Source organism: Polypterus senegalus, chromosome 10 (assembly GCF_016835505.1).
Source record: "Polypterus senegalus isolate Bchr_013 chromosome 10, ASM1683550v1, whole genome shotgun sequence".
Lineage (NCBI taxonomy): Eukaryota > Metazoa > Chordata > Cladistia > Polypteriformes > Polypteridae > Polypterus > Polypterus senegalus.
Genome location: NC_053163.1, coordinates 1,264,396 through 1,382,076, shown reverse-complemented (window position 1 = coordinate 1,382,076; position 117,681 = coordinate 1,264,396). Strand labels below are relative to the sequence as shown.

The 117,681-nt window shown below is 38.7% G+C and overlaps 1 protein-coding gene across 1 annotated transcript; it reads left to right on the top strand.

Moving 5' to 3' along the window:
• Window positions 1–21,940: 21,940 nt before the first annotated feature.
• On the top strand, window positions 21,941–97,457 carry dstyk (dual serine/threonine and tyrosine protein kinase). Its single transcript, XM_039764791.1, has 13 exons — window positions 21,941–22,998; window positions 79,155–79,567; window positions 81,839–82,511; window positions 82,697–82,935; window positions 85,772–85,855; window positions 86,569–86,745; window positions 86,835–86,964; window positions 90,530–90,686; window positions 90,908–91,040; window positions 91,140–91,253; window positions 93,156–93,270; window positions 95,535–95,669; window positions 96,947–97,457. The coding sequence occupies exons 1-13, from the start codon at window positions 22,815–22,817 to the stop codon at window positions 97,129–97,131; spliced, it is 2,739 nt and encodes a 912-aa protein (XP_039620725.1). The 5' UTR covers window positions 21,941–22,814; the 3' UTR covers window positions 97,132–97,457.
• Window positions 97,458–117,681: the final 20,224 nt, after the last annotated feature.

Here is a 117,681-nt window from a genome sequence, read left to right as displayed (position 1 = left end):
ATGGCTTACCCAGATCAGCTTGTTGCCCTTCTGTTCTCTTTCCTCATCTCTCCATGGTTCTCAACATCTGTTGAGGTAACACCCAATCTTTTCACATCATTCAACACCACCTCCAATCACTTCTTCTTTGGCCTCCTTCTGGAACTCATCCCCCCTACCTCCAACATGGTTTACCTCTTCACACAGTCATTCTCTGTCTTTAGCTCTACATGTCGAAACCTCATTAAGGTCTGTTTATACTTGGGCACTGACATCTGTAGACATGGTTGACCACAGGGTATATGCACCTTAGTCTGTTCAACATTCAGTTTGCAGATTTTTTTCTTTGCCTTTACATTTCTATCCCTCATATATTTCCATTTCTGTCTGCACAAATTTTAATTCTTGCCTAGGGCCTGGGCAATTTCTTACCATGAATTTGAACACATTTTTCTGTCTCTGTGGGCTTTGAACGTTGGATTGTATAGTTGCAAGTAGCAAAGAATCACTCAGACAATCGTTCCTCAAATGAGCTCATATTTTCTTGTCTAGTACATGCGCAGTCAGTGCACACATGACATTGCAGTCACAAAATTCTAGAAACGTGGTCACCGATGCAAGGGTCTGTGCACCTTGACTGCTGCCAAAATGTACATCATGAACACCCTAGCAGACCATTGCGACAACACTGATATGCTAAGCATAAATGGTCTTTCAGCACTGTTCGCCTCGGAGCAAAACCTTTGCCCATCACACCAAGTCTTTCTTAGCATTCATCTTCCTCTTACTCCATGACACTCTACTCATTTAACTGATCAAGTTAATTTCTTTCAAGTTGTACCTCATGTTACGAGGAGATGTGTCATGTTCTTCACCTGTCAGGTCTCACTCATTTGCAACAAATTAAAGCTCATCACAGCATAAAATATCTAAATAATAAATGTGTTTCATTAAGAGAAAACATTGTTTTCTAATTAAATTGGTGGAAACAGAAATAGTGGAGGAGTTTGATTCCCCCAGAGTTAGCAAATTATCCTATTTAAAGTTTTGGAATCTTAAAAAGCAAGCCAATTAAAATTAAGGCAAGTCAAGTCAATTTTATTAGAAGCAGTAATTGTATATGAATTTAAAGAAAGAGTCCGGAATGAAAACCTGTGGTCTTTCAGGGTCTTAATTTAATACCCCTGACCTACAGCATCACTTATAAAACAAAATGTCAAGAAGAGAGGATATCAACAACCAAATCACTCATTCAGACTGCTAGATGTGCAATGACACACAGACACAGAACTGCATCTGTCATAAATAACCTCAAAGAAGAATGACTGCCTTTCAATTTTTTATTAATTATCAATACTAAAATCCACAAATTTTCAATTTTACATATGTTCACGGACAAATGTCTCGTGTGATTGTGACATTGATTTACATTGCAGAATTAATGGTTTTTTGAAAAAAATAATTGAAATTAAAATTTTTACTCTCAATTTTTATACTAAAAGGGCTATATTTTTTCTTTTGTTCAGCACATGCTGACTTCCTGGTACAAGAGAATGCTCACATACTGCTTGTTACGCAAGACATTGATGTCTATGAAGATGTCACTTCCGGCTCCAGCCCCAATTACATCACCTCCTTCACTGGCGTTTAAAGCCGCCACCATGCCTCCACATAATCAGTGCTATTTTGGACTCAGTATTGCGAACAACTCTGTTCAATTTTCAACCTTTTTGCAGCCAGGGAATATTATTATACAGGTGGCTGTCCCAAACCTTGATGATGTCTTTTGGTCGTTTTTCTGACAACCCCTATGATAAAGAGTAAATCAATACATACATTTCTTATGAATACCCCAAATTTTTCCTTAAAATGTGTCAGCTTGAGAACTTAATTGTATCTTTAAAAGCCAAGCAGTAGCGCTGCTTACTGTCTCCTTGACTGCTTCTTTCACTGAGTTCTAGACTGTGGAGCGTTCTTTGCTGTTGCTGTAACAAGAGGGAGCAGGAAGGGGTGGTCTATTAGTCATCCTTCAACTTATTCCAAGAAGGTCACAAATCAAACAGTGAAAAACATTGTGATGAGATATATGATGGCAAGGGATTATCAGGAGCAAAATTAGTGCAAGTTGTGTGTTTTTACAAACAGCTGTCTTTCAAAAGAAGAACATACACTGGTGAGTACCAAAGACACCAGAGCTGATATGGTTATATAGTTTTGTGGATGTAATGAAACTGAAAGGCAGGCGGGAGAGTGATTATTAAGGAGAGGCAGTACACCGGCAGATTTTCTCCAGCTCAGTAGATGGCAGTCAAGAATTCCTTCTTGGGATTAGTTGAATGCTGTGGCCCATTTACTTGTGCTGTCTGAACATGCCTTCAGGGTGAGACAACATCACGTTGCTGTACTCAAAAGCTGGATCCTAATTTTTATATGATAAACAATGAGAAGATATATTCATTTGGGTTAGTTGATAAAACCCTATAGATTCGTTCAGTCATTGCATACAGACTTAAAGTTAACATTTGTATCAGAAGTTTTAAATATGGTATTTCTAAAAAGATTTCTTGTTGTAAATCATACTTGGTTAATGTGTATTCATTTATTGTGTATAATTTTTAATTAAATGTAAATATGTTTGAAATGTTTCAGGTAAGAAAGACAGAAGTTTCAAGGTAAGGTAGTTATACTCATTAATCAGGTTGATTAGCTCATTTAAGTATGATTTTCACGGTATCTTTTGACAATACTAACCCTATAGATTCAGGTAATACAATATCCATTAATCTATTTTGTTAGTAATCGATCAAGTCAAGTTGGGGAGCATGCACTGGAACAGTGTGTTGCCGCACCCACTACACAACGAAACAACTCAGGATCCCGGTTTGCAGCCCCTCAGGCAGACACACGGTTCAGTCCCTCCCTCCGGAAATGACCCTCTATCTGCTGCTGCCAGGTGTTATGTGGGCGACCCTTTGGCCTGGCCCAGCCACTCGGTCCCCCAACAATGAGGAACTTACGAGCCTGATCACCCTCGGGGAAACGCGCCACATGCCCGTAGTGCTGTAACTGACGCTCCCTCACAATGCAGGTAATGTGCCTCTTTCAGGACTCCATGAGCAACTGCTCATTCGACACAAAGTCAAACCAATGGTACCCAAGGAGTTTCCGGAGAGACACAGTACCAAAAGAGTCCAGTCTTCGTCTCAGGTCACTGGATAGCGTCCATGGCTCGCAACCATATAGTAAGACAGGAAGCACCAGGACTCTAAAGACCTGGACCTTCGTCCTTTTGCATAGATATTGGGAACGCCACATACCCCTTTCCAGTGACCTCATGACCGCCATGCTCTCCCAATCCATCTACTGACTTCACAGGAGGAGTCACCAGAGACATGAATGTCACTGCCAAGGTAAGTAAACCTCTCAACAAGGTCAACACTCTCTGCAAACAGACACACTGCTGATGGCTGTCCCCAAGAGGTCATTAAAGGCTTTGTTCTTGGTTTTTATCTAGGACACCTCCAAGCCCAGACACTCAGACACCTCACTATGTCTCTCGAGCGCCCCAATCAGAGCCTCCATTGACTCCATGAAGATCACAGCATCGTCAGCAAAGTCAAGATCCATGAACCTTTCTTCACCAACAGATGCCCCACAGCCACTGGACTCCACGACCTGCCGAACACCCAGTCCATACAAGCATTGAACAGAGTACGAGCAAAAACACACCCCTGACAAACCCCAGAATCAACTGGGAAAAAACGCAGAGGTCCTGCCACCACACTGCACAGCACTCACGGTACTCACGGCATGATATCCAGCAACCTTGAGGGGTGGCTTTCACAAAAACAAATAAGCAAATGATATAATGAAAGGGGACAGTCTTAGTGGTGTGTTTCTTTTTTTCTTTTTTGTTAAGCTGATGTCATCTCACACAATGTCTAAACGCAACATCTAGTCATGGGAATATCAGACTTGCTATTGACTTACCTGACCAAGTCAATTTATGTGACTGAAAATCACTGCCAATGTCACATTTAGCCAACCTTACAACAAAATCAAGTTTGTTACTTTTTGTAACAGCCCAAAACATGCTGATTAACAGGTACGGCAAGTTCAGCCACAATCTCTGCCTTTTGTGTTCATTAAAATTAATTATAAAGGCTCTGAAATCACTTCATTTTTTTTTTCGTTCAGTGCATGCTAACTCCCTGGTATGAGAAAATGCCCACATGCTGTTCAACTCATCTTTCTGTCTAGTTATGCAAAGACAAGGAATTGGGTTTACCCAATATTTTTGTCCCTCTAGATCTGAAGCGCCCTAATTTTTAGGCCATTTTTAGATGATATTTTGTGCAGGAAATTATACTCTTATGATAAAGAGTAAATCAATGCATTTCTTATGAACACTCCAAATTAGGGGCTTATATTAATTCAGACTTTTTCTTTTTTCCATTCAATCATGGTATCTTAAGCATGAGACATCAGACAGACAAGTTTCTCTTCTGTTTGTGACGTCCAAAAACATCCTCCTTCTTCCTCGTCTCTTCATTCTTCACATGGTATTTCATGTACACAGGGTCTGCCACTGTGACTAAAGACAATATTAAACCTGTTTTATTTTATCGGAGCTAGTCAATGGATAGTTGGAGTGAGTCACTGGGTATGTTGACTTCATGGGAGCATGACAGTGAAAACTTCTGACTGCCACCAACTATCTATCCATCCATCCATTTTCCAACCCGCTGAATCCGAACACAGGGTCATGGGGGTCTGTTGGAGCCAATCCCAGCCAACACAGGGCACAAGGCAGGAATCCAATCCCGGACACAATGCAGGACACACACAAACACACACGCACTCCAAGCACACACTAGGGCCAATTTAGAATCGCCAATCCACCTAACATGCATGTCTTTGGACTGTGGGAGGAAACCGGAGCGCCCGGAGGAAACCCACGCAGACACGGGGAGAACATGCAAGCTCCACGCAGGGAGGGCCTGGGAGGCAAACCCGGGTCTCCTAACTGCGAGGCAGCAGCGCTACCACTGCGCCACCGTGCACCCCCACCAACTATCTAAGATTACGTAAATGAATGCTGTGACTGAAATCTCTGGAAAAGTCATCTAATGTGACATAGCTTTTAATATTGTTGTGACAAAATTGAGGAGGCAGGCAAGTTATACTGTATATATGTAAAAACCAGGGGATAAATGTAAATCAAAGCAAAGGGTCAGTACCTGAGAGTTAGTCCTCCTTTTACTGAAGAAATGCTAGCCAGGAGTTGAAAACCAAAATAATCTTAAGTGTCCACATGCCAGCAAAGTGACTTTTTCTTTGATCTATCTTTGATCTCTGGGGCTTTTGGCACTAGTTATTTAGGCCTTGCACCTCTGAATTCAACCATCTCGCATTTCTGGCTTCACAAACATAGAAGTGCTGCAATGGTAACAAAAAGTTGACTTCTAAAGCCAACACAATATATATCCTTTAAGACATGACTATAATTCAGAACTGAAATATTGCAAGTAGAGCATTTTAATTAATGCCAAACAATTCTCCACATCAAGGAAACACTGTACCTGAATATAAAAGTGAATCACTTAGTCCGAATGGAACTTGGTACAGTTGTTATTTTTTATTCATTTCATCCATCCATCCATTATCCAACCCGCTATATCCTAACTACAGGGTCACGGGGTCTGCTGGAGCCAATCCCAGCCAACACAGGGAGCAAGGCAGGAAACAAACCCCAGGCAGGGTGCCAGCCCACCGCAGGGCACACACACACACACACACACGCACACACACACACACACGCACACACACACGCACACATACACACCAAGCACACACTAGGGACAATTTAGAATCGCCAATGCACTTAACCTATCACTTAACTCAACATATTAGAAGCAGCTCTGAAAAGGGAAAGCCCACTACAGAGACAAACTTGAGCACAATTTTCAACAAAACAACATAATGGAAGTGTGGAATAGGTTGCAGACTATCATTGTCTACAACCAGGCTGTTAAATGTGGCGAGGAAGGGAACAAGAGCAGTGCTAATGAACTGAACCAGTTCTTCAACTGTTTTTACTCATTGTTGTCAGAACAGCCCTCCTCCAACACTGCTAGTCTCTGTGTGCAAGCTGAGGAAGTTCTAGAATCCCAACTTCCATCTGCACACTGCACAACCTCCCCCCCCAATGACATCACGTCTGTGGTCTCCAGCTCCACTCAAGTGTCTGGACTTTGTGTCTCTGCTGATGAAGTGAGATGAGAGCTGGGAAAACTCTGCATAAACAAAGCTTCAGGACCAGATGGAATCAGCCCCAGGGTGCTAAAAACATGTGCTAGCCAGCTCCTTGGGGTCCTATAATAACTGTTCTCTCTTTCCCTGAATTTGCAGAAGGTTCCTCAGCTGTGGAAAACATCCTGTGTGGTCTCAGTGCCAAAGAAAGGTCATTCCAGTGATCCCAAGTGATTCCAATGATCCAAAAGACTTGAGATCAGTTGCTCTTCCTACATCATGAAGACCTTTGAGAGGCTGGTTCTAAAACTGCTATGGCTCCTGATTCCAGAACAACTAGATCCTCTGCAGTTTGCCTGTCAGACAGATATAGAGTATGTGTGGACGATGCTCTCACTTATATTATCCACAGAGTGTATTCCTGCTTGGACAAAGCTGACACCACAGTCAAGATAATGTTCTTTGACTTTTCCAGTGGTTTTAACATCATTCTACCTCATTGACTAGGCGAAAAGCTCAAGGCTTTGCATCTTGATGACTCCACATTCTTCTGGATCATGGACTACCTGCCCAAGAGACAGAGGTTTATGAGGCTCAGGGACTGTGTGTCTGAAATGGTGGTGTGTAATACAAGAGCACCTCAGGGAACTGTTCTGACTCCCTTCTTGTTCACCCTCCATACAACAGACTTCCAATACAATACCAGCATTTGCCACCTACAGAATGACTCATCTATCATAGGCTGAATTGATGGTCAGAGTGCAGGAAGATACAAGCACACAGTGCACAAGTCAGAGTACAGGAAGGTCATGAAGAATCTTGTGGTGCAGGAACAACAACTTGCAACTCAACATCAGCAGGACAAAAGAATTGGTGGTGGGCTTTAAGCATGCCTCTGAGACCTGTCACCATCTAAGGGGAGGACATGGAAGTGCAGAGTACCTAAGGGTACATATAAACAACAAACTCAACTGGTCTGACAACACAGCTGCGCTGTACAAGAAGGGTCAGCAGAAGACTGTATTTGCTAAGGAGACTCAGGTCTTTTGAAGTGTGCAGCAAGCTGTTTGAAATATTCTATCAGTCCATAGTGGCTGTCAGGCATTTCAATGCTTCCTCCTGGGGCATTCGTTAAATTTATTTTGCATACCATTTTAAAATATCTGAACAATATTTATTTATCTATTTTATTTATTTATCAATTGATTGGCTGTATTATTTGTCATGTGAGTCTATATCCTTGTTTTTATTTTTTTGTTGCTGAATACATGTGAATCTCCCCTTGGTATTAATAAAGTTTATCTAATCTAATCTTACCTAATCTGATAGTAAAGTGATAACCTACAATATTATACTGCTGATAAAGCCCAGATTTATGGAGAGAAAGTTTCTCAGTATTGACCAATTTTAGGAGAATTTCTCAGAGTTAAACAGGAATTTACAGGTGTAGATTATCAACCTTCTGGAGTGAAGTACAGATCCCAATTGTCTAGGCTCCATGAATATATTCCCTCCGATTATCTCTGCTTTCCCTTTTTAAATCTCAGTTTTTTTTTTACCTAATTCAATGCATTAGAAGCATCTCCCGTTACTGATGAGACTAATTCTCTGTATTAGAAAGACATTAGTGTTGCCATCCACTGTTTGTCAGAAAAAATAACCAGCAATCAATGACATCACTCAAATTGAAGAAATTGTTCACTGCTGTTGGTTTGATTGGTTTTGTTGTATCTAACATTTGTTTTTCTTTTTGTTTTAGAATATCCTTACTATTCTGGTGACTTTGTGAGCTATTTATAATACATCATTGAGGTTCATAGATCTGTTCTGTCATGTAGAATGATAAACACAGCTGGATAAATGTGTTTCTGGATGACTGTGACTGTGCTACCTTCCAACAACAAAAAGATATTTACCTAGGGCAAAAATGATAAAGTCGCCAAGTAGTTTTAAAGATTTTGAGATCTATCAATCAGTTTTCTGTTTAGTGCTTTCACTACTATCTGCATCCAAAGCCATTTTCATGAAGGTTTAAATGGAGTCAGCTGGGATTTGCAGTGTAGATCTTGCTGCATGTAAAATTGGGACTGTTTTTGTTGGATGAGATGACTACTTATGTTTATATTCTGCTCACAGAATATTTTTCTCTTTATCAAGATGGTTAAAATTTATAACCGGAAAATCAAAACTATCAAAACTGGCCTGGAGGATGTGTATGTGAATGTGCACTGCAATGGACTGATACTACATCCAGGATCCACGTTCAGATTTAAATCTGTTGTTGCATCTACAGAGTACACATATGTTCACAACTGACTAACTGCTTGGTTTCTGCCTTGCACTTGCTCTTTGTGGAATAGGTTCAGGACCTCACAATTCTGAATTACATTAAGCAGGTTTGAAAATTGATGGGGGTGGCACGGTGGCGAGGTGGGTAGCGCTGCTGCCTCACTTAGGAGACCCGGGTTCGCTTCCCGGGTCCTCCCTACGTGGAGTTTGCATGTTCTCCCCATGTCTGCATGGGTTTCCTCCGGGTGTTCCGGTTTCCTCCCACAGTCCAAAGACATGCAGGTTAGGTGCATTGGCGATTCTAAATTGTCCCAAGTGTGTGCTTGGTGTGTGTGTGTGTGTGCCCTGTGGTGGGCTGGCGCCCTGCCCGGGGTTTGTTTCCTGCCTTGTGCCCTGTGTTAGCTGGGATTGGCTCCTGTGACCCTGTAGTTAGGATATAGCGTGTTGGATAATGGATGGATGGATGGATGGATGGATGAAAACTGATGGATGGTTAACATTTTTTCCTGGTGTTAAAACTGCGTAATTTGAAAATATTTAGAACTGGAAAAAGCCATTAGGTTGTCTATCTCTCGCAAAACTCAAGTACAAACCAATCAGTTCACTGTTGCTACAAACTTTCTTTAGTATCCCTAGAGGCTGTATGAATTATTCAAGACATCTGTTATTCCCACTGTAAACAATAACTGAACAAATGCATTCTTTTTTGTATGTGTTGTACACAAAGTACATTCACCCATAGGATCTGGAAAGAAATGATACTTGTTTTGGTAAGAACGTCTGAACCTGGATGTTTAACATCAGATGAGTTAGAATAATGCTTATTATTGTTTCTGAACACGACCTCTGCTTATGGACTAGAAAGTAGGTGATCTTCATGGTGATTTTCACTTAATTTTGTGTGTTTTGCTTTAAATATTACATAAAATAATAATAAAACTACATTACAGATAGACTTGTAGTACAATTAATTCTGAAAATCTATATTGTCATAATTTTCTCTCAGATTTAGGAGAGATGTCAACTAGCTTAAGCCTGAACCCCAAACCCAAGCCCTAAGTCTTACAGATAAGGAAGAGAGAGGGGGAGGCAGAAGAATAATTTTGTAGATCAGGAAAGTGCAGTTCTCCGAAACCACTAAATTTACCCTGATGAACTCTTTGTACTGATGATTTACTAAATGACAAATAAGCACATTATGAACTGTATCCTTATACATAAAGAGTCAGCGTCTCGGGTTAGGCTATGAGGTTAATGCCACAGGCATTTCTATGATAAGGGCGGCAATTTCATACAACAATATTTTTTGTAACAGTACTAAGTAATAATATGAAAAACAGGATTTAAATATAAACAGTAAGAATTACACATATATCCAGTGTCTTAGTTATATACCACCTATCCAAAATGTAAGAAATATCTAATTTTAAAAGTTTTAGATTTTTCACAACTACAATTTGTATTGCTTTTGGCTTTTAAAGCAAAGTTTCTTTTTTGCAACCGGTGTTATATAAATTATAACGGTGTCCCCAACTCTGGTCCTGGGGTCTCATTTATAAAGCTTGCATATACACATTCCGAGCCTCTTTTTCTGCGTATGTCGAGGGTGCTTCAATATGAAAAATATAGCCACTGAGACACAATATTTGCCAGTCACATCTTGGCTGACTTTTCTATTAATGAAATGTCGTTGCTTACGGTTAACAAAAGCAGCTTCATTCTCACTTGGTGTGCTTATTGCAATATGAATGCAATAAAGTGCTCCGATTACATTAATAGAATTGGACACTGCTGCAAATTGCCTTTTATGTTGGCAAAAGCATTTTTTCTTTTGGATGTAAACACACACCATATGATAACTGGATGTAGTACCTCATTGGTTGGTTAATGGCTTCCAGCACAGCAGGAATGATTGAGTTAGGCTTGGCTGAGATACTGTTGACTTGTTGACCAGTTCCTTGAACAGTGTCATTAGGTAACAGATATAAACTGATAAAAAAACTGAAAAGTTCTTTACTGTAAATGCGTAGCATTGGCCCACTTAAATGGGTACTAAAATAGAGTCTGTGAATCATATTAATCATTTTTGAGGTATGTTTATCACATCAACACACATTGTAAAAACAGCTCAGTGATATGAATTATTAGACACATAAGTCATCATTTTGCTGGTTCACCTAAATTTCCCAGCTTGATAAAGAATGTCATCGTTTTCCACTTTCTCCAAAATGTCGAGTACACATGGGTCAGAGCTACCATACATATACACATTCCCTCATAAAATTTTCTTTTATAAATCCAGATGTTTGCAAGGGAAATTGTATATACTCATTTTTGTGCATACACAAGTTTTATAAATGAGGCCACAGGACTAGAGTTGGAGACCCCTGTATCCATCCATCCATCCATCCATCCTCTTCCGCTTATCCGGGGTTGGGTCGCAGGGGTAGTAGCTTAAGCAGAGAGGCCCAGACTTCCCTCTCCCCGGGCACTTCTTCCAGCTCTTCCGGGAGAATCCCATGCTTCCCAGGCCAGCCGGGAGACATAGTCCCTCCAGCGTGTCCTGGGTCTTCCCCGGGGCCTCCTCCCGGTTGGACGTGCCCGGAACACCTCACCAGGGAGGTGTCCAGGAGGCATCCTGATCAGATGCCCGAGCCACCTCATCTGACTCCTCTCGATGCGGAGGAGCAGCGGCTCTACTCCGAGCCCCTCCCGGATGACTGAGCTTCTCACCCTATCTTTAAGGGAAAGCCCAGACACCCTGCGGAGGAAACTAATTTCAGCCACTTGTATTCGCGATCTCGTTCTTTCGGTCACTACCCATAGCTCATGACCATAGGTGAGGGTAGGAACATAGATCGTTGAGAGTAAATTGAGAGCTTTGCCTTACAGCTCAGCTCCTTTTTCACCACGACAGATCGATGCAGAGCCTGCATCACTGCAGATGCCACACCGATCCTCCTGTCAATCTCACGGTCCATTCTTCCCTCACTCGTGAACAAGACCCCAAGATACTTGAACTCCTCCACTTGGGGCAGGATCTCACCCCCAACACTTTTCCGGCTGAGGACCATGGTCTCGGATTTGGAGGTGCTGATTCTCATCCCATCCGCTTTACACTCAGCTGCGAACCGCTCCAGAGAGAGCTGAAGATCACGGCCTGATGAAGCAAACAGGACAACATCATCTGCAAAAAGCAGTGACCCAATCCTGAGTCCACCAAACCGGACCCCTTCAACACCCTGGCTGCACCTAGAAATTCTGTCCATAAAAGTTATGAACTGAATCGGTGACAAAGGGCAGCCCTGGCGGAGTCCAACTCTCAATGGAAACGGGCTCGACTTACTGCCGGCAATGTGAACCAAGCTCTGACACTGGTTGTACAGGGACCGAACAGCTCTTATCAGGGGGTCCGGTACCCCATACTCCCGGAGCACCCCCCACAGGATTACCTGAGGGACACGGTTGAACGCCTTTTCCAAGTCCACAAAACACATGTAGACTGGTTGGGCAAACTCCCATGCACCCTCCTGGATTCTGCTAAGGGTGTAGAGCTGGTCCACTGTTCCGCGACCAGGACGAAAACCACACTGTTCCTCCTGAAACCGAGGTTTGACTATCCGATGGACCCTCCTCTCCAGAACCCCTGAATAGACTTTTCCAGGGAGGCTGAGGAGTGTGATCCCTCTGTAGTTGGAACACACCCTCCGGTCCCACTTTTTAAAGAGGGGGACCACCACCCTGGTCTGCCAGTCCAGAGGCACTGTCCCCGATGTCCATGCGATGTTGCAGAGACGTGTCAACCAAGACAGTCCTACAACATTCAGAGCCTTAAGGAACTCCGGGCGTATCTCATCCACCCCCGGGGCCCTGCCGCCAAGGAGTTTTTTGACCGCCTCGGTGACTTCAGTCCCAGAGATGGGAGAGCCCACCTCAGAGTCCCCATGCTCTGCTTCCTCATTGGAAGGCATGTTAGTGGGATTGAGGAGGTCTTCGAAGTACTGCCCCCACAGACCCACAACGTCCCGAGTTGAGGTCAGCAGCGCACCATCCACACCATATACGGTGTTGACACTGCACTGCTTCCACCTCCTGAGATGCTGGACGGTGGACCAGAATCTCCTCGAAGCCATCCAAAAGTCGTTCTCCATGGCCTCTCCAAACTCCTCCCATGCCCGAGTTTTTGCCTCAGCAACAACCGAAGCCGCATTCCACTTGGCCTGCCGGTACCTATCAGCTGCCTCCAGATACCCACAGGACAAAAAGATCCTATAGGACTCCTTCTTCAGCTTGACGGCTTTCCTCACCGCAGGTGTCCACCAATGGGTTCGGGGATTGCCGCCACGACAGACACTGACCATCTTGCGGCCACAGCTCCGGTGAGCCGCCTCAACAACAGAGGCACAGAACATGGCCCATTCGGACTCAACCCGCGTCCAGGCAAGGGAAAACGTCATCCAAGGTTTTTGTTCTTCATCGGAGGTTTGTTGAACCGCTCTTTGTCTCATCCCTCACCTAGGACCAGTTTGCCTTGGGTGGCCCTACCAGGGGCATAAAGCCCCGGACACACAAACCCCTCCACCACGATAAGGTGACGGTTCAAGGAGGGGGACCCCTGTATTATAATCATTATTTTAATTGTCATATTATTATTACTTTGCTGATGCCTTTATCCATGGCGACTGACAACATTTGAAAGATGCTATTGGTTACATTTTGTTTTGTTTACCAACTGGAACACAGACAGGTGAAGTGACTTGCACATGGTCACACCATGCCAATAGTGGGATTTGAACCCACAACCTCAGATACTTAAGTCTAATGCCTTATACACTATTCCACACTGTCTGTAATATTGTACTCTGTCAACAGAATCTGAAAATCTGACAGCCATTTGTGCTCACAAAGGTTTCTGAGATTAGAAAAATTTCATTTACCTTTTGCTGAAGACCAAACCTGGCCTGCTGTACCTTAAAACTGAGCTGAGATTAAAAGTTACTGTTAAGTTGGAAAGTCAGAGCTGAAACTGAAGTCTCTCTTTTCCTGTTAGTGGGAGCAGCCACTCATGCAGGCATGGAGATGTGCTCTGACAGTCACTTGTACTGTTATAATGATTTACTTAATTATAATGCATTTAAGTTGATAGGCAGAAAACGCTGTGCTCCATGAAATTATTTATTTTATTACTCTCTTAATCATTTTTGAAAATGAGAGTTGGTGACAGGGATAGGGTATGAGATTCCTTAACTGAAAGTACCAATAATTATCATAGACTATAGTTTATTTCTATTTTGGATAGTAAGCAGTAGTATATCTACAAAGCTTTCACAAGACATGTTGACTATAGCTGTTTTTTCTCTGTTTCTCACGGCGAAGAGGAGGCACACAGAAATGATCACTTAGGTCCTAACTAGAGAAGATGGCCAATGATATGAAAAGGGCAAGGACTTGAGTCACTGTGGTCACCCACTGTATAGGTCTGTCGTTTTTGGTAATATGAGCATCCAATCATATATACTATAAACTAAAGTGAACTTAATATGGATGTTTCACTGTTTGCACTTTGCCTACAACCTACACATTACTCCATAACAATTGAGGTCTTTATGTGTAGGAGAAGTAGACTGTTCTACAGGGAAAAACATGGTTCGACTTCTAATATTAAACAGCATTTGGAGGTTGTAGGAACATGAAGGCAACAACTGCAAGGAAATAGTCTGGCTATTGTCAATAGTGTGATTATTTATGTGTTTGACGTGATCCTGCCAGGGAACCACAAGATGTTAGGGGACTCACATATTTGTTGGCTTTCCCTACAGCTCTGAAATCATCAACCTGAAAGAAGATCTATGACCCCCACTTTACTCTCAATACCTCTTTGTTCTTTTCCATTCCCACTCTGGTAATTACAAGGACATGAATTACACAATGAAGAGGTCTTAATGATGACCACAGCTGTTTCCAGACTTGCGCTTGACTGACATTACATCATAAACACTCATCTCTACAAACTGTCATTACATGGGATGTGTCCCAATCTGTTTTCTTTTAATTCTGTTTTTTTACAACAAATAAGGAACAGACACAAACACACACATGCACCACAATATATCTCTAAAGGTCAATGTGCCCAGATGCCTTAAGCCACTCTTGTACCAATCTATACATATTATTTAAGTTGTTCGTTTCTTTCAATTTTCTGTTAATTTTACTCTACATTCATTTGCATACATAGGTAATGTATTTGATTTTATATTATTGTAGAGTACAATCCTGCAGCATCACTAAAGGGAAATTTAAATGGAAATACTATATGGACTGGACCATTCCATGCCATTTTTTCTTTTTATTGTTGTATCTGTTATCAGTAAGTAATGTTTTATGAAAATAGAAGGCATAATAGAAATAGCAGACTGACTTTTGTTTCAGATTAAGACATTATAAGTTTCCCATAGCGGTATTAAAACTATAACAACTGATTAAACTAATTCTAATTGTTGATTGACTGATAGCTGAATTTCCTGCCTTGATTTTGTCCTACTTTATAGTAGGCTGTATAATCCTGGGATGTCAAGATCTGGTCCGTGTTTGACTAATTATTTCTTGATCAATTTCCTTTATAGTGACACGTTTTACATATTTCTCAGGCATGCAAGTAAGAATTTCACTGTGACACAATATTTTAACTTGAACATAAATAATGAACAAGCATACAAGTAAATGCGATGAAGAACATGCAATAGACGTTTTGACATCTACAGACCACCAGGGGGCAAAAGAATCTATTATAGAATATCTAGCGTGGGTATGATAGGCTGCTATGGCTGCTATGCTGGAAGTGGTCCACGTAGTCTACATATGAGAGATTAATCTGGATACCCAAGTTATTCAAATGAAACTAACCAAACTATGGGAGTTAATGTGAATAGCGCATGTTGTATATGAAATTAGAAATTTTTTCTACATTGTTTGACCATTCTACACTTTATGTCTCAACAACCAAACTATGCTGAAAACAAGCATTAAAAAGTAAAATAAAAATAAAATAGTGATTTTAAGCAGTATAATGTATGTATAAAGTAACATTATGGACGAATATTTCACTTGCTGTTTTTGCAGGGTAGCCCAAGCCAATGTTATTCTGTTTGAATTCATCCTCATACTTTCCCAATGTGTACTATTAAGAACAAAATGCATTGTCTTCCCAGTATAACCAGGTAATAACCAGCAGATAACTAGGAAGAAATAATAATGCAGCAAAGCATTAAGGAGTATATGTGTATTAAGACTAAAGGTTAAGATATTTGAACTGTTCTAAAATATATATATCCTACTGTTGTAAATTTGTTAATACACATTTAATCTGCAACATTTTACAGATTATCTATCTCTCAGTAATTTCAAAAGAAAAAGATCAGGCACAATATTAGGGCTTTTGGTATCCTGTGCTGCTGGCTTAGTCTCCAACTTCCTGTGACCCAACCAGTTAATTAAGTGAACATACAAAACATCTCTGTCAGGCCTGAATTAAGACGATTTGGTAAATTGAAAAATGAGTGAATAAGGGAAAATTTCTTTCATACTTTATGAAAAAGAATAGGTTAACCAAACAACCATAAATCAGATTTAATCTTACAAATTAAAAAAAAAATCATCATATCTGATACTATCTTCCCATGTTTATGGGGAAGATGGAAGTTTGAGTTTTATTTTTTTTTTCATTTCTTAAAAAAATGTATTGTTATTTATTCTTCATACAATTTATTGCAGCATTTGTTGTGAAGGCTGAGTAGTTGCAAACTTTTTGTTCAAGTCATCTCATTTATTTGTGTTAACAAACATCCTGCATTTTCAGACCCTGTCCTTTCCATTTTTGGATCACAGGGAATGAGAGAACAATTCTAGATAAGATACCAGTTCATCACAGAATGCATGTGGGCACATATCCACAGTGATTAAACTTTGTAGTCTGTAATATGCACATCTTTCATGTTGGCAGAGACAATACTGTAGTACCCTAAGAAAAGGAATATTAGCGAAATTGTGACTGGGTTGGGAATTCATCTTGGTGGACACTGCAGCTCTAAACAGTACCCCATCACGGATAAACTCACTAATAAAAAATATAGGAATTTATTTTACATCAAACAAACTGAAATATGAGTAAACCAATTAACTAAGTTAACAGATAGAAAATATTAGTCTAGCCTGGTAGAAGGTTAAATTTCACATCAGTTTATTTCTATATTTATTGAGCATACAGTAAAAATACAATAATATTTTTGGAAGTGTATTACTAATGTGAATAAACAATGATAAAACAATATATAAATTTCATCCATTCACTGTTGAACCTACTTAATCCAATTGAGTATACAATTTTATAAATAATCTACCAACCTTCAAATAGCCTTTCAACAGACTAAATCAGTAACCTCCTCCATCAGTATACTCCCATATGCCCACTAAGGTCAACTGATTCTAGCAATCTTGTTGTGTCCAAAACTAACCTGCACTGTATGAGTGACAGAGCCTTCAGTTGTATAAAGCCCAGACTTTAGAATGACCTCCCAAAATTAATTTCATCAGCTGACTCAATTCACTCTCTTTAATAAAACAACTTAAAACACATTTGTTCAGGTGGACATTTAACTTACCCTGACATTGTGACCGTTTTTCAGTTTGCCCTCTCTGTTCAGCTGCTCAGGATGATTTGTATTTGTATCATAAGTTCTATTATATGTTTAGGGTTTTCTAGTATCATTTTCTATTTTATTCTGGTATATTGTCTTTTATGCTATTTTAATGTTTTGATATCCTGTATTTATCTGTATTTAGTGTTTTATGAGGATATCATTTGTTTCCAACATATCTATGTCCAGTAAAGGTAGTGCCATGGTTGTGCTGCTGCCTCTCAGTAAGAACACCAGAGTTCACATCCTGGGTCCTCCCTCCATGGAGTTTAGATGTTATCTGTGTGGTTTCCTCACACAGTCCAAGGACATGCATGTTAGATGAATTGGCAGTACCAAATTGGCTTTAGTTTGTGGTTGTTACGTGAGTGTGTGTGTGTTTGCCCTGTGATGGACTGGCATTCTGTCCAGAGTTTGTTCCTGCCTTGCACCCTGTGCATGCTGGGATAAGGTCCAGTGACACTGTTCAGGACTAAGCTGGTTAGTCAAGGACAATTATTTATGCCCTGTTATTCTTTCTGAATTTCTGTGAAGCACTTTGAGCATGAAAAAGATGCTATATAAATAAAATGTATTATTATTAACATGGAACCCAGCCACATGTGATGCAAAAACCAGTCTTCCTTCATGCCGGTCCCAATATGGAGGGTTACGTCAGGAAGGGCATCTGGCGTAAAATTTTACCAGATCAACTTGCAGACAATACAGATTTCCATACCCGATTGTTCGGGTCCCAGGTTAACAATGGCCACCTCCAGTACTGTTAGCCAACAGGGTGCTGGCAGAAATTGAGTTACTGTTGCCTGAAAAAGGAGAAGAAGAGGGGGGAGACATGTCCAGAGGAAAGAGGAGAGAATGAAGGTAAGGAGAGTGGAACTGAGGATAGGAACTTTGAATGTTGGCAGTATGGTAAGGGGAGAGAGTTAGCCGATATGATGGAGGGAAGGAAGGTTGATATAATGTGCGTGCTAGAGACTAAATGGAAGGGGAGTAAAGCCAGGTGAATCGGGGGTGGATTCAAATTGTTCTATCATGGTATAGATGGGGGGCAAATGTGGTAGGGGTTATTCTGAAGGAACACTATGTCAAGAGTGTTTTGGAGGTGAGAAACATGTCAGACAGAGTAATGATTATGAAGCTGGAAATTGGAGGTGTGATGATGAATGTTGTTAGTGCATATGCCCTGCGTTGGGTGTGCAAAGAATGCGAAAGAAGATTTCTGGAGTGAGATGGATGAAGTGATGGACAGTGTACGCAAGGGACAGAAAGTGGTGATTGGAGTGGATTTCAATGGACATGTTGGTGAAGGGAATAGAGGAGAAGAGGATTTGATGGGTAGGTATGGTGTCAAAGAGAGGAATAAAGAAGGTCAGGTGATAGTGGATTTTCCAAAAAGGATGGGCATGGTTGTGGTGAATACGCATTTTAAGAAGAGGAAGGAACACAGGGTGGCATACAAGAGTGGAGGAAAATGCACACAGGTAGATTATATCCTATGCAGAAGAGTCAATCTGAAGGAGATTAAAGACTGAAAAGTGGTGGCAGCATAGGATGGTGTTCTGTAGGATGACATTGGAGATCAAGAAAAGGAGGAGAGTGTGGACAGAGCCAAGGATCAAATGGTGGAAGCTGAAAAAGGAAGACTGCAAGGTTGAGTTTATGTAGGAGGTAAGACAGGCATTGGGTGGCAGTGAAGAGTTACGGGTGACAGTAAGAAGGGTGCTTGTTGTGACATCTGGACAAAGAAAGGAGGAAAAGGAAACCTGATGGTGGAATGGGGAAGGAGAGCATACAGGGGAAAAGGATGGCGAAGAAGAAGTGGGATAATCAAAGAGATGCAGAAAGCAGACAAGAGTACAAGGAGATAAGGTGCAAGGTGAAGAAAGAGGTGGTGAAGGCTAGAGAAAAGGCATGTGATGAGTTGTACAAGAAGTTGGACACTAAGGAGGGAGAAAAGGTCCTTTACTGATTGGCTAGACAGAGGGACCGAGCTGGGAATGATCTGAAGCAGGTTAGGATGATAAAGGATAAAAATGGAAGCATACTCACAAGCGAGGAGGGTGTGTTGAGAAGATGGAAAGAGTACTTTGAGAGGCTAATGAATGAAGTAAATAAGAGAGAAAAAAAGTTGGATGATGTGCAGATAGGACATCAGGAAGTGCAATGGATTAGCAAGGAGGAAGTAAGGACAGCTATGAAGAGGATGAAGAATGGAAAGGCTGTTGGTCCAGATGACATACCTTTGGAAGCATGGTGGTGTTTAGGAGAGATGGCAGTGGAGATTTTAACCAAATTGTTTAATGGAATCTTGGAAAGTGAGAGGATGCTTGAGGAGTGGAGAAGAATTGTACTGGTACCAATTTTTAAAAATAAGGGGGATGTACAGAGCTGTAGTAACTACAGGGGGATAATATTGATGAGCCACAGCATGAAGTTATGGGAAAGAGTAGCGGAAGCTAGGTTAAGAAGTGAGGTGATGATAAGTGAGCAGCAATATGGTTTCATGCCAAGAAAAAGCACAACAGATGCAATGTTTGCTCTGAGGATGTTGATGGAGAAGTTTAGAGAAGGCCAGAAGGAGTTGCATTGTGCCTTTGTTGACCTGGAGAAAGCATATGACAGGGTGCCCCTAGAGGAGTTGTGGTATCGCATGAGGAAATCGGAAGTGGAAGAGAAGTACGTAAGAGTTGTGCAGGATATGTACGAGGGAAGTGTGATATTGGTGAGGTCTGCGGTAGGAGTGATGGATGCATTCAACGTGGAGATGGGATTACATCAGGAATCAGCTCTGAGCCCTTTCTTATTTGCAATGGTGATGGACAGGTTGACAGATGAGATTAGATGGAATATGATATTTGCTGATGACATTATGCTCTGTATCGAGAGTAGGGAGCAGGTTGAGAAGACCCTGGAGAGGTGGAGAGATGCTCAAGAGAGGAGAGGAATGAAGGTCAGTAGGAACAAGAAAGAATACATGTGTGTAAATGAGATGAAGGTCAGTGGAATGGTGAGGATGCAGGGAGTAGAGTTGGTGAAGGTGGATGAGTTTAAATACTTGGGATCAACAAGTACAAAAGTGTCAGGAGTGATTTGTGACAGATGGATATCAGCAAGAGTAAAAGGGAAGGTCTACAGGACAGTAGTGAGACCAACTTTGTTATATGGATTGGAGACGGTGGCACTGACTAGAAGGCAGGAGACAGAGCTGGAGGAGGCAGAGTTAAAGATGCTAAGATTTGTATTGGATGTGACTAGGATGGACAGGATTAGAAATGAGTACATTAGAGGGTCAGCTCAGGTTGGATGGTTGGGAGACAAAGTCAGAGAGGCGAGATTGCGTTGGTTTAGACATGTGCAGAGGAGAGATGCTGGGTATATTGGGAGAAGGATGTTAAAGATAGAGCTGCCAGGCAAGAGGAAAAGAGGAAGGCATAAGAGAAGATTTATGGATGTGGTGAGAGAGGATATACAGGTGATGGGTGTAACAGGGCAAGTTGCAGAAGACAGGAACATATGGAAAAAGATGATTCGCTGTGGTAACCCCTAATGGGACCAGGCGAAAGAAGAAGAAGATTATTATTATTATTATTATTAAGCAAAGAAATCAGCTAACAAAGTGACATGAAAAGAAGAAAAAGAAGACCAGCAACATCTTCTAAGTCTCAAATCACAAAGGCTGCTGATATGATGCAGCAACATGAAGAAGAAGAAGAAGAGCACCACCATCTGTTGCATGTCAAGTGTGGGATACAGAATGCAAGAATGACAAAGACAGAGAAATGCCTGCGACCGATGATCCACATGGTTCACTAGCAACCATATAAATTGCTAAAGTTGTATGATGTTGCAGTTGCAAATATTCTAACTTATTGCAAGTGCATATTGAACTGTACAGCTTTTTTTTTAACGGATTCTTCGGCGTATAACGTCACAGCAACTTGGAGCTATATTTGACTTGACTTGGCTGATCTCAAACAAATCGTAAAAAAACATGTACAATATATGTGAAGATAAGTCGTGCAGACTCAGTTAGAACATGAATGTAAACTTGACTTAAGGCAATAACCGAGCAAGCTAACCCTTGTACCACCATGTGAACCTAGTTTTCTTATTCTAAAAACCATATTCTTCTCCGTCTCTTAATAACTCTGAAAACTCAAAGTCCCAGCAGGCTGCGCGGTAAGGGCGCGGCACTGCATTGTAGTTTTGCAGAGCGTCACTTTGACAATCTCAGATTCCCTTTGACAGTTCAGAGTATACTGGCTAGATCAGTTAGCCACATTATTTAATTTTCTTATATGGAATCTCATTAAAGGCGCCCGATCCCAACCACAGGTGATGATAGTTGAAAATGAACAGATTGATTTCGCCTTACGCAAGCTTACTTATCTTTAAAAACTCGGAATCCCATCAGGCGTTGCGTTAAAGGTGTGTTGCATACGCAAGATCCCACTGTTATTGTCATTACCACGCCTTTAGTATTTATGCGTTAAGAGTGTGCAATGCGGGTAATCGTGCATAATTATGCTGTGACTGATTTCTCCTAGAATACAACTATGCTGCTATGATGGTCTTATGGCAAAGTTAGTTCTCAAATTCATGTAGAGCACTACAAATCCCGCTATATGTGGAGGGGAATAGGGTGTGTGTGCCAGATCTACTTCCCGAATTCCAGTCGAAGACTTCAATTCCCAGAAGGCTGCGGAAAGGAGCGTCTCTGTCTACCCTATGAAAGGTCCCGCCCCCGCGTATTGTTTGTTGATGTCTGTCTGCTCTAATTTTGCCAGTACTTCAACGCCACTGCGGCGAGGGTGACGTTTATTTGGACTTTCTGGAATGCATGCGGCGTAGTGGGACGACTTAATCCTTTGGACTTTATTGCACCCAAGCTGTTATTTGCATTTGGTCCGTGGTAGGATCTGTCGAGCTTCTAGCGCCGGTTTCTTCCCGGTAGATAACGAGGAGCTCCATGGGCTGATTCCAGGCTGTCTGCGCCGGCCTCGCAACCTTTACACCTCCTGGCCGAGCGAGTCTTAAGCATCTGGGCGCTTTTTACCTAAGAAAAAAGAAAAACAAAATTAACGCCAGGACCCGAGTTGAGTGTCCACTGGAAAGGATATGGCATCAGTGGTTGAAGTCTTGGAGAACTAAAGGAGGAGATTTTTCATCCCTTTCATTGCCGCGCACTTGTATTAGTGCTGTCGACCTCAAGAAAGCTTTTTTTTTATTTTTTGTGTTTAATTTTTCGACGCGGGTTTGCACTTTATAACCCCAATCTTTCTTCTTCAAAGAGATGGGACACAGGGGAGCGAGGGAAGGAGGCCCACTTTGACGTAGACATTGGGCTTTAGCCCTCTGCTCCCCTCGTAACACTCAATACTGTATATTTATCCCCCACCTCACCCAACCCCTTTGCACCCCTTTCGTGGGACTGCTTTTACTTGTCGCTTTGCTTCACTTCTTAAGATCACTGGCACAAGATGTATAATCCATTTGTCTGATACAGAATCTATTTTCCTGTCTTAACTTGCATCATTAAAGAAAACTTTGCCTTCAGGAGTTTCGTTCTCATCCCCTGAACGTTTAGAAAGAAAAAAAAAAATGGAGGGTGCAGGGGTCACCGGACAGAAGATCAGTCCATTGGCCCGAGAGCTCAACCGTATTTTCAGCAACTACAATAAGCATTCCAACCTATTGAAAAAGAACCTGAAGGAGACTAACAAGTTCTTCCGAGAAATCAAGCAGCACTACAGCAACTCGTGCGGCGCCTCGGCGTTGGATGCTGGTAAGTTTAGCTGTCAATACAATCACATTGTCCACAGTGCTATCCGTCAATAGTGTAATAATAACTAATTAATCCTATATTTGCAATCTAAGAAGGCAAAAATACAACTTCAACTCTGTTAATTTTTCTTATTAATGCTTTTCTAGGTTTAGCACAGAGCCGATTAATTTGCAGAAGAGTGTATTTTAATATTAGCCACATGTATTCCTCCTGTGAAGGACTGGTACATTGCAATAAAGGGCTTCTTAATATCTGTCCTCATTTATCTCCTTTTCATTCATCCAGCGGTATGATTGTATATTCCTAAGTCATCCAAATATGTCACTTTTGTAAGGAGCTTTGCTTTAGTTCTTCATTGCTTTGAGAAGTTTAACTGTAATGACACAAGTGTGTCCTATCAAAATAATATAATCAATTGAGCCTGGTTGTTTATTTCCTCTTCTAATTTATTAATGCACAATCCTCTTAAGCTGTGACAGTTTGTGTATGTCTAGGGCATCAGTGACATGCAAATCTTTTTTTTTTTTATAAAACAGGAACATTTAGAACTTGGTCTACTGTAAGTTAAATAAACCTTAATTTAGGAGTTAGAGCATGACACCAGATTAGAGGTCTGCACAATGGTCCTCTTTTAAGAATGTCATATATTCATCAAACAATAGACGTGACATGCTACTACTAGTACCTATAACATTAAGACTCTTCCTATAAGTGTTTTATGTGTTCATTACTTTTATTCATCATTTTTTTGTACTAACATCCTCCTCCTTGTACTATCCAGTTTTTTATTGCTGGATACTCAAGCCCATCCCAATGGAAATGGGAACAAGAGGAAAGGTAGATGTGTTTTGAATTTAGGTCCTTTACATAGTGCTTTCATACACATCCCACATTTTCTCATAAACTTAGCAAAGCATCATAGTGATTGTGTTTTAAGTACTGTAAGTCCACAAATTTCATGCATTTGACAGTTTCACAACTAGCTTTTGAAGTTCTGCTGGCTAATATTGTTTTGTAAATTTTCTGCGTCTCCTAAAATCTGTTGACCTAAAATCAATGATGGAATATCCCCTTTAATCTCCCTTAAACTCATTGTTTGTTGTGTCTAAGAGAAGAAACTATATAATAAGTTATAAAAAAAACACATTTTAAAATAATATATATATATATTTTTTTTTGATAATGAAAAATACCATCAAACCTGACGATGACAGTATAACAATTTGCTGATTAAAGTTAATTTATGGATTTTAGTACATTCTTGTTTTTCCAGGCACCAGAGACTGGTAGTGTGTTGTATATTGGCTGCACATGTTAATAAGAATTTTTATTGTACTCTTCACACATGACAAAACTAGAAATACTGCTGCTGTTACTATTTGGTTGAACTTGACCTTACTTATACCATGAGAAAACTAAATAAACTTTGGAGAAGACTGCAGACTCTACAGATACAGTGTTATCACTGTTGTTGAAACCACATTCAATGTGAGACACCTGCAGTGCTGGCCAAAGCACCACCAACACGGTGCCCAATTACCCAAATGAAAAATCATGATACCTACAAAATGTTGGATAGATTATCAAGACAGTGAAAAAATACTCTTGACTGAAATTAAAAGTCCACAGTAGAATATGACAAGTTTACTACTGCAGCTACTGTAAGAGATTGATGGCAGTGAAGCAATGTGTAAATGAGAAGAGTAAAGCATAGTGATTACCAAGCTTAAGCTGTTTCATGGTGTCAAGTAAAGATTCTGGTCTTCAGGAGGTGCTGGAAGGTCAGTTGAACTAAGTGTGGTTCTGATGGTGAGTAACATCACCATTTCAAAGCATGGGAGCAAGAAGAGTGATTTTTATTTTATTTTTTATTTCTATCTGATAAAATGGTAATGTGTGTGTCTGATCGCTTGGAAGAAGCTGATCGGTCAGATTGGCTGTGGTTGCTCAGTCAAACGAGACTGAGGCAGAAAGCCGAGATCAAGGAGAGACATATTGGGAATTGCTAAGAGTTGTCTTTAAACATGGGTAGTATTTGTTGGAATGCTAATGATCTTTTCACTGAAGGTAATTGGGGCCTGTCTACCACTGGTGGTAGTCAGAGAGTGGAGAGGAGGCGAGCAACACACCTTGAAATGACAGTCTGAGCAGTAGGCTTTATGGGAATTAGATTGAGAAAAGTGGCAGCTAACACAGGTCAAGAATCGTGACAACACTCATGGTACACGTAGGATGACATATCAAATATTTTTATATTTATTCTATAACCTGTATTTAACGGGTAATGTAACTTAAGTATATCTCTATATATTTAATTAAGTATGCTGTGTTTATCGTGTGTTTGTGGAGAGATGAGAGTATATAGACAGGCTGTGGCAGAATTGTGGAGTTATGAAGGAACATATAAAATGATAAATATAAATGTTAAGATCCATGCTAGGCATAGTGGCTGCATGTTAGAACTTGCATCTCATAAGCTCCTTTTAAATTTGTACTTTTTAATACAACAGCTGTTTGAAGTTTATTCTACAGAAATATCCTACTAACTAGAGTGAATTTTCTCTCTACCATGCCCCTTCATTACTCTGTTATGCTCCATTATCCATTTTCACCATCTGCCTGTATTACTTTTGCTCTTGGATTATTCGCTCCCAATTACCGTATACAGTGCATCCGGAAAGTATTCACAGTGCATCACTTTTTCCACATTTTGTTATGTTACAATCTTATTCCAAAATGGATTAAATTCATTTTTTACCTCAGAATTGGAGTCCACCTGTGGTAATTTCAGTTGATTGGACAAGATTTGGAAAGGCACACACCTGTCTATATAAGGTCCCAAAGTTGACAGTTCATGTCAGAGCACAAACCAAGTGTGAAGTCAAAGGAATTGTCTGTAGACCTCCGAGACAGGATTGTCTCGAGGCACAAATCTGGGGAAGGTTATAGAAAAAATTCTGCTGCTTTGTAGGTCCCAAAGAGCACAGTGGCCTCCATCATCCGTAAGTGGAAGAAGTTTGAAACCCCCAGGACTCTTCCTAGAGCTGGCCGGCCATCTAAACTGAGCGATCGGGGGAGAAGGGCCTTAGTCGGGGAGGTGACCAAGAACCCGATGGCCAGTCTGTTAGAGCTTCAGAGGTCCTCTGTGGAGAGAAGAGAACTTTCCAGAAGGACAATCATCTCTGTAGCAATCCACCAATCAGGCCTGTATGGTAGAGTGGCCAGACGGAAGCCACTCCTTAGTAAAAGGCACATGGCAGCCCGCCTGGAGTTTGCCAAAAGGTACCTGAAGGACTCTCAGATCATGAGAAACAAAATTCTCTGGTCTGATGAGACAAAGATTGAACTCTTTGGTGTGAATGCCAGGCGTCATGTTTGGAGGAAACCAGGTACCGCTTATCACCAGGCCAATACCATCCTTGCAGTGAAGTATGGTGGTGGCAGCATCATGGTGTGGGAATGTTTTTCAGCAGCAGGAACTGGGAGACTAGTCAGGATAAAGGGAAAGATGACTGCAGCAATGTACAGAGACATCCTGGATGAAAACCGCTCCAAAGCGCTCTTGACCTCAGACTGGGGCGACGGTTCATCTTTCAGCAGGACAACAACCCTAAGCACACAGCCAAGATATCAAAGGAGTGGTTTCAGGACTCATGTCCTTGAGTGGCCCAAACAGAGCCCAGACTTGAATCCGATTGAACATCTCTGGAGAGATCTTAAAATGGCTGTGCACCGACGCTTCCCATCCAACCTGATGGTGCTTGAGAGGTGCCCCAAAGAGGAATGGGCGAAACTGGCCAAGGATAAGGTGTGCCAAGCTTGTGGCATCATATTCAAAAAGACTTGAGGCTGTAATTGCTGCCAAAGGTGCATCGACAAAGTATTGAGCAAAGGCTGTGAATACTTATGTACATATGATTTCTCAGTTTTTTTATTTTTTAATAAATTTGCAAAAACCTCAAGTAAACTTTTTTTACGTTGTCATTATGGGGTGTATACAGTAATCCCTCCTCGATCGCGGGGGTTGCGTTCCGGAACCCCCCCGTGATAGGTGAAAATCCGCGAAGTAGAAACCATGTTTGTATGGTTATTTTTATATATTTTAAGCCCTTAGAAACTCTCCCACACTGTTTATAATATTCTCCGCACAGTTATACAGTAAACCCTTGTTTATCACGGTTAATCCGCCCAAGACAGATAAATGATTTTCCATGAAGTAGGATTCTTTATTTATAAATCTAATACTGTATTTTCGCAGTTAGAGAACTGAAAACATGTTTACAACCTTCTAAATACGTTTTTTAATATTATTAGAGCCCTCTAGACATGAAATAACACCCTTTAGTCAAAAGTTTAAACTGTGCTCCATGACAAGACAGAGATGACAGTTCTTTCTCACAATTAAAAGAATGCCAACATATGTTCTTCTTCAAGGTGCGCGTCAGGAGCAGAGAATGTCAGAGAGAGAGAATAAAGAAACAATCAAAAATCAATAGGGCTGTTGCGCTTTCAAGTATGCAAGCACCACGATAAAGTGGCGCAATGAAGGGATCAATGTGAAGGTAGCCTTTCAGCATTTTTTAGAGGAGCATCCCTATCGTTTAAGCAAACAGCCACTGTGCAAACAGCCCCTCTGCTCACACCCCCTCCGTCAGGAGCAGAGAATGTCAGAGAGAGACAGAGAAAAGCAAACAATGAAAAATCAATACGGGCTGTTAGAGCTTTAAAGTGTGCGAAGCACCGCGCGGAAAGCATGTCGTATATCATTGAGGAGTTTTATTTAATATGTAAGACATGCTCTGATTGGGTAGCTTCTCAGCCATCCGCCAATAGCGTCCCTTTTATGAAATGAACTGGGCAAACAAACTGAGGAAGCATGTACCATAAATTGAAAGACCCATTGTCCGCAGAAATCCGTGAACCAGCGAAAAATCCGTGATATATATTTAGATATGCTTACATTTAAAATCCGCGAAAGTCGAAGCGCGATATAGTGAGGGATCACTGTAGAATTCTGAGGGAAAAAAAAGAATTTTAATCCATTTTGGAATAAGGCTAACATAACAAAATGTTGAAAAAGTGATGCGCTGTGAATACTTTCCGGATGCACTGTATATATTCATGTATAAGTCGGGTCTTGAAACCCTAAAAATCAATCATAAAATCAGACCCCGACTTATACACCCATTTAAGAATATGACAGTTGAATTTATTTATTTTTTTTTTTTTTACATCTTCTTGCCTCTTCCAATCTCGCACCAGTTTCTCAGACGCATCGAATTTTGTTGCAGCAGCGCAGTTACCAATTTCTTTTGCCGCTTCAACGACTTTTAATTTAAAACCAGCTTTATATTTTCTACTGATCAAATGCTCCTTCAAAGATAAGGGATGCTCTTACGATAAAGGTGTATGAGGGTGTGAGATACACAAAACAGTGCAAACGTCGCTTTGGAATAGTTCAGGTATTACTGTGTGGTCACGTAGCACAATATATAGAAATAAAAGGCAGTGTACTCCATGTTTACTCTCTCAGGTGGGCATTAGCATATCATAATCTCTTGGACTAATAGCATGAGTTTTCTGCATTCGACTTCTACGACTGACATTATAAAATACTGGAAATTATACAGTAAAACCAAGCCCCGACTTATCCGCGGGAGAACTTAAACGCCAGTATATACAGTATGTGATGTTACATCAGATTCAGAGCTGTAATACTGATTAATTCTTTTTATTCATTCATTTTTTGTTTTTCCCAGTTGTGCATTAGAGCCTTATAGGTTTTCTTGGGCTACTTTCATGCAGAGATTACATTATGTTTGAGAAGTGCAGACTTGGAGTGTTGAAGTGAATTGGGAAATGCTGTTCATGGAATATTATTGTTTATTTAACTCTGTGATGTTTCTGCTTTCTATTTCTTATTTTTTTTCAAGGGTAAATTGAGTACATGTTTTGACAAATTGGACTGTTGTAGGAATTTCCTGAGCCTGTTTTGATAACCCAGTCAGTTTATATATAAAAGTGGTACTTCATTAATCTTAAAGTGCTATCCTTGGCTTCACACAGACACTCATTCAATGTCAAAGTCCATCTTGATGAATTTTAAACCACTGCAATTGCACTAGACATATTTATGTATTAGGCACTTTTCTGTATGTCACTAGCAACTTTATTGCCACTTGGGGATTTATGCTACGCTACACCTAAGATGTCTTGTCTCCAAATAAAATTGAAACTGTTCAGTTTTGTGTGATGTTTGTCCTAAGACTGAATATATTTATTATTGAGTTTTAAAATACTTGTCTAACTGCACTTTGTGCAGTGTTCTGTCCAACCTTTTTTTTTTTTTATTTTTTATTTATTTTATAATCCTGTAGTACTTATTTCCAATAGCAGTGATGCTTTCTATAGCTGTATGACAGGAAGTTTACTTGACTGGACACAAACCCCTCTTTTTTCTAATGGGGCCATAAACTTTCAGTTTGTATTATATTATTCAAAGCCACTAAATTCATTTGAAGGTGTCTTTGGTCATATCATGGCAGTATGGAGCATACAGCAGTAACCAGCTTGGTACAGTGTGCTGATCCATCACACTCCACACATTCCAACTTTCACACAGAATAATTAAACCAGGATTGCTGCATTCGTGGAGCAGCAGCGCTTCCTAATAGACTATTCATTTTTTAAAGTTAATTAACACTAGAATTACCAGAGCCTACGAAAAAACTCGTAATTCCGTCCCACCTTAAACTGCTTCTTAAATCCCTTCACACCTCTCCGCCAGCGCCCTTTGTCTTCTAAATGTGCTGATAAAGAGAAGCCGGCTATTCCATCCCCCCACCAATTTAGAACGTGCACGAACTTCTCTCAGCTCATGCCTTGATTGAGTATCTGGGAGTGAAGTGGAGTTTTAGAGTGGAAATAATAGATCGTTGTTTGGAACACACGCATTTCATGTCTGTTCCGTTTCTACAGTAATCTGTGTCAACACATTGTTAAAACAGAAACTTTTTTATATTCTAGTAGTAGATGACAAAATGTAGGCATAAACTATATAATGTATGAAGCCTGAAGTCCAAATAGCAAAGAAACATTTTCACAAGAATAACACAATTGCACTTTTATTCAAACATATAACTGCAGAAACAAAAAGCCGCCTTAACATGCGACATTGACACCAGTTTACTGTAACTGACTCCGTGGCTCAATAGACTCAGCCCCCGCTTGGGAATCAAGGGGTCGCGGGTTCGATCCTGCGCCCCTCCGTTTTGAGAAGTAAACTGCTCTTGTCTTACTGTTTTAGAATAAAAGCATACATTTGATTTCAGTCTGTAACAGCCGGTGCAGTTTATGATCCTTGTAAAGGTTAGCTTTTTTTTTATTCACTTTTCACTCTCTCAGTCGCGTTCAGAATCAATCCATACAACCCCATCTGACACGGCTGTTTTCACTAAAGACGCGCTATAGCTCTGCAGTGTACCACGATGCATACTAACGCACAATCAAACCCCCCCGGTTCTGACACACAAACGCTGGCGAAGCTGCCTTCTTCGTATCTCACCGCCACTTGCTTTTCGTTTTATTGAGTGTTCCTGCCAGTCCCCGCATGTTGCTGTATGCTTTTTCTTTGTACTACAGGACATGCAGAGGAAAGAATGGTAAAGACCAGTAACTTCGGCGCTATATGCAATCATCAGACACTCCCCATCTGCCCGTGTCGCTCAAACACAGGAACATATATTGGTGTAAAAGTATAACAAAAGTGCACTTTTATTCAAGTGCACTTTTTCCATCGCTTTTCCTGTAAGAAGCAGTGTACACACTTCTCTATGCTGTGGTTTCTATTACACACCTGAAAGAAAGAGACAATATATGTGAAAATATAATCGCACTAATGCAATATTATTTGAAAACGAACAGCGTCAGATCGGGTGTGAATTTATGCAGGAACTGGAAATTCTCTGATGCGGACCTTCCCCAGGGAAGAAAGTACAGTGTCAGGTGCTCATTCAGTGTAATAGAAACCATAGCACAGAGAGGTGTGTACACGCAACAAGTACACGGTCGTAAATGTAGGAAGGACGGTCCTTGGGTGTGTGGGAACTGTTAATATTTGAATGTGATGATTTTATATAGCACGGAATGAAAATCTGCACTTCTTAGCATTGCACCATGCAAGTGTCGTATCAATCGCCTACTGTAACTTGCTTTCTTTTTCTTGGTTATACAGGTAGTTTTGAATAAAAGTGCACTTGTTTTGTTTGAGAAATGAAGTGTCTGCGTGCACTTTTCGTGGCATTACACGTGTATTTTTTGAGCATGCCCGTTTGAGCAGTATAAAAGTATTGAAAAGTATAACAAAACAACGGGCAGATGGGGAGTGTCTGATGATTGCATATAGCGCCGAACTTACTGCTCTTTACTATTCTCTCCTCTGCGCCCTCGAGTACAAAAGAAACAGAATACAGACGCTATACTAGCTCTGCGTTGTACCACGATGCATACTAACGCCCCACCTGGTTCTGACACACAGACGCTGGCGAAGCTGCCTTCTTCGTATCTCACCGTCACTTGATTTTCTTTTTATTCAGTTTTATTGAGTGTTCCTGCCAGTCCCGCATGTTGCTGTATGCTGGATAGAGAGAAGTGTGTACACTGCTTCTTACAGGAAAAGGCGATGGAAAAAGTGCACTTTTGTTATACTTTTACACTAATATATGTTCCTGTGCTTGAACGACACGGGCAGATGGGGAGTGTCTGATGATTGCATATAGCGCCGAAGTTACTGGTCTTTACCATTCTTTCCTCTGCATGTCCTGTAGTACAAAGAAAAAGCATACAGCAACATGCGGGACTGGCAGGAACACTCAATAAAACGAAAAGCAAGTGACGGTGAGATACTTAAGAAGGCAGCTTCGCCAGCGCTTGTGTGTCAGAACCGGGGGGGTGATTGTGCGTTAGTATGCATCGTGGTACACTGCAGAGCTATAGCACGCCTTTAGTGAAAACAGCCGTGTCAGATGGGGTTGTATGGATTGATTCTGAACGCGACTGAGAGAGTGAAAAGTGAATAAAAAAAAAAAAGCTAACCTTTACAAGGATCATAAACTGCACCGGCTGTTACAGACTGAAATCAAAAGTATGCTTTTATTCTAAAACAGTAAGACAAGAGCAGTTTACTTCTCAAAACGGAGGGGCGCAGGATCGAACCCGCGACCCTTGATTCCCAAGCGGGGCTGAGTCTATTGAGCCACGGAGTCAGTTACAGTAAACTGGTGTCAATGTCGCATGTTAAGGCGGCTTTTGTTTCTGCAGTTATATGTTTGAATAAAAGTGCAATTGTGTTATTCTTGTGAAAATGTTTCTTTGCTATTTGGACTTCAGGCTTCATACATTATATAGTTTATGCCTACATTTTGTCATCTACTACTAGAATATAAAAAAGTTTCTGTTTTAACAATGTGTTGACACAGATTACTGTAGAAACGGAACAGACATGAAATGCGTGTGTTCCAAACAACGATCTATTATTTCCACTCTAAAACTCCACTTCACTCCCAGATACTCAATCAAGGCCTGAGCTGAGAGAAGTTCGTGCACGTTCTAAATTGGTGGGGGGTTGGAATAGCCGACTTCTCTTTATCAGCACATTTAGAAGACAAAGGACGCTGGCGGAGAGGTGTGAAGGGATTTAAGAAGCAGTTTAAGGTGGGATAGAATTACGAGTTTTTTCGTAGGCTCTGGTAATTCTAGTGTTAATGATGCAGGTATTTCCTGCTGTTTTACATTTTCAAATACAGTTAGCAAAAAAACAAACAGTAACTTCTAATTTGCAGATGTTGCTCCTAATAACTAGTTTTGGTGGGTTGCTTTGTAGTGTCCTGCCACTTATGTCTCTTCTTAGTATCTTTTAGTATAGTTATTAGACAGCACAAAGTGGAGAACTGAGGGACAGTTAAAAAGGCATGCTGATGTGTATTAGCTTTAATTGTTTCCTTAATTTCCTAACTCTGCTAGGCCATTATGGTGTCTCTGGGATTTGCTGCCAATCATAATAGACAGGTGCAAATTAAGTGTCATGAATGAGTTCAGCATGCATCATTGGGATATCGGAAGGAAGCCAGAGTGCCCAGACAAAAATCCTGTCTTCTGGAACTATAAGGCAGCAGCTTTAATAATATAATTCCATTCCAATGTTCATATTCATCCATTAATTTTCTGTGACTGGTTTGTCCAATTGGGGTATCCTGAGCCAATCCTGTACAGGATTACAGTCCCAAGGCACACTGATGCAGTCTCACAGAATCAGTTGGCTGGTTTTGAGTTGCCTTTTAAGTTTGCATCTTTGGAACGTGGTAAGAAAAAATGGTACTCAAGAAAAGCTCTTGCACATACTTAGCTGAAGTTTCAAACTTAATCCACTCCACAATAAGGCCCAGCAGTCACCCTTGTCTTCTGTACCTGTGAGGGAGCACTAATTAAGTTGATATATTTTTCACAGCATGGTAAATCACTGGGATGTTTGATTAATTTTTGAATTTGAAAACAGGAGGAAAAAGACCTAATAATTAAGGATGCACCAACCATGTTGTGTTTTTTCATTCACATCATGTTACTAGAATGGCTGATACATATTATGATTTAAAAAAAAAAAAGTTCTCTTTAAAACACCAAGCACCCATATAATATAATATAATATATAATATAATAATAATCTTAATAATAATGTGAATTTCCCCTTGGGATTAATAAAGTATCTATCTATCTATCTAATCAAATATTACGTTTGATACTAAAGTATTAAGTTTGGTATTTTTATAATTAAGCTATAGGTTACATGTGCTACTTATTAATTTTTGTTAGTGGAACTCTGTAAGCTTATTGTGCAGTGACCTTAAAATACAAATAAATATATAAAATACTCCAACATTGATTCACTTGGTTAAGATTGGCATTGAAACGCTTTTATTGTTGTAAGTATAAATGCACTTATAGATTTTAATATTGTTTAAATCATTAATTGCTGTACAGCTCTTTTGCTGTTAGAATTATATTTTATAGGTTTTTGTAGTTCTTGAGGTGTAATTATGAATATGGATTACCATTTTAATTATGCCATACTTATTTCTTACCAAAACTTGTACTGTATGACACACAAGCAAATAATAAATATTACAAATCTTTCAAAAAAGCTGCAGATCTATCTAATGTTCATAATGTTTTTCATAAAGATATGTGTAACAGTTTTATACATAATATAGACAAATTTTGATGTTAAGCTAACATTGTTTAATAAGCAGCATTTTCAAATTCTTCATCTCCTTTTTCAAATTGAAAATGTTGCTGCCTATACTTAATGCAAGCTCATTAACTGTACAAACAAGACAAGCAGAGTAAGTTTTAATTAAATTAAAAGACAAAATGGAAAGGTCAGAATTAAAGTAGCCTTAATTGCAATTTGTCTGATTACAAACGAAATATCGAGTTTCTTTTTTTTTTGGTTTATAACTCCATTTTCCTTAATGTAAAGGCTAACATTCCAGTTTTCTCCCTCAATGGTAGTTTTCCTTACTACTCTCTTTTTACAGGAAGTAAAAATGTGTGCTTGCTCAGCTGTCATAATACTTCGCGTAATGGAGTTAAACTAACTAAATGACCATAAAGCGTAGAAAAGCAGATGCTGAAGAAATGATTTTCATGATCAGACAATTTAACATTCAGTGATAGTCTTTTATAGTGCAAATCAACTGATGTAGATTGGTGGTCGATCGATAAGAGTATCACTATTAACAATCCATAGCAGCAAATAACAAAAATATTTAGTGTTTTAACCCTGGCCCTGGCCTATACATCAAAAATTCAAACTCCTTCTTTAAGCATGTTGAATCTTAAATGTATCTATTTAGGTGAATTCAGTTCGTTCTTAGTATTAAAAATATACTGCTCATTTCCTTTTAAATACTTCCATGTGTCTCCAAAGGGGCAGAGAAAAATAGGCCATCCTGACTTTAGCTATGGCGTTAAAGAATGTAGGTATGTCAAAATAATAAAGTCAAAATAAAGAATTGTGTATGTTTGGTATCTGGAAGTGGCAATGGGAATGTATTTTTGAATATAACTATATCTCGTGAATTTGGTTGATCACATTGTTTCCTGTCCTCTTATAAGGTTACTTGCAGATGTAAACACAAATTTTACTGAATGAGATGAAACTGAAATTGTGACAGTCATTGTTCACCACTGCTTTCATAATGGGCAGCCTTTACCAACTCTGTCTATTTCAGTTAGTCTTTGAATGGCGTAAGATGTGTTAATTATGTTCATTCAAGTAGTTTTGCTGTTCCAAGTATATACACTGCTCAAAAAAATTAAGGGAACACTTAATCATCACAGTCCAACACTAAGTCAATTGAGTTTCAGGAATATCAGTCTGTCCAGTTAGAAGCATAAGCGATTGTGAATTAATTTAACCTGCTTTAGTGCAAATGAATGTGGCAGCAAGTGCATGGAGAGACAACAGCAAGACACCTCCCAAGAGGGAATGGTTTTGCAGGTGGTGGCCTCAGAAAACTGTTCTCTCCTTATCCTTCCTGACTAATTCTTTACTAGTTTTGCATTGCCGATTCGTGTTGCACAGGTAGTCTAGTTCCTCCAGGATGGCACAATCATACATGCCGTTGAAAGATTTGCCATGTCTCCTAGAAGTCTCGGGAGCATGGGGGAGATACCTGGTGATGGGCCTTTACACACGCAGAGCTGGACAGGGCCGAAGAAGGGCATCGATCCAGCAGCAGGACCGATATCTGCTCTTTTGTGTGAGGAGGAACCCTAAATAATATATTGTTATTTGGAACACATGCATATACAATATACAAGTGGGTAAAACTGGAGAAGCTGCTTCCTTCAGCGTTCAGTGTTGTTTGCACCTGTGTCCATTCCACTCATCATTAGTGTTCACTTTACAGATGTAGTTAAAGTTGGAAAACTCCCTATAAAAGAATTGAATAAAAAAAAAAATAAAGTTAAGCATTTAGTGCTATTGCAGAAAATTGCTAATTTTTTTAAAAATGAAATTCTCAAACTAGTATATTTTTCAGAACGCAAAATGAGAAGTAGATAAAGGGTCAGCTAGTTTAACAAGGAGATCATTTAGAGGTAAACTGACTGATGTGAAACTGGTTGGGACAGAAACTTGTAACTTAATTGGAACCTTATGACTGAACTTTAAAACCACTGCTCTAAAATAACCACCCCTTCCATGGTGCTTTTAGAAAGTGCCAAAATGTGGTTAGCCTAGTCTAAAGATGCATCATAAATAACAATGTACTGTAAGTGTAGTAATGGAGACCTATTTTGTATATTGCCCATAGGATACAACAGAAACTTTCCAATTTAAATTGCTCAAATATGCTCTTCCTTCAGACTGTTATGCAGTGTTGCAAAGCTGTGTTGTGAATTGTATGAAGTTAACTGGAGGGATCTAAAACTGTAATATTCATTTAGAAATATCTGAATTTTAATACATCACTCCTTGGTCTAATTGAACTGGGTTAGAATCACAAGTGTTCAGAAATGAGAAGAAAGTCTTATTTTGCAAAGTAGGCATGCTAAAAATGAAACCTCTTTAATTTCAGCTAACAGCATTATGAATGTGGCATCTATGATCAGTGATCTTGGGAGCTGATATCAGTTGTGAATGAAAAGTGGAGTCAAGTACAAGTGACAAAACAAATCCACACCTTTTATTCAATTACATTAGTTATACCTGTAGTTTTCTCATTGCTCAAAATATATAGGAATTAGAAGAGTATGGTTTACAGATGGGCCATGTCAATGTATTTCTGGGAATTTATATGCTTGTAAATACATCCAAGTACAAATACTCTGGTGGTGTTGCACTTTTTCTTAGTGAGCAAGTAACTCTTTGTTTTGCTTCCAAAAGAAATCTGCTCTGAAATCTAATTTTTTTTTTTTTTTTTGAATCTGTAATATCAATAAAATGTATTCGTAATGTATAGTTAACTAAAACTGTGCTATGATTTAAAAACAAATTGATACAAGTTAAAAATATGGGAGTTATGAAAGAATGTTGGTTTTTGAATTTTTTTTTTTAATCTTGAGAAATTATAGTAGTAATGATTTCTAGAAGTATTAACAGGTTTCATTTGAAACTGTAATGAACCTTCATGTGAGATATGATGTTATTGATTTACTATTTGTTGATGACATAAGGCATGTGGACTATATTAACATTAGAATCCTTGAAGCCTACAAAAAACTCGTAATCCTGGGCCACCTTGAATTCCTTCACACGTCTCCATCAGTATCTTTTATTTTGCAAATGTGTCGATCAACACAAGTAGCAAGCAGCCGGCTATCCCATTCCACCCCTTAGCAGAGCTGGGTCCATTGCAAAATTCTCAGAGCTCAGGTCTCTTTATCTGGCAGTAAGGTGCTTGAAGTTGTAGAGGGTAAATAATATGCTATTTGGAATGCATACATTTCATGCTGCAATGATCTGTGTAAGTGTAGGATGACAGAAACTGCTGAACTCATGGCAAAGACAGAAACTTTTACCATGTTATACTGATGATGACATGAAGTGTATACTGTGTGAAGGCTTTAGTCCAAATATTAAATAAAAATGTGTGCCTTTATTCAAGAATGTAACCAAAGAAAAAAACTTTCTTTTCATCTGTCTGCATATGGATTTGGCAAAGTTTTAGACCATATGCCCTTCCTGACTTTCAATGAGTTAAAAACTCAAGCTCGATTGTAAATTGGCAGGAACTTGATATGTATTCTTGAATGGTTTAGAGGTAAGGACTGCTGCCTTATATCCCAAAGGTTCCATGTTCTCAGTAGGCTGGGCTGTTAAAATGGCATAGCGTCTTCAAATAGTGACATTATTGGAGCAATTCACTGCTCTCATATTACAATAAGGACATCTAGTGAGAGTAAAGCTGTCTTTTATTAACAATTGGCTGTGACATTCCATTAATGCATAAGTCATCTGTGATACCAAAATGAGACTGACAAATTCACGGTTTGGTGGCCTGGGTCAGCCCAGGATTTGTTTATTTTGAGCCAAAATGATAGACAACTTGCTGATGGTGCAGTACGTGGTGTATGATCTTGATAGTAAGATCTCTGGCTGAATCCTCAGTTTTTCGTATGAGCTGTACTATTGTTTGCAACATTAATTATGCTATTACATGAGGCAGGTACGCCTTCCCTGACCCCCAGAATGCAGAGGAATGGTGCTATGCCACGCATGATGTTGCACAGTCAGTTGCTGAGGGTGTTCTTGAACGCAGTAAAAATCAAAATATTCCAAACAATGCAAGTTAAAGTAACCTTTCTACAGGTAAATTTAAAACAATAAAATAATCTGTAATTGTTTTAAGATAGATGAGTTTGCAAATTAGCAAATGTTTTTCAGTGGAAAACTTTGAAGTCTCAAAACTCTGTACAGCATACTGTATTCAAGATATCCCAATGAAATCTTTCCTAACAAATTTACTTGAAGAATATGGCAAGTTACAGCAAAAGAGGTACAAAGGGTGGCAAGTTATTTTACTTTGACAAAGTGATAGACGGACAGACAGACATGCATGGTGATCATAGTAGGTGCTTTTCACATTTTATACAATTGCATCTAAAAATGTGCTGATAGGAACAAAAGCTGTCTATTTGTAATACACCACTCTTCTCATTCAAATTAGGTCCTTTATAGAAAGGGGAAACTAACTTGTATTAACCAGAATATCTATATCTCAAAATTGCTTTTTATTCAGTTAATCTGCCTGTATCTATACCTCCCTATTATGTTATTTATTATTGCATACCTTCAAACACTGTCCCTGAAAGGAACTTTATTACATTCAGTAGGGTGTAAATTTATATTTGATGTTCCTGTAAAGTCACATGGACAAGAGGCAGGATGCGGAAAGGGATAAAACAAAACCAAACAGAGAAGTCTTGCACTGTTTCTGTAAAGATAATGTTCAAGTAAAGTAAAATTTCTTTCACTTAGGAGATGCTGATTGTTCAGCTATATTATTTTACTAAAAGTTATCTATATTTTAAGAAGATTTAATTGGTTGAACAATTTGGAAAGTTAATGTATGGTTTAGGTTTGTGCAGTATAACTTTACTGGAAACGTATCAAACGGTATGGCACCAGTATTTCTGGATCTTTGGTACCCAAAGTAAGCTTCAGCTTTCCTTTCAATCCACCACCCAACACTCGCTATTGCAGTTGTAGAAAATTGTCCATTTCATACACTCCACAAAGTGAAACTACACTCTTTGATACAATCAGAACTTCACTGTGGACAAGACCCTTATCTTAAGCTTATCTGTCACTCATTTTGCAAATCACATTCAAAAAAACAGTTTAAGAGTCCATGCATTCATGGCATGGTCTTGGAGCTCCAAATGTCATTCTCAAAATTGAATACACTTATGGAGACAACCTGTTAAAATGTTTGTAGTAAAGGCAACACGCACTGGGTTTCTTACTAAACAGCCTACCCCAATTCTTTCTGCCCGTGAAGTTTAAACTGCTGGGGAAAGACCAAATGAAATGGAACAAAAGACTTAATTTTGAGAGAAAACAAAACCCTAAAATTTCTGTTATCTGTTCAGGGGCTCAATAGCACAAGGTAACTGAAACTTAATGATTAATTTGTAAGTTTTAATGAGTGCTGTGATAGAAGATTGGATTGGTTTAGAAATATGACACTCTGTGAGCTGTCTAATATATGTTGGGCACAGCAAGACTACATGTAGTCTAGTAGAATAGTCTACTGCACATGTGAATTAAATGCTATGATTGTACTTTTTTTTCCCCTTGTGTAATATTTAATAGAACTTGAAGTTTCGGTTTGGTGAATTTTATAGTACAGTACAATGTTAGATTTTTGTTCTTGCTTATAAACATGTGTTGCATAATTCACCTTAAAGCAGAGCAGTTGGATGTTTAGCCATGCCCTGGAGTTCAGTTATGATTAGTAGTTTATTTCTCTTGGATTCATGTGATGTTTACATTAAGGGGAAGTGTCTGCCGCTCTCATTATAATAGTTTTTGTTGGTTTCTGCAAATTGTACAATATAGATCCTGTTGGCCACTTTGAAATGGTTTACTCTTACTTGCACTGTTGATTTTGATGTTTTTGTATTGCTTTTTACTTGAATGCTTCATTTTTAAGTAAATAAATAGCACCAGTTTCCTTAAATATGTTGTTTCCATTAATCTATACTAATAAAAGGCAAAGCCCTCACTGACTGACTGACTGACTGACTCACTGACTCATCACTAATTCTCCAACTTCCCGTGTAGGTAGAAGGCTGAAATTTGGCAGGCTCATTCCTTAAAGCTTACTTACAAAAGTTGGGCAGGTTTCATTTCGAAATTCTACGCGTAATGGTCATAACTGGAACCTATTTTTCTCCATATAATGTAATGGAGTTGAACTCGCTGGCCGTGGGGGGGCGGAGTTTCGCGTGACATCATCACGCCTCCCACGTAATCACGTGAACTAACTGACTGTCAATGCAGTATGTAGAAAACCAGGAAGAGCTCCAAAAAGCGCTGAAGAAAACATGCATTATATAATTGAGAAGGCAGCGAAACAATAAGAAGCGAGCGAATGACATATACAACCATATTCATGAGTGCTGCTACTTCGGAAACAAAGCACGGTGTAAACCTAAAGTTTAAATTAAGTTCATAGACACGCTGCGCTGGCGTTTGTCATGCCCACGGGTAATGCGGGATACAAGTTTAATGAGAGGACGCAGGATATAAATGAGAGTTTTGATCACTTTGTAATGAAGTTAAAATTGCAAGTGAAAGGCTGTGCTTATGCAAATTCCGAGAGACTGTGTTTGTGGGGGGATTGACAGTTAAGGCGGGTGGGTGAGTCACGTCATCATCTCCCGTCCCATTCGCCTCATTTCGCTCTGAGCTGAGCTCCGCAGCTAACGCAGTCTTACAGAAGTGACTTTGTGACGCTGCTACCAAATACTCACAGAAAAATCCACAAGTTAATACACACGCTGTCTCTAGAGTTTCTCCACACTGAATCCTCCAGGCACTACTTACAAAAGGTTAAATTGACAATCGTGTTACGTTATTTTTAAAATGTTTCCTTTTCTTAGCACAAGCACAGCTGAGAAGCTTCGATGCATGTGCTCCATAATGCGTTAAAAAATCACGTATTTAATCGCACTTTCAATTCCAAGCAAAGGGGAACTTCTGTCAATTCATGATTTCCTGGTACACCGATTACATTGATCAGCGCTTCCCGATTCATTTTACCCTCGCACCCCCTTGGTTTGAGAAGAAGTATGAAAAAATACGAGGTTAACACAGAAAAACAGATCACCAATTGAATCTTTATGAATAATCGATTCGCCATCAATAATTGTTTAGGTAAAGTCATACTCGGTGTAATCCTCCTTCCATTTTATAAATATTCTGCCACTAGCCATGATTAAATAAACGGTAAAAAAGTAAGAGCAAAGCGAGGGTGAATTTTTCAGGCAGGCAGGCGACAGCTCAATAGCTCGAATTTGGATATAAGTAGGTTCTGTTTAGTCCCCAGAAATATCTTTGGTAGGAATGGAAGTTGAATTCAGTCTTTAAATTTCTATGATAAAGAAAAAGCTATGCAATGATGACTAAATTTAACTATATAAAGTCAAAACTTGTATATATAAAGTCATTCCCGAATATATGTAAAGTCAATACTTGATTATATAAAATCACTGTCCGAATAAATAAAGTCAAAACTTGAATAATATAAAGTCAGCGTCGGTGTATATATAAAGTCAAAACTTGTTTCTGAATATATAAAGTCAAAACTTGAATACATAAAGTCAGCGTCAGAATATATTAACTTAGCGCTGGAATATATAAAGTCAAATCTTGAATATATAAAGTCAGCGTCGGAATATACAAAGTCAGCTTGGAATATCCATCCATTTCCCAACCCGTTGAATCCAACCACAGGGTCACGGGGGTCTGCTGGAGCCAATCCCAGCCAACACTGGGCGCAAGGCAGTAACCAATCCTGGGCAGGGTACATGCATCATTTTCAAAACATTAACCGAACAGTGTTTTTTTAATTTATTTTTCTGAATACATTTTTGTTAACTTAGTTCAGTTCAGAGTCGTTTCAATCAATATATTTTGACTTTGACTTTATATATTCAGGATTGAGTTTATATACTCCGATGTTGACTTTATATAATCAGGAATGTCTTTATATATACCGACGCTGACTTTATATATTCAAGTTTTGACTTTATATATTCGGGAATGAGTTTATATAGTTTTGACTTCATAGATTCTGACACCCACTTTATATATTCAGAAAATCAATGTACAGTATTTGCCTGTTTGGCACCCCATAGTATATGTGTGTGTTTATATATGTACACATGTATGTGTGTGTATATATACTGCTCAAAAGAATTAAAGGAACACTTTTTAATCAGAGTATAGCATAAAGTCAATGAAACTTATGGGATATTAATCTGGTCAGTTAAGTAGCAGAGGGGGTTGTTAATCAGTTTCAGCTGCTGTGGTGTTAATGAAATTAACAACAGATGCACTAGAGGGGCAACAATGAGATGACCCCCAAAACAGGAATGGTTTAACAGGTGGAGGCCACTGACATTTTTCCCTCCTCATCTTTTCTGACTGTTTCTTCACTAGTTTTGCATTTGGCTACAGTCAGTGTCACTACTGGTAGCACGAGGTGATACCTGGACCCTACAGAGGTTGCACAGGTAGTCCAACTTCTCCAGGATGGCACATCAATACGTGTCATTGCCAGAAGGTTTGCTGTGTCTCCCTGCACAGTCTCAAGGGCATGGAGGAGATTCTAGGAGACAAGCAGTTACTCTAGGAGAGCTGGAGAGGGCCATAGAAGGTCCATAACCCATCAGCAGGACCAGTATCTGCTCCTTTGGGCAAGGAGGAACAGGATGAGCACTGCCAGAGCCCTACAAAATGACCTCCAGCAGGCCACTGGTGTGAATGTCTCTGACCAAACAATCAGAAACAGACTTCATGAGGGTTGCCTGAGGGCCCAAATGTCTACTGTGCCCTGTGCTCACTGCACAGCACCGGGGAGCTCAATTGGCATTTGCCATAGAATACCAGAATTGGCAGGTCCACCACTGGCGCCCTGTGCTTTTCACAGATGAGAGCAGGTTCACCCTGAGTATATGTGAAAGACGGGAAAGGGTCAGGAGAAGCCGTGGAGAATATTATGCTGCCTGTAACATCGTTTAGCATGACTGGTTTGGTGGTGGGTCAGTGATGATCTTGGAGGCATATCCATGGAGCGACTCACAGACCTCTACAGGCTAGACAACGTCATCTTGACTGCCATTAGGTATCAGGATGAAATCCTTGGACCCATTGTCAGACCCTACGCTGGTGCAGTAGGTCCTGGTTTCCTCCTAATGCACGACAATGCCTGGCCTCATGTGGCAAGAGTATGCAGGCAGTACCTGGAGGATGAAGGAATTGAAACAATTGAATGGCCTTCACGATCCCCTGACTTAAACCCAATAGAACATCTGTGGGACATTATGTTTCGGTCCATTAGGCGCCGCCAGGTTGCTCCTCAGACTGTACAACAGCTCAGGGATGCCCTCATACAGATCTGGGAGGAAATGCCACAAGACACCATCCGTCGTCTCATTAGGAGCATGCCCCGACGTTGTCAAGCATGCATACAAGCTCGTGGGGGCCATACAAGATACTGAAAAGCATTTTGAGTAGCAGAAATTAATGTTTTGAAAAATGGACTAGCCTGCCACATCTTCATTTCACTCTGATTTTAGGGTGTCTACACAATTGAGCCCTCTGTAGGCAGAAAACTTTTATTTCCATTAAAAGACTTGGCATCCTTTTGTTCCTAAGACATTGCCCTGTCGTTATTTGTATAGATATCCAACTTCATATTGAGATCTGATGTATCTAATGTGTTTCTTTAAAGTGTTCCTTTAATTTTTGTGAGCAGTGTATAGAGATAGAGAGATAGAGATAAATATAGATAGATAAATAGATATATATAGATAGATATATAGATAGATAAATAGATATATATAGATAGATATAGATATATAGATATGACAACAACACTCATATCAATGACAAAACAATTACATTAACAATCATGTTACGTTATTTTTAAAATTTTTCCTTTTCTTTTTCATAACTTCTTTTACACACTACTTCTTCGCTGCGAAGCGCGGGTATTCTGCTAGTATCATTAATAAGCTGCAGTTAATGTCCTATTAACAAGACCAAGCCACACCAAGTACAATATAAGACTTTTAAAAACACATTTTTGAAGGATGCGAAATGTTGTCTACTTATCAACAAAATCCCAGAATATATTTAGATTTTTTTTTTCTTTGCTCAATATCACACACCCCTACTTGTACCCCTTTAATAATACATCTTTTCTCACCACTAAAATATTTATTAAAGCCATACAAACCTCATGAGGTTTTACCTTATTACAGTTGATGATTCATTGGACCCAGGACTGATTGCACTCTCTTGTTCTCTTGCAACCTTTTACTTCTGGTAAACCATTTATACATTAGCTTTTTACATTATTCATTAATCTTGTCTAGGTGTTTGGCTTCACAGTTTAGGTAGTGCAGATGAGTGTGTAGACTACGGTAATACAAGCAGTCATCTTTCGTTGTATTAAGTTGAGTGACCCTTCTGGGATAATATAGGAATGAATGATAAGGGACAAAAACAGTGAGACTGCTGAAGTAAAAAAATTGAATAGAGTAATGTATTGCCCAGTGTTTACCTTACTCTTATTTCAGGAGAGATTTTTTTTTTAAATTTAATAAGACACCCTTTTTTCCATTTGATGACTACAGTACATTATATTACTTTTGAAAATTAGGATTGCATAGAGTAAACTGTGTTATTGGCATGTTTCATCTGTTAACATGCTACATTTGTGGAAGATAATACTAACTTTAACATAGAAAATCCAGTGTAGTATTGCTGTGCCAGCATATCTTCATGTATTTTGTATGTATAAATATATTGCTTAAACATATTTTGCCTGTTAATGTATTTCTCGCACTTGGAAGATTTCTGCATTTTCCTGGTAAATCAATGGTCAGGCAGACATTTCATATAGTAGATTATTATTTTAGATTTGGCCTGTTTTGACATTTGTACATAGTAGTTACCAAATGAATATTTTAGATTTGTACTCTCCTTAAAATTGCTGCAAGACTCCATAGACTCTTATTAAGGCATTAATCCAAATTTATGCATTATACACGACATATCTTAAATCTGTTATTGTAGCTGCATTAATAACCAAAATACAATCACTATGAAAATAAAATCTTAACTATGTTCAGGCAAGCAAATCTGTTTCTGCAAGTGAAGCACACATCTTTGCTAAATTCCTTAGAAAAATGCTATAAGTATTGGTTAAATATTTCTGGATTGACACATTAAATTTAGAAGCAATAACAGTAGCATTCTGTTAAGCAAAGTATTCAGTTGCAGACAGAGGTTGCCCCCAATAACAAATTGACTGGACTAAAAATGGCTGTATTTTGAATAGATCAGGGCAGAGTTTGGGAGTGTACTGACTACTGACAAATATTAGATTATTAGAGGGATACATGTTATATTGAAGGCGTGTACTTAAACACAGATGTGATGGTTGGGATAATTAAGCAATTAACAGCACATGATTCTTAAGGTAAAATTAAAATGTATGAAGACTCAATAGGTTACATGAAGAATACTGGCTATGGTGATGTTGATGTCTTTTATTCTGGCATCCATGCCAACATTTCAGGAGAGCTGTGGGCAAAAATGCTTGAGTGGGAGGTGCAACCATTGATTTTCAGGCATAAGGGAAAACCGACGAACAACTTAACCATTTAACAGCAGATGTCAATTCAAGGAGGGAGTATGAAGAACTTGAAATTGGTACACAAACCTCTTATAAACACTAAATATGTAATTATGTTAATAAAAATAACAAATAACACAAGTAATGGTCTTCTGAGCAAATAAAAATGATTTGGTCATCTGAGTCATCCCTCACCTTGTCCACAAAAAGGCTGTAGTATATATCCTGTCATAACCCAAAAAACTTCTGCTGCCCTGAAAACTTGTTTTCTACAGAGAAGGGTTCTGATAGCTCTTTTATTGCATTGGTACGTTGGGTCCAGGGATTGTATTAGAATATAAAGGAAATGCCATTAAATATAATGCAATTGTTAATGATTGTGTTTATCTTATAACCAAGCTAGTCTTATCTGATGGTTGTTGGATCTTCCAGGATGACAGTGCACACATTTCTGGACATGAGTGGCCCATTAATAGTTTGTTAAGCATGGATGTCTCGGTTAGCCAGATCTCAATCTTGTTGAATGTTTACAGGACATTCTAGAAGTGCTGTTAATAAAACATTAGCTGATAGGATTTTCAAAAGAAGAAATGCCTCCCTCCTGTACCGTTAAAGGTATATGGAGCCCCTGTACCAGGATGGCTTGTAACTTTTCTGGTCCCTTATGGTGGCCCGATTTTATTTAGTCTGTTGCTGGATTTAGGCTAATTGCCATTCATACCTAAAGTGTGTTCTAAGCAATAATGAGTTTTATAGCTAAATTTGAACACCAGTATAACAAGTATACTGCAATAATGAGGTCCATATCTTCTAAAACATGAAATGATAGATAAATTGATTGTGGCTATAATACAGCATTGTATTTCTTGGAAAACATAATTAATGTCTAAAGATGTTGAGCACAAACCGTGCAATATAGCAAGTTAATTGCTCCACTTTGTGAAAGGTTTTCAAAGGCAGTCTGTGAAAACCTGAGTAATTCTACCAAAGCTATTTACTGGGATGACAAAAACGGGTAGGGTTTATTTTATGAGTGTATTCAAGTATTCCAGAAATTACTTACAAGCATCTGTTCAAGCAGTGTATTGAATGAAAAAACGCTTCTGTTAAGGGTCAATGCAGTAGTATTGATGCCAAGTTTTTGAGTTAACAAAATGGCCTACTTAATAGCAAAAAGTCAGTCTAAATAGGCAGCATATGTGCCTTGCAGAAATCCATGTTTTCACACAGACTTCAAGCAGCTAACCATACAGTAGAAGGGTTCATGGTAGATTATCAAGTTTAGGAAGATGAGCAACAAATAAAGAATAAAGTTATTCCAATGAAGGGGAGATTGCACATCAAAATAAAATACATCAGTCCTTGTACAGCCTATTCTGTTGAATCAATAATTAAAGTGTGAACAAGATCCCTTCTTAGTTACATCCAATTTTTTTCCAAAAACTGAAGCAATATTTGCTTTTAAATGAAGTTAAGCTTCAACACCACATTACAATAACCGAATATTAAAATATTCAGCATGCCCACCCTTATTCTGAAACTAAGCCTTTATCAAGGCATTTGGATATATTCCTCAGCCCAGAAGGTCTTTATAGATAGGCACAAAGATAAACAGCATAATTTCAGTTTGTGTTCTCTTTATACCACAGCTTTGTTTTTCAAGCCTCAGACTTTATCTTAATCTAGTCTTTTGGATCATTGATCATATTCAGTCTAAGTCCAGTCTTTTTGTCTGCTTTAAATAAGTTTGGAAGTAATACCTGGATAAACCAGGAAAAAGTGCTACAGTTACAAAATAGTGAGTTTTATGAAATATTTGAATGTGATCTGTCGACATAAAAACAGTGCCATACAGGTCATGATGGTTATTACACTTTCCTTTTATCCATAAAATCTGTGTTTAATTCCTGCCAATTACATTAAATATTTTATAAGTTTTCCTTTTAATCAAGCATTTCTCCCAGTGTTTTTGTTATGCCCTCCAAGACATTTCCTTTGAGTTATTTATTGCTATTTTCATCAGTCTTTGCACCAGAAGGAATAACCAAGAATATTGTGTAGGTAGGAGCTTTCCAGTGCTAACAATATGCACTGAATGCAGCAAGGTAATATATTATTTGTAATTACTTTTTTCTTTCTGCCTTTCCACTTTCTCACCTGGGCAAGTTGGGTAAAATTGGGCAAATCAGTAAAATGTACTCCAAACCTCTTCATCAGTTTCCTAAACCCAGTATAGGTAAGTGTGGTTCTGTACCATGCAGTTGAAATATGCTCATCAATTAATTGACTGATACATTGCTTGTTTCTTTCTGGACAGGCCTGTACTCCATAAGACTATGTAATTAAATTAATAGTTTCATTAAGGGGGATTCTATTCACACTTGTTGGTGGGGCTAAACAGAGTCTTGAATTTGTGCTTTGGGTTTATTCATCATCATCATCATAGTGCTGGCATATTTAACCAATTAATTGAACAACTGTATGATTACTTTACCTATAAATACCGTAAGCGAGGGTATTACTTTCCCATCATATCCAGTTAAATCACAACAACATTTTAATTTAGAGAAACTGCAGGACAGTTATTCTGACAGAGAGTCTTATTGTTGTTCCTGTCAGGCCAGTGATGGAAATTCTGACGAATGATTGTGCTGTTACCACTTTCCAGCATCAAGTGTGTTATCAGATAGTATATTGCTGACTTTTTAAGCTAACAATAATAAACATTTTTTCTTTTTGTATGAATTGGTCATTTTGAAAACAATCTTTTAAATGCATTAAAAGCGGTTTTATTCTAATAAATATCATGCCTAGTGAACTGCTAGAACTGCTCAATAGACACAGATTTTGATCACTAAAGCCAAGCTGTTTTTGACAATCTGGTGCTTGAGTTATCATTTTTCCTTCTGTAAAGTTGTATTACATTTACTGTATATGCTTTCATATCCTGTGGCATGTGTAAACATTCATTTAAGCCATATGTATGTAATAATTCTTCTTGTATGGTAATTTTTCTGCTAATTTCATAATATTTTATGAGTGTATCATCAGTGTTTTACTAAAGCTTTCAATGCTATACATCTCTAATTTTTCGTTTTGAAATAACACCAGCCCTCACTTGACTTTCCTTATCCAGGTGGACTCTGTTTGCAGAGCCATTAAGTTTTTTCGGTCTGAATGCAGGTTGGCATGTATGGAATGGACCTTTTTTATTATACCTGTTTTAAGCAGTTCACATTTTTCTTTTTCTTCATATATTTTTCTTCAGTAAATATGTTCACAGGATTTACGAAAAAACATTTTCTTAAACATTGCTTTTCATGTCTCTCTCTTTGGCTCTTGTCATTGCTTAGCAACATGTTTTTTCTATGCAAAATCTGTTAATTGATGCTGCAGATCAATTTTAGGATGATACATTAGCAGTCTTTAGTTCAACTTTATGAATCTGTTTCTTACACTACTGTATGCAGAGTTCGTAACCATAAAGATGAAATACAAATTTTAGCCCTTGGAAAGAATCGTCTGCTTACTATTTTGTTTACTGAATTTAGCATAGCTTCACTAACCATTACCTTGCCTTTTTTTTTTCTTTCAGTCTCTAAATACAAATTGTAGACCAGCAAAAAATTCTATTATAGTGCATAGAAAGTGACACCTAGCATTGAGATCTGAAAGACCATGGCATTTTGTTTTGACAGGCATTGTAGTATCTTGTCTTTGCTTTTCACCCTCTTTTTGTAGTTTTTTTTTTGTGTGTTCCTTATTGATGGGAAATATTCCTCACTGCTTGAATTTGTTCTAAGCTGCACATGGGGATGACATTTTGTTTATTTAGAAGCAGCACTGAACTATGGGCTGCTCCCAGTCTTCAATGCAACTCTTCTTAACTGCTGCTGAGTAGGCCTCTTTGTAAACTGGACTTGTCTTTTTGTGCATGTTTTCTTGATGAGACAACTTCTTTTGGTATATCTTTCGTACATTTATGCTTCACTTCATTTATATCTTTTCCCTTCTTCCTAATTAACACCTGGGTTAACCTTTTCCCTACTCTGTCAGTCCATCTGCTAGCACAAATGGAAACTGGCAACGCAAGGCTGAAAAGTGATTGTTCCTTGAATTCATCAGGGATGTTATCCAGATGGCAGTTCTTTTTGTGATAATCGTATAAATTGAACATTGTCCTGGAATTTTTCTAGTTTCTTAGTTGTCCGATTCTTCTGAATGTGTACTAGTTGTAGCTTGTCAGTCTTTCAGAAAATTACAGTAAAATTTTGACCATCTGTGTATGATCTGTCATTGATGGGGGTATGTGACTATTGAGACCTAAAGGAAATTACAGTCACTAGTTAAAATACACTGATGTAGGTGTGGTTTTTCTTCTTGCTTTTATAAAGAATGTAGATTAATGAAGCAAACAACAATACACTTAAAAGAGGTACATGAACCAATACACAGAGTGAACATAAACTACAAAACAAAAAGTAATCATTAGTAAAGTGAGTAAATTTCTAAAGTACAAGCAGCCTGAGAACGACTTCAAAGGCGCCTGAATTGTCACCATAGCTATACCAACACCTCTGCCTTTTGGCTTACAGAATGCTTTTTGCTTGAGAATGTGATCAAAATTGACCACAGCCATTTCTGGTTCATATTAAAAAAAAAAAGTGTTAACACTAGAAACCCTAAAGCCTACAAAATAAGTCATAATCCTGGGCCACCTTAAATTCTTTTGCACTTCTCCATTAGTGTCTTTTGTTTTTCAAATGTGTCAATCAGCACAAGCAGCTTGCTATCCCATTCCCCATCGCCTTAGCTCAAGACGGACAAAAGGTTCTGTTGATTTGGCAGTGAGGTGCCTGGACTTGGATAGGGTAAATAATATATCGTTATTTGGAACACATGCATTTCATGTGTGTTCCGTGTCTGCAGTGATCTGGGTAGATGTAGGTTGACAGGAAATGCAAGGCAAGAAACGCTGAACACATAGCTAAAACAGAAGCCTTTTACATGTTACAGTACTAATGACAAAATTTTGACATGAAGTATATAATGTGTGAAGACTGAAGTCCAAATATCAAATAAACACTTTCACAAAAGATACAAGTATAACAAAACAAGTGCACTTTTATTCAAGAATATAACCAAAGAAAAATCAATCAGGTTAGGGTATGAGGCTGATTCGACCGCTTGGCTGATGTAGAGGTAAGAACTGCTGCCTCATAATCAAGAGATTGCGAGTTTTATACAGATTCCTTCCTAGATTTACCACTTTGAGTAGTGAGCTGCTCTTATTGTTACTGTTATAGAATAAAAAAAATACATTTGATTTGAGTCAGTAACAACCAGTGTAAATTTATGGTACTTGTAAAGGTTAGCATTTTTTTATTTTTTTTTATTCAGTTTTACTGCGGTGGGCTGGCGCCCTGCCCGGAGTTTGTTTCCTGCCTTCCCCCCTGTGTTGGCTGGGATTGGCTCCAGTGGACTCCCGTGACCCTGTAGTTGGGATATAGCGGGTTGGATAATGGATGGATGGGTGATTAGTGAGCATAAATAAATGTGTCACCCAATTGTATTTTGATAATTATTACTTATTTTACTGACACCACAAGTAACGTGAAAGACACCTTGAAATGAAACTGTCAGTTTCACCCATCAAAGTTGAGAGGGTGGGCTGTAGAGAGTACTCAGTACAACGGATGTTTATTATATTATTAATAGTATATTATTTAGCCATCAATTGCCACATTTACAACAGACACTTCAGATGCAGACTTCTGAGAGGGTGATGAATTTGGAGCTTCTTGAGTTAAAGTAGCTGCTTCATGCAGTATTTCTGAACAGCTTTTTCTTGTACTTGTATCCAATATGGATGCACACAGTCAACTTTGGTATGTTCTTTGCTTGCCTTGGGAACCCTGATCTAAAGTGCAGCCACTAGAGGCAGAGTCTTTTAAAAATACTTAGCCATTCACTAGGCTCTTGTATATTGATTGATAAGTTAAAATGACAGATCTCATTTCAAGGCACATTTCATGTTGTGTGCAGTGCTATAGAAAAATTGATTAAGATATAATTAAACAAATAAGCAATAAGGAACAAAGTACATATTACCTGCATTTAATTATTTATGCTCACATGTCATTTTGTTTTTAATTATTTACTGTCTTATTTCACAATACATTTATTTGCATATGCATTTATATTTATATATTTGTTTCCAACATTCATCGGTAATTCACGTGAACCTTTACTTGTAACCTATAGTTCATTTTCAGAATGATACTGTCTATGCTAATGTTGTATTTGTGTTTTTTTTCATGATCTGATTTTATTGATTTGAGCAAGGTATGTAACTTCAGTATCAATTGCAGAGAAGAAAAAAGGCATGGGAGCCATGTGCTAACTCTTTTTATGAATTTCAAATGTCTTAATGTAGGTTGTTTTTAACAACAGGAGGCTTACTAAATAAGTGTAATGCATCTGGCTGTACTCATTTGACTATGGAAAAACTGCAATGACTTCTTTGTGCTCCATTTTGCTAAACTGCTGCTGTGCCAATTGGTACCAGATGTGATGGTGGGACTGCCAGATTTCTTGTTATTACAGGCTGCTACATAAGTTGTATGTCTCATTTTAAATCATTGGGATTGGTATATGCTTGGATTATAATGTATTTTTAAAATATAATGCTCCTGAATCATAAGTACAGTACTTCTTATTAGTTGCAGACCCTTGAGGATTCCTGTCCATTTTTTCTCATAGTCAACTACTGTAGTGAAATTTTTTGCCATGATACAAATAGTAGATAAGATCCATGACCAAAAGCAAGGAAACACTGGAGTTTTATTGCTGTACTATCTCTGATTCAAGCATAAAAGCTGTAAAGGAATATATACAGTTAGGACAAGGAAAACATTATACTGTTTAGATTACAAAGACTAGAGTTGTTTAAAGATGATTTTCTAAACTAATTATGTTACAGGCATGTTGCATAAAAAGCCATTAGCAGAGTTGATTCGGAAAACCAGATGGGTGCCACTCGTCGTCCTTTATAATAGAGGAGCATGATGCAAGATTACTTTTCGGCATGTAGAACTGAAGAAAAGCTCCAACAGGAATATTGCAGTCCTATACTACCCAAGTGGCTGCCATTTTGCAAATAAGCCTAATCTTTCTTGAAGAAGAGCTATACCTCTTTACTATATTCCAAAGATCATGCCTTGACATTTGTTGTAATACAGGTATTTGGGTGTCTCATAGCCAACTTGCATATAGACAATGCAGTGCGTCTGGGGCTTTAACAGACTTGTTAACAACCTGACTTAAACCAGTCCCAGGTTGAGCATATCCAAAAGCTATAGACTACGCCTATTGTATCTAAAAGAAGTATGCATTATAATCCTGATTGACCAGCCTTATTTCTACATTTGTTGTTTATGCACACACCCAAACTAGTTCTAGAATTTGTATGGTGTATATTGTAAATTATTATCAGTGTCCTACAAAACTTGGCAACAGTATTGCATAATTTACAATACTCACAAAAAAGCAATCCGTAATTCTAAGACAATAGCATAGTTCACTATTGCAGTTAATATCCTCTATGGGCCATTTCAGATGGTAACACTATCCATTTTGAAAGGAAGCTCAGGATGGTAATTATTCCGCAGGCACTTTCTAATACAAAATGGAAGTACTGTATACATACAGGAGTTGTCTTATTTCTCCAACAGTTTGATTTGGCCCAAAATATTGGAGGTGTGTCTCCTCTATGTGACTGACATATGTAGGGCCCTATGATTTCCATGATGCGAAGAACACAAATGGAATCACGTAATTAACGCATAAAAATGAATTTTAGATTTCAAAACAGAAATGTCCGGAATTTAGAGACAGAAAGGATGACTGTTACAAAACTTTCCAGTATTTTAAATATTTGAGTAATCTGTAGTTCTGTCATCCAGATACTATTTTCTAGTTTGTTGTTTTTCAAGCAAACACAATTCTTCTTTGGCAGCATACCATAGATTACACACCAAAAATACGTGCAAGGACCCTGTCGTATCTAAAACCCTTCTGAAGAACAAGGAGAATTTAAGATTACTGACTGTTCCCCTTCAAGTAACAGAGGAAACAACAAAATCATCAGATGCAAGATGCCAGTTTGTGGAGGACTTTATGGCCAAGTGTGCGTAGTCAGACATAACACTTGAAAACAATGATGAGGATGCGTCCTTTCTTCTTATTGTAAACAATGAGGCACGCTTCCAGAAAATGAGAGCAGTCTTCATCAAACTCATTCACCCTGTGTCTTTGAGCAACATAATAGGCCCTGTTCTTTGAAAGACTCATTGCAAGAAAATTTATGTTGTAGTTGATGAAGCCACAGATAGCCAAAGACTATAGCATTTTTCAACATAGTTGGGAGCATCCGCTGATTACAGCACATTTCTGTACCCACCATACGGGTGGAGGCTGTTAGGCTGGGGATTTGCACTGGCAATCTGAAGGTTGCCAGTTCGAATCCTGTAAGATAACAGAAATGACTCTACTCCGTTGGGCCCTTGAGCAAGGCCCTTAACCTGCATTTGCTCCATACTAGGTATGACGTTAATCTGCATCCAGCCCTGTAAGCAGGTCCTCCAACTATCAGTGAGAATCTGGGGGTTGGTGGCAGGATTGGCACTACAGCCAGTGTGGTGCTGTGGTATCATCAGTTACACGGCTGCACTTGGATCTCAGCCCGGGTGGTTTGTTGTGTGGTGGGTGCAGCAATGCGCTGTAACATGGTGATAGGTGAGTAAACATTTGGCTGTATGGTAATTCTTTTATGTAGGCAGATCTAATTGTAATGGATGTATATATTGTAAGTCATTGAACTGATTAAATTATATTTAGCAGGTAGATAAATGTTGTTAGTGAATGGCACTGGTTGTTAAAGGGTTCCCTTTTGAAAATGAACAATATTTCTGGATTTAATAAACATTTTGCCTCACGGTGACGAGGCACGCAAGATCCACATTTGACTCTTACACTATAAACTTTGCACCTACAAACTTGGTTGGAAGAGCAGTCTTTTCCTCAGATGCAGTGAGCCCTTAAAGCGGGTGTCTTTTTCTTTTTTTTTCTGTTTAATTCCCGGATTTAGTGTCTTCCAGATTGGTTAGCTTTTGATTTTTAATTAATTATTTTAAGATATGCAGTAGATGAAGCAACAGATGCATAGCTTTTTAAACTACAAATGTAATGATGTAAGTTTTCAGCCCGTAAATATTTAAAGTTTAAGAATAATTGGAAATAGTTTACATACTTACAATTACAGGTACTGAAGACCAGTGCTTTTTGGCAGATGTTCTCTTTATGGAGCACTGCAGCTTTTCCACCTTTTCACAGGCAGTACTTCAGTACCTTCCCAACAACCAGCTGATTCTTAACATTTTAGCAGTGGTTGCAGACAATGCATCATACTGTCTGAATGCATACTAGGAGGTTTTAAAAGACCTAACAGTGTGCATTCAACCTTCTTGTATCATGTCATCAGTTTGATGGGAGAGGCTTGGCAGCACTATAAATAAAACTTAAGTGAGGTTGCCTCACTAGTGATGCGGGTGATGTCTGCCTTCTTCAATAAGCCTGCCAGGAAAAGGAGATGGGCAACCTTCTTGTCACTGAAAGAGATTGTGCTGACCAAGGCAGTCAGCTCATTTGACTGTGAGAGGAACTTTTAGTAAATATAAGACTCTGCTCACAGATAAGAGAGACTCGCTTAATGAGCTAAACACCAAGTGCCTCACAATCATGTACTTCAATGGGTTTTGATTTTCAGAGATGGAAGTAAACCAAATTGACACAGCTGCAAGCCAAAGTCAGGATTAATGTGAAGTGGTAGTTGACTGTATAAAGCTAAAGTTGAATTTTTGCAGCCTAAAACAACATACTTACTATACCAACTTTAGAACTTTGGGCCCTTATTGTAATAGTGCATGGCTTCAAGCTGGGTATATACTTACAGCCTGAGATCTGTGACAGTGTATTTTAAAACCGTGCTAAAGAAGAGGGAGAACTATCATTTGAGAAATAGGTTCTCTTGCAGATTTTTTAGAATGCTACAAAAACAGATAAATATCTCACACTTCATTTCTTCTATTTATGATATTAAATAGGTGGTTCTGTCATTGTTGATATCTAACATCATCTTTTGACCTTTTATGTGAACTGAAAGCATAAAGATGGGGGAGAAAGGAAAAACTGGCTAGACCACTTCTTACTTAATATTTAGCACGCCTACACTTGTTCAGTCTCCCATTATTTCTAACTTAATTATTTTATTCTTTGGAAAGGAATTGCAATCTAGGGTGTGGCATCTACAGTTACATACTTGTGATGAGACAGAGAGAATGAATTTTAATTAATTAAAAAAAAAAAATCAGAATTAAAGTATGTATTGTCATTTTTGTAAACATGCTGTGGATCAGTATGATACCATTATGCTTTTTATGTTAAACAAGCAAGATGTCTGGCACATTATCCACATTAATGTTGAGAGAAGATGAAAATTTGAAAAATCTGTCCTGCTGTGTCTGAAGTCCTGAAAGTGCAATTCAAATTCTCTGCTAGAAGCACAGGTTAGGTCGCCATTTTGACGAAGTCTAAATTTCTTTTCTTAACACCATTCTTTAAAATTGAGGAAATGATCAGGCTTTCATTGTCTGTTGGAGCCAACCTAGTTTTTTGTAAAGTTTGTAGAATGGAGAAAAAGTACATGTTAACAGCTCTATTCCAGAACTGATGTAAGCTCATCTTAAAAGTAATAACCATCTTTCTATTCTGACTCATTAATGAAGGAGTAAAAAAAAAAAAAAAACACAGATTACTCAAAGGCATGGTCAGGATGCCACTTTGCCAGTATGTGCATTTTATTTGTCTTATCAAACACAAATTTTGGAATACAGAATGAATCCATTTTGGTTGCTCCACTACTGGAAATCCTTTTTCTTTCTAAGTTCTGTATTTCACATTTGTAAATGCTGCTCTTGATTTGGGCACATACCTGTAGTTACATTTGAAGATCTGCTTATTAAAGTGACACTGCAAGCCAAATCATTGTTAATAAAGACGACCACTGTGCTAACTTGAAGCTTTGAAAAAGCACACACAAGACAAAGGCAAGCAAGTTATATAAAAGCATAACCTGACCTATTCATTTACTAAAAACTTGGTTTATTTAATTCATTTTTAGATGACACTGCATAGCAACTTTAGTATGCTTATACCAGATATATAAATAGAGATCAATTGAGTAATCATTAGTCTTCAGGCCACATGTCATGGGACAGGAGATTACATTTGGGAATAGGTTCTATAATTATGGGTTCTCCATACTCTACTTTTGTCACTGTCTTTTGTTTGTTTAGTCAAAGAAACAGTTTGTTTCAGAATTAACACCAGCTTAATGAATCTTGCAGGATCACAGGTTCTTTATAGCTAGGGTGTTGATCTGGCCTTTTGAGAAATAGTCCTTGTCCTTGCATTTAGACTGGATTCTCTTGGAAGATGGGAGTAGGCCAGTATGATGTAGCTGCCCTTCTAGTGAAGTTGGTTTAGCAATTGTAAGAATGCTGCAGTTGGTACAGTGATCCTTGCATTTGACAATGAAATCTTACCGGAGGTAATGCTGATGAAATCTTCCAGAACTGTTCAGATGCCAGTGGAAGTTAACCCAGGTCATGCTACAATACAGGAGGGTACTAAGACAAATGGCCTTAAGGTTCCAAAAAAAAGCATTGTCCAGAGCTCTGGCTCTTGCAACACGGAATTAAATATATAAGGGGATAATGGATGGATTTGGCTATTACCGGCATTCAGTTTTAATGATATTTTTGAGGTATCCTTGTAATAATGAAAGGAAACTAGAAAACAGCACATACTAGTATCATTGCACTTTATACACATAACAATAAATTTGAAGTGAACTGATTACACTATGTTGTATTTTCAATAAAAGCTTTAGATTTTTGAAATAGCCAAGCCACCTGTACATCGCAGTTTCCGTCATGTGTAACTTGTTCACATACACTATAAAGAAGGTGCTCAAAGAAAGTGAAAAGACAAGAGTGTGCAGTAAAGCAGATTAAAGTACCACAAACCAATTATTGATTTTTTTTAATGCCTAAGTTGCTCTTGCTGAATGTATGATGATAAAAGAACAGAGGATAACATGTTTGTGTGAGTAAAGTCACTGACTCTCACTCATACTTATCAGTCCATAAATACATGATGAGAGCATGTAAAACTAATGCAGATATTGGTGCTGAGAGGCAGGAATAACAGCTCTGTGCTACCTGGAGAAACCGGCATAAAAGTAGCTCTGTAAACAGCAACGGTGTGGCTGTGGCAGGGGTTCAGGGCTTGTGCGCATAGACAACATTGCTGGTGAGTCCTTGATGTAAACCCAGGCTTTGGTTTAGCTCACAGACCTGTGGGAGAAAGCATACTTTGCCTCTGACCCAGAGTGAGTTTAGAGAGGTGGAGCTGGGTGGTCTGAACGAACAGGCAAGGTATTGAAGCAATTGGGAGCAGATTGAGCTGCAGTACACCTGAGCCGTGTGGCAGAAGCAGCGACCAAAGAAGCTAAAAAAAAAAACTCCTTTTTAGGACCACCTGACTTAGATGTTTGAATAATGTGGGAAATTCCGTACCTCTGTCTCTCACATATCGTTACAATATTCTCTCCCATTAAAGCACACTTGTGCATTATCAGTCCAACAGGAAACATCTTTGCGAAATATTTAAATATGTTTCCATATAGTGAAAGAATATAATCAATTGTGTGACTTTTTTTCAGTTATTATTGTCTAGTTGTCTGCAGAACTAAGGCAGCAATCCACATCTTCACATCGTCCTTCAGTAATATTAATACCAGCACTAATCAATGATGCTCCAATAAGTAAGCAAGACGAGCAGCTGAATAAAATGTGTATCTGGTCTTCTTTTACAATGGTTGAATGTTACAACATTATGCTTTATTGCTTTTTTTCCTTCTTAAAATACGTGAAGAACTTTTTTTAATGAGTTTGAATGTTTTTCTTAACAGTTGGACCCTGGTACCCTTCTCCTCCTTTATGAAAGGTGCTCATTTTAGAACACAGTTTCATGTGGCAAATTAATATATATGATTATTGTGAAGAAATAAATTTGACTTACTTACTGGTATAAATTTTTTTTTTTTTTTTTTTTAATTTTCACAACATTAAGAACCACACACATACAGCTTTGCCTATGTCATCATTGGTGAAAATATGAAGCCTCTTTCAGGTCTGTGTTTTGGTCAGAATATTTTTTGTTATTTTTTGTGTAAGTCCATTATTTGATGATCTACTTTATTGAGACAGCGATTAAATCAATCAATCAATCAACATTTATTTATATAGCACATATTCATACAAAAAAAATGTAGCTCAAAGTGCTTTACAAAATGAATAGAGAAATAGAAGAGACCATAAAAGATAAACATAAGTCAACATTAATTAACATAGAATAAGTAAGGTCCGATGGCCAGGGTGGACAGAAAAAACAAAAAACTCCAAAAGCTGGAGAAAAAAATAAAATCTGTAGGGGTTCCAGACCAAGAGACCGCCCAGTCCTCTCTGGGCATTCTACCTAACATAAATCAAACAGTCCTCTTTGTATTTAGCGTTTTCATGGAAGGACCTAATGATGATGGTCACGTAGACTTCTGGCTTTCAGTCCATCAATGTTGGTGCATCATGATGCTTTGAGAAGGTGGTGGTGGCGCAGGCCGCCACCACAAAGAAACCGGAAAAAGAAACAGAAGAGAGAGTTGGGGTCAGTACGGATTTTAGAGCCACCATGAATAGTTATTATGAAGAATTGAACATACAGAGTATCAGTATTAAGTTAAAGTGAAGTTATAAAAAGGCCATGTTAAAGTAATGTGTTTTCAGCAGTGTTTTAAAGTGCTCTACTGTATTTTATTTTTATTTTGTATTACTGTATTAAAGGCAATGTTGTATTATGTGGGTTTTAGTCGTAGAACATTTCAGACTTTACAACTACAGTTGCTGATCTCGTTGCCAGACTACATCAGTTAAAATGAATGAAAATGGCTTTGAATGTCTAATTTATTGACTTTGTGCAAACCTTCCAGCACAGCTGAAATGCCCCGTTTTGTGATAGCCAATAGCATGCTGCCTGGTGAAGGGTTAACTGATGTGGCAAGTTCAGCCTCGGCCCTTTTTCTCCTTTTTTTTTCTTTTTTTCCATTGCGTTATCTTACATAAAACACAAGACATCAGATTGAGAAGAGTCTTCTGTTTTTGAGGTTTAAAACACATGCGTTCCTTGTTCCTAACTGCTACATAATATGTATTGTACTTGCAGATCACCATTCATTGCCTGTCAGCTGCCCTGAACACATAGCTCACCCTGACAACCACAAAGAAAATCAGTCCTAATTCATATTGTCAAAGTCGGTCAAGATTAGTTGGAGTGACTTACTGGGCATATCGCAGTATGCAACTAGCTTGATGGGAGTGTGCCGTTGACTGCCTCATACTCGCTAAGATTATGTAAATGATGGCTATGACTGTAAATCACTGGAAAAGTCGTGTAATGTAGCTGCAATTCACTCAATGATCTTGAGTCATTATTTCACAATGGATGGATTAATGTATATTTAGATTCTGTTCAAGAAATGCACTGTATGAAAATAATTGTATTTAGTTGTGATATAGGTAAGATTTGGTGATTAAGCTTGCTTCTTATTTGACCTGTTAGTATTAGAAATTAAAAGGAAGTCTGATTCTGACTTATGTTCTGCTTTTTAAATTATGTATTGAAAGTCACTCTGGAATGATCAGTAGGTTTTGACTTCAACTATATGGGTTGGATGGATGGATTTTTTTTTTAACTTTGTATTCCTTTATTTATACCTTCTGATAGTGTTTCCTTCTTCCCTTCCTTGTTATTAATTGATCTCTCGTGAAGAAATCTTTTCAGTTGCTTAGTCAGTGCTGACTTGCAGTGAAACCGGCTTCTCTAGTCCAAGATACTAAAACCTGTTTGACATATGATAAGGGCTAGAAATGTGTTGCTGTCTTCAGCAGAGTCACAATGCTACTTATGATGGTACATTATGTGTTGTTGTTGCCTATAGTAGAATTATAATAAAAAGATGTATTCTCTTCATCCTACAGGGACCACACATACTTTTGCCAAATGTGATTATGGTTGTAATCAATACCTAACAGAGTGAGATGGCTTTTCTGCCCTGGATGTTCTGCTGTGCTTACCATGGCAGTGCATCTATCAACTTATGTGAATGTTCTGCTATACAGAATTACCTTCCTGGTCCCATTGATTAAAAGACCAAAGAGAAAAAAAAAAAAAAGAGGAACTTAAGCCGTTCCACTTCCTCAGTTGGTGAGTTGAGGCTGTGTTGTGCAATTTGTTGACTGGAGTAGTTGCTTTCCTACTTAGACAAGTTTCAAATCGACATCTGCAGTCTTCATAGCAGTGCAAGTTATAAGGCTGAGCAGATCTTTTAAAAATCTCTGTTGTGGTAGGACACAACTTCAATGTAATTTAACTTAGAGACATATGATGAGCTATAAATGTTTACTCCTAGAAAGATTTGTGAGAGCTAGAAATGCAAACCTTAGGGAACTAGGGAATTCCAGAGGAGCTTTCCAAATAATCCTATTTCTTTTTGGTCAGCTTCTTACCAGAATGTCAGAGAAGTATGTTTTACATTCAGTGCAGTGTGTAGTGAGGCCTTGACTGAGAAGCAGCCTGCATCCATAGAAAGCCTTTTAACAAATGTGCCCACCATATTCAAGCACTAAAACGGTGGTTCTCAAACTGTGGGGCGGGGGCGCAAAGATGTGAAAAAAGGAAACAAGAATCAAAAATATGAAAAAATACATCTATTGAAACCAAAACAAATTAACTTAAACTACATTCTGATACTAGAAAAATAAGTATAGACTTAGATAAATGTCGATAAGTTAAGTAGGTATAATAAAATATGCATTTATGATATATCATTAATTAAAAATGAACAAATTGGTATTAGTGGGCTTCTTTCAAACAAACATTAGGGGGGGGCGCGATTAAAACTGTTATGAAAACTCGGGTCGCAAATACTTAAAGGTTGAGAAACGCTGCTCTAAAACATGGGTCTATAAATTTTCTGTATAGTTAAATGGTAGCACTAGTCCGTAACAGAATTTTTGATTAGCCTGCCTAACAAAATAGGGTTGTGGACAGGAACCATTTGGTGGGGGGGTTGGTGTGGTGTTATGGGTCCACAGCTCGCTGAGCAAAGGGCGTTTTTTTTTTTTGTTAAATAAGTAATCGCCGCTCTCGCGGCAGCTTAGTGAGGGGGCGTAGTGGCCATAGCAAGCCACAGGGCGATCTGCGGTGTGGGAGTTTCTCACCGAGTGCACAGGTGAGGGACTGCCCACATCCGTGGTTGTTCCTGTGGCTAATGTGGTGCAGCTGCTATGGCCCCTCGCTGTTTAAAAGAAGCGCGAGTCGGTTAGGAAACAGATCAGGGAAAAAAATGAAACGAAAAGGACAGAGGTTACAGGGAGCGAGAGAGGAAGCAGGTCGGTGCAAGAGAGAGACGCACGGAGTGTGTGGTGAGCGAGCGAACAAACGCTCGTGGGCAGCTGCGAGGAAGCTGGGTGTTAGGCCGACATCCAGGCGTTGGAGTTAGAAGTCGCTCCCGCTGAGCGAGCAGGTAGTGGGAGTGACCAGGGGAAGGCGAATGGCCGCAGAAGGCCGGAAAGGCAGCGGGAGTCGGGAGGCTTGGTCAGGGAGTATCCAACGTGAGCGTCCTGGCCGTTGGATTGAACCAAGTCTTGAGGCTGGGATGAGTGCCAGACCGAAGCAAGGGATCGGGAGGTCTCCAGTCTCGTGTGTATGAAAGAAAAAGGTCAGCTGCAGGGAGAGTGGCTCTCCTGTTGCGAAGCCTGGACAGGGAGAAGCAGGGGAGTCACCAGTTAAAAGAAGCACCAAGCTTGTTGTTGATTTTTAAAGACTGCTTCCTGTAGAACGTTTTAACCTCGTTTTTTAAAGGATTGTTTTTGTTTGTATATTTTTAACCTCCACGTGCTTTATTGGATTACTAGCAAAATACCCGCGCTTCACAGCGGCCAAGTACTGCATTAAAATTTTTATTAAGAAGAAAATTAAACCTTTTTAAACTGAGGGAAAATATGCCAATAATTTATTTGTTAAGGATCTCTTTGTATACCATGTTGTCAGTTCGGCCTTCCGGTTGTAACATGACCAAGCTGTACGCTGAGCTTACTCTTGAGCATGTAACTTACAGTTGGCCATGTGAACAGTAATCTTGTCTCAAATCTCACAGCTTGGATTGCTGCTGTCATAATCGGTTTGAGTTTCATGGTTTGTTTCAATTACGACAGTATTTGTAAGACTTGTGTTGAAGAGACATTCGGCATCTGTCAAGCGTTGTAAGCACACAACCGGTTTCATCGATAAAATCACATCCTGCTTTTGAGAGTTTAAACATTCATAAACATCAAAGTATCCACTACTGAAACCGTCACCTGTCAATCTAAGATGTTTAAGAGGCATTGGCGGTTTCGAAAGGTGTAAAATATTTGGCCATTTTGGTACACTTGAAAGCGACAACCGAACAATTCAGTGGCAGCCATCAACTTACATGCAGAACCATAGGTGAAGGGCTTAAACATTTCACTCTTATAGTGCTCCTTTGTAGTATAATTATCTCCTGTACTGTCATCAGTCCACACCTTGAACCTGTCCCAGTCATTCAATACATAAGACAGAATGTTCGTCCGGATATCAAGAGTGAGCCTGATATGGCCTTGCAATATGTAACAAAGAGAATGGAAAAGGTTGGTGCCATCTCTGGGCATGTAAACCACTCTGTAAGTGACAGTTCTTTGATCGATAGTGATCATCTCGATAGACATGGTAATGGTGGTTGGAACGATAAAGGAAATGGGTACCTGAGCAATGTAAAGTAAGTCTAAAATACCTACACAATAACTATAATTGTAATAAACAAACAAGAAAACGGCGGAGAAGCCGTGGATTAAACAAAAAGGCTGTAGTTATCAGTAGGGAGACGTGAATCCCGTGACGAAGCAAGGAAGGGAATGTAGAGACCGGAGCGACGGATGGCCTTATATAGGCAGGCAGCCAACAACGTGGGAGGCGTTGGGATGGGGGACCCAATACCACCTCACACGGTGACCGAGGTGCAGACTATGGACGTATATATGTACGTAAGTAGGATTCAGTTAGCGTTGGGAACCTGTGTACCAAATTTCTTGAAGATGGGCCCATAAGTAACAAAGACTGTTGAAAAGTCAATATGGCGGCCGACAGTGGCATCATACCACCGAAACAAGTACGTACATTGGTTTCGGTTAGTTCAGGGAAGCCGCCTACCAAATTTCGAGAAGATGGGGCCATAAATAAGAAAGTTCAACATGGCGGACGTTGTTGACCGTTCTGACCATTACGCGTAGAATTTCGACATACCATACCATATTTATTTGTTGAGCGCTTAAAAACACAGCATTACAACTGACCGCTGTACAGTTACAACAAGCAGGACTAAAAACAAAATATTAAAAACAATCATTAAGAGAGAATTAAAACAGAGATACTAAAAACGGGTCAGGGGAACAAATAAAATAGAGAAAATAGCAAAAGTCAAGTGGAAAATGAAACAGGTTAAGAATTAAAAGCCAATGTGAAGAAGTGCGTTTTTAGGCGAGATTTTAATGTGGCGACTGAAGCGGCTTGCCTAACCACTAAGGGCAGGGAGTTCCAGGGCCTGGGTGCACAGACGGAGAAAGCCCTTTCATCACAAGCTTTAAAACGTGCCTTGGGAACGGTTAGGAGCAGCTGATCTGCGGATCTAAGAACAGGAGGGGGATTGTGACAATGGAGCAAGACACTCAAATAGGCGGGGCCTAGACCGTTTAATACCTTATAGGTTAGGAGGAGAATCTTAAAATTGATTCTGAATCTAACCGGCAGCCAGTGTAGGGTTTTTAAAATCGGTGAAATGTGTTGGATTCTGCTACTTCCAGTTAGAAGCCTTGCAGCCGCATTTTGAGCCAGTTGGAGTCTAGAAAGAGTGGCTTTACTAATACTAAAAAGGCAGGAATTAGAGTAGTCAAGCCGGAACGTAATGAATGCATGGATTACTGATTCCAGGAGGTGGTTAGACGGAATAGGCTTGAGTTTGGCGATTCGCCTTAGATGGAAAAAGCAGGATTTTACTGTGCTGTTGACTTGAGCATCCATTTTCAGGAACGTATCCATTTTGATTCCAAGATTGGAGACAGACGAAGTTACTGGAATGGGAAGAGAAACGAGGCCAAGGGGTGGAGCCTGTTTGCAGTCGGGACTAAAAACAATGACCTCGGTTTTTGAATCGTTCAGGTGAAGGAAGTTTACAGCCAGCCAGTCCTTAATGAAATGAAACCTGCTTAACTTTTGTAAGTAAGCTGTAAGGAATGAGCCTGCCAAATTTCAGCCTTCTACCTACATGGGAAGTTGGAGAATTAATGATGTTGGAAAGTTCAATATGGCGGCTGACAGTGACGTCATACCACCGAAATAAGTACATACATTGGTTTCGGTTAGCTCAGGGAATCCACCTACCAAATTTCGTGAAGATGGGGCCGTAAATAAGAAAGTTCAACATGGCGGACGATGTCGACCGTTATGACCGTTACGCATAGAATTTCGAAATGAAACCTGCTTAACTTTTGTAAGTAAGCTGTAAGGAATACGCCTGCCAAATTTCAGCCTTCTACCTACACAGGAAGTTGGAGAATTAGTGATGAGTCAGTGAGTGAGTCAGTCAGTCAGTCAGTCAGTCAGTGAGGGCTTTGCCTTTTATTACAAACCGGATAGCAAAATACCCGCAGAGCGGAAGTAGTGTGTTAAAGAAGCAATGAAAAAGAAAAGGAAACATTTTGAAAATAACGTAACATGATTGTCAATGTAATTGTTTTGTCACTGTTGTGAGTGATGAGTGTTGTTGTCATATATATATATTTACACACACACACATAAACATATATATATATACATATCTATACATATACACATATATACATACATATATATCTACATATATACACATACATATACACACACACATAAATACATACATACATACACACAAATACATATATATATATACATACACACACACATATATAAACATATATATACATATACATACATATCTACATATATACACACACAGCTATTTCGTATCAGTGCACTACGCTGCTTGTTAAAATGGATAACTCCGCTCTTACGCAAGTCTCGTGGATATTATGAACTATCGTATTTGTTCAAGTTCTATTTAAATTTTAAATAGAAGGAATTTTTATTTAGTCGACAGAAATATCTTTGGTAGGAATGGTAAAACAGACAGGAATATTATTCCTGAATAAATCAACTCAAACCTTAAACAACTTATAATATTTTGCTCTCCATAAAAATATATCCTGTCTAAATTATACAAGTTAGAAATAAAGTAAACATTAAAAGAACAAACATTCAAATTTCTTTACTCTTATGTAATTTTATATAAAAATAAACTTAGATTTTAAATATCCCAAAAGATTTTGCTCTCCATAAAAATATATCCTGTCAAAATTATACAAATTCAAATATGAACATGCTGCATAACAAAACCTGGAAATATAAATAAAATGTGTTCCTTTCAGCAATAACAAATCAAATCATTCAGTTGTCTTTGCTCATATGTCATTTTAGAGCTGGACGCCTGGCATCTTTTTTTGGCCACAGGTTCGTTTCTGTTTGGTGTGAGGTTCTGTGTTGTGGAGATTCTCAGGATGGATTGCAGGTGCTCATCAGTGAGGCGACTCCTGTGTGCTGTTTTGTTAGTCTTTATCACTGAGAAGAGCTTCTCACACAGATATGTGCTACCAAACATGGACAAGGTTCGAGCCGCATGTAGACGGACTTTTTGTTCTTCAAAGTCACCAAAGCGCCGTGCAAACTCAGTGCGCTCAGTTTATCAGCAAAGTGCGATTTGGGAACACCGTAGTGACGACTTGGTTTAACATTACTTGGCAACAGGGAAAGTGGGGCAAGTGGTTGTGTCTCCCATAAAAGCAGCTTCACTTGAAATCACTTTGTGATTGTGCACGGGTAAAACGTCCGCTGAAGTGTCAGATTCTTATTTAATTATTCTGCTTTCTGTATCTTCTGCATTGCATTCAGGTTACCCTGATGTTTTGTCTCATAGTGCCGTCTTAGATTAAATTCTGTAATTACAGCCACATTAGCTCCACAAATGAGACACACGGGTTCAGTAAACATATACTCAGCCTCCCATCGCTTTTAAAGGCTCTATTTTCAGAATGAACTTTTCTCCAGCATCGCGTGAGCTAGCTTCGCAATAAGTGTTCGCAAGGCAGCTGAAGCGCTGCATTATGGGATCTGTAGTTTATTGTGTTACCAGCGCTTCATATACCTGGGCCATTAATAACAATAATACAGTATATAAAATGATCTCGGGCGGATATAATTACACGCCGGCGGATGTGGCGTGGCCCTTGAGTTTGACAAATATGGACTAAATAGAACTTGAAAAGATATATTTTTGAAATGTGATCGCAATTCAGATAGAGTTGACGCACTACAGCCTGCATCCTCCCTCGCTCTTACTTTTTACCGCTCATCTAATGAATACACTGAGTATGGCTTTACCAAAACAATCATTGATGGCTAATAAAGTATCCATTATTCGAGTATGTAGATCGGAATATATATATACATATATATATACCCGCGTATCGCAGCGAGAAGTAGTGTGTTAAAAAGCTAGAAAAGAAAAGGGAACATTTTAAAAATAACGTAACATGACTGTCAATATACAGTATTTGTTTTGTGAGTGTTACTGAGTGTTGCTGTCATCAAGGATTTGATTATCATTATTTCTTTCAATCAGGTTCGTATTTGTAGGATGTGTTGTGTTCAAGTTACATTCCGTGTTTGTCAATCGCTGTAAAGATGACAGGTTTCTTTCATCGATTCGTTTCTTACTGCATTAATAAACAGCTCGTCTTCTTCTTTATCTGAGACCTGACACACTGCATGCACGGTTTTTTACACTGTCTTCCTTTAGCGGACATTGACTTTTTCCACCGTGTGCTTTGTTTCCGCAGTAGCTGGATTTATGAATATGCTTATCAGACGCTTCATATTTTTTGCTGCCTTTTCAATTGTGTAATTCGGTTTTTGTTCAGCGCTCTTTGGAACTGTTGCCTTTTATCTCTGCACTGCGTCAGTTCACGTGAGCCGCTCGGTGTACATGCATCGAAGGTTCCCAGCTGTGCTGGTGCCATCTGGTGCTATGTCCATGGCTGTATTTAATGTTACCTTAGTCCTGGCACTTAAAACTTTCTCTCGCAGTTTCGCTGAGTTTGTGTCAAACACCACCCTGACCATCTCATCTTCCTCTCCATAAACACAGTCCTTAACCCGTGAATATTTAGTGGGAGTTTGCTATTGGATTGCCGCTGACGGACGGTCTTATATGGGCAGGCACTAAATTACAAACGCCAGCGGCAGCCTGTCTATGAACTTAATTTAAAGTGTAGGTTTACATCGTGCTTTGTTTCAGTAGCAGAACTCATGAATATGGTTGTATATGTCACTCGCTCGCTTCTTATTGTTTCGCTGCCTTCTCAATTATATAATGCATGTTTTCTTCAGCGCTTTTTTGAGGTCTTCCTGGTTTTCTATGTACTGCGTGATTACGTGGGAGGCGTGATGATGTCACACGAAACTCCCCCCCGGCGTTGAAGCTCATCTCCATTACAGTAAATGGAGAAAAACTGCTTCCAGTTATGACCATTACGCGTAGAATTTCGATATAAAACCTGCCCAACTTTTGTAAGGAAGCTGTAAGGAATGAACCTGCCAAATTTCAGCCTTCCACCCACACGGGAAGTTGGAGAATTAGTGAGTGAGTGAGTGAGTGAGTGAGTGAGTGAGTGAGTGAGGGCTTTGCCTTTTATTAGTATAGATTCCAAAAAAGTTGGGACACTATACAAATTGTGAATAAAAACTGAATGCAATGATGTGGAGGTGCCAACTTCTAATATTTTATTCAGAATAGAACATAAATCACAGAACAAAAGTTTAAACTGAGAAAATGTATCATTTTAAGGGAAAAATATGTTGATTCAGAATTTCATGGTGTCAACAAATCCCAAAAAAGTTGGGACAAGGCCATTTTCACCACTGTGTGGCATCTCCCCTTCTTCTTACAACACTCAACAGACGTCTGGGGACCGAGGAGACCAGTTTCTCAAGTTTAGAAATAGGAATGCTCTCCCATTCTTGTCTAATACAGGCCTCTTAACTGTTCAATCAATCGTCTTGGGCCTTCTTTGTCGCACCTTCCTCTTTATGATGCGCCAAATGTTCTCTATAGGTGAAAGATCTGGACTGCAGACTGGCCATTTCAGTACCCGGATCCTTCTCCTACGCAGCCATGATGTTGTGATTGATGCAGAATGTGGTCTGGCATTATCTTGTTGAAAAATGCAGGGTCTTCCCTGAAAGAGATGACGTCTGGATGGGAGCATATGTTGTTCTAGAACCTGAATATCTTTTTCTGCATTGATGGTGCCTTTCCAGACATGCAAGCTGCCCATGCCACACGCACTCATGCAACCCCATACCATCAGAGATGCAGGCTTCTGAACTGAGCGTTGATAACAACTTGGGTTGTCCTTGTCCTCTTTGGTCCGGATGACATGGCGTCCCAGATTTCCAAAAGAACTTTGAATCGTGACTCGTCTGACCACAGAACAGTCTTCCATTTTGCCACACTCCATTTTAAATGATCCCTGGCCCAGTGACAACACCTGAGCTTGTGGATCTTGCTTAGAAATGGCTTCTTCTTTGCACTGTAGAGTTTCAGCTGGCAACGGCGGATGGCACGGTGGATTGTGTTCACTGACAATGGTTTCTGGAAGTATTCCTGAGCCCATTCTGTAATTTCCTTTACAGTAGCATTCCTGTTTGTGGTGCAGTGTCGTTTAAGGGCCCGGAGATCACGGGCATCCAGTATGGTTTTACGGCCTTGACCCTTACGCACAGAGATTGTTCCAGATTCTCTGAATCTTCGGATGATGTTATGCACAGTTGATGATGATAGATGCAAAGTCTTTGCAATTTTTCGCTGGGTAACACCTTTCTGATATTGCTCCACTATCTTTCTGCGCAACATTTAGGGAATTGGTGATCCTCTACCCATCTTGGCTTCTGAGAGACACTGCCACTCTGAGAAGCTCTTTTTATACCCAATCATGTTGCCAATTGACCTAATTAGTGTTTATTGGTCTTCCAGCTCTTCGTTATGCTCAAATTTACTTTTTCCAGCTTATTGCTACTTGTCCCAACTTTTTTGGGATTTGTTGACACCGTGAAATTTTGAATCAACATATTTTTCCTTTGAAATGATACATTTACTCGGATTAAACGTTTGATCTGACATCTACGTTCTACTACAAATAAAATATTGACATTTGCCATCTCCACATCATTGCATTCAGTTTTTTTTTAACAAAAAATATAACACTTTAATTTCTTTCAATTTAATTAATTTTAACTTTGTGTAAACTTCAGTGCTTCTGGCCTTCCTTTAGGTAGAAAGGATATTCTAAGACAGGGCTTTAGACAAGTACACAATAAGTATCTTTTGACACATTTCTAAAGTACATTTGTAGTCCATTCAGCTACTTTGCCATCCTTCATTCAAAGCCCCCAAGCTGAAGCATCAAACTTGGTATTGATTTTAGGTTTCCCGATTTCAATATTGGCATCTTTGGAGAACTTATAAGAGACTACCAAATTCTTATAAGGTGTTCATAGTGGTGTTGACATTTTTCAATGCATTGCCTTTTTAGCCACCATCTCTGTTTATCTCTCTGTCCTTCACAACCTCTGTCTCCAATTCTTATCCTTATGTACCTTTCCTTTATGTCATAATTATTGTTTCTTCTCTTTTCCTCTGCACACAGTAGTTTTTAACTTGGGAATTGGAGGCCACAACACCGTCTTGACAGAGGAAATAATATCTTCAAAAATCCTGCAAAATTGTTTTTAAAATCCCAAGTGCCAATTAACGTTTTCAGTGTTTTAAAGACTTATAATGAACATTGGTGTGTCACTTTTAGGATACTTGGATATCCTGACCCCCCGAACCCATTGATTTTTCTGAATATAGATGTGTTGAGTCCCAGTACTATAATAATACATATATGAATCATATAGAGTCATATTAACTCTTTGAGGGCTGAATATTTTTTCCGAAAAACATAGTTTCTGAAAAGCAATGGTTTCACACAGAAATCAACCTAAAACGTCTGTTGCTGCATGCTGCGGATGCCAGTTTGCCAAGAATGTGCGGCAGACTTGCTGCCAGGCTGTCTTTGCATCACGGTCGCAGTACATTGCAATCTGGTTTCTACCTCTTACTATTGTTAAGTAGCAGTCCTCCTGGCGAACATTGCTGTAGGCGTGTCAGTTACTCAATTAGCTGGGGACCAGTCAGCTGAAGCTGGAACCTCACATTCGTTTTCGATCACTTGTATCAAAATCGGAGTCCAGCATGTCATAGTCCAGTTCAGAGATAATAGGCAAAACTTTGTCAACGGAGTATTTTGCTTTATGCATTCGCTTTGATCTCTCGCCATTATGTTGGTGCAATTTTTGCTCTCATTTGCACTTTACTACTCACACTAGTGCAGAAAATCTCGGTCAAACCAATGATGCTAACTTTCCTTCTAGCAACGAGAGTCCAACTAAAACATAACGGTTTGTTTTGGCACAGCTTACAGTTGATTACCATAGTCACCTCCTTCTTTTGACAAAAGTCGACATCAGCTCTAAAAGAGTTAAGAACTGCTGATTAAAAATATATCTGCAACCTGGCTTCTCCATACCTCAATGACCTAAAACAAGCAAAACCAATAACACGGTGGTTAAAAGTGCTCTGTTAAAAGTTTTCAGCTATGAATGATATGGTATTGTAAACCCCTTTGTATCCCAATCATTTTAAGCACCTTTAATTTTGTATGAATTCATTGCTTGAGCGACTCAAATTTATTATAGAATAAGTTCCTTTCTTGTGCAAATTTCACCCAGGATAGGCTTGGGTATCTGAAAATGTTGATCAAAACCAATAATTGTATTGAAAATAAATTGATGGTGTCACACATTTTAACTTTAGCCATATATGTTAAAATGTAGCCTAATTTATTTCTTAAGCACTGTTAGGCTGGGTTTATAGTTCATGAGATGCAATGTATTCTCCTGCAGACGCTACTGCTGTGCAAGTGGTGTACTGTTTATACCTGCATATGTACTTTATGTAAATCTGGAAGATTCCACCAGGTGGCAGTGCTAGATATCATCACAGTGAGCAAACGACATTCGGCTTTGCTGTGTTGTGAATTGCCTGAAGCATCCATTAAATTCTCAGGACACCTTGCCACAATATTTCTGAAAAGGATGGATTACATCCATCAATCCAGGGGCACACTCATTCCAGCAAGCATCAGGCATGAGGCAGAAAAAATCCCTGGATAGGGCATCAGGTCATCGTAAGGTGAATATAAGCACACACGTACATTAGCGTTATTTCAGCATCACCAAATCCCTAAACCCGCATGTCCTTGGAAGGAAACTGGAGCACACTGTGCAAACCCATTAGGAAAACATGCAAACTCCAGGCAGAGAACACCAGGGACGTGATTTCCTATTTTGAGGCATCAGTGCTACCATGCCACATGTGTAACTATTAACAGTATTCATCATTTAAATGAAAGTGATATCATGTATAAATCTAAGGATTCTAAATGTGCAGAGAGCTGAAATATCATAAATTTGATGTGTTCTGTGCGGCAATTGCTGCCTGCCGCTGCTGTCAGCGCAGGAGGAAGCCCCAAAAGCATGTAGAAATTAACAACTAGGTTGGTTTTAAGATGACATTTATGACGATCTACTTTAATGACAAAATAAACTACATGATTAAAATGGAAATTTCAATATTAAAGCTGAAATTTCCAGTTTAATCTAGAAAAAGACGTTGTCACTGTGTGTCTAATTTCTTTTTCTCTGTTGCTCAAATACACTTACATACATTATGTGAGACCTTTAAAATGTATTGCATTATTACGATGGGGAATATGTGATGCTTGAAAAGAAAAGCACCACAAACATATTTGTATGTCAGCATTTTGCTTTACCACATCAAACCATTCATCAACATCGAAGCTTGTACATTGATCCTGTAGGATCTGCAAAGCAACTTACTGTCACATGTTGATATTAAACAGATACTCTGTTACATTCCAACTTGAACGTACTGTGCCCCCCGGTACTGAAACTCTTTCACACGTTGCATCAATTTCTGAGGACGTGCTTGGAGGACACAACAAACGTTTGGAACACTTGGCAGCCGTGATGCGTGCACTTACGTGTTCTGAGCGTGAAGTATAAACCTTTCTTAATTTGGTTGTACAGACATTACAGAAGGAGATAATCGCATGATAATTTGAAACAGAAAAGAAGCTGGCATGTTTAGTTTTTTCTGTAGTGCGCCTATTTTGGTTCCCCCCCATTTATTTTCCATTATCTACTGACCAATTTTTGCATCCTTAATTTATCACACACTTTGATTCTGTTTTTGTTTCTGTTTCCTTTCATTTCTTGGAAGTTCTTAAGTCTTCTCTGCTTCTATGTTTCCTTTTGTTTCTTTCATTTTGTCTTTCCATAACTCTTCGGCTACGCCACATCCTGCAGTCAAGAGTATTGTTTTCCATGTTGCTTTTCAGTATGCCCCAAGTCTAGATGTTCCCCACAACTGGTGTAACACCGGAGTTAAATCCCTCCACTTAATCTTATCTCTCTCAAGTTTTCACTAAAGTGTCTCTGAATCTCAGGATTTCAGAGCTTTAGATATCTGTCCTGTTTAGCCTGCTTAATTCAAGCTAGTGCTGAGCGGTATGACCAAAATTCTATGTCATGGTATTTTTCGAAATGATACTGGTTTCACGGTATTTGACAGTATTTTTTTCCCCCATGCATGAGTGGATGTTAACCACATTTTCCACTGCAATTACTGCAGCAAACTGGCTAAGAATAACTGATCCAACTGTAATGAGAATTGTACATTGTACAAAAAAAATTTTAATGTGCCCACAAGTATTAATACTTTAAGGTTTGCATGGCCCAATAAAGTGATCGTTTTCAAGGGGGTGGCACTAATGAAGAGAAGGAATCACATTGCATGACAGTTGCAGTCAAAATATAGAACCTTTTTTTATTGAGCAAATTTTGCAAACAACTTAAACTATAATTTTGACAACATATTTTCAACCATCCAAAGAGGCATTTAGACTTAATTAAATATCCAGAGGTGCACGTCAAAAGTTGTATTGCACTGAACATGTCTTAGAAAAGGAATAAATAATAAAGATTTTTTTGTAAACCAACTACACTTTCTGTTAATGTTAACAATCTCTGTCCACTGAGACGTTAGCTATATGGATTTTAATGGCGTTGGTTATCTCAATCCACCACTTGCTTTTTTTTGTCATAGGCAGTACCTCCAGCAAACCCATCTACAAGTGACGTCTGACTCGAGTGACCTCTAGCTTGTTTGCGGCTAAGGTGGTGCAGCAAATTGCTCGTGTTGCTGCCTCTGGCGACAACATTAGCTCAGCAGAAATTTCAGTAAATAGTTGTTTGGTCTACATCTGCCCTTTTAAAACCAAATTATCTCCAGACAATAGACATGGCTCCTTTTTTCAGCAAAAGTTCTTCTGTGTCATCATGTTCAACTTTATCGTCTGGTACAGCTTCAGTTTCGGAACGTTCTCTGTCCATTTTCACCGCTCACTACCTCCACTAACGCATGTACTCCATTGAATGCATGTTTAGCGGTGCAGCAGTGAAAAAGGTCCCCCCTTAAACAGTTTCCCGCTGCGCCACATTCCGAATGTTGTTTAGGCTATTTAAACCGTCCAGAGGGGACTGGGCGGTCTCATGGTCTGGAATCCCTACAGATTTTATTTTTTTCTCCAGCCGTCTGGAGTTTTTGTTTTTTCTGTCCACCCTGGCCATTGGACCTTATTCTTATTCAATGTTAATTAATGTTGACTTATTTTATCTTTTTACTGTGTCTTATTTTTCTATTCTTCATTATGTAAAGCACTTTGAGCTACTTTTTGTATGAAAATGTACTATATAAATAAATGTTGTTGTAAACTGGTGGTGTTATATAAGAAAAATCGATATCATAACAAAAATTTTAAATGGTTTTCGGTGTGAACCGGTATACCTCCCAGCTCTAATTCAAAGATATTATCAACAACTTTATTATCCACTTTTATGTTTAGAAAATGCAGACCCCCAAGTATAGCTCTGTGTACAGTTGGTTCCTTTCTTCAAGTGGTGTAAATATACGAGGGCTGATTGAAAAGTAGAAATGCAGGTGTTTGTGTGAGTGGAAGCACCTCATACATGTCGTTATGGGGGATGAGGAAGACATTCCTGTGAGAGTATGGCAGAGGTGTTTGATCGAAAACTGTGTTAAGCTTGCGTTAGTGATACAACAACTGGAAAAAAACAAAAAGAGAAAAAAACAACTATGTGGAAATTCTCCTGAGGTGGTGAAGTGAAAAATGCCATGGCTGCATTACTAAAAGTGAAATTTACAAAACTGTCTGTTACTTGTCTTTGAATCATGTTTTGTAACTTTGTAAAAAATGCATTCAACATGAAGGACATTACTTTGAAAAAGAAAGTTTATTCCAAGTTTGTGCAATCCTCTGATTCTGAATAAAAAATATCAGTCTCATTACTTTTCAGCCAGCAACTCGTATATTAGTTGGTATTAATCAAAGATTTCTTGTCTAGTGGTTTGTGTGTGTTGGGAAGCATTGAGAGTTTTTCTGGTGCAGGGGAAGCTCTTGCTTTTCTAATCAACTTTTTTTTTTTTTTTTGTCATGTGTACTCAGTGCAATGAAATTCCTACTTTCATGTCTGCTTAGAACAGTTGATGATATAGCAATGACAACAAAAGACAGATGCAAACACATACTAATGTTAAAATGAACTTTGTTGTAATGAGTTTTTTTATCTGCAAAATACTTAGCAAAAAAGTGGTTTACTCGACACTTGTCACACTGTTGCATTGGAGGGGCGCTCAAGAAGGGTTTCTATAGACCAGAGGTATTATGGACATATCTAGGGACAGGATAACTGTCAGTCAGATTTGACTTCAGCTGTACTTGCAGAGCTCTGGAGTTTCACCATACCTAGACTCAGTCAGTTTTATATCTGGGTGTTTTCAAGGTATGGTTTGACTTCGTTGAGCACATAGATCAGATTGAGGATTACTTTTTTGGCTCACCCTCCAGCAAAAGGCTGAGTGCTGAGCTTCCCTCGTGTTTATGCTACTCGATCATTTTCCAGCATGTTCCATAAATTTGCCAAGATTTTACTTTGTGAACACTTGTACACTATAAGCTTTTTTAAATTTATTAATTGTGTTGCATTTTCATTCATCTTTGAAATATTTGCCTACAAATTTGTGCATTCAACAATTCTCATCTATGAATATGACCTTTATTTACTCAAACATTTTATCGTGGTCTTTTTATGTAAAACTTATGTAAAAAAAGGGTGACTCACATAAGCAGTAAGAGCCAATTCATTTGGCAACATTGCTCAAGGGGTTTGTTTTTGAAAATTAATGGGTGTGCTCCGGACACTGAGGGCTGGTGTTTATTTAACTCTAGTGGCGCTCTCTCTGGAAAGTCTGAACTATGGACACAGAGGGTCACCAATTTGGTAATTGAAGGTGCACATGCACTGGCCATCGAGGAGATCCCTTGACCCACCTGGACTTTGAAATGTTACAATTCTGACTGCAATATGGACATCCAAGGGGTGCCATTTATGAAACTAAAGCATTTTACAGAAAAACATGGAACTTCTCACTGCCATTGATACTACATTGATACATTGAATGGACGTTGTCAAGTTTGGCATTCTGCAGTTAGCTTTGTCAACTGTACATGCCGAAAGTCCGCACTATGTTCCCATTTCATCATAATGAAATCCGCATTATAACACTTTTTTTTTTTTTCCAGTTCTGAGCTCTTCGTTCTAATGGAATATCACTTGTGTGTGTCTGTGTTTAAGTGGTGTGTGTGTGTGAGTGTGTGTCTATGTCTATGTAAATACATATACATAATAATATATAATATAATACACACTGATTATATATAAATATAGTATACAGCATATACACACCATTTGCTATGTTACAGTATTTTTATTATGATTGACTGATCAGCCTGCTTACAACATTTGGGAAGAGTCTGTTTCTAAACCTACTGGTATGAGTGCCAATGGCCCTAAACTGTTTGCTGGAAAGTAGGGTAAAACAATAGCTGAGCAGGGTGCCTGGAGTCCTTTATTTTCATGTTTTCATAAGGTAGTGAGTGTTTTTTATATTTCTTGAACTGAAGGAAGCTGTGGGTCAGTAATATTCGGTGCCATTCCAAAAGTTGGAATGTGACGTCAGAGTCTTTGTTTACTATCTACATGTGACAGAAAGCCGCTTTGAGGATCCTTCGGGATTGATGTTCAATGTTTGATGAATGGTTCAATGTGATGAGTACTCCGCATGCTGATATGCATTCGTGGAGCTTTTATATTTAAGCGTCGCATAATGGCCATCGTAAGGACACGATAAATTTTAAAAGTCTCACGTACCATCTTTTGTGCCGTCTTTTTTTGTTTATTTATTTATTTATTTATTTATTTATTTATTTGCAACATAATGTGCAGCGCTGTATTTGAGCCACAGAGGAAAAAATTAAGGACAGAGTGAAAAGGTTATTTTGTGATTAAAGTGGAAATTTTGGCTTTAATCTCAATGTCCACTTTAACCTCGTAGTTTACTTTATCATTAAAGCAGACCTTCGTAAACGTTATCCCAGTTTTTAATCGCTGCGAACTTCTGGGACTTCCTCCTGACCTGACAGAAAGCAGCAATAGATCACTACACAGAACACATTAAATGTATGATATTCCAACTCTCTGCAAATTTAGAATCTTTAGATTTATACTTGATATCACTTTCATGATGAAATTCACTAAAGTATGTACGTTACATTTTACAGATAAATCATTAATTTCATTTAAATAATGAATACTGTTAATAATTACACACATGGGGGTGACACGGTGGCGGAGCGGTAGGACTGCTGTATTACAGGGAATCGCATCACTGGTATTCCCTGCTTGGAGTTTACATGTTTTCCTGCTGGCTTTCCACACTGTGCTCCAGTTTCCTTCCAAAGATATGCAGATTTGGTGACACTAAAGTGACGCAAGTGTGTGTGAGTGCTTGTATTCACTTTGTGATGGGCTGATGCCATGTCTAGGGATTGTTTCTGCTTCGTGCCCAATGCTAGCTGGAATGGGCACATCCCTGGATTGATGGATTTAATCATTAAACATCCTTTTCAGAGATATTGCGGTAAGGTGTAATCGGAATTTAATGGCTGTTCCAGGCAATTCACAACACAGCGAAGCCGAACCTGTTCTCACTGTGATAACATCTTGCACTGCTACCTGGTGGATTCCTCCAGATTTACGTAAAATACGCGCGCAAGTATAAACTGTACAACGCTTGCGTAGCAGGAGCGTCCGCTGCAGCATGTGTCGCGTCGCGTGAAGTATAAACCCGGCCTTAGTCTGCAGGTAATCCTCTTCTCTGTAAGCCATCTCATCATTATTGGTGATCAGCCCTATTGCGTCATCAGCAAATTTAGTGATGGAGTTGAGGGAGTGAAACCCATGTAATTCCATTGTGTCTTGAAAATAACTTCACATGGCGTGGGTGCCTTGCTGGCTAAGCTTCCATTTCATTTTACCACCTGGTCTTGTGCATACGAAAAACTAGCTTTTGACCAGATGCAGTTTCTGGTGGAGAGCCAGTTGCCAGTTGTCCTGTAATTAAAGACTCTACATTTCAGTGGATGATGAAGTGTTCTACTTTCTTCTTTTTGCATGTTTATGATTTTGTTCTATTTTTTTTTTTTTTTTTAGGGCACCTGGGTTGCATATCATTCCCGAATCATGAAGAAGAATATCTGCAAGCAACTATTGGCTGCACACCTTACATTATTATCCTTGGTCAGAACTGTACTGCAAAGTACCATGTGGTGAATGGGCTGCTGGGGGAGCGCTTGCTACCTGTTTCACTGTCCAGTTCAGGCCACTCTGGGGCATGCCAGGGGATGGGTAGCTGCAAGAGGCGTCGCTTGCGCTTCACTTATGGTCGCCAAACCCGACTGAGCTTGGCTTTACCTGGTCAATATGAACTGGTACACCAACTGGTGGCCCATCGTGGCCGCTGGGAAACGATCCCGGATGAGGACTTGGAGATCCAGGAAGAGAGTGAAGACCCAGCCCAGAGGCTGGCTGAGCTGGAGGTCACACTTCCACATCATTTGCTTCAGGTCAGAATTGTTTCATGGCTTCAGTCTAAATGAAGAGCACATGCTCTGAGCAGTGTCAGAAAGTGCATTTATTTATTATTGTTTATGTACTGCATTTTGTGCTGTGCCACCTTAATCTTTAGAGTTCTGGTACTACTGGTTGAGAGGCCAAGAACAGAATTAGGAAAGAGAATAGAAACTCATGTTTGCTCCTTTTTCTTACATTAAGAACCTGTATCCTGATGTTAGTTTTGGTCCCTTTACTTAGACTGTTCTGTGAAACAAGAATAGCATTTCACTGTGTCTTATTTTGTGCAGTCCCTGCTGTTTGGCTTAGGTCTCTCCCTTAGCATCTCTCTGTACTGAACATATTTTTCACTTGCTGACTTTTTTTTTAATGCAGCCACATACAGGAGTGTGAGGATGCTGGATGAAGCATCTACCATTAGTTAAGTTGTAAGCGGACTCCTCAGGATTTTCATGTAATGTGAAACATAGAGTTACTGTCTGTCTTTCTCTGTAATCCTTTCTTGTGCCCCTAGCAAGCTTCTGAGCATTTCACAAGCACACGTGAAAAGAGAATCAGGCCTGCAGTGTGCCTGACAGTGAGCTCAATGAAGGAATGTGGGGAACAAGCAACACATCCCACCAATCGCTTAACTTGAGCAATGTGATTTCTGTGCGAGTGTCCTATTCAAGTGTGAAGTGACTGTCACTTAGGTTGTGTACATGTCTATATGCTGCCCTATTATTCACCCCAGCACCTTTCACAAAAAGTATGTTGTCCCTATCTATTTTATTTAAAATTTTTGTTAAATTGGCATCTTTCCTTGAAAATGCCATTGATGCCCTGCAGCTCTCATCTCTTGGCGACAGCACTGACTGTCTCCTTTGTTTATAAGCTTCTCCAGTGACTCATCATTCTTCTTCTTTTCCTCCTCCCACTAGAGGAAAGCAGGCTAACCATTATAGCTCCATTTGCTGTAACTTTATGTCCCTTTTTACACTGGCTAACCACTTTTACGTAACCTTTTCCTAAGCAGATTAGTAGATATTTGAGTAGTTTTATATTGTTTTGTCTTAAATCTTTATAGTAATTTGCAGTGCTACTTCTGGTAGCTGTAGAATCAGGACTTTTTTTACCGTTTCCATTTACTTCTTGGCTTCATTTATTTTTAAATCAAAACATACATATGTTGTAATGAGAAAGTGCTTTTGGAGAAAAACTTATAATGTAAACCCTGTGTTCTCCAAACTACACTTAAACTATAATATTCATTACAATATGAAACACCAAAGGAAATCCCTGAGATATTTTTTGAACTCCTAATCAGGTGACACTGTTATCTATGTGAGCCTGAGCAATTCATGGCACATCCCCCCATGTAGTTGTGCGCTATATATATATATATATATATATATATATATATATATATATATATATATATATATATATATATATATATATATATATATATATATATATATATATATATATATATATATATATATATATATATATATATATATATATATATATATATATATATATATATATATATATATATATATATATATATATATATATATATATATATATATATATATATATATATATATATATATATATATATATATATATAATATATAATATATATATATATATATATATATTTTTTTTTTATTCCATTTGTTTAGGATTTACTGATACATTTGGTCAAGGTGGCATAAAATCAAAAGCATTTTTAAATTAGCAGAATCAGATGTTAGACACACACAATCCTACTTGCACTAACTGACATTGCAGTGTCTAGAATATTTTTATCCTATCTTTTTAAATATCAGGTAGTTAATAAATAAAAATAAAAATTTTCTCCAGTTCCTTAAGTGTTTTTTAACATTTACTATATGATAGAACGAGTTGAACAAACAGCCATATCCTAAGGCAGAGGTCAGAAAGGTGCTGGCATTGTGGAAGTATAAAACCCCAGCACAGTTCTGGTATCCATTATAAAATGGGCAACTGTTTGTGCACCCGGCCTGCATTGTGTATGTGTCTGTAATTCCTATTCTTTACCTGATGTTCAGTACTAATTGGCTATTGATGAGCTGTGTAGCTTCTGGCAAAGGGTGTCATTAGTGTAGTGAGATGTTCTGTATGCTGCTTTTCATGATAAACCCAGCCTCTCAGCAAGAGAAGGTGCCTTTACCGACTTTTGCCTGCTCCCTTTGCTCTGTGGTAGTGTGCAGGTTTTTTGGAATTAAACTCCTTTTTCGCTCTGTTTATTTTAGGAAGCTCGAATCCTGGTCGCATCTTGCACTCTTGTTCAGCCATTGGAGACAGTTGTTGAAGACTGCCTCAAAAACATTGCACCCATCATTGTCTATGCCACTTGTGAAGAGACACTTACACAGCATCAGCTGGATGACCTACACCATGTCCAGGATATTGTTCCTTTCCCCATCTGTTTCACACGTGTGCCAGGCAGTGTTCGGCCTGCTTCTGCTGAACGAGAAAAAAGTGCTCTTTATATGCAGCTGATCTCTCAGGGCTTCCTCAGTAGCATGGCAGGTAGTTGCTCCTGTGGCATCTCCTCCCAGCAACAGTCAGTGACAGCCAAACCCCAAAATGTACTCTGTGAGACATTTGAGAGGTTACCTCGAGTATTGGCAGCATTTGCGCGCCAGGTTTTGCAGAACCAACAGGTTGAGGCAGCCACAATGCTGAATCTGGTGCACTGCCGCTGCTTGGACATTTTCATCAACCAGGCCTTTGATATGCAACGGGATTTACAGATCACGCCTCGTCGACTTGAGTATGCACGTGAAAAAGAAAATGAGCTGTACCTATCACTGATGGGCATTGCCAATCGTAAACAGGAAGAAATGAAGGATATGATTGTGGAGACACTGAGTAGCATGAAGGATGAGCTCTTGGAAGATGCTGCCAACCTACAGTTTACAGGTGTGTTACAGAAGAAGCTGGCAACTTTTGTTGTGCCACTGCACAAGGATGCCGCATGGCTTACAGTCCTCTCATAGTATAGTGGTCTTTTAATTTTTCTAAGTAAATACGTGAACTTTTTCAGTTGTGCACATCTGAGCTGTGTGTAACTATAGGCTAAATAATAACTCATTTGTCAATTCCAGATATCATCATTCCTCCGAATGGCGAACCAGTCAGCACCAAGGACATCAAGTCATGTATCAGGCAGATCCAGGAATTAATTGTGCTGAGACTAAACCAGGCTGTGGCCAACAAACTTATCAGCTCTGTAGATTACTTGCGGGAAAGCTTTGTGGGGACCCTGGAGAGATGTTTATCTAGTTTGGAGAAGTCAAATCCAGACATCTCATCCCATAACATTACTAGTAATCACCTTAAACAGGTTAGTACGCAATTACTTTTCTAATGTTGTTTTTTATATTTATTATTTGTGCTTGATGTATACAATTAAAAGTAAATAAAGTGGGTGCAGTAAAATACAACTACGACAATTATTTATATAGCACATTTTCATATAATGAATGTTGTTCAACATGCTTTACAAGATGTCGGAGACAAAGTTACGAGAAAATAAAAAAACAAATAAGAATAGGAGAGAATAATAATAAATAAATTAATGAATAAAAATAAATCCGTGTGATGTTATAAAACAAATATATAATTAGTATAAAAGTATCCTTATATATAATTTCATATTGTAAGTTTTTAAAAATGAGTCCAGTGATAAGGTCAGATGGTCAGGTTGACAGAAAAAATAAACTCCATTTGAACTGGAAAATAAAACAAAATCTGCAGGGGTTCCAAGGCCAAAAAACTACTAAAATATTCTACCCAACATAAATGTGCTTAAATCATTCTTCATTGTTTCCAGGCAGGCCTCGACTGAAATGAAATAAAACAGTACTGGTCTTAGTACACTATCATGTTCTTAAAAACCTTAGTAAAAGTTTTCACTGAAATTTGCTGGGGTCAGAGCGCAGGGTCAGCCATTGTACAGCGCCCTTGAAGCAATTTCAGGTTAAGGGCCTTCCTCAAAGGCCCAGCAGAGTAGGATCTCTTTTGGCAGTGATGGGGATTCGAACTGGCAACCTTCGGGATACCAGTGCAGATCCTTAACCTCAGAGCCACCACTCCGCCTGTTTATGAAGGTTTATTCCATTTTTTCACTTTTTATACAGGAGATGTAGCAGGATTCAGTCAATAAAGAATTAAAAAGAATAGAAATTTAAAATAGAAAAATTAAATGTTTCTTTGCAAAAATTTTTAACCACTTTACTATGATATTTCCAACTGTCCTGTGTTGATATTTGTTTACTTGTGAAGTCAAGCTAAAACTAGAATTAAGGAGTCCTGTGATCACTTTAATTTGATTACATGCGTCTGGATGTTTCGATTACTACAGTAGGCATTTAATGCCCTTGTATAATTTCTAACATTCTGAAGTTTGAAAGTTTTAAATAACTGTGTAGTTAAACCCATTAATCCATCCACATTCTCATCCAACTTTATTCATTTCAACAAAAAATAGAAGAATTAAAAATTAACACAGACTGTTCCTTGAGCAGGAGAATCTTTGTCAGGGAAATAAAAAGGCTATTTTACCATGGATTGTAGAGACAGAAGTAAAGTGTTCATGTAGTCTAAAAGAAAACCTAGAATATTTTAAGAAATTGGCTGGCTGCAGCATTATATTCCTAAAGTGTGTTTAATCAATTCCAACAAGATTCTTCTTTGTCATTTTAATTTTGTTGTTTTTTTTTTTCATTGCATGCATCTGATTTTCATCTGACACATTTATTATTTCAGTGTAATGGATTGGATACCCATGGGTGAAAAAATTTATATACTTTTGATGGGTAGCAAATTAATACTGTTTGCTGTGATTGTCTGTGAAAGTAACTTTTGCTTATTTAAACAAATGCAATCTATGTAAGTTTTAGAATTTTCATATGTAAATAAATCATGCTAAAACTCAGTTTATTTCTTTAAAGAAATAAATGCCCATGAGTAACCTATGGTATTTTAAGTGATTTTTGTCTTTTTGATCTTTCATTGAACAACTGAAAACCATGGAACAATTGACAATTCAAGCTGTAAAAAACTGGGAATAAAATAAGCTTTAAAAAATACTAGTTATATTGTGATACAAGTAACTCAATAATGCATACACAAACCTTTACAACTCTAGTAATTGGTCCCTTAAGCCTGTGACTCATGGATATCACCAGACTCTTAGTTTGTTTCCGGAGAAGCTTTAACAAACTGTTGCTTTTGCCATTTTTAGTTCTTATCTTTCGCCAGGTTTCAGACTCCATTGTGTTTTTTAGCAAGTCAAAATAATGTTCATTTGAATTTAAATATGAATATTGTTTAGTCTATGACTTCCTGCATTTCCTTTGATCGATGTCTTGGTTTCTTTGGCTGTGTCATTTGGATAGTTGTCTTTTGGCCTAATGACGTGCTCAGTCACCAAATCTAGACAAATTTTTTTATACATAGGCAAACAGAAGAATATAACAGTTAATGTAATCAGTAAACATGGGTGAGTCAACTACAATATTGGCTATGCATGCCAAAATTTGATACTACAACGAAGGGGTAACATTTTGGATAGGCAGTAGTTTATACCTTGCCTTTCTACATCTTGGAAGAATTTTTTTTTTTTTTTTAACACTTTTATTTGAGTCATTTGTCTTGGTTGCATTTTAGTAGAGTACTGGAGTTCTCTGGCTTTGTTTAAGTTCTACTGTATCTTAATTATTGCCATTGAGTTGGTATAACTTTTGTGCTTTAAGGCTTAGTAATTAAATAGGTCAAGTCTGAACAGTTGATTGTTAGACTTTCACCACTTGTGACTGTCATTTGTTTCTGATTTTATTTATTTTTTTTTTTGCTCAGTTTTGAATATTGATATATTTACTGAAGTTCTCCCACAAGGAGCAACAATATTACAAATGGAAGATATAAAGTAAAAGAAAGTATATTTTGCATGCCGTACCATGGTGATATATTGTAGTGAAAGTGAACTCAGATTAACTCTTTTGTTTGGTACTTTTAAAACGCTTGGTGGTAGAAATCAGATATACCATGTGTCAGTAAGAGCCTGGTTGGAGTGCCAGTGAGAAAAGGTATTGTATAATAGTCGGGATTTTAAAAACATTCATCCTCTTAATACCCTTTTTAACTTTTTAATTTGCTTGTTATTTGATTTGTTGCAGATCCTGAATGCAGCCTATCATGTTGAGGTCACATTTCACTCTGGGTCGTCTGTCACTAGGCTGGTGTGGGAACAGATTAAACAGGTGTGGTTTATATGAAACTGGCAGTGCATCAGATTATTTTTATGGATGGCATGACAAAAGGCTGGACAAAACAGCACCATCAAATTCACACAGCGACAAATGAGAGTAGCTTGAGACCCATTTTGGGGTTAGTTTTATTAACTGAAAAGTTATGTCATTTTTTTCTATATTTCTTAATACATCAAATCACATAGCACCTTGAACAATAATATTAAAATGGTAAGCTCACTAAGTACACACAGTTCATGTACAGATCCAAACCCAAAGATGTTATTTTTAGAACATACTAACCTAAAACACATTTCCCATGTCCTTTTACATTTGCAGTATTTTTTAAAGAGGTAGGCTCATATACTATACACATCATATGCAAGAAAATATGCCAAGATATTACCCTGAAGACATTAATATACAGATATAAATTCACATTCCCAGTTTTTTTTTCTGTGATTTAACATGCTTTACATTTAAATGTCTGTGCATGTTCATCAAAGGCAGTAGGAATGTCATCACAAGGTCCAACACAAACTATTAACATTTTAATGTTCCAGAGATTTGTAATTTTTCAGTCTGTTAGATGTGTTCATTTATCACTGCACACATTTGTCAGCATTTTTCTATCCAGCACGCTTTTTAAGTGTGCTTATAACTGTTCATCTTGCAATTATGTTTCTTTTTTTATGTTGTGTTTGTCTATCTCTTCCATTGTGTAGATTATTCAAAGGATCACTTGGGTCAATCCACCAGCCATCACCTTAGAATGGAAACGTAAAGTGGCCCAGGATGCTATCGAAAGCCTTAGTGCTGCCAAGCTTGCCAAAAGTATTTGCAGTCAGTTTCGCACAAGACTCAACAGTTCTCATGAGGCCTTTGGTGCCTCACTGCGACAGGTATTCACTTGCCTTTGGCTAGGCACCAAGTCAACTTCCAACTCTATTATGTTCATCTATCATAACTATTAATTTATCACTTTTCATAGCTTGAAGAAGGTCATACTGGGAGGCTGGAGAAGACTGAGGATCTGTGGCTGAAGGTTCGAAAGGACCATGCCCCACGGCTGGCCCGTTTGTCCTTAGAGAGCCGCTCTCTCAGAGACGTTTTATTGCATGGTATGATCTGGGAAAATGGAAATAACTTAATTGCAGAATAGATAGATAGGTAGATAATTTATTAATCTCAAAGGGAAATTCACATACTCTAGCAGCAGCATACTGACAAAAAAACAATATTAAAGAGTGATAAAAATGCATTCAGTTGTGCTTGAAAGATTGTGAACCCTAACTGCATAATAATAACTGCAATAATTATGCAGTTAGGGTTCTGCAACTAAACGTTCCCGGTAAGTTTTGATCATTCCTGCACACCAGCTTGGAGGTGACCAGCTTCAACTCTGGGATGTTGGTGGGTTTCCTCACATTAACTGCTTGCTTCAGGTCCTTACACAACATTTCTATTGGATTAAGGTCAGGACTTTGACTTGGCCATTCCAAAACATTAACTTTATTCTTCTTTAACCATTCTTTGGTAGAAGGACTTGTGTGCTTAGGGTCATTGTCTTGCAGCATGACCCACCTTCTCTTGAGATTCAGTTCATGGACAGATGTCCTGACATTTTCCTTTAGAATTCTCTGATATAATTCAGAATTCATTGTTCCGTCAATGAAGGCAAGCCGCCCTGGCCCAGATGCAGCAAAACAGGCCCAAACCTTGATGCTACCACCAACATGTTTCAGAGATGGGATAAGGTTCTTATGCTGGAATCCAGTGTTCATTTCTCCAAACATAACGCTTTTCAATTAAACCAAAGAGTTCTATTTTGGTCTCGTCCGTCCACAAAACATTCTTCCAATAGCCTTCTGGTTTGTCCACGTGATCTTTAGCAAACTGCTGACGAGCAGCAATTTTTTTTTTGGAGAGCAGTGGCTTTCTCCTTGCAACCCTGCCATGCACACCATTGTTGTTCAGTGTTATCCTGATTTGTTAGCCACATTAGCCAATGTGAGAGAGGCCTTCAGTTGCTTAGAAGTTACCCCAGGGTCCTTTGTGACCTCGCCGACTATTACACGCCTTGCTCTTGGAGTGATCTTTGTTGGTCGATTTGTTGGTCCATTTGTACACAATCTGTCTGACTGTGGATTGGTGGAGTCCAAACTCTTTAGAGATGGTTTTGTAACCTTTTCCAGCCTGATGAGCATCAACAACTCTTTTTCTGAGGTCCTCAGAAATCTCCGCTGTTCGTGCCATGATACACTTCCACAAACATGTGTTGTGAAGAGCTGACTTTGATAGATCCCTGTTCTTTAAATAACACAGGGTGCCTGCTCACACCTGATTGTCATCCCATTGATTGAAAACACCTGATTTGAATTTCATTTCACCTTCAAACTAACTGCTAATCCTAGAGGTTCACATACTTTTGCCACTCAAAAATGTGTAATATTTGATCATTTTCCTCAATACATAAATGACCAAGTATAATATTTTTGTCTCATTTGTTTAACTGGTTTCTCTTTATATACTTTTAGGACTTAAGTGAAAATCTGATGATGTTTTAGGTCATATGTATGCAAAAATATAGAAAATTCTAAAGGGTTCACAAACTTTCAAGCACAACTGTAGTCAGTAGCATGTGGTTCTTTGGGCTGCAAATCAGTGAGAATATGTTGAAGTTTATCACTCTGAAAGTATAATGTATGTTGTTTCTTAACCATTCCAGATTACTGATGAAAGGTATATAAGAATTAAGACACAGAAATAATAAACAGACTATTTACATGTGGGGATACTTTTTAAAGACAGCGTGACCACTTCCGATCAGTAGCTTCCTCACACCATGTAGTATTTTTAACAATGTTTATTTAACAATGACTTCTGGATTTGTTTCTGGCCCAGGTTGGGTGTTTAGATTTATAACAGGATTAACTGACTAAAACCTTTTGAGTGCGTAACGTTTAGAAAATCACACAAAGAGTGAATGTCAAAATCTAGGAAAAGTGTAAACAACCTCCCCAAGATTACTAGACCATTCACTGACACACAGGAGGGTTAGACAGACAGAAGACCAGCTTCTGTCATGAAATGGTTGCATGTTTCAGTCTCAATGGCCTAATGCAGTGCTTCATATTATTTTCCATTAGTAGCCTTACATTTTCAACAAATAGCCTTAATGATTTTTGTCACTTTTATAACACTGATTAAATTTAGCAACATTTTTCAATTTCTGGTTTAGATAGAGTTTTTGAAATGGTAACTGACATTTTTTCCCTGTTAAACATGCCCATACACTAGTATGATATAAAAGTTCTAATCTTTTTACTTATTTGAAGGAAGAATACTTCACTGGAATTAATAATATGCTACATATTTTGATCAAGGTCAGAATGGTGGTTAAAATATCTGTTATCCATTTGTCATGATACTGTAGATTTGAGACATGTATGAATTTAAATTATCAAAAATTAATAAATGGCAATTCATATTCCAAATTATAAAATTAAGGCAAGCAATATTTTTTTCACTTTGGTTTCAGAGAAAGATTGGTGGGACTTTAAATAAATACATAAAACCTATTATTATTTTATTTGAATTTAGCATCACTATGTGCTGCACCCCAAGTGACTTTTTACCCCATTGTGCCTAGCCACAAACCCACCACTTACAACTAGGAAGCTATAACTAAGAAAACAAGCAGCTCATTTAAAAACAGTTTCATTGAATGAGGGAATTATTGTTTTTTCACAAACGTATTAAATGCTCCAAAAGGAGAGGTCTTTAAAGAGAGATTTTTTTTTTGTTCGGGACAGGACAATTCACTGTTTTGGGCTGCACACACTGTTAAATCCCAATGTCGGATCCTGCTAAAATATATAAATATATGCCTTTGTTATGTACTCATTTCTTTAATAGGCTTTTATCATTGAACCATACTTTAATAATAATAATAATAATAATAAAAAAAGCTATTGGATAAATATTTCCCTTTAAACATCATAGGTTAAATTCTGAAATTCCGTGACCAATTTCATATTTATACTAAGGAACCAAATTCTCTTTTGTATGTGACCTTTACCTTTTCTGCAATTAATGTATTGTTTCTAGATCTACAAAAATATTTATATTTTCATATACATTGAATTTCAGTTGAATCAATACATTTGAATAGTAAAATAGCATGCAGTATATTGGGTTTAATCAGTCCCCATTAGCTTGGTTATACCCCTTAGGGGTGCACATGGCAATGGGTGTGTATCCCAGGAGTTACAGTATATTTTAACAGAAAATCCCCAATTAAAATTTTAAACTGCACTCAGAAGTGTAGCATAAGTACTTAACACCAGTTTAAAAAACATGACCTACAATTGCAATGTAAATGTAACAATAATAGCCAGGCCCCAATCTGTATTTCGATTGCTCAATTCGTGGGGTAATCCTGCCTACAAGGTTTCTTAGTCTATTGACACAATTATAATAAGATTCCATATAGAATGCTGCTCCCTTTTCTGCTTATCAGCTGTACAGAGATTATTTTCTGATAAGAGCTTTTTGTGTTTCTTGTGTAATAATTCCTGACAGATTGAGTGAATAACATTTTAGTTAACTTAAACACCTTGTGTAAACACTGAGGTAACTTAGTGAGCAATTAAATTGACCCTCATTTGCCTTTATTGGTTTTAGGAAAGCCAAAGCTGGGCCGGGAGTTGGGCCGTGGACAATATGGAGTGGTGTACCTGTGTGACAGTTGGGGTGGCCATTACCCTTGTGCTCTTAAATCTGTTGTCCCCCCGGATGATAAACACTGGAATGACTTGGCCTTAGAATTCCACTATACAAGGTGTGTGTTTGTGTAATGTAAAATTTCTGTCTGGTCTGTTTGTTAAACTTTGTTGTACTGCAACAACCCATCTTTAAAAATGATCACAACTGAGGTTACTTTTATTAAAATTTTTCCTAAGAAGTAAGTGTGCTCTCTCTCCCTAAAATATTTAGACTTTGTAATTGGCTAGCTACCTGTTTTTCAAATGTTTAATGAGGAACTGCCTTTGTTTTCTTTAGGTCTTTACCAAAACATGAGCGTCTGGTAGACTTGCATGGCTCAGTTATTGACCATAGCTATGGAGGTGGTTCGAGTATTGCAGTACTGTTAATAATGGAGAGGCTACACCGTGATCTCTACACTGGAATCAAGGTGAGAAGTTGTGTTGATGATTTGTAATTGTTTTTTTCATCCAGTTGCATTCCACTCACAAACATAGGTTATGCTTACCCAATATTGTTTTTATTTTAGGCAGGGTTATCGCTGAAGGAGCGCCTGCAGATTGCCTTGGATGTGGTAGAGGGAATCAGATTTCTTCATAGCCAAGGTCTTGTCCATCGGGACATAAAGCTGAAGAATGTATTGGTGGGTTGTTTGTAGACTTTTATCCTTCTAGTATAAAATAGTTAATGTTAAGGAATGTTATATGTGATAAATATAGGAATGTTCATGGGGCTTCCACCCGGAGTAGCAGTACTTCCACTCTATGGGTTTCCATTGGAAGAACAAGTTACTGTGCGATTTAAAAGCCTACTTTGCGCAAAAACAGTTACCATAACAATGAGAACCTAAATCTGAGACACTTGCTCTAAGGAATTAAAACTTACTAAAATTTACCAGACCAGAAGTTGTACAGGGTGATGTTCACAGCTACCAATATAATTACTAAATGTAAAAAAAAAAAAAACTCCTGTCATAACTTTTTGCATCGAAATCTTGAAACAATGTCTAGGCATCTGGCAGTTTCCTCTTGCTGTTACCCGCAAGTACATATTTTTCTAGGTGCAACCTACAAGGTCTTTGTGAGGTGTGCAGTTTGTGATAGTTAGTGATTAAAAAGGTAACACAGTTGAACAGTAACAAAGCATGAACTCAAATATACAAACCACTATGTCAAAATAAGCAGTGACACAACATAGTGCAAATAAGCCATTGATCATCTAGTGGTAAGCCATTATAAGTTGTGCTTAACATTTTGTTTGTTAGAAATATCTTGTATCACTACACCCAAATCATTGCCCAGTTAAGACTGACCTGGCGTACATGTATCTTGTTATATGAGAAGAAGAAACGGCACAATTGCTAAGACTTTTTATACTTTGAGTTGAAATTTTAAGATTCCCATTTTGTAAACTTAAAGTAGATTGTAAAGAAATTCCATGTTTACTCTTTATCCCTGTAATATAATACTTCTCACCTTTCATGTCTTTGTTGAGGAACACCATCTGACATTTGTTTTTAACTATTCTTTCATAATATTGATTGTGATAGTAAGTTTCATATTACTTTAAAGATTCCATTCTTTCAGTCATTTCTCATACTTGAAACTGATTGCAAATCAGGTTGCTATTGTTCGTTCTTTATACAGTATTGTTTTGTAATGCTTGTATTATGGTGACCACTACTCTACATAGTATTTCAATTGATACATACATACATGTCTACTGTAAGGTAGTGGCATTATTAGGCTCCATCAGATCACTTTTTCGCTTACTGTAGCATATTTTTATGCATTCAACCCCCCCCCCCCCCCAAAGTAACATTCAGAGTTCTGTTTTTTTTTTTTTTTTTTTTTTATACCACCCCTGCAAATAAAACCCCTCCCTGATAAAGTATATTGGGGTGCAGTGTTAGTGCTTCATTGTTGGCTCAGATTAGTGTGACTCTCTAGTAAAAGTACTTTGACACAAATACTGTAGTGAAGTTCATAAATTTAGAATGAATTCATTAAAATGTGAGTCATTTGACTTAAAATTGGGCAAATATGTTTGTGACAATTGAGATGATTCTGGTCTTGTGGCTCTGATTAGTATTAACCCCGTAGGATAAAATATGTTATCTCTTGGGGTTTTTGCACTGTAGAATTTGGCTTAATTTTTGCTGTCTTGTGTAAAATAATGTACATTTACTAGTGGTTCTGGGAAAATACTTGTCTTGGGATTTCAGAGTATTAGACATGTGAGGAAGTATTTGCATGGGTTACAACATTGCCTAAGATTTCCACGTCTTTATTGGTTAGTAGTTCTGTTTTATTTGATTATAATTTAGCTTCTTGTGTTTCCAGCTGTGACATTATTATTAATGGGTTGTCTTCCATCTTATATATATTTATGAATGTACTAGAGACTCAGTTACAGTCTGTACTGTGAGTCCTTTCACAGTGAATGTACTGAACCTCATGAACCAATCGCTGCTGATATTATCTGACAGGGTGTGTCTGACGTGCTTCAATTTGTACTACCTCAAACTTATTTTTCTTATTATCAGCTTGACAAACAGAATCGGGCAAAAATCACAGACTTGGGTTTCTGTAAACCAGAGGCTATGATGTCTGGAAGCATCGTTGGAACTCCAATTCACATGGCCCCTGAGCTTTTCACTGGTGAGTTTTATTAACAGTTCCTGCAATTGCTTTAAAAAAGAGGAATGTGGAAAAGTGGGACTGTTTTATTACCAGTACAGCCCATCTCTGCCAGACATTTGAAGCAAGGGGTCAGTTGTTTCTTTTGATGGTGATTATTTTACTTGTCTTCAAAAAGCACTACAGACAAATCTACAAACCTAGGACAATTGGGGGTGCATCTAAATTTCATAACTCTCAATGTTGGGATCTAAAAGTGGTTCTAAAAAAATAGCGATTTCTTGTTTAGTAACATTGCATGTTAAAGCTGTGAACTTTCACTTCTTCAGTGGCAAAGGTCCCTAGGTAAGGAATGTTTCAATCCAAGAGCCTGAGCTTAATTAACAGTCCAGTCACTGCCTGTCCAGAGTTTGCATCTTCTTCTTGCATCTATTTTGATTTTCTCTAGACAAGCAGATTTCAGCAAAGTAACAGGAAAATCTAAATTCACTTGTTGCAGCTGAGTGTTACCTGTCACTGATTAAAGTGCTGTCCAAGGTTAGTTTATCCCAAAGATGTCAGGAATAACTGTGCTTGGTGACTCTGAAATGCCAGTGAAGGGTTTTAAAAGTGGATTGATTTCTGCTTGCAGCAGGTGGTGTTGCCACCTAATAACTCTCAGGCACAGTATATATTTTATTCAGGGAAGTACTTTTTTGTATAGTTTAGCATGTTCTGTCTTTGTTGTGTAGGTTGCCTGTTATGTTTAAAAATTTTGCAATTGTCTAAGAGTGGACTTTATAGGACAAATTTTATCATCAAGAAATGACAAATGAATAAGTGATATACAAGTATGGCTTGGTATTAGATACAATGTTTTAGTTACTAAAGTGCTATCATAACTTGAATCATTTCTTTGTTTTTTTTTTATTTGCATAACGGGGTATATGTTAGATCTCTTGAATTATCACTGTTGTCTTAGCCATCTCCTAGTAAATCATCCTGCCTCAAGTACAACTCTGTCAAAATATCACACACTTGAAGAGAGAGCAAACTTCATGTGGGTTGACACTTTTAGCAAGGAATTAAAAGAAAGGAAAAAGACTGTTAGCTACAGGTTTAATCTGTATTTAGCAGTCATTTTAATAAAAAGGCTTGATTTGGCTTGCAGGATCTTCACTCCTTTTAAGCTTTTCTCAGTGGGTGTTTTAATGTCAACACACTGAGTGGAATACATTGTGTCACTCTGTTTTTAGCAGCAGACTCTGGGTACTTCTGGGGGAATTTTCCAGGTAATCTGACAGATAGTTTTCTGCAATGGGAGGCACTTTTAGGGCTTGTTTGAAAAATGTCTACACTACCTCATCTGGGCTCCTCTTGATCCAGAGGAAAAAGTGGTTCTAGCTGAAGGTCCTTCCATTTTGCCGAACTCTTCACCTCTTTAACTCTTGATTAAGAACCTTAGTTTTACATGTTCTAATTTTTAAAGTCTCAAAGTTGTTAAGGTACTTTATAGTAGAGATCTAGGGATGTTTAAGTCACTTTTTATTTGATAGAATTGTATTTTTGAATTGATGTAAGGGAAATGCAAAGGAAAATGGTTTTAAAAGCAACTGACAGAAAGATGGCTATTTCTCCTTTTTTGTATGGTGGATTTCTTGGCCTTGCTTTTAGGACTGAAATTGATTTATATGAATGCTTTTATGTAGATTAACAGCATGCAGTCATATGTTGGAGATTTAATTTACAATATTTTGTAGACCACAGTTAATCACCATAGGCATATGTGAAGCAGGTTTTAAAATAAAATTAAAAGTTGTGGGCTATGAGTCTCTCCAAATTTTGATTTGTCACACGGTCTGGCAATAGAATTGTTTCTTTGTTCCTCTGTTTGCAAAAATATTGAACCAAAGTGATGAGCATATCTTATATCACAAAAAACAGACATTGTTACATAGATGTTTGTTTTACTCCTTTGCCTGTTTTTTTAACAGTGGTGCTTTATTGCTTCCGCTGTTAAAAGTTAAGCTTACATTAGAAATACAAGCACACTGATTAACAGAAGTTTTTGACATTTGGAAAATACTATGTTGTTATTTGTGCTATATTGTTTTTTGATTAGGCTTGCAATGAACAGGATTTTTTTTTTTTTAAATTACATAAAATGTACTTCAGTGTGGGCAGTGTTTATGTTAACTAAATTAATTACTTCATGTCATTATAACTTATTCACTGTTTGTATTTTCAGTTATAGGACCTTTAACAGGCACATCCATAATTTATTTTTACATTGTATTCTATTTTAGGGAAATATGACAACTCTGTGGATGTCTATGCTTTCGGTATCCTATTCTGGTATCTCTGTACAGGATCTGTAAAGCTGCCAGAGGCATTTGAAAGGTGCTCCAGTAAAGACCAACTATGGAACAATGTTAAGAAAGGTACATTGCATTCTGGGTAATGGCTTTAGCTTGTACTTGTGGTTATCCAGATAAGGATTTTGGCAGAGCACATCAAATCGTTTTGTGGCTTTGGGCCTTTGATCCTGTGATGGTAATAATATTTCTCCATTTTTCAATTGAGAAAATAAAATAGATAAGCAGCATGTGACCACTTTAGCACCCATCAAAGAAGATATAAAAGCCTTGAAATCATAAGACAGAGTCTGAATCGCATGAGAATGAACCAAGTGACAGTGTGTTTATGTGTAAAAACTAAAAAAAAGGATGAACTTTTGAGGCTGATTTCTGACTGCATTATGAGTATCAATGGATGTGGGCCACTGTGAAGAAAGCTCCAGGCAAAGGATGCCTTTTATACGATTAGATGATGATAAAGAATTGGCAACAAATGGCTTCTTCACATTTAAGTACTTCATCACAAAATAGCTGAATTATATTTTATATTTACTTGTTCAGCAGTTGTTTGTATGTCTCTTCATGTAAAACTAGCATTTTTAACTTACTTGCTCAGGATCATGAATAGTGACTATTCAGCTTTTAGTCTTGTAGGTAAGCTTTCAGACTGTATACCCTTAGTCAAAAGCCCTACTCTTGTTTTAGGGGTGCAGTCAAAAACCACTGAGGAGTTATTTTTAGGAAACAGTAAGCATTTTGCAAAAAATCCACATTCTACACTTAAAGAAGGGTTTTCATAAAGTTGGTTTTTACAACTGGAAATTCTGTGAGCCAGCCATGGTGTTGTAAGCTGCTGTAATTATCTATAAAATGCTGTAAAAGTTTTCAGGATAAAACCTTTGGATTTTGATTTTACTTCCCCAAGGAGCAGTCTTTCCAAAGTATAATTGGCAAGTCTAACATTTGGTTACTCTTCTGTATATTACAGTTTAAATAGTGGGTTTGGCAAGAGAGTATAACTGTCTACTTCAGGACAATATGTGAAATGGCAATCATATTTTGCTTTGGTTTTCTCTCACAGTCCAAAAACATGTAGGTCTGGGGGATTGGTGTGGCTAAATTAGCTCCATGTGTATGGAGGTTTATGTGTGTGTTTACACTGCAATGTACTGGACTACCCTGTCTAGGGATTGCTACCTTGCACTCGATGCTTGCCTGGGATAGGTATGGATGGGAATCAATTTAAGACTAGAATAAAATGAGAAGCGAGGGGACAGAATTTTACAGTAAATTTTATGGCAAGGAATGAAAGGTCCATTTGCCTCCGACTGACCAAGCATTTTTTGTATGTCTTCCTTAAGGAGCAAGACCAGAGCGTCTCCCCACATTTGATGAAGAGTGTTGGCAGCTCATGGAGTCCTGCTGGAATGGAGACCCTTTCAAGAGGCCCCTCCTAGGAATTGTGCAGCCTATGCTTCAGAGCATTATGGACCGTCTCTGCAACAGCTTGGATAGAAAAAGCCAAAACTTGGAAGACTCTAACTGACAGCCTCTGGCACATGAAATGAGGCAATAGATGAAAACCATGAGTAAGGAATCCTCAATCCAGACCAGAGACTATGCTTGCAGTTTTATCTAAGACTTTATTAAAAATAGAAGTATCCCAATTGTAGTGGATATAAATGTAATGACACTTGGCTTCTGTAGTTTAGACAGAGACAAGATTTTTATAAAAGAAATGATGGCACATAGTACACATTCACCATTTCTTTTAGCTAGTACAGTATTTAAATATGTATTGTTTGATTATAATGTATTCCAAAACATATAACTTTTTTTAATAAAAAAAAACTCTAATATAACTTGCCATAATGAACTGCTCCTGGGTTGATTTTTAACTTTTTTCAGTTAAGTATTTGCCTGCCTGGTTTAATTATCTGGTTTTGTTATTGTATGATAAAAACAAACATAATCAAAACCAGATACTGAATATAAACAATTGTACATAATTTTATATTTTTAAAATATTTTCTATGTCATTTGTGCTGAACAAATCTGTGCTGACTGTTGGCACTTTTTACCTTTTTCTTTTATTGCCCAAAATGGGTTAATTGGTAATGAAATTTAGGTGAATTTTAAGGTTTGAGGGTTTTTTTACTCAAAATGTCTACAGCACACAACATATTCTGCTCCATTGACAATGTGCTTATAATGAATGCCTTTAATATTTCATTCAAAAATCTCCCATACTGGGCTTTATTTTCCACCAGCCATACTGATCTCTGATTCCATCTCAGGCACAAACAATTTATAGACAGAATTTTGCCACCTTGCAGGTCTGAAAAGCTATCAAAAATCAGAAAATAGATTCTACTGAGTTCTGACAGGTGTGATCATGAAAATCATGGGGCTTAGGAAAAGGACTCTTAAACTTGAATCATTGTGCAGAGCCCACCTAGCTGTATTGAAGGAAACAAGAAAAAAACAAGCAAAACGTGAAAGTTAGGAGTGGTGAGACTTGAATAGCCAATGTATAAGAATGGTAAACCCTTTATGAGCAGAATAAGAGCAAGTAATAGGAGTATGGATGAGCACAGAAAGACAGAGACAGCATCTGATATTAAGAACAATATATCTATTATCTAATCCTGCTTATCCAGCGTAGAATCGCAGGAAACCTGGAGCCTGCCCTAGCAGGTTTGGATGTAATGCAGGAAAAATCCTTGGTATGCAATATGAATGATATGGCTGATGTCAAGAACAAGAATGAATATGATATTTCGACTGCCTAGTTTGAGAGAGAGAGAGAGAGAAAAACATTGAAAAAAGGGGGACATATATTAAAATATAATTCTGCTAATGGATTATTTTCACAATATCAGGTATTTTGAGTTGTGAATATGATAAAGATAAATTAGTAAATATAGAATAAATACTAAAACACATTAGTATGTTTAGTTTTTCATCACTTGGCAGACTTTCTTCGCCTACCTACCTTTGTTTGTATCACTTCGATGTTAAATTTCTTTTTTAAAGCAAAAGTGATTGGTCTGTAACAATGTGCTGATTAGTATGATGACCTAGTCAGTCTCTTCATCAGTGTCATTTTATTTTCAAAAGCCGGGAGTGGTCTCCCCTAGACTTTCTCGTATATTTTTATGGAGATGGATATTTTGAGGAGTAAATTGCAAGACAATGATTATATTACATACATTAAAGAACAATCGGCAACAAATCAAATTAATAATATATTGAACAATTATTATAAAAGTAAAATTTAATAAATCGGACTCTGCAGCTGCATGAATTAAAAAAAAAAATAAATAAATAAAAAATATCGAATATGTGGTTAGGTAATGTACCACTTCCAGTTGATGGATTTGGCCCAAAAGTTAATACATTTTTGTTGTAACGACCACATGCCGAATTTCATCCATCTATCTCGTTGCGTTTTTGAGTTGTCCTGTTTATACACACACATGCCATATTTCCAAAACACAGTATTTTTGGACTCAGGGAGGTCTATAGTGTCAAGATTCATCAAAATCTCGGTCGAGTTTTTTCATGATTACTATACTTTCTCTATACTTTGTATATGAGAAAGTAAAAGCAATTTCTCCTGTGTGAAGTGGCAGGTGAATTACTGTCAACAAAAAGCAGTCACCTGAGAAATGAACCAAAACGTTACTCACTCATGATTTTTCTATCCATATGATAAAGGTTTTCTTGGCCAGCATATTCAGATATCAGACATTTAAATTACTTCTTGATATACAACAAGCACAAAGACAGGCAGCATGTAAATCGCTTTCTATTTTGCACATTTTGATCGCCCGCATCCAGCTTGCTCTGTCACCACAAATGCTGTGTGAACACCCGCCCTCTGTCACCAACCACCATTAACTGGATGAATATATGCAGGCGGTTCATGGTGGATGACTTTCTGGTTTAGAGTTAAAAGTTACAAGGGTTAAAGACTTATGGCAAGAACATTCATTCAAAAATGAAAACTAAAAATATTTTAGTAAGTTATTATTTTATTTCAGTTAGTCCTTCCAGTTACTTTAATAGTTTTGTTTAGTTTTAGTTTTTCATTTCAGTTTTGTTAATTATTTTATTTGTTTATGAAATTTTTTTTTAATAGTTTCAGTTTTGATTTTAGTTTTTGTTAACTATAATAAGCTTGCTTGAGACTGTGTGCACAGATTTCTGTTTCTTTATCAGAATTTCACATGTGGATACTGACCGTCTTGTTACATACTGTAACTGCTCAAGCTTTGTCAGGCTGCATGAGAGTCACAAGTAGACAGCCTTTGTCAAGTCCAGCCACAAATTCTCAAGTTGGACTGAGATCTGTTGTTTTGAAGCCATTCATTTCTGTGTAGCTTTGGCTTTATGCTTGGGGTTCTTGTCTTACTGGAAAACAAATCTTCACACAAAGTACATGTTTCTTGCAGATGGCATCATATTTTCCTCCAGGCTTTCCTTGTATTTTGCTGCATTCATTTTACCCTTGCAAACCTTGCAGAACCTGCTGCAGAACAAGTGTTCCCATAACTCGATGCTGTCACTGTCATACTTCACAGGTGGTGTGTTTTTGATAATGTGTTGTGATCAAACATGGTATTTAATCTGAACCCTAAAATGCCATCAGAACCTTTTTCCAGGTGACTTCATACTCTCCCATGTGCCATCTGGCAAACTATAGCCAAGATATTTTGTGTCTGTGTGTGTGTGTTTTTTTTTTTTTCTTTCTTCCGTTGTAGCTTAAGTCTCGTTGGTCCCTTGGTGACCTCTCTCACTCATCTACCTTTTGAACAATCGCTCAGATTTGTGGATGGCCTCCTCTAGCATATTTTCTGCTCTGCCACACCTGATGAGATAAAAGCGGACAATAGTGTTGGTTTATTCTCTTTAATTCACTGTTTAAAAAAAAAAAAAGTTTGTGATCAGTATATCTCTGATTTATTGTCACGTGACACAGTATCGGCCTGCCAGAGTGATTGATAATGCTTTGACCCCAACCACCGCTGTTTCTAACTGTGCTCATTTCACCAAGGGGATTTCCTTTACCCCACTCTTCTGATTGTGCTTGATTCACAAATGGGGGAAACCCTTCCTCTTGAAGTGCTGTCTGTATGTCATCAAAGAACTTTAAAAGGCTAAACTGGGTTTCAAGGCCACATAAGATGAAGGGGATGGAGGAATATCTGTAATTTATATTAAATGCCTTTCTTACTGGATCAGTTGCATTTACAGTCACAACGCCAGGCAAGCAATTGCCAAGCTTGTCGTCTTTGAGCTTCCATGAACTTTGCACCTTTTCATTTTGCTTCTGCAGTCCATAAACTAGCATACCTCATTTCCCTCTGCGATTGCTATCGATGGTGTGGCAAAAAGAGGGGGCGCAGTACATTACAAGTACTTCGGGGTCCACATTAATGACAGGTTGGAATGGTCTCGTAACACAGAGCAACTATAGAAGAAAGAGCAGAGCAGGCTCTTTTTCTTTAAGGGTCTGCTTTCTTTTAATGCATGATGTGACATCCTCCACGTCTTTTATAACTCTGTGATGATAAGTGTGTTTTTTCTATGCTGTGGTGGGCTGAGCCAGTAACATCACTTCAAGAGAAGCCCACCGAATCAACAGCAACCCACCAGCTTAATTCCTCACTGGGACCGGGACAGCCAAGTCAGAACTTTTCTTTCTTTTGAATTATTCTTGCTTTATAGTAATTCCACTGTGTATTAAGTTATTTAAAGAACTTTTGTAAAAAGCCAAATTTCCCCCTGGGGAAAAGTAAAGTTCAGTCTAATCTAAAAGATTAAGAAATGTGGAGACAGTGGAATTCATACCTTCATGTTCATCCTTTTTGACAAACGAGAGGAGACTATTCAGTCCATCAAGCTTGTTTGTTTGGCTAATAGCTAAGCTGTCCCAATATCTCATCCAGATACTACTTACAGTTTGCCAAAGTTTCTGCTTCAGCTATGTATAATGTTACATCTCTCGCCTCACTGAGGGGAACTGAAAACCTAACAGGTCCAAGTGGGGGCAGAAATAAAAGATAGAGTACAAGAAGAATAGACAAAGAGTAGGAGACAAAGTAGAACGTTGTAAAGACGTTCAACAACGTTGGCGCGATACACATACAGTGCAGGTTAGAGATTATGAAAGTACTAAAATTCAAAAGTCTCAAAAAAGCTGATATTCAAGATCGCGTTAGCACTAACAAACGGAAATTATTACTCAGTGAAATAATGGAACAGTGAAAAGAGATCGAATATATGGGCATAGGTGATATGACAGAAGTATGTAGATGTTTGGATTTAAACTTTAAGTCAGAGACTTCTAATTCGTGTTGTCATCAGGGAAAAGTAGTGTTTCTTCCCAATAAAGAGACTTATCCATGAAATAATAGATTTGTTATTTGATGAAAGTGAAATACACAAACACTACAGGCAAAATATCCAAATTGACAATAATCTGTTTGTGTTCACATCATTCAATGCTCAAAACATAGGTTTACACGATTCAGGACCATACGCTATGAGAATCTGTGGTCCCGCAACAATTAAAGCTACTACAAGTTTAATTTCAAAGAAATCGCAGTTCAGTCAGGTTTATATTTATGATCACGGAGAAGCGATGCAACATAGAATTGAAAGAGTTAAACGGTCAAATGTATTAGAAATCCTTCAGCCAATAATGGATACAAATCCATATGTCCAAAAGTATCGCACTTTACCCGAAATTTATCTGAAAAACATGGACAAAGAAGTTTTCTTGGATTTCTATATGAATCTGAAAGATCACCGTCACATATATAATAAACCAACGTGATGAATTATCAGAGACAATAGTCTTGAAAGACAGAGTTTATATTCGTGTTTATCCAAAACGCAGTACAATTCGTCGCAAGCAGCAGATTCGGAAAATGACTAGCGTGAAGGGCCCGCACAGAGGTTGGCGTGCAAAGCAAGCAGGGACAGAGCCCCCTAGTTTTAAAAAAGTTCAACTATTTAACTCTGTAAGTTGCATGCTTCATCTCCCAATTTCTGACTAGCTATACCACCTGAAAATCTGCGGGCCCAGCCAGTACTTGGGGATGGAAGACCATCTAGGAAAAGCTAGGATTGCTGCTGGAAGTGGTGCTGGTAAGGCCAACAGGAGTGCTTACCCTGTGCAGTGATGGTGACACCATGTTGAAAAAGGGCTCCATCCTTCAGATGAGATGTAAAACGGAGGTCCTGTGTCTCTCTCTCTCTCTCTCTCTTTCTCTGAGGTCATTAAAGATCCCTGGGCATCTTTTGAAAAGAGTAGGGTTTACCCGCTGTCCTGGCTAAACTACCCATCATGGCTTGGTCATTCTAGCCCCCTAATCACCCCCTGTCTCTAATTGTCTAACTTTCTGTCTCTCACCACTTCACCACCTAACAGCTAATGTGTGGTGGGCATACCGATGCAAAATGGCTGTCGCATTATCCAGGTGGGTGCTACACATTGTCTATGTAAAGTGCAATATAAAGGTAATTAATTAATAGCTGAAGGCTTCATGCTTTCTTTTGGTACTACCACACTGCAGGTAACAGAAACGTGGTTGTTGCCTGCCATACTTCACCATAAAAGTAAATCCACCAGAAACTCTGGGTTGCATGTTCTTTTAACATTCCAGTTCAATTCAGGTTTTTGAGATGGATCTTCTGAGGTTGATAAAGAATTAGAAGAGGTTAGAATAGGTGATGCTGCTGAGCATTAGAGGAATCCTCCATCTTCTTTGGCATGCTGTGTATAACAGGTTGTCATCTGCTTGTAATGGACTTGTGTCAGTCATTTAATTTTATCAGTATGCAGGACAGAAAACGTTCCTTTGACTGGTTGCAGAACTGAAATCTGCAATCAGCAGCCCAATAAAACATTAAAGCAATGACCAATTTAATTTTTCTTTTTAACTTAAGCTGACCAGGCATCCAGCAAATCACAGGTTGAGAAACACTGGCTTAGATGCTGAGAATGTGTCAACATAAACCTCCAAGTCCTTTTCAGAGGTTGCTTGCTGGACAGTGATTTCCATCTTAAATTCTTGTATTGTTCCTTTTGTGGCACTTTTGACATTTTCTACATTAAACTGCACTTTCCAAGTATTCCCCCAGTTCTTAAGTTTGTCCAAGGCTTCTCGAATTGTTTTAGCTGCCCCCTCAGTGTCTGCCATTCCTCTAATGTTACAAGTTTACTATACCAGAATCAATGCTTTTCATATAATATAGAAAAAGAGCCAGGACAGACCCCTGTGGAGCTCCACTGGTGACCCCATTCTCCTCTTATTTGTACTCTTTGTCTTCTCCCAGTTAACCAACCTGAGACCCAGCTTTGTAGGTAACTTCTGATGCCTACGGCTTTTAGTTTTAGAATGAATTTTTGGTGTGGGCTGAGACAAAGGCTTTTTGAAAGTCTACATAAATGATGTTGTAATATTCAACATGTAATATGTCACCACTTTCTGGTGCCATGATAAATAAGAATGTATTTAAATAGAGCTTTGTTTTATTCAGGAGAAAGCACACATGAGCTCACCTGATTTTTCTCCTTACAGCTTTTTCAATGCCACGTGCTCAGCAACGCTGTCAGGGCCTGAAATTGACTGCTCTCCAGGAACACACACACACATGAAAGAGGCTCCACACACACCCACGACCACACGAGCATAGCAGAGCATGGCCGTGTAAATATTTACCTTATTTTCTTTTCAGGAATTAAGGAAGGTAGTGTGTTAATGGCATCAGATGGAGCAACTGAAAGGCATTCTGGGAATGTTTATAGAACATATTGGGAGAGGACAGTTATTCTAGTAATCCCTTTTGCTGCCTTAGTCATGAAAATAAATAAAACTGTGAATTCTGGGGCAGTGCCTCAGCTCTGTATGAGCCTTACTTCTTAGTCCTGCCAATATGAACACACTCAGGGGGCAATTCATTAGCTGAAGGCTCTGAATTTAGCTAAATAAGCGACATTGTATATTGCCTGCCAGAGTTCTATCAAGAAGCATTTTTGTTTTTAAATGTATTGACTGTTATAGTGCACAGTGCATTCCTTTAGAACAATAAAAACAACACTGAAGGGAATCTGACAAAGCCTGGGGCACTAAAAAAGAAAATTTTGCACAGTTCCGTTTTGAAGGAGGGTAGCCGTGTGACTGACTCATGACCCCCGCTTTTATTAATCTTCATTCTAGGAATCAACACACAGGATGAACTGTTTGCCATAATGAACAATTTTGGGACAGTTAATGTGGTGGAGCCTCCGAGACCCAGCAAAATGCCTGATCATTGTCTGCTTGGATTTTTTCAACAAGTATGTACACAATGCTGTGAAAAAACCTTTGCCCCTTACTAACGTCCTGTGTTTTTACATATTTTACACAATAATTGGCCTCAGGGCCAATAATGGGCTCGTCGTCCCACCCTATAGCTTAACATTTTAATTTTTTTTTCCTCAAATGAAACTTAGCATACATTCACTTCAATGCACATCTTCCTTGACTAAAATATCAGTTGATTATAAACTTAAAACAGCAAAATAACTACTGTTAACTTTATCACTAGAAAAGTTCATTTAACTCTTAAAAATGATTTAGAAAGCAAATATATAGGGTGGTCCAGATCTAATTATTCAATTTTCATTACGCTATAACTTATTAAGTTTATCACATAGAAAATCACCTGAAAAATCCCGGACCATCGAGAAATGTGCAAACTGACGACATGAAGAATCGTCCCTGCATAAATCAGAGTCATCCAGATGATCAGGATCTGCATAATTAGATCTGGACCACCCTGTAGTTATGGCGAGTATACAATGTATGTCTACATACAGTGGTGTGAAAAACTATTTGCTCCCTTCCTGATTTCTTATTCTTTTGCATGTTTGTCACACAAAATGTTTCTGATCATCAAACACATTTAACCATTAGTCAAATATAACACAAGTAAACACAAAATGCAGTTTTAAATGATGGTGTTTATTATTTAGGAGAAAAAATCCAAACCTACATGGCCCTGTGTGAAAAAGTAATTGCCCCCTTGTTAAAAAATAACCTAACTGTAGTGTATCACACCTGAGTTCAATTTCCGTAGCCACCCCCAGGCCTGATTACTGCCATACCTGTTTCAATCAAGAAATCCCTTAAATAGGAGCTGCCTGACACAGAGAAGTAGACCAAAAGCACCTCAAAAGCTAGACATCATGCCAAGATCCAAAGAAATTCAGGAACAAATGAGAACAGAAGTAATTGAGATCTATCAATCTGGTAAAGGTTATAAAGCCATTTCTACAGCTTTGGGACTCCAGCGAACCACAGTGAGAGCCATTATCCACAAATGGCAAAAACATGGAACAGTGGTGAACCTTCCCAGGAGTGGCCGGCCGACCAAAATTACCCCAAGAGCGCAGAGGCGACTCATCTGAGAGGTCACAAAAGACCCCAGGACAACGTCTAAAGAACTGCAGGCCTCACTTGCCTCAATTAAGGTCAGTGTTCACGACTCCACCATAAGAAAGAGACTGGGCGAAAACGGCCTGCATGGCAGATTTCAAGATGCAAACCACTGTTAAGCAAAAAGAACATTAGGGCTCGTCTCAATTTTGCTAAGAAACATCTCAATGATTGCCAAGACTTTTGGGAAAATACCTTGTGGACTGATGAGACAAAAGTTGAACTTTTGGAAGGCAAATGTCCCGTTACATCTGGCGTAAAAGAACACAGCATTTCAGAAAAGAACATCATACCAACAGTAAAATATGGTGGTGGTAGTGTGATGGTCTGGCGTTGTTTTGCTGCTTCAGGACCTGGAAGGCTTGCTGTGATAGATGGAACCATGAATTCTACTGTCTACCAAAAAATCCTGAAGGAGAATGTCCGGCCATCTGTTTGTCAACTCAAGCTGAAGCGATCTTGGGTGCTGCAACAGGACAATGACCTAAAACACACCAGCAAATCCACCTCTGAATGGCTGAAGGAAAACAAAATGAAGACTTTGGAGTGGCCTAGTCAAAGTCCTGACCTGAATCCAATTGAGATGCTATGGCATGACCTTAAAAAGGCGGTTCATGCTAGAAAACCCTCAAATAAAGCTGAATTACAACAATTCTGCAGAGATGAGTGGGCCAAAATTCCTCCAGAGCGCTGTAAAAGACTCATTGCAAGTTATCGCAAACGCTTGATTGCAGTTATTGCTGCTAAGGGTGGCCCAACCAGTTATTAGGTTCAGGGGGCAATTACTTTTTCACACAGGGCCATGTAGGTTTGGATTTTTTTTTCTCCTTAAATAATAAAAACCATCATTTAAAAACTGCATTTTGTGTTTACTTGTGTTATATTTGACTAATGGTTAAATGTGTTTGATGATCAGAAACATTTTGTGTGACAAACATGCAAAAGAATAAGAAATCAGGAAGGGGGCAAATAGTTTTTCACACCACTGTAGCACAGGTTAGTAAATTAGATTGGCTTATACTGTTAGAAATGACAGCTTCTCAAAACACCTAATGTTAGCAAGTGGCAGTTGGGGGAGAGATGGTTTTTTGGGTTCTGTTGAGCTCCACTGAGTTGATTCGTAATGATTCACTGAAAAGAGTCGTTCAAAACGGTCGAATTGTTTGTGATTCGCCAAACACTAGTAAATGGGAAATGCAAACAATGTCATGACAAACCACCATTTTAGGTTTTATTAGTGAAAGGAAATATACAGATGGGCAAAACATGCCAGAGTCTGAGTTCAGCACTGATAATTTCAATGATGCCCCTAGTGGCGAATGGAAACCCCACTGTTAGCTGTGTCTGCTTTACCAATGGGTGTGCTACCAATTTGAGTGTACTGGAAAAGTCTAGTATATGCTTGAAACATCTGCCCTTGGCTAAATGATGTCAGATTCGGAGATGTGCCTCCACACACACCTGAAAATTTGTAATTTCAACAATTTCAAGGAAAGTTTGGGTACGTGGGTGCCAGAATGATGTACGAAGGGATGAATGTGATGCAACAGGTCATCAAAATGCAACGGACACATACGAAAACATTTGAAATGCACTCACAAGAATCTTACACTCACCCATTCTTTTCGGACTCTGGTCAATAGTCTGACACACCCCCTTCTCCTTTTCTTCCTCTTAATGTCAGTAATAGCAGGCAACTATTTTTCTTCCATCAGCAGAAGCCCACATCCTCTGCATGTAAGCTATGCGACACTGACCAAACACTTGTCACTTATTTACTAGGAGACGAACACGTCCATCAAATGGGCCGCTTACCAAAGTTTGCTTTGTGGTGTGGTGTGCGCTGCGGCTTTACACAGTAAGTATAAATCAGGCTAAATGCCAGGGAGTCTGCAGGTCAAGGATTTGTCTGATATCCACGAGCCACTAAGTCAATCAGTATTAAAGTTTTCAACTTCAACTTTCACCTTTTGTCGTTGGGTATGTCAGATTTGCTAATTGCAGTTGCTGATCTCGTCGCTGCACCATGTCAAATTACAGTACATGACCGACAATTGCAGCCAGTGTCATATTTACCTACAGAGTGCTGATTTTCCAGTGCAGTCATGCTTGCCCCTTTATTCTGAAAGTCAATATTATGTCACCTGAGGGAGTGCTGCTTTATGAGGGGTAACAGCTGAAGCAAGTTCAGCAGCAGATTCTGCTCTTCGGTTCTTTTTTTCATACTGCTACTGTATGGAAAATACGAGGCATCAAGCCAACAAGCTTCACTTCTGTTTGTGAGGTTCCAAACCCAAGTGTTCCTTACATCTTTCGCCACATTAGAAAGCACTGTACTTCCGGATGAAAATTCATTGGTTGTCAACTTTCTGCATACACAACCCGCCTCTCCGACCAAAGAGAAAATCAAACCTGTTTGCTTTTATCCTCGCCAGTCGTAGACTAGATGGTCTCAATTGTTAGGTATGTCACATTAGACGATCGGCTTCATCGGAGCATGCCTCTGACTCGCTAAATATAGGCTACGGTTGAAAATCACTATGAAAGACATCTATAGGCTTTAGGTAAGGTGCACAGCTTTGCAGCTCATTGATTTAACAGAGAACAGTGTGTTGCTGGAATACTTAACATCAAAAGATGCGATTTTCTCATTTTTTAATAATCTGTTTGGGGATAAACTCATTTGTGTATGGGAACTGGAAACGCACAAATCAGATATGCATAAACACAAGGCCGACTCCTGGCATAGACTGAATAGGCAACTACTTTTAGTAGTAGTAATATTTAATACCAGTATCGGCACACTGCACGGTAACATGCAGTGAATACACTTGACTTGACCATTCATAGTTTTCATCCTCTTTCTCTTTATGTTTAACATTCGTTTGCTCAGAGGTTGATGCATTTGCTGCTTCCTGAGCAGCTCTTCTTTTCTTCACCCTAGCGGCCCGCTTCTTCTCTTCTTTCATCGGCATATTTTCGCATTAAAACTGATTAAGTCAGTGTTTGTGTTGCAATTACTTAGTACGTTTTCTTTAATTTTTCACTTAAGCTGGCACTTAAGTCTTCAATCTGCCTAAAGAATGATTTGATATGAAGAGGTAGGGGAAGTGATGGCGAAGGTGGAAGGGATATGAGAACGGCACCCGTACGCATGCGTCGCACAGCCACCCTGCTGGCCACTACTGAGAGTCGATTCTACAATAAAATAAAATATAAATAAAAGGAGCAAGAGTTCAAGTATCTCTGGGTCTTGTTCACGGGTGAGGGAAGAATGGAGCGTGAGATCGACAGGCGGATTGGTGCGGCATCCGCAGTGATGCGGGCTCTGCATCGGTCTGTCGTGGTGAAAAAGGAGCTGAGCCGTAAGGCAAAACTCTCAATTTACCAGTCGATCTACGCTCCTACCCTCACCTATGGTCATGAGCTATGGGTAATGACCGAAAGAACGAGATCACGAATACAAGCGGCTGAAATGAGTTTCCTCCGCAGGGTGTCTGGGCTTTCCTTTAAAGGTAGGGTGAGAAGCTCAGTCATCCAGGAGGGGCTCAGAGTAGAGCCGCTGCTCCTCCGTATCGAGAGGAGTCAGATGAGGTGGCTCGGGCATCTGATCAGGATGCCTCCTGGACGCCTCCCTGGTGAGGTGTTCCGGGCACGTCCAACCGGGAGGAGGCCCCGGGGAAGACCCAGGACACGCTGGAGGGACTATGTCTCCCAGCTGGCCTGGGAACGCCTTGGGATTCTCCCGGAAGAGCTGGAAGAAGTGGCGGGAGAGGGAAGTCTGGGCCTCTCTGCTTAAGCTGCTGCCCCCGCGACCCGACCTCAGATAAGCGGAAGAGGATGGATGGATAAAAGGAGCAATAACCTTGGAGGTCAATCATCACCCCGAAAGCGGACAGTAGATGTCACCGAGTGTATGTGTACCAAATTTCAGGTCAGTAGTTCAAACGGTTTGCGAGCTGCAGGTGGTTTAAAATCCTGGAGAGACAAACGAACAGCCACGGAAGCATATTATATATAAAGATACAATAGTGAGGGCGCTGTTCTCCAACCGTTACCCCCCTCCTCTTTCGTCAGTTTCAATTGCGGATCCAGGTCTGAAACAGGGAGTCTTTTTTTGGGCACTTGCAACTGAGTCTGCCTTTGGGCGTGATGTACCCTTATACCAACCCTGTATACACATATCGCAAGGAATGGCATAACGGTTATATAATGCCATACGGGTGAAAATTATATTATTTGGCCTTTTGTACCTTGCGATGAGCTGGTATGTCTTAGGTATCAACAGCTCTTCACCATTTGTAAATGGATTTAAATTAGTATCAACAATAAACATTCAAAGTGGACGTGTAAAAAATCCATTTATGTTAGTAAGGCTGAACTTCTATTTTTAATGAATGAATGCTTAACAGTAATAAAAACAGAAATTTAGACCCACTTGTGACAAATTTAGACTCACCCTTTAATGAAATCCTACCATCACTACTGCCTCAGACATTTAGATAAAATGCCACATTAGAGAAAGGGAACCTTGAATGGACAGACAATACGGTTTTCAAGTCATTACTTTATTTATTCAAGGAAAAAAGTTATCCAGCACCCTCACCGAGATACTAATTATCCCCTTAGTTTCAATATTTGGTTGTATCACCTTTGGCGGCAATATCTGTAACTACTAGGGGGCTAAAATTTAGTTAAAAAACAGTAAAACATGATAAATTGAAAGAAAATTATGTTTCAAGTTGTGTTTTAAGTATTCTTTTGGTCTGTTTGTCTTTGATATCAACACGCAAATACTTTTTAAAATTTCAGTGAAAACTATTCTTTGAATTAACGTTTCGTCAAGATCGCATTGAATTTTGATTCTGTGACAACACAACTATGTAACTGCCCATGAGTGAATATCATTTCTTTCTCTCTAATAAATAAACTGACTTTTTTGAATGTTTGTCCCTGTGCTTTTTTAATTGTCATAGCAAACGCTATTCCAACAGGAAACTGTAAACGTTTGAATACGAATGGCATATCAAGATCTCCTTTGGTGTATAATGCTATTCCCTGAAGATGTACTACATTACCTTTCTTGTTGCCTGTTAAAATTTTACATGTTAAATTTGTTCGACCAATTTTTAATACATCAAATCTTGTCCCGTTGCATAAATTACACAATAGCTTTAAGATATATCCTTCTTTCAGCAGTAATTGAGCTGGTGGAAGTCTGGATGGTGTTAACAGTGATTTGAAAAAATCTCATGGCAAAAGGTAAGAGTCTTGGTTCACAGGACTTGGAAAAAATCTCTTCAAAATAGTCTCGTCTCAGAATTTTTTTTTATATAATAGAGAGAAATGCTTCCAATAAACTTGTACATCATTGTTGAGGAACATTTGCCCACTCTTCTTTTAATGTGGACACACTTGTAGCTTTGTAAGTGTGAACTGCTTGTTTCTGGTCCTGCCACAGCATCTCTGTTGACTTCAGATCAAGACTTTGACTGGGCCACTCACTTGTAGACATACTTTATGTTTTGTGTCACTGTCCTGCTACATAACCCAGTTACGCTTCAGCTTCAAGACACAGACCAATGACTAAGCATTCTCCATAAGAATATTTAGGTAACATGCAAAATCCATGGTTCCTTCAGTAATGGCAAGTCTTCTAGGTCCCAAGGCAGCAAGGGATCAGAAAGGTCATTGTGATTGCAGTTGCTTTTGGCGCTTTTCCACTGCATACTACGACACGACACGGTTCAGTTCAGCTCACCTTGGTTCGGCTCAGTTCGGCTCGGTTTGCGTTTCGACTGCAGTTTAGTACCGCTTTAGAGTGGGCGGGATTATTCACGTGTTGTTATAGTTGCGCCGCCTTTACTGCCGTGACATCATCGTAAACGCGCCACAAACAAACACACAACAATGGAGCATATTGACGGAATGGTGTTCTTCATTCTTCCACGAGCGTCTGTTTGAACCACTCTGGCTGTTGTGGTCCTTTATACTCCTGTAGTCGCTCTTCATTTTTTTTAACTTGTCCCTACACTGTTTGTAAGTCCGATGGTAGCCGTGTGCACCCAAGAGCTTAGCGACCTCCTGAAAAACTTTTTCATTCCGCGTCGCCCCATCCAGCTCTCGCTGGATACGCTCCTCGGCTACCAACGAGAGGAACATCTGTACTTCCTCAATAGACCACGAAACAGCCATTTTTGGTTAAAACAAAATGGTGCGTCCGAACCTTCGCTGGCTGTGCTAAAAATCTCGCGGGTCTGTTGTGTCTCGTGTCGCAAGTTCAGTGACGCGGTAATGACGATTTTCTCCGGCCAATCAGTGACCAGCAGAGTTTACACGTCACGTTTTGGTAACGGTTCGGCGCACTTGGAACCTCGGCTGAGGTGGTACTAAAAAAAGGACCAGGTACCAGGTACTGTTCCCAGTGGAAAACCCCCCAAAAGTGAGCTGAACTGAACCGTGTCGTGCCGTACTATGCAGTGGAAAAGCGCCATTTGTATGCCAGTGAGTACAGTGTGTATACACATGGCCTGGACTAACGCTGGGCAGGGCCAGATCTACCATCAGTGTTCTGGGTGCTTGTCCAGAAGCCCGTGACAGCAAGGGGTCTTTTTACCAGTCCACACCTGCTTAATGAAATGATGGAGTATCCTGAATGATCAAGGAATCCCCCCAACTTACTTTAAAAAATTGAGCATCTGTGAGTAAAAATGACCAATGGGATCCAACCAGGGGACAATGAAGCGCTGTTCTTGTCTTGGTCATGTCGGCTGTCCTGTTCAGTCGTCCACTGAGAGTGAGTGCAGCACAGGGTCGCCAGATGTATGATAATTTAAAAAAAAAAAAGACAAACAAAAATGTATTTTACAGTTTATTATTGTTTATATTTTGAATGAGATATATATGGGGGCACCAAAATCTTTTAAGTGCTTACGGCCTCTAAATGTCTTAATCCAGACCTGCGACCCTGTATCCACGCGCTGCATTTATAAAGGTATGATCAAGTCTCTGTTAGGGAACTAAGTCATCCAGGGTCCTGAGGGGGTCTTAATCTGGCCTTTCATACTAGACTCTGCTTCCTGTTAGTTAACAGTATCAGATCAGATCAAGTACACATATTAAAAACTCTGTGGAGTCTCTGTTCTGTGTTGGACCTCTGCTGTCGTCTGCTTATACTGTTCCATTGCACCTTTTTCCTGATATAAGGTGCTTTCCCATTGCAGGAGTTTTTTTCAGGAACTGGGAACTTTTTAGAAACTCTGGAAGGTTTGAAGCATTCCCAATGCAGGAACTCGGGCTATTTGTTTTTCCTGTTAGTTTTTTTTTAGCTCCTACTCCAGGGTATGTTTATTTATTTTTCAACTGTGGGTGGGGTTTGGGCAGTGAATTGATTGGTTGACCTGTAACACTGGCACAATCTTACAAATCTGTTGGCATTTTGGACTTTGGAGAGTCATCAGTGCAGACGGAGTGCTGCACTTCGCACCGCATTACTCTTTATAGCCACCTTCCTGGCACGGCACTAAAGTAATAATCCCCCATGAAGCTGCGATTGCTTCAAAGCAATAAGATGCAGGGTCGACTGTGAACTCCCGAACATGCCTTATTTCACACTGCATCTTTTTTGCACATCACATATTTTGTATAAAGGTTACATTTCCTGTTGTGTGGTGGGATCACCAATAGCTCAGGGTCTACATCATACAGGAACTCAATGGTTCTTGAAAATAAAGTTCCTGTGGGGGTCAAACACTTGTGAATGAAAGATACATCTAAAAGTTGGTAAGTTCAAATTAGATTTATAGTAAAGGTAACTGCACAGCTGAAACCTTATAAATAAAGCTTTGATCGCTTTCTCAATGATTGCTTCCTCTGAGTAGCCTTTATTTAACATGCTCTCTGTTTGGTGGGCAAGGCTGGGAAACAACAGCTTCTCTTTCTGACCAGATAATATTAAGTCTTTGCAACTGTTTCTCTCTGAACTAAACGCCGGGTATCAGGCAGTGTGGTGTAGCGGTTAAGACAAACCCTGAAGCTGTGGGTTCAAATCCCGCTACAGACACTGTGTGACTTGACCTGCCTGTGCTCGATTTGGAAAACCAAAAGAAAAGTAACCAATTGTATCATAAATGTTGTAAGTCGCCTTGGAGGAAGATGTCAGCAAATAAATCAATGTAACTGGATCCCTAGAGCCTCTTCGGTTTGAGACTGGTCTTTACATTACACTGCAGGTTACTATTTTATATCTATAGTTCAGGGGTGTCAAACTCATGCAGTGGCTGCATGTTTTCATCCTAACCCTTTTCCTAATCTGTGACCAGTTTTCACAGCTAATTAATTTCTTTTCCCTTCGCTTTAGTAGCCCTGTTTTTAAGGATTCAGCTCTCTGAATTATTTTTTCCATTAAAAGTTAGCCAAACAGAAACGAGACATAAAATGAGCCAACAGATGACAAACTAAATTGGGTCTTCAAACTCCAACCAATTTCACTCCAACCAGTTTCTTAATGAGAAGCCGATTCTTGCTGTTAATTAAACTTATTTAATTTCGTGGCCTGTTGCTGCTCTCATTCCGCCAAAGCAGACATTTTCAAAATTGTTGATTTTTGTTTTTTTCTAAGAACACCGTCAAAATGTTTTGGTGACCTGAGCAGGTCAATCTTACTGAGACTTTCACATTTCTTTATTTTCAGATATTGCGTGATGGGCACAGGTGAGCTGGTCCTGCGGTGGCTTGTTTTGTGTCTCTCCAGGACTGGAGTTTGACATCCCTGCTATAGTTCATCAGTAATAGTAGCAGCAGTTACCACCAGTTTGTTAAACATGTCCATGACACTCAAAGGTTCAGACATGCCACTGTCCTCTTGATCTCCCAGTTTTCACTAATTAGAGATGTGAGTGACAAACGTGTTTTCTTAGATTTGTCCTTTCCTAGGAGCTTCATGGAGTTCCATAAGCTTGCCTTTGTGTAATGCACACACACTCTCACTAATTTCTTCCATTTTGTTTTCCCATCAGTAGCGTGGTGCAGTGTACTGTGGTGGGTGGAAGGTTACCTGTTACTGACTGGACTTTGCACCCTTAATGGCGCTCACTGTACCTCAAGTGCATGCTTTATTCCATCCAGTGCTAGTAGTTGGTTATTTTGCACCCTAGGCCAAGCTTATTACTGTGCCAAACGAATGTTCGTTAGCTAATCCCCATCCCCTTATGATCTATGCCCTTGGCAAGTGCCTAAATTGCCCTAATGGTGGCATTAGCCCTAGCTCCATCAGCTGTCACCTTCACTCTGTCGCTGGTGCTGCTGGGAAAGACTCAGTCTAACTGAGAGAAAGCCCACCTGTGTACCATATTCCATATAATACATATATTCCAATATTCCAGCAATGCCTCTGTGGCTTTGTAGGACTCCTGAAAGGGACATCATGAATAAATCATTTACCTCAACGATTGTTTCTTCATCAGTAACTTTATACTGAAAGAGGCGCACCATCAACTTTCCAAAGCGCCCACCCACAGGCTCTCATCTCATTGGTTGAATGATGAATGTAGAGCCCTACAAGCCAATCAAACAATACCTTGTACACAGGCTCTTGGCAATTTTTTAGATAAAGATGTTTTCCCTAAATGTGAGATGATTCTGACACTTAAGCATACATTATTTAACTTTTTGTATAGTATTGAAACAAGTAAATGTTTTGTAAGTATTTTACAACAATTTTAGCCCAGCCACACACACGTGTATCTATAGAAGGTCCCACAGCTGACGATCACAGCAAACTTCAAGCCATGAGGTCAAAGTAAGTGCCTGCTTAACTTAGAGACAGGAATGTGTTGAGGCACAGATCTGGGAAAGTCGACAAAACCATTCTGCAGCATTGAACATTTCGAATAGTAACATTGCCTTCATAACATTGAAATGAAAGAGGTTTGGAACAACCATCTAGCCAAACGGCAATAGTGGTAGAAGGTTCATGGTAAAAGAGGTGACCAAGAACTAAATGGTCACTCTGTCTGAGCCCTGCAGAACCCATGTAGAAATGGGAGAAACGTCCAGTAGGACAGTCATTGCTATAGCACTCCACCGATCTGGGCGTTATGACAGGGTAGCCAGACAGAAGTCCATCCTCAGTAAAAGACACATAGAAGCCCACCTGGAATAAAGACCCTCAAACTGTGAGAAACAAGATTCTTTGGTCTGATGAAACCAAGGTTAGAGTCATGTCTAGAGGTTAACCAGGCACCCATCTTATCCGTGCAATACCACTCCAGCGATGAAGTATGCTGGTGACAGCATCATGCAGTGTGGTTGGTGGACTGAGAGACTGGATGGGGTTGAGGAAAAGCTAAACAGATCAAAGTACAGAGATATCCTTAATGAAAACCTGCTCCAGGGTACTCCAGACCTCAGACTGGGCTGAAGGTTCACCTTCCAACAGGACAATGACTCTAAGAACAAAGCAAAGACAACACAGGAGTGACTAAGGGACAACTCTAAGAATATTGTTGAGTTTCCCATCCAGAGGCCTCACTCGAATCAATTGAACATCTCGATAGACCTGAAAATAGCTGTCCACCTGATAGAGCTTGGGAGGATATCTGCAGAAAAGAATGGCAGAAGACCCCCAAATTCAGGCATGTAAAGCTTGTCATGTCAAACTCTAGAACAGTGGTTCTCAACCTGTGGGGTGGGCCCCCCTAGGGGGGGCGCGAAGAGGTGAAAAAAGAAAACAAGAATCAAAAATATGACAAAAAAATCTGTTGAAACCAAAACAAATTAATAAATTTGCAAAAAAAAAAAAAATCTAAAGTCTTGTTTTCACTTTGTCATTCTGGGAAATTGAGTGTTGCTTTATGTAGGAAAAAATTAAGTTGAATAATTTTAGCATAAGACAAAATGTGGAAAAGTGAAGAGGACAGAGTACTGTCTAAATCCATTGTACATGTTCCATTGAACCAGCATTAAAAGCTACAGTAAGTTCTTCTGTGGTTTTCTGTGTTTTGATGTACCCCACCTGTTTGGAGTTGGTCTCTTGGGCTTGCATTCAGCTTGAGATACTGTATAAAAAACATACAAATATCAGCCATAACATTAAAATCACCTGCCTAATATGGTGTAGGTCCCCCTTGAACCATCAAAACATCCCTGACCCATCAAGTCATGGACTCCACCGACCTCTGAAGCTGTCTGGTGGTATCTGCCATCAAGACATTACCAGCAGATCATTTGATTCCTGTAGGTTGGATTGGACTTGTTTTACCAGCATATTCAACAGATGCTTGATCAGGCCAAGTCAACACCTTGAACACAAGGTTTTCTGAACATTTTTTGCAGTGTAGCAGGGCACATTATCCTGATGAAAGAAGCCAATGACATCAGGAAACACTTTTACCATGAAGGGGTTTATGTGGTCTGCAACACTCTATAGAAAGGTGTTAAAAGGTAAAGTAACATCCAGGGTTTCACCGCAGGGCTTTGCTTACCTCTGCTGGCTTGCCTTCTTCCCATAGTGCATCCTGGTGCCAGGGAAATCTTCAGGGAAATGTTGCACACACACCCAGCATTTCACATAATCTGAAAAAAATATGATTTTTCAGACCAGG

Coding starts and splice junctions, on each gene's coding strand:
- dstyk (XM_039764791.1), top strand. CDS start 22,815: ATGGAGGGTGCAGGGGTCACCGGACAGAAGATCAGTCCATTGGCCCGA. Junction 82,512..82,696: donor TGCCAACCTACAGTTTACAG/GTGTGTTACAGA, acceptor TGTCAATTCCAG/ATATCATCATTCCTCCGAAT. Junction 95,670..96,946: donor ATGGAACAATGTTAAGAAAG/GTACATTGCATT, acceptor GTCTTCCTTAAG/GAGCAAGACCAGAGCGTCTC.